Here is a 139856-nt window from a genome sequence, read left to right as displayed (position 1 = left end):
ACTCACAGTCGTGGAGTTGGCACACAATCCCTCCAGTTCCTGATCTAGTTCAGCAGGTCCTGGACAGGTTCAGAACAGGATGTGGGTCAGATCAGTATCAACGTTCATACTGGGTGAACAGCAGCTCACTAAAGGACAGCTGAGTTTAGTCCTGATGCCCCAGATGAGGGCTGAGCACCACAATTACTAGTCCTGTGTGGTGAGTGGTAGGATTTCAGTTTCTGTACCTATGAAGATGATCTGTGCAGTGTTCCCGTCAAAGAAGACAGAAGTGGTGGACTCGGGGTTCGACACGGTGACTGTGACTCCAGTTGGGTCCACAAAGACCTCCACACCGTTTCCCAGATCAGTCGAGCCGTTGATGGTCAGCACTGTGTTCCCCTCCTGCATCACAGCAGAGAGACAAAGTGGAGGAAACACAGCTTCAAACATCACAAACACACACAAACAGACTGTTTTCACTGCAACAACCACTGAGTTCACCAGAATTCAAACAACTGCTTCTAATGTCACTGAGAAGAAAGATGAGAGCTGACTCAGCAGAGGATGTGACGAGGATTTGGGATCACAGTCCACACTGACACCAGATTGTGGCTGTAGGTAGCTTACCTTAACTATCCCGCCTTGTTCCAGGTGAACATCATCCTGCCCCTGCAGCCGCAGTGTCACGCTGTCCAAAAAGCTCACATCTCTACGACGACGTTCCTGGAAGTTCGCCACCACGGTGAGGTTTTCGATTGGCGAACCTGTCAGCAGGGTGTACCCACACCGATCCTCCACAGTCTTCAGTTGGTCAATAAAGTCAATGACAGCGGGGCCGGTCACAGTGCAGATGGGGTCAAACATGCAGCTGATGGAGGCGGAGAGGGACAGAAACAACAAACACCATCAGCTGCTGCTGCTGAGGGCCGCGGCCACCAGGGGACCCTCAAACAAACAAACTACAGGAGTGAAGTCTTCTGTTCATGTTCATGTCATAATTGAGGCCTTTATCTGTGTAATATTTGATTGTCTCAGCTGGAGGTCAGGCAGTGTTTTGCCATGGGCTCGGTATAGTCTGTCTTTAGTGGCAAGTTGCCCTGATGACTGAGTTTCCACTGCAGCCTCACAGGGGAGGAAAACTGCGCTGACACACACTGTTGTCGTCCTGATTGGTAGCAGGACTGAATGGGGCCAACTTGTCATGTCTCCTCCATCGACTCAAAATCTTGTTTTGCAATATGTAAGGATTGGCCACCTGTTGAATTCATAATACAAACAAACAGCAGCTAATGACCGAAGTAACCGCTAACTGCTGCCAACTGGAAATGCTGTTCGCTCGTTAGCTCGGTTAGCTGTGCAACTAACGGTCTGGACTGGGAGCTTGGAGCACCTGGGGAGTGTTGGTGTTGTTCACACTGCTAGCAGAGCAGCTTTAGACCACCAGGAAGAGGAAGGTTTCAAGCCTGGAATATGGGGACCCAGTGGGGATTGCTGGCAGGGAGTGGTGCTGGAAAGGGCACCAGAACCGGAGCCAGGTGAGCAGGCAACGGAACCAGGCTCAGCAGCTTCTGAGTGAACACAGCCAGACCAGGGCCAAACAGCCTCTGATGGAGGCCAGTTTGATGATCATGAATACTGTACTGAGGTGATTTACAGTGGCTCCAGATGGGACTGTGAGACTTGAGGATGAAGACAAAGTGAGTTCAGAAAATGGAGGGGTGAAGTGGGAGAGGAGCGAGAGGGGGGTCAGGCATCAGTCAGAGCCCACCTCCAGAGGCCTGAGCTTTACTGTGGGACTAAGTCCTCCTGAGGTACACAGTGGTACTACGAGATGGGATGGACCCAGGCTAGATAGTTAGCATGCTAACTTCAGTAGATCTCTCTGAGACACAACACATAGATGTTTCTGCTCCTCTTTTATCTCACAGATATCAGCCTCACTGTTCTCTCATCTCTTTGCTCCTATCAGAGCTGCATTTGAGCTGCGTTGAGTTCCTGCTGATGCAAACCCAACATTTCCTGCTGCTGCTGCTTCACATTAAAAGCTTCCTGCAGTCAAATCTGTTGCTCTCAGTGACGCGTCCCTGAATAAAGATTCCTCATCAAGTTCCTGTATCATCACAGCTCCTTCTCGTCAACGTGAAGCACACATACTTACACGTTGTTGCCACGACAACGCTGCAGTGGGGGACATCCATCAGTCTGAATGGTTGCCACACTATCACAGTAAGCAGTGGAGCAGGTGTCTGGGTTAGAAATGATCTCATCATCATAGAAATACAAACCACCTGTGAAGTGAAGAATCAGGTTCAAATGTCAAAGTTCACTTTATAGTTTACAAACTGTCCAATAACAAGAGACAGCAACATATTAATACTACAGTTCAGTTTTGAAGGGAAGATTTATGGATCCAGTGGATTTCCCAACCTGACTGTCTGCATGCGCTGATGTCTCTGTAGATCGGGGTTGTGTTTGTCAAACTCACTGAATCTGCATCCACACCTGTGGCTAGTAAGTAAAACACCTAGACAGCAACAAACACAACCAATGTTAGGATCACAGAGCAGAGATCATGATTTCAGACATGATTAAAAGAAACTAAACTCAGTAGAAAAATGACTCTGTCTTGTCCGCTTGTTCAACTAAACATGACGTGTTGCCTTATTTTTGTTCAACTGATGGTAAAAAGTAACTGTGTCCAGATTTCTTCAAGTATTTGTAGTTTGATGTTTGTCTTTATTTAGATAGCCAACAGTAGAAAAGAGGGAGGGTCGCTACGCAACAAAGGTCCTGGACTGGACTCAAACTGGGGGTGTTGGGATCACATGGTTGCATGACGCTGTGTGGAGCTTTGATGTGATTCCAGCATCTTGAAATGATTCTGGTATCATACATTTTGGTGGAGAAATGAAACAATCCTGCTGAACTCTGGTGCAGTCTATGTGCTGCCTTCAATCCTTTGGTGTCAGTATCACTGGGTCACTTTGGGAGGGTGAGGGGTGATGGGGGAGCAGTGTGCATCGGTTTCTCCAAGTGTCATGTGCCGTGGCCTTCACAGTCAACGATCAAAACACCAAATGAGGGAATATCTTTTGGAAGAATGGTGTTCATCCCTCCTGTAGAGTTCCAGAGACTTGTAAAATCAATGGCAACAGCTCACAAAGACACTTTATGTTGGTTTTTCCTTTCATTTGACACTTCATACTCACATGTGGACCCGCGTCTTCTGCTTCAAATTTCACAGCTGCTTGTGAGCCAAAGCTGCTTATTGTCAGAGAAAACTGTAAAGAGCCAACAGAGGAGCTACTGTCAGTATTAGGAAATTTACTCCAAGAGATTTCAGAAAAGTTCTTGATCATTTGTTCTTTTGAGTGTTTAAACAGTTAAATTTCTATTTATTGAGTCATGACAGTGAACAACACTCACAGGAAGTGAACTGATATTCCCACTCAACTCCACTGAGCATAGCAGTGGGCTGGAAATATTCAAATTCTGATGGTAATGTGTTTCATTGTCAACCACTACATTGTAGGAAAATGTCTCATTATCGAGTGCAGGCCCAATAATACAGTCCATTCTCATGTTGAAACAGGCTGAGAATCCATCATCCGTGGCGTTCACCTGTTAAAGAGACACAACGAGTGAATTCACAAAAGAACTTTTCTACAAAGAGCTCTGGCCAACTTCACTTCACTCAGTGAGTTGTGGAGGTTTCAGTCAGAGCTCTCACTCTTTTTCACTTGTGTCGTGGTTTGGAAAAGAAAGGAACTCACTGAACCAGATCATTAAATGGTCTGGTCGGCTCATTGGGGAGTCACAGCTGTGCCTACAGTCGCTGTACACTAGGCAGGTACAGCGACTGGCCAGCTCCATCTCCACTGATGACTCCCATCCCCTGGCAAGTGAGTTCCAGCTGCTACCGTCAAAAAGGAGATTCATAGTCCCGAGAGTTAGGACCACTCGCTACAGGAACAGCTTTGTTCCTGCTGCGGTTTCTCTTTTAAATAGGAGGTCTGTCCTATTTTAATGTGGTCTTAACTTGCTTATTTATTTATTTACTTGTTTATTTATTATTGTTTTACTGTCCCTTGGATCATGCTCTTATGTTTTCTTAGCATGCTCTTAACAGGTCTTATATTGGCATTTTTAGTGATATTCAATGATTTTATTTATTTTATGTATTTATTTTAGTCTTTTAACCATGATCAGTGAGCTGCTGGGAGTACCTGTCAATGTCTGCTGCTACTCTGTCTTCTGTATGTGTCCTGTGTTTCTGAATGTTGTGTACAATGTTTGAGATGCCCTCTCCAGACTGCAAAACAAATCTACCTACGGGTATCAATAAAGTTACCTTGACTTTGACCTTGACCTTCTGGATGTTACATCAGTTGATGTTCAGACATTCAGTGTCACTGCACTGGACATTAATGAGACACTAGATGGACAAAGACAGATATTCTCAAGCATCAGGCTCCTTCCTACTTACATTCAGCATTGTGTACTGCTCTCCATAATATGAGATGGGACAAGAGGAGATGTTAAATGTTTCAAAACCAACATACTGCTGCTCAGCACCTGAAGACGATGGAGACACATGAGACGTCAGAACTAGAGTCTGTGAGCTGGTTGGACAACAGGGAAGGATTCAAATGTTGACTTCATGAAGGAATAAAACAGAGTTTGTTTATCAGTCAATCAAAACTTTTCATATCACATCATGAGGTCCCACTTCTTCTTAGAAACAAAGAGGTGTCAGGAACATCTCTCCATATTTGGCAGATTATCAGCACTTAAAGTTTCTGACTGACTTCAAGTCTTTCTGCTCTTTGTCCTCAGACTGTTTGCTAATTTATTATGTTGCTTCTACTGAAGTCCCTCAACTCGTCTTGTGGGTGGAGTTTCAACATGGCTGCCTCGGGCGTGTGTGCTTACCAGGCAGCAGCCCAATGAGAGCAGACAGGAGGAGCAGGGGGCGGAGCATGTTGGAGGAGGCCAATCAGCTGGCAGAGAGCTGGAAGACACACAGTTGGACAGAAAGTCACAGCCACATTCAAACTTCAAGTCTTTTCCTGACAAACAGGAAATAAAGTCCATGAGCAGGATTCATACTGTACAAATGTGGATTTCCATGACACTTCCATGACTTCTCCAGGTTTTTCCATGACCGCACAAACCCTGCATGTCTGTGATTGGTCTAAATGTTGCAGTATTCAGTCGCTGTGAAAGACATTTTTTCACAGCAGAACACTGACGTCACATCTGAGCTCATTCTCCAGGCTGAAAATTACTATTTTTTCATCATCCATTAATCTGCAACTTTATTTCTCAATTCATTGTTTGGTTTATAAAATGTGAGAAAACTGTGAAAAGATTTTAGCTCAGTTTCCCAAAGTCCAACAATAAAGCTCATTGAAGTCTTCAAATCACCTTTAAAAACCCTTTTATCCAAATATTTCTCCAGTTTAGCAGCAACAAATAATTCATATCAATGATGAGAATAAGCTCTTACTCAGACTTGTTGAATGGAGAAGCACAAAAAATGACCTCTTATGATCTAAATGTATCTGAGATCAAGTTGTGACCGTAATACTGACGTTCTCCTCGGTTGTCTGCGCCGCGCTCACCTGCACGACTTCCTAGATCTTCTGTAATAACGCTGTAATAACTGCCGACACAGTGACTGACTATCAGTCTGGCACAAAACACACTTTGTTTTACTCCAGAAGCCGTTTTTAACTCACACTGTCAACAGTGATGTGTTGATGTGAACTAAGATGTGTTCAGATGTGAATATCAGTGGAGAGAAGAAGAGACAGACGAGGAGGGGGCAGGTTGTCTTACCCTCTGGAGGTCTGATGGAGGATGAGGAAGATGAAGGCTGCTGTTCAGGAGACTCTGATGGTTCTGTTGCTCTCTCGCTCTCTCTCTCTCTCTTTATGTGCGTCCTCGCTGCTGTTCACACCCAGGGAGGTAGAAGGGGCGGGGCTACAGGTGGAGCCAACCAGTGGTGTTTGATGCCTTGTTAATGCACTCTGGCACCTTGTTTACATTCAAAGCACACGTCTTAATCAGTGAAAATGAATAACCTTTATACAATCATGTGTCCACAAAGACAACAAATATTCTCCATCATGGCAGAAAACATTTTGTCAAAGATGGAACACAATGACCGTTTATGAGCAGAACCACGGACACGAGCCCTTCCTGTCGTCTGTTAATTATGTCAAAGATCAAATCTGACGAACAATTTGCATCACATTTGTGCAGTTTACGGGGTTTTCTCAACCAGACTGGGAACATTAGAAGATGTTTCTGTCAGATTGAGCCTTTCTGTTGAGACCCAACACAGTCACACATGATGAGCTACCTGTCATGTAAATATGTCCCAACCCACCTGTAGGTGCTTTATTATACTGTCAATGCTCTTAATTAAAGGATTCCACACTCTGTGCTCCACATACCAACAGAGTCACGACTGTCGAGCAGAAGAATGTAACTGAGCAAGAAATCCTTTGTAAAGGTAGTTCATGAAGAACATGGGTTTGGGTTCGGAACATCCTGAACATGTGACACCTGTGTCACACCTACAGGTACGGTTTGTGACACATAGCTCATCACCTGCTGACAGAGTGTTCCTGGCTGAGCGTGTGAACCTATAGACAGGCATGAACGGTACGAGGTCGTTAACTCAGGAACTCATCAACAGACTCATTATCCTGTCTCCTGGGAAATGTGACCGAACAATAGTTTGACGTTTGCTGCAGAGATGAACTCTCTGCACTGAAACTCATCCAGTCATCACTGTCAGTACACTGGGACACACACACACACACACACACACACACACCCCACTGCACCACCATCTTTGTGTGTGTGGGCCAGAATTTTTTGACCTAACATTATTATTGGATGTTTATTGTTTATATATATTTTTTATATAGCGACTGTCAGAGCAGTCTGACAGCTGCCAGCCTGCCAGGATTTGCTGGTCGGTCCCTCTGCAAGGCATTACATCTCCAGGACATAACAGGTGTCAACAAGAGATAGATAGATAGACATACTTTATTTATCCCAAGCTGGGAAATTGCAGCGCAGCAGCAGCATTACACACAGTGAAATAAGTGAAACATTGTGAAATAAGAGTATAAAGAACAAACTATACATAATAAAATAGCAAAATAGCGAGCAGTAAAAAGATTATGTACATAATAATAATAATAAAAAATCAAAATAGCAATTATCTACAGCAAATGGCAGTGTGTAGAAAATAAAGTGTGCCGTGACTGTAAGCATAACACAGTGAAAAAAGTAAAAAATTGTGAAATAGGACTATAAGGAACAAACTACACAGAATAAAGTGTCAAAATAGCAAGTAGTAAAAAATTATATACATAATAATAAAATATCAAAAGTAGCAAACAGTAGTGATAAGAAGTATTGTATGTGGCAGCAAAGATTTCCTGTATCTGTCCCTTCGACAGCGGAGCTGTAGCAGCCTGTGGGAGAAGCTGCTCCGCTGTCTGTCCACTGTGTGATGGAGAGGGTGCTGATCATTGTCCATGATGGATAGCAGTTTATTCAGCGTCCTCCTCTCCACCACAGTCTCAAAAGACTCAAGTCTGAGTCCGAGTACAGAGCCGGCCTTCTTGATGATCTTATCAAGTCTGTTGGTGTCACTGGCTCTGATGCTGCTGCCCCAACATACGACAGCAAAGAAGATGGCGCTGGAGACCACAGACTGGTAGAAGCTCTCCAACATTTTGCTGCACACGTTGAAGGATCTCAGTTTCCTCAGGAAGTAGAGTCTACTCATCCCCTTCTTGTACACAGTCTCTGTGTTGGATTTCCAGTCCAGTCTGTTGTCGATCACCACTCCGAGGTATTTGTAGTCCTCCACCTCCTCCACCACCTCCCCTCTGATCCGTAGTGGCTGTGAAGGCGTCTTCTTCCTCCTGAAGTCTTTCACCATCTCTCTGGTCTTGCTGATGTTCAGCCTCAGGTGGTTTTGTTCGGACCACTCGACAAAGTTGTCTATCAGTGTCCTGTACTCCCCCTCCTCTCCCTCTCTTATACACCCGACAACAGCTGAGTCATCAGAGAACTTCTGCAGGTGACATGACTCAGAGTTGTACTTAAAGTCAGTGGTGTATAAGGTGAAGAGGAAGGGAGAAAGCACAGTCCCCTGTGGAGCTCATCACATGGGATGTGAGGGCGACTGGTCTGTAGTCGGCTGGGTCAGATGGCCTTCTTGGGGACTGGAACCAGGCAGGACGTCTTCCACAGCTTCGGGACTTTCTCCTGGCTCAGGCTCAGGTTGAACAGATGTTCCAGTACAGGAGACAGCTGGCGAGCACAGGTCTTCAGGATCCTAGGCGTGATGCCATCAGGGCCTGCTGCCTTTCGCTGATTGGGTGGTTAATGCTGGTGTCCTCAGTGGGGGAAGGGGAGGAGGAGGAGAAGGGGGGCAGATGGAGAGGTGATGTGCGGGAGAATGCTGGGGGGCAGTGGCATCATATGTGGCATAGAGAAAATCCAGGGTTTTATTGTCTCTGGTGGGGCAGTCGATGTACTGATGAAAGTTATTTAAGGTGTTGTTCAGTGAGGCATGATTAAAATCACCTGTAATAACCATGAATGAGTCCGGGGGTGTTCAGTCAGTAGTTTAGCAGCGGTGGAGCTGATGACGTCAGAGGCAACCACTGCATCAGCTGACGGGGGGATGTAAACAGCGATAGCAATGGTGGACGTGAACTCCCTCGGTAAATAATACGGGCGCATTCCCACAGCCAGCAGTTCAATGTCGGGGGTGCAGAGACGTTCCTTCACGCTAACATGTCTGGTGTTGCACCACCTCTCACAGACATAAAGTGCAAGTCCGCCACCTTTTTTCTTCAGACTTTCAATTTGGAATTTCATTGCATGTATTTATTCAATTATTGGGGAAATCCCAACAGCTTTTGTTGTAAGATGTATCAAATTAAGTTTTTTTTTTTTAATTAATGAAACCAACATTTTCATTTTATTTATACATTGCTTATGAAATCCTCACAACCCTTTACTTTTACCTAGTTTGATTTGATTTTACTTTTATTTTTTATTCCTAATATATTAATGTATCACAAGCGGTACTTCTAAAGAAACGCTTGAAGTGGTCAAACTTCAAACTTTCTACCTCGAAAATGTCGACAGACAACGTGATATATCCAAGATGGCGGCGCGTGCACACGCAGCGGCTTCTCTCTTTCTCATTGTGACAGAGTTTTTGTGTTTTTCGTCGTGCGAGTCACAGTGTCTTTGTTCGTCTTCGTCGCGTCTACCTGTCTACAAGCACAAGTACAGTCGGGAGTTTTTGCTAAATATCGACAGGACCAGTTTTCACAAGCTAAACCCCGTGCAAGAGGAAGAGCTACGAGACTGCGGTCTGCTCCGGAGGCCTACTACAACACCGTCCCCCAGTCCTGCACCTCGCCCACAGTGGAGGCGACACAAGCGGCGTCAGAGGAAGCAGAAGGAGGTATCCGAGCCAGGCTAGCAGCTAGCCCACACAAGCCGGCTATCCCCACCATCATGCTGGCCAACGTACGCTCTTTGGACAATAAACTGGACTACCTACGCCTCCTACGGACAACCCAGAAGTCTGCGGGAGAGTGCTGTGTGTATGTTTTCACGGAAACTTGGCTCAACAACAGCGTTACAGACCACGCCATTCAGCTCGAGTGGCTAACCTGCTATTGAGCAGACAGAGCTCTCGCTGAGGGAGGTAAGACACGCGGCGGGGGACTCTGTGTTTACATCAACAATGACTGGTGTCGTGACGCTTTGTGATCTGCAAACACTGCTCACTACTGGTGGAGTTTATGGTCATAAAATGCCGACCCTTTTTCCTCCCGAGGGAGTTTACAGCCATACTGCTTGTGGCTGTTTACACCCCTCCGAGCTCCAATGAAAACAACAGGAGCGAGGCATTGAATGAACTGCACCAACACGTCAGTGAGCAGCAGACTGCCCACCCAGATGCCTTCCTCATCCTGGCTGGGGATTTCAACCATGCAGACCCAAAGAGGATGTTTCTGAAGCTATACAAACACATAGATTTTCCAACACGTGGACACAACACACTGGACCAGGTTTACACCACCCAGAGAGGAGCTTACAAGGCCCTTTCCCTCCCACACCTCGGCGCCTTTGACCACATCACTGTTATGCTAATGTCGGCATACAGACCACGGGTTGAAGTCACCAAACCAGTTCTGAAAGTGGTGCGAGTGTGGCCTGAAGGGTCCTTGGAGGAACTTCAGGACTGTTTTAACACCACAAACTGGGACGTGTTTAAACAGGGTGCCACCTACAACAACATCACCGACCTCCAGGAGTACACAGACGTCGTCACTGCTTACATCACCAAATGTATCGATGATGTAACAGTAACAAAGACCATCACTGTCCGGGCCAATCAAAAGCCATGGCTGACAGGAGAGGTCCACAGGCTGCTGAAGGCCCGTAACACGGCCTTTAGAGAAGGAGACGAGGAGGGCCTGAGGACAGCCAGAGACAACCTGTCACGCGGCATCAGAGAGGCCAAGAAGGTGTACTCCAGGAGGATAGCTCATCGCTTCAGCGAGAGCAGGGATACGCAGAGCCTGTGGCGAGGGATACAGACCATCACGGACTACAAACCCCCACCGCAGACCTGTGACAGCTCCACCCCCCTGCTAAATGAGCTAAATGACTTCTTTGCTCGCTTCGAAGCACACAACAGCACACCTGCACAAAAATCCACATCCCCCGGCGAACAGGTGCTGTCGCTGTCCCCTGACAGTGTGAGGAGGACACTCAGCAGGATCAACGCTCGCAAAGCTTCTGGTCCTGACAACATTCCTGGTCGCGTGCTGAGGGACTGTGAGAGCTCACGGATGTCTTCACAGACATCTTCAACATCTCGCTGAGCCAAGCTGTTGTCCCCACATGCTTCAAAACCACCATGTGAGGGAGCTGGGAAGCATCCCCCTCACTAAGAGTGAAACATGCACATTGACAAATACAGACTGACACAGCAAGTTTATTTGTTTTTGTTGTGGTAAAAGACACTAGTTAACTGCTCTCTCTCTCTCTCTCTCTCTGAGATCCACTTTAGGGGCGTGCTTCATGGAGTGCACACATGAAGATGCGGCCGCAGCATACCAGCAGTTGCCATTTACCCAATTAGGTTAAGCAGGGGGATCAGAGAGGAGAGAGGGGAGGGGTTGTAGGGGGATTTTTTGTTGAGTTTAGTCGTTGTTTAGTGGTTCTTTAGAGTATTAGGTGGTTTTGTTAACTTTGTCAGGCTGTAGTTATTTGTATTATGTAGAATAAGTGTCAGTGTGTTAAATTATACATCTATATATGCATGTGTTTTGGGTTAAGTGTGGGCAGGTCACAGTGTCACTGGGGTGGGAGGAGATTGGCTATAAAAGCCAGGTGAGCAATGGTGCAGTGTGTGAGAAAGGGGGGGGATAGGTTGAAGCTCTTGCTCTGCTCTGCTGCTGCAATCTGCTGCGATTACCTGCACCTTGGTGACTCTTTTGCCCTGCTGTTTTTTGTGAGCTGTGTGTTTTATGTGTGTGAAAATAAGTGAAAATCTAGAGCTCTGGAAAAAACTTACTGCTGGTCGGCTGCTCTCATTATTCCATCCTGCTGTGCCCTTTGATTCTGCCTGGTTCATCCAGTTTGTAGAGGTTGAGCACATCCAAACCTTACATTTGGTGTCAGAAGTGGGATGAGACGTGGCCAGATTGAAGGAGCAAAGCATTGAGAGCCAACAGTATGGGGCCTAAAGCTCAAACCAAAGTTTCACGGACAGAAGTGGTTGAAGACAGCCCGGAAGAGGGTGCTGCAGGGGGGGTGCCCTTTGGGCCCTGCTGACATGGATTCAGTTACTGGCATGTTGCAGCAATGTCTTCACTTCCAGCGTGATCTAAGTGAAAGGTGGGAAAGAGACGTGGTCAAACAAGAAAAAAGGTGGCGCCAAATTCAAATTCAAGTGAATAACCTAAGAGATGATCTGGAGCAGCAGCAGGGTGCAGAGAGCCAACCCCAGCAGAGCACACCACAGCCACCGCCGCAGCAGGAGGAGGAGCAGGGGTCCCAGTCCAGTGCACGCAGTGAGTTAATGGGTAGGGGCTGGGGGCAAGCAACAGTTCCCCGACTGGAGGAGGGGGATGATATTGAGCAGTACCTGACCACCTTCGAGCGCTTGGCAGCGGCGTATCAGTGGCCGGAGGTCGTCTGGGCAGTAAGGCTGATTCCATACCTAACGGGGAAAGCACGTGCAGCATATGTGGCCATGGCAGCAGAGGACACAGCAGATTACATCAAGGTACAAGAAGCCATTCTTGTAAAATATGAAATCAATGAAGAAGTTTATCGGCAGAGGTTCAGAGAGCCTGATATCCGTCCTCATGAGAACCCAAGAGAGTTTTACAATCGACTGAAAGACTTATACAGCAAGTGGATCATGCCGGAGGAGAGGACCAAAGACCAGATTGGAGAGATCCTCATTCTAGAGCAATTCTATCGCTCCCTCTCTCCAGAACTGAGAGTGTGGGTGAAGGAAAGGGAGCCAAAGTCAGCACGAGATGCAGCTTTACTGGTGGAGACATTCCTAGCAGCCCGAAGAGGGTCCAAGAGCTATCGGTTGGAGATTCCACAGAAGTCCAGCGCAGCTCGGGGTAAGCCATCTGGGTCTGGGGAAGGAGGTGGTCCTAAAGAGCCAGAGTCAGATAGGTCACTTGGAAAGTCTGTAGTTCCTGTTAAGTCAAAGTCATCAGCTAGGCCTGTTTGCTTCTACTGTGGTCAGGAGGGTCATGTTAAGCCAGAATGTCCAGCCAGGAAAGCTAAAGTTGCTTATTTCTGCACTGTTCCACGCCCCAAGCAGAGTGAGAGTTGCTGGGTAGGAAAGCAGCAGGTTACTAGTTAAAATTAATGGTAAATCAGCTCAAGCTCTACTTGATACCGGTAGTACACAGACATTAATCCATCCATCACTGGTCTCAAAGGAGGGTTCCCTAGGGAAGCCAGTCCTTGATATTTCTTGTGTACATGGTCACCATAGAGCTTATCCTATGACGGTGGTGTATCTGGAGGTAGCAGGACAAACTTACCTTGTGTCAGTGGGGGTGATAGACAGCTTGGCTCATCAGGTTATTTTGGGGCAGGATATTCCCATCCTTCAGGAGTTGGTCCAGTCATGTAGGCCAGTTAACATTGTCACTAGGTCACAGACACATGCCCAGGAATGGGAGGAAGGGGGAGTAAGTGGGAACCAAGCAGGGCCAGATAAAAATGGTCAGGGGCCAGAGGAGCTAGTTGCCCAGCCTACAGCCCAGGTGGAGCCAGAGGTGCAGGGTTTAGCTGACAAGGATTTGAATGTTTTCCTGGAGCTACCTTTCTTTGGCGAGGAGCTCACAGATAGGACTGTAAGAGTAAAGAAAAGTAGGAGGCAGAAAAGGCAAGAGAAGATGGCAGGGACAGCTAGAACTGGCTCAGGGCTAGCAGAGCCAGAGAGTGGTGAAGCCGATAAAGTTTGTGATTTTTTACAGCTACAAAGACAGGATGAGTCACTGCAGGGCTTCTTCCAACAAGCAAATTGTGTGCAGCAGGGTCAGGTGGCAGGAGAGGGTTTTTTTCTTAGAGACCAGGTGTTGTACTACAAAGCAGATTCAGGTGATAGTGAAAGGCTGGTGGTTCCAGAAGAGCTTCGGGAAGAGGTGCTAAAGCTAGGCCATAGTATTCCTTGGGCAGGTCATTTGGGAGCTAAGAAGACCTTGGATAGGATAGCAAGCAGATTTTACTGGCCAGGGTTGAGTACACAGGTACAGGAGTATTGTCAGTCCTGCTCAGTTTGTCAGTTAACTGGGGATAAGAGGGTTCCCAAATTTCCATTGCAACCACTTCCAGTCATTGAGGTTCCATTTAGTCGGATAGCTATGGACATTGTGGGCCCATTAGAGCGAACACAGTCAGGACATCGTTATATACTTGTAATTTGTGATTACAGTACTAGATATCCTGAGGCATTTCCTCTTAGAGACATCACTGCTAAGCAAATTGCATATGCCTTACTGCAGCTTTTCTCCAGAGTTGGTATTCCATCTGAAATTTTGACAGATCAGGGCACTAATTTTCTCTCAGATACACTTAGGCAGGTGTACAGGCTGTTAGGCATTAGGGGTATTCGGACCACTCCTTACCACCCCCAGACAGATGGTTTAGTGGAGAGGTACAACAGAACTCTAAAAAGTATGTTGAAGAAGTTCATCTCAGCTAATGCCAAAGACTGGGACAAGTGGCTCCCTTATCTCCTGTTTGCCTACAGGGAGGTGCCTCAAGCGTCAACTGGTTTCTCACCTTTTGAGCTCCTTTATGGCAGGCAGGTGAGAGGTCCCCTCGACGTGCTACAGGAGTCCTGGGTGGGGTCCCAGGGGAAGAGAACCAGCATTCTGGCATTTGTTCTACAGATGAGAGAGAGGATGGAGCAGGCTACAAAGCTGGTGAGGAAGAATATGGAGAAGGCTCAGAGGGGACAGCAAACCTGGTATGACAAGACAGCCAGGGAAAGGTCCTTCAGCCCAGGTCAGCAGGTGCTTCTCCTTCTTCCTACAGTTGAGAATAAATTACTGGCAAAATGGCAGGATCCATATACTGTGCTGAAGAAGCTGAGTTCAACAGCTTATGAGATTGAGATGCCAGAGAGGAGAAATCCAAAGCAGACATTCCACATCAATCTGTTGAAAGAGTGGAAAACCCGGGAAATTCCACTACAGCAACAGATGTTTGTTCGGACAGTGGAGGAGGAGGATGACGTTGTGGGTGAGTTCATTCCTGCTAGTTGCAACTCTGAATCCCTTGACCTCTCACATCTTTCTCTAACCCAGCAGAAAGACTTGCAAGCTATAGTCCCACCAGATTTGTTCCAGGAGAGGCCCGGGGCAACAAACTTGGTGGAACATGACATTCAGCTAAAGGACAGCACCCCCATCAGGCAGCGGATGTATCGCATCCCACAGAAGTTGATGCCAGTGTTGGAAGAGGAGGTGGCTCTCATGTTACAGCTGGGTGTCATTGAGCCATCCACCAGTGAATGGAGTAATCCTATTGTCTTGGTAATTAAGAAGGATGGGAGCATCAGGTTTTGCATCGACTTCAGAAAGGTAAATGCACAATCTCAGTTTGATGCTTATCCTCTGCCAAGACTGGATGATCTCATTGAACGGGTGGGCCAAGCAAGGTTTATTACCACTCTTGACCTTTGCAAAGGTTACTGGCAGGTGCCACTATCTGATGCTTCTAAGCCTTTAACTGCTTTTAGAACACCTCAAGGACTCTGGCAGTTTACCAAGATGCCGTTTGGTCTCCACGGGGCTCCTGCGACCTTCCAGAGGTTGATGAATCAAGTGTTGTCAGGTATGGACACCTTTGCAGCAGCTTACCTGGATGATATTGTGATATACAGTACCTCTTGGCAGGAACATCTAAGACATCTGTCAAAGGTTCTGAGGAAGATTAAGGAAGCAGGCCTGACCATCAACCCGAGGAAGTGTGTGGTGGCTAAGCAGGAGACACAGTATCTCGGCTACGTCCTCGGATGTGGTGTTATCAAGCCAGTGCAGGACAAGGTGGAGGCAATCCGAGCGAGGGAGAGGCCAACGACCCGGAAACAGGTCAAGTCATTTCTGGGCCTGGTAGGCTGGTACCGGCGTTTCATTCCAGGCTTCTCTGCGCGAGCAGCAGCCTTAACTGACCTCACCAGCACAGCGAAAACCAAGGTGGTATGGGGTGAGGAGCAGGAAAAGGCCTTCCAGGACCTCAAAGAGGCCCTATGTCAGGAGCCTGTGCTGCAGAGCCCAAACTTTGATTTGGAATTTACAGTACAGACAGATGCGTCCCACCGAGGGATAGGCGGAGTCCTACTACAAGGAGAGGGAGAAGAGAGGAAACCAGTGGCGTACATCAGCAGGAAGTTGTTTCCCAGAGAGACCAGGTACTCTGCAGTGGAGTTGGAGCGTTTGGCCATCAAGTGGGCGATCGACACCTTCAAGTACTACTTGCTTGGGAGAGAGTTCAAGCTGGAGACGGACCATAAGGCGTTGCAGTGGTTGGAGCAGATGAAGGATACCAATAGCCGGGTCACTCGCTGGTTCCTGTCCCTTCAACCGTACCGGTTTTCCATCCACTACCGGCCAGGGAAGCAGAACACGGTGGCTGACTTTCTGTCTCGCAACGTGGTTGGCGAGCCTGCCGGAGGGGAGGAGAAGTGTGAGGGAGCTGGGAAGCATCCCCCTCACTAAGAGTGAAACATGCACATTGACAAATACAGACTGACACAGCAAGTTTATTTGTTTTTGTTGTGGTAAAAGACACTAGTTAACTGCTCTCTCTCTCTCTCTCTCTCTGAGATCCACTTTAGGGGCGTGCTTCATGGAGTGCACACATGAAGATGCGGCCGCAGCATACCAGCAGTTGCCATTTACCCAATTAGGTTAAGCAGGGGGATCAGAGAGGAGAGAGGGGAGGGGTTGTAGGGGGATTTTTTGTTGAGTTTAGTCGTTGTTTAGTGGTTCTTTAGAGTATTAGGTGGTTTTGTTAACTTTGTCAGGCTGTAGTTATTTGTATTATGTAGAATAAGTGTCAGTGTGTTAAATTATACATCTATATATGCATGTGTTTTGGGTTAAGTGTGGGCAGGTCACAGTGTCACTGGGGTGGGAGGAGATTGGCTATAAAAGCCAGGTGAGCAATGGTGCAGTGTGTGAGAAAGGGGGGGGATAGGTTGAAGCTCTTGCTCTGCTCTGCTGCTGCAATCTGCTGCGATTACCTGCACCTTGGTGACTCTTTTGCCCTGCTGTTTTTTGTGAGCTGTGTGTTTTATGTGTGTGAAAATAAGTAAAAATCTAGAGCTCTGGAAAAAACTTACTGCTGGTCGGCCGCTCTCATTATTCCATCCTGCTGTGCCCTTTGATTCTGCCTGGTTCATCCAGTTTGTAGAGGTTGAGCACATCCAAACCTTACACACCACCATCATCCCTATCCCGAAGAAGTCGTCGCCCTCCTGTTTCAACGACTACCGTCCGGTAGCACTCACCCCCATCCTCATGAAGTGCTTGGAACGGCTAGTGTTGAAACACATGAAGACTGTCCTCCCACCCTCCCTGGACCCCTTCCAGTTTGCATATCGGCCCAACAGCTCGACCGATGACGCCATCTCCACTGCCCTCCACTCAGCCCTCACACATCTGGACAAAAAAGACTCTTACGTCAGAATGCTGTTCATAGACTTCAGCTCAGCATTCAACACAATCATCCCACAACAGCTCATCGCAAAACTGGACCAGCTGGGATTAAACACCTCTCTGTGCAACTGGCTGCTGGACTTCCTGACTGGGAGACCTCAGGCAGTTCGGGTCGGCAGAAACACATCCAGCACCACCACACTGAACACGGGGGCCCCCCGAGGATGTGTGCTGAGCCCCCTCCTCTTCACTCTGCTGACCCACGACTGCACACCGTCCCACAGCTACAACCTCCTCGTCAAGTTCGCCGATGACACAACTGTGGTGGGTCTCATCAGCAACGACGACGAGGCGGACTACAGGAGCGAGGTGAGCCGCCTGGCCTCGTGGTGTGAACACAACAATCTCTCTCTGAATGTGGAGAAGACGAAGGAGATCGTTGCGGACTTCAGGAGAAGACGCCCCCAGTATGCCCCCCTTACCATCAATGGTCCTACGGTGGAGAGGGTAAGCAGCACCAAATTCCTGGGTGTGCACGTCACTGAGGACTTCTCCTGGACCACCAACACCACATCGCTGGCCAAGAAAGCAGACCAGCGCCTCTACTTCCTCCGCAAACTGAGGAAAGCTAGAGCCCCGCCCCCCATCATGCACACCTTCTACAGAGGCACCATCGAGAGCGTCCTGACCAGCAGCATCACCGTGTGGTATGGCGCCTGCTCCACGTCCTGCAGCCGAGAAGATCGTCGGTGCTTCCCCCCCCCCCCAACACACACACACACACACACACACACATATACACCCTGGACTCTACAAACTCTCACTGATGTGAACCCCTCCCCTCAGGAAAACAACACACAGTCACTTTATTCACCACCAGTTGTTAAGCTAATTCTTTTTGCACTACCGTTTACATTTGCACTATCACACTCTCAATGTTTCATTGTTTAGTTTGTACAGTTTTTATTTATCTCTTTTTTAATATATGTCCTGTCACAAAAGGTTGAAGAGTAACGCAATTTCGATTCTCTGTTTGTCCTGTACATACTGCAGAATTGACATTAAAGCTGACGCTGACTTTGACTTTGACGTTTGTTTCCCCGGTGGACTCTGTGGACTAATATATGTATAATTATTGTCAGCTGACTCTGTTCAAAACAGCAGAAAAAGGGGTTAAGGTGTGCAACAAGATCAAATTTCTGAAAAGCCAAGCACTTGATTAAAACACAACTTAAAAAAGGGCCCCAGCTAAAAGTCTTCTTAAGGAGACTCCCTCGCGGGTGCGCCTCCTGATTCGGCGGTGCCCCGCCGTTGCTACTGATGCCGCCGCCGCTGATGCTGCCGCTGATGCTGCCGCCGCTGATGCCGCCGCCGCTGACGCTTCACCCTCTCGTCCTCTCGAATGGTACCCTTCGTCTGTCTCTCTGGCTCACTCCTCGTGCTTCTCCTCTAGCGTCCTCTCACGCTGCTCCTCTCGCACACCTGTGTTCAATTGCCCTCATTCCCAGAGGGAAAACCCACAACGCTTTCGTGCGCACAGCAGGCGCGCACCCAGTGCCGACAGGTGTTCCAAATCAGGAGTTGAGCTCGTGCACCCAGGGGAAGGGGGAAGAGGATCGACTTGTGCAGAAAAAAAATAAAGTCACACACCCTGTGACAATTATGGTATGTATAATATTAAGAACTGAGTCACTTTTGTGTGTGTAAATCTTATTTTGATGTAGAATTGACTTTTTAAATGGATCAATGTTGGATCATGTCCAGGCCAGTAGGGGGCGATAGTGGAGCCTGTGTAACTCGGGGACTGCCTCGATCGACGCACCGCTGGCTGCTCGTCCATCTGCCGATAGCGACCTGTGGAGCAGCAACAGACGCTTCGGTACATCGACTCTCCTGTTATCAGGTTAGTTTGGTCCGGCAGCCCACTGATCGTTATCCATAGAGTTAATGTCTTTCAAGTAGAGCCTTGCTTTTACTTTTAAAAGCCTGTCCATGTGAGTAAAGTCAGTGATGTAAAGTTAGCCCGCGGTAGCATTGGCCGGGGCTAGCATGTTAAAAAAAAAAAAGCTGAAATAACAGATACTGAGGAAAAAGTGAATTTATGATGCCGATAAATTCTGCCGAGAGAGACCTGTCTGGCTGCTTGTCCGACCAAATGAAAGCTGCAACAGAGGCAGGATGAACTTGCAGGATGTCAAAGTGAATTTAGGAAAGGAAGTGGTAGCTCCATCCAGCGTCGTGTCTCTAGGCTGAAGTAAGGAACGTGTGCGTTACCCAAGAAACATGGCTGCGATGTTCCTTGATGTACTGAGGTGATGTCCTATTGAAGCAGGGGAGTCTGAAGCTACTTGCAGTGTGAAGTGTTTAGCTGGAAAACAGACTTTTGGAATAGGAGAACCATTCAGGTAAATATTCAGGTAGGATGTGAAATTTTCAACAGGCACAAAGTCGAAAATGGGTCACAGCAAAGGAAGGTTATAACTCCTCCTATACTATTCTATATTCTGAGAAATGACTGATAAATGACAATCATTACTTATGGTGAGACCTTTATTTGTAGGTGATCGGGGAGAAGTCATGGGAGTCATATAGGTACAAGACTGCAAGAAGTTTTCAATTAAACAAAAAAAAAAACACAAGACAAAGTGGAAACCCAGCATATAGTTTTATTGGTTTGGGCAGGTAATTGATTTCTTGTGAAGTGGACATGTTTGGACCCCTGAGACCACTTTGGAGAATTTTTAAGCGGAGATACTTTGGTGTGATATGATTTTGTATATCTGCAGACGTAGCTGACTGCTGCTTACCTGGTACACCCATGACAACAAAATGTTCCAAACATTATTTTACATATTGACATGGTGGTAGTCTGAGGATGTCTTCTCCTCTGTTGTTACCTTCCACACAGAAATGCCCAAAACTGCAGTTCCTCAAATGGCCACTTGAGGCTGGCTCCAACGGCCAGTCAATCCTCATAGACCCCCCTATTAAAACGCCCAACCTAACAGCAGGAATACACATGTTTACAGCCTGGTAGAAAAAAGGTTTTGGGTTCTCTAGCTAATTTCCCCGTTCATGACAGCTGAACAGGCAGTGGATTTTATATGACTCACTTGTGAAAGTTATATTAAGACTTGTAGTTATGCATAACTATGGACATGGCCCCTTTGAGTGACAGCTAGTTGCTATGTTTCAGCAACCAGGCTTCATTCGGTCTGTCTCAGCTCCACCCACGCTCCGCCTCTTTGCCCATGTTTGGATCAGCCAGGAGTTTGGTGGAGTCACTTCAGAAATGGTGACTGCTGGAGCCACTGTCACTGAGCTTCAATCCGATACCTGAGGGTGACGTCACAGAGACTACACCCATGTTTGATGCCGTCTGCGTTCAGCCACAATGTTAAAGTTTGGGCACCCCATGACATTTGAACTCTCAGATAACTTTTGCCAAAGTCTCTGACCTACGTCAGCTTGTTAGGTCTATGGCTTGTTCACAGTCAGCGTTAGGAAAGAACAGGTGATGTGAATTTCAAAACTTTAGAAATACTGAAGATTCAACAGACTCTGGAGTGACGGTTCTACTGAGCAGCAACACCTGTGCAGATATGAGCTTCATGGAAGAGTCATGAGAAGAAGACTTTCCTGCATCCTCACCACAAAAGTCAAAGTCGTTTGCAGAGGAACATCTGAACAAGCCTGATGCATTCTGGGAAAAGGTCCTGTGGAATGATGAAGTTAAAACAGAGCTTTTTGATCGCAGTGAGCAAAGTTATGTTTGGAGGAAACAGGCAGCAGAATTTCATGAAAAGAACACCTGTGCAACTGTCCAGCATGGCGGTGGATCGATCAGGCTTTGGGCTTGTGTTGTAGCCAGTGGATGGGGAGCATTTCACTGGTAGAGGGAAGTAAATACCAACAAATTCTGCAATCAAGCATCAAAACATCTGTAGAAAAGGTGCAGATGAAAAGAGGATGGGGTCTACAACAGGAAAACAATCCTGAGCACACCTCAAAATCCACAAGGGACCACCTTAAGAGGGACCAAGCTGAAGGTTTTGCAGTGGCCCTCACAGTCCCCCGACCTAAACATCATCAACAGACTGTGGATAGACCTTAAAAGAGCAGAACATGTGAGACGACCCGAGCATCTCCCAGAACTAGAAGGACAAAAGGGCGAAAATCCCCCAAACAAGACCCGAAAGACTTTTACCTGGATACAGGAAGTCTTTACAAGCTGTGACAGTTGCCAAAGGGGGTGTTGCTAAGGACCGACCATGCAGGAGGCCCAAACTTTTTCTTCAGGCCCTTTTCCTTTTTTCTCACTTTGAAACTGTAAAAGGTGGAAATAAAAAAAGGATCTTGCTTAAAATATGAAAGAAAGGTCTTTAAATTTATAATGTTTGGAAATCAATCATCTTTTACTCACTTAGCTTTTCACAAGAAGAGACACTTTGATCAGGGGTACCCAAACTTTTCATGCCACTGTACATCTTAATATGAGTATGGTTAGAGGGATCAAAAAGCACAAACTGAATATTCAGTTTAATTGTTTTTTTATTACGGATTTGAATGTTTCTTTCAAAGTGGTAGTTGTATTGATTAATTTCACATTTTATGACTAAAATCTAATTGAAGTTTCATTTCACCCTGTTCACCTGTAGTGTCTTGCTTGATGATGTCATCGAGAAGGAGCTTAAACTTTCAGATAAAATGAAGAAATGAAACGAATCAAAGTCATAGTTTTGATTTTCCCACAAACCTTTTTATTTATTTTCTTGGTTGGAACAACAGTAACATAATAAAGATCAACAGCACAAGTCATATCTCAGCGTCATGGAAGCAGCAGTTTTGGACTCAGTTGATATTTATTTCAAAGAGTCCGTCTGTCAGAGTTTTATTTAGTCGATGTGTTTTTGTGTTTGAGCCTGACAGCAGGATCCGGTCTTGTCTTTAGATTATCGGTACAGTGAGGCTACACAGATCAGCTCCGACTGACCTGGAATCTGTAAATCAACGTGTTGATGCTGCGTTTGCACTGAATTCACTGTTTTCCTCACAGTGGACTTCTAGACCTTATTGTGGCAAAACTGAAGTCATGTTACAGGCACAAGCTGACAGAAACGGCTGTCTCCAAAAAAGAACAAACAAGTCAATATGAAGGATTTTAAAGTTCTGCTATGGCGTCCTCGTGGCTGCCTCTTTTCTAACAAGTGTCTCCAAGATGGAACCTGTTCTCCACAGCTCAGTGAACTGCTTCAAAACCCTCATTTTATTCCTCTCACCCACTGCGCTATGCAGACAGCAATCATTAATCATCATTAGTAATCCTTAATAACATGTGATTATTGTTATTAGTGGGAGAGTAGATATACCATAGAACGAATAACATGATTAGAATTAAAGCCAAGCTTCTTCACACACGTCCCTTCACCATATAGTTTTTATACTGTTTCATATTTCAGTGGAAAAAGGTGAAATCAAAAGAATGTGTTCCAGTTGCAGAAAATCTGCTGTGAGGACTGAGCTAGTCCTTTCAGGAGATGTTGTTCCAAAGGCCAAGGACTGACACACTCGGGATCTGGATCAGGACCAAGCAACAGTCAGGAATCATTGTGAAGGTGGACAGCCTGACGGTCAGTCCGAGTCACCGTGGAAACCACCTGAGAAGACAAGCAGACCAAACTGTGACTGATGTCTTTTCTCCAAACCTGCATCATGACTGAAGTCTCCATGTTTGACCCCCCCCCCGGTCCTCCCTGTCAGACTCACATCTTACTCCAACACCAGATCTTTAAATACCGCTCTTGTCATGGTTCGTCCGTCTTACTGTGTCTGTAATACTTCTCCAACTGATCTGAGAGCATGAGCATCACTGAATAACAGATGTACATGTTCACAACGTTGTCCACCACTAGAGAGCGCCACCTGCCCACTGCTGACCTGCCACAGACTCTTGGTAAAGAGGAAACAGTTGAACTCTGTTTGCTCGTCTGATTGTTGGTTTAGTAGATAGAGATGCAGCATCTAGTTCTGTCTCTGACTGAAGCCACAATGAGGCTCTTCTTGCTTATTACTGTACTCTCAAACCGCAGCGGTAGCCACTGATGATGATGATGATGATGGTGGTCCTGTCTGACTTAATTTCAGAGGTCAACACGACTAAAGCAGCTTTTATCCTGCTTGTTCAAACACATTCAAACGTGAGAGTTCACCTCACATCACCTCTGCATCAACACAAAGAGGAGATCTTGTAGCTGGACTTGATGTGTTTTGGTCCACCACACCTTCACTGGTCAGCAGGACTCTGCTCTCACCTCACTGGTCAGCTGCTCTGATGTCACCAGTCAGCAGCAGAGTTGTGTCTTACCTAATGAGTCCAGGTCATGGAGATGAAGGCCGGGGCCTCGTCTTCATACTTCAGCTTGGCAGATCTGCGTCTCCGAGAAGCTCCGTTACAGTTCTGGAAGTTAAAGACAGAGAGAGATGAAGTCCAGACTGAACAAGACCCACACTGATCCATTCATTGTGGACTGATGCTGCTGAGAGCAAACATCTCACCTTTCGTGTCCTTCAGTGTGAACATCTACATGTTTGACACTGGGACAATGAGCAGAAAGTACTCCTTCACCATTAATGCAAATCTGAATACACACGGTGACCAACAGACATTCTGATTGGCTGATGGCAGCTGTGATTTCTGGAGAAAACCTCAATCTTGTTTGGACTAAATTCATCATGTTGCTGCAGCGTCACCTGGAGGTGAAACGCCATCAGCTGTTTCTGGATGATCTAAATTTGGTTACAGCTGCACAGAGTGTTCCAGAGTGACGCAGGTCATGTGAAGCGGGTCAGGACTAGAAGAGTGAACAAACCAACAGGAGACAGACGGTCTTTGGTGGAGGTGATGGATGCTCAGCAGCAGTCTGACACATCTGCAAACTGCTGTTTTTACGGCTTTTAATCAAGATTGTTTGGGGCATTTTATGCATTTCTTCTAAAGAGGATGATCTAGAGGTGACAGGAAATGTGGAAAGAGAGAAGGGGAACGACGCGGAACCAAAGTCCTGAGCTGGAATCGACCCGGGAACACTGTGATCACGGATTACAGTACGTGTGTTAACCACGAGGCCGGCAGACGCCCTGTTCTAACTGTTTTCAGTGACTTGCTGCTGGTTTCATGAGTGTGTGTGTGGTGTGTTTGGGAGGCGTACCGGGGTGCAGGTCTGGTTCAGGTTGCCACACAGGTTCAGTTTGCAGTGCAGGTGGATATCGCCAGAGCTTCTAAAGAACTGGAACATGTTGAAGGAGAAGTAGCTGGACGTTCCCGCTCCGTTTCCCACCACATTCACCGTCTGATCATCGGGGTTCGCACAGCTGTTGACAAACAGGAAAACACACATCACATCAGAGCACATTTATGAACGAGTCCCTGCTTCTGATTCATTTGGAACAGCAGCGAGCAGCGACCGCCTCTGTGAGTCTCACCCGTCTACAATCAGGTTGTATCTCAGACTCTCAGCCTGGTCGGCTGCCCAGCAGGAGTCGGTCACCAGGGCGACCAAACCGTCATCCAGCCCGTCAGTCTCCAGCTGCACCCAGATCTGCTGGTTCAGCTGGACTTCAGTGTTGGAGTCCACAGCTTGTGTGCGTCCGGCGTCGGTGTAGGCCTTCATGGTCAGAGTGTAATTCCAAGTTCCAGATGTGATCTTCTCAATCACAGAGCTGCAGAGAACACACACACACACACACACACACACAGCTCAGCTGTCTTATACTCACAAACCTCTTCACAACAAGCTTCACAACACAAAGTTAACAGCCTCCACTCACCTGTCTTTGATTCTGAAGGTCACAGTGTTGACATCTGGCTGAGTGAAGACGCAGGAGAAGTCGATGTAGACTTGGTCCTGGCGAGTGATGTTGTCAGAGACGCTGTTGTTGCCTACGATGCTGTTCATGTAGATCAGTTGGCTGTTGTTGGCCTGCAGGGTCACAGAGATTCAAATTCATCACAACTCTTTACATTCAGCTGTGCAGTGTGACATTTGTTAGGTGTTGACTGGAGAGAATCAGCTTCATAGATGACCAACATCTCTAGAAACCAAGGAGGTCACAGCTGAAACCAAACCACAGAAAGATCCCAAACCAGAGGAGAGCAGGAGAAGCTCAGCAGAGTGCTGGAAGAGATTTGGCTGCTTGTTGAGAGTAAAGACGTGGTGGAGAACCCACCATGACCTCCGTCCCACAGGTGTTGCTGCTGTTGAAGCTGAAGGTCACCATGTGGTCCAGCTCATCTCTCTGACCCGTGCAGGTGGGGTCATTGAGGTGTAACATCGTATAGTCGATGCCTTTCTCCTCCAGGAGACACCCGACCACAGTAACTGAGGCTGAGTTCTCCTCGCAGACCGTCGGGTGACCTGAACGTCCAGCAGGACGGACGAGGGAAACAGGAACATGACCATGAGAGAGAGGACAGACTGAACAGACATTTACACCATGTGGGACACAACAAGTCAAACCATTCAGTCCTGCTTTGCTGACATTTGTCTTTTCTTTCATTCAGAGCTGCTCTACAGGCAGAAATAAAGGAGGGAACCAAACGACCAGTTTTTATGGTCGTTTGGTTCGTCTGTGCTCCTGATGACAAACATTCAGTCAAACTGAGTGCTGAAGGTCAGTTATCAGCAGCTCCACAATCTGTGTGAAACAACTCTCCCTGTGAGAAAACCCTGCAGCCTCTGAGGATCAGGACTCTGCACAAGTCAGTCGTGTTGTTGTGTCACAGCTGACGTACCCACGGTGTCATTCGATCTGTACGGGAAGGCAAAAATGGCCCGACAGAAGCAGCCGATTCCACCACTGATGGTCTCAGCACAGAACTCATGATCGCTGCAGATCCTTCCCTGACAGAAGGGCTGAGGGGGGGCTGAGAGAGACACAGAGAGACACACATGTAAACAAAAACACTGAAAAACTGTGTGCTTGAATAAAACAAGACTGAATCCTATCAAGAAAACTGTGGCGTTCACCAGAGTGACCGTCGATCTCCAGCACTGTGCCACGTACACACTGACCATTTTTAATATGAATTCTGTCACAAACACACAAGGACTGCAAGAACCTTGAAATCAACTTAATAAGGTGAGACAAAACAGTTTTTCTTCTGTCTAAATATAAAACAGATGAACATCACATTTAACTGTTCATGTGTCTGTTTTGGCTGTGTTGTTGAATTGAACTGAAGTGAGAGAAGTCTTACAGCAGCCGGCCGTTGACCTCCAGCTGTCCAGTGTGTCGTTGCTCCGCACGCTGCAGTCTCTGGCGTAGGCCTCCAGGAACTGACAGTTCAGACCGTCCACCGCAGGGTATTTGCACAAAGTGTCGATGCAGGCGTCTATGTAGGACTCTGGGTCGGTGTGGTTGTGACAGGCGGTGAAGGGCTCCTCCAACAGGAGGTTACAGCTGTTCCACAGATGTGAAGAGACAGAAAGGGAGACAGAAGGATGAAGTCCAGTCAGCGCTGTGTTACGTTCTATAACTGGGAATAAACCTAAACACGGGACAGCTGTTGAAGCTTCATGTCACACAGATTTCTGTTCACACAAAATGTGATTAACTCTGTTCCCCAAATGAGTTCAGGTGTGTTTATCTCCCATCCCTCCTCACATCACATGTCATTCAACATGTGATGGAACATGTCATTCAGCACACAGATGGAAGTAGAATACAGAGAGATGTTTCTTCTGCTCACCGTTCAGTCATCATGGTGCAGTTGATGGAACTGTCAGCAGTGTCATTGTACTGCACCTCACAGCTAGAGGGCGACACACAACACAAGGTGAGGACTGTTCCCCTGCTCTGACTTATTCAGATAAACACAAACACACTTTCTGAGTGTTATAGATACACATTAGCTTTGTGTCTTTGTTTCAGTCCACAAGTCAAAAGGCAGAAGAACCTTTCTTCTTTTTCAAGAGGCGTCCAGATCATTTCAAAGTCAAGTCCTGGAAATGCTCATTGTTGTGAGACAACCAAGAAATCACAACATACAGAGTCAACCAAAATATTAAGAGTCCAGACAAGTTAAGATGTGTTCAGGAACTGAATTTCAATATGAGACTACAAAGTACATTGAACCCTGTGATCAACAGCATTCAGTGGGTTGTGATTGAGGTCTCACCTGCTGCCATTGTTCTCAGGAAGTCTCTCATCACTCACAGTCGTGGAGTTGGCACACAATCCCTCCAGTTCCTGATCTAGTTCAGCAGGTCCTGGACAGGTTCAGAACAGGATGTGGGTCAGATCAGTATCAACGTTCATACTGGGTGAACAGCAGCTCACTAAAGGACAGCTGAGTTTAGTCCTGATGCCCCAGATGAGGGCTGAGCACCACAATTACTAGTCCTGTGTGGTGAGTGGCAGGATTTCAGTTTCTGTACCTATGAAGATGATCTGTGCAGTGTTCCCGTCAAAGAAGACAGAAGTGGTGGACTCGGGGTTCGACACGGTGACTGTGACTCCAGTTGGGTCCACAAAGACCTCCACACCGTTTCCCAGATCAGTCGAGCCGTTGATGGTCAGCACTGTGTTCCCCTCCTGCATCACAGCAGAGAGACAAAGTGGAGGAAACACAGCTTCAAACATCACAAACACACACAAACAGACTGTTTTCACTGCAACAACCACTGAGTTCACCAGAATTCAAACAACTGCTTCTAATGTCACTGAGAAGAAAGATGAGAGCTGACTCAGCAGAGGATGTGACGAGGATTTGGGATCACAGTCCACACTGACACCAGACTGTGGCTGTAGGTAGCTTACCTTAACTATCCCGCCTTGTTCCAGGTGAACATCATCCTGCCCCTGCAGCCGCAGTGTCACGCTGTCCAAAAAGCTCACATCTCTACGACGACGTTCCTGGAAGTTCGCCACCACGGTGAGGTTTTCGATTGGCGAACCTGTCAGCAGGGTGTACCCACACCGATCCTCCACAGTCTTCAGTTGGTCAATAAAGTCAATGACAGCGGGGCCGGTCACAGTGCAGATGGGGTCAAACATGCAGCTGATGGAGGCGGAGAGGGACAGAAACAACAAACACCATCAGCTGCTGCTGCTGAGGGCCGCGGCCACCAGGGGACCCTCAAACAAACAAACTACAGGAGTGAAGTCTTCTGTTCATGTTCATGTCATAATTGAGGCCTTTATCTGTGTAATATTTGATTGTCTCAGCTGGAGGTCAGGCAGTGTTTTGCCATGGGCTCGGTATAGTCTGTCTTTAGTGGCAAGTTGCCCTGATGACTGAGTTTCCACTGCAGCCTCACAGGGGAGGAAAACTGCGCTGACACACACTGTTGTCGTCCTGATTGGTAGCAGGACTGAATGGGGCCAACTTGTCATGTCTCCTCCATCGACTCAAAATCTTGTTTTGCAATATGTAAGGATTGGCCACCTGTTGAATTCATAATACAAACAAACAGCAGCTAATGACCGAAGTAACCGCTAACTGCTGCCAACTGGAAATGCTGTTCGCTCGTTAGCTCGGTTAGCTGTGCAACTAACGGTCTGGACTGGGAGCTTGGAGCACCTGGGGAGTGTTGGTGTTGTTCACACTGCTAGCAGAGCAGCTTTAGACCACCAGGAAGAGGAAGGTTTCAAGCCTGGAATATGGGGACCCAGTGGGGATTGCTGGCAGGGAGTGGTGCTGGAAAGGGCACCAGAACCGGAGCCAGGTGAGCAGGCAACGGAACCAGGCTCAGCAGCTTCTGAGTGAACACAGCCAGACCAGGGCCAAACAGCCTCTGATGGAGGCCAGTTTGATGATCATGAATACTGTACTGAGGTGATTTACAGTGGCTCCAGATGGGACTGTGAGACTTGAGGATGAAGACAAAGTGAGTTCAGAAAATGGAGGGGGGGGGGGGCAGGTGAAGTGGGAGAGGAGCGAGTGGGGGGTCAGGCATCAGTCAGAGCCCACCTCCAGAGGCCTGAGCTTTACTAAGTCCTCCTGAGGTACACAGTGGTACTACGAGATGGGATGGACCCAGGCTAGATAGTTAGCATGCTAACTTCAGTAGATCTCTCTGAGACACAACACATAGATGTTTCTGCTCCTCTTTTATCTCACAGATATCAGCCTCACTGTTCTCTCATCTCTTTGCTCCTATCAGAGCTGCATTTGAGCTGCGTTGAGTTCCTGCTGATGCAAACCCAACATTTCCTGCTGCTGCTGCTTCACATTAAAAGCTTCCTGCAGTCAAATCTGTTGCTCTCAGTGACGCGTCCCTGAATAAAGATTCCTCATCAAGTTCCTGTATCATCACAGCTCCTTCTCGTCAACGTGAAGCACACATACTTACACGTTGTTGCCACGACAACGCTGCAGTGGGGGACATCCATCAGTCTGAATGGTTGCCACACTATCACAGTAAGCAGTGGAGCAGGTGTCTGGGTTAGAAATGATCTCATCATCATAGACATACAAACCACCTGTGAAGTGAAGAATCAGGTTCAAATGTCAAAGTTCACTTTATAGTTTACAAACTGTCCAATAACAAGAGACAGCAACATATTAATACTACAGTTCAGTTTTGAAGGGAAGATTTATGGATCCAGTGGATTTCCCAACCTGACTGTCTGCATGCGCTGATGTCTTTGTAGATCGGGGTTGTGTTTGTCAAACTCACTGCATCTACACCCAGACCTGTGGCTAGTAAGTAAAACACCTAGACAGCAACAAACACAACCAATGTTAGGATCACAGAGCAGAGATCATGATTTCAGACATGATTAAAAGAAACTAAACTCAGTAGAAAAATGACTCTGTCTTGTCCGCTTGTTCAACTAAACATGACGTGTTGCCTTATTTTTGTTCAACTGATGGTAAAAAGTAACTGTGTCCAGATTTCTTCAAGTATTTGTAGTTTGATGTTTGTCTTTATTTAGATAGCCAACAGTAGAAAAGAGGGAGGGTCGCTATGCAACAAAGGTCCTGGACTGGACTCAAACTGGGGGTGTTGGGATCACATGGTTGCATGACGCTGTGTGGAGCTTTGATGTGATTCCAGCATCTTGAAATGATTCTGGTATCATACATTTTGGTGGAGAAATGAAACAATCCTGCTGAACTCTGGTGCAGTCTATGTGCTGCCTTCAATCCTTTGGTGTCAGTATCACTGGGTCACTTTGGGAGGGTGAGGGGTGATGGGGGAGCAGTGTGCATCGGTTTCTCCAAGTGTCATGTGCCGTGGCCTTCACAGTCAACGATCAAAACACCAAATGAGGGAATATCTTTTGGAAGAATGGTGTTCATCCCTCCTGTAGAGTTCCAGAGACTTGTAAAATCAATGGCAACAGCTCACAAAGACACTTTATGTTGGTTTTTCCTTTCATTTGACACTTCATACTCACATATGGACCCGCGTCTTCTGCTTCAAATTTCACAGCTGCTTGTGAGCCAAAGCTGCTTATTGTCAGAGAAAACTGTAAAGAGCCAACAGAGGAGTTACTGTCAGTATTAGGAAATTTACTCCAAGAGATTTCAGAAAAGTTCTTGATCATTTGTTCTTTTGAGTGTTTAAACAGTTAAATTTCTATTTATTGAGTCATGACAGTGAACAACACTCACAGGAAGTGAATTGATATTCCCACTCAACTCCACTGAGCATATCAGTGGGCTGGAAATATTCAAATTCTGATGGTAATGTGTTTCATTGTCAACCACTGCATTGTAGGAAAATGTCTCATTATCGAGTGCAGGCCCAATAATACAGTCCATACTCATGTTGAAACAGGCTTTGAATCCATCATCCGAGGCGTTCACCTGTTAAAGAGACACAACGAGTGAATTCACAAAAGAACTTTTCTACAAAGAGCTCTGGCCAACTTCACTTCACTCAGTGAGTTGTGGAGGTTTCAGTCAGAGCTCTCACTCTTCTGGATGTTACATCAGTTGATGTTCAGACATTCAGTGTCACTGCACTGGACATTAATGAGACACTAGATGGACAAAGACAGATATTCTCAAGCATCAGGCTCCTTCCTACTTACATACAGCGTTGTGAACTGCTCTCCATAATATGTGATGGGACAAGAGGAGATGTCTAATGTTGCAGAACCAACAAACTGCTGCTCAGCACCTGAAGACGATGGAGACACATGAGACGTCAGAACTAGAGTCTGTGAGCTGGTTGGACAACAGGGAAGGATTCAGATGTTGACTTCATGAAGGAATAAAACAGAGTTTGTTTATCAGTCAATCAAAACTTTTCATATCACATCATGAGGTCCCACTTCTTCTTAGAAACAAAGAGGTGTCAGGAACATCTCTCCATATTTGGCAGATTATCAGCACTTAAAGTTTCTGACTGACTTCAAGTCTTTCTGCTCTTTGTCCTCAGACTGTTTGCTAATTTATTATGTTGCTTCTACTGAAGTCCCTCAACTCGTCTTGTGGGTGGAGTTTCAACATGGCTGCCTCGGGCGTGTGTGCTTACCAGGCAGCAGCCCAATGAGAGCAGACAGGAGGAGCAGGGGGCGGAGCATGTTGGAGGAGGCCAATCAGCTGGCAGAGAGCTGGAAGACACACAGTTGGACAGAAAGTCACAGCCACATTCAAAGTTCAAGTCTTTTCCTGACAAACAGGAAATAAAGTCCATGAGCAGGATTCATACTGTACAAATGTGGATTTCCATGACACTTCCATGACTTCTCCAGGTTTTTCCATGACCGCACAAACCCTGCATGTCTGTGATTGGTCTAAATGTTGCAGTATTCAGTCGCTGTGAAAGACATTTTTTCACAGCAGAACACTGACGTCACATCTGAGCTCATTCTCCAGGCTGAAAATTACTATTTTTTCATCATCCATTAATCTGCAACTTTATTTCTCAATTCATTGTTTGGTTTATAAAATGTGAGAAAACTGTGAAAAGATTTTAGCTCAGTTTCCCAAAGTCCAACAATAAAGCTCATTGAAGTCTTCAAATTACCTTTAAAAACCCTTTTATCCAAATATTTCTCCAGTTTAGCAGCAACAAATAATTCATATCAATGATGAGAATAAGCTCTTACTCAGACTTGTTGAATGGAGAAGCACAAAAAATGACCTCTTATGATCTAAATGTATCTGAGATCCCTTTTTGTACCTTGAATTAAAAAGTGTTCATACCCAGCTGGCGTGTTTTTGCACACCTCCATTTAAATTTGTAACTCTGATGGAGGCTCAGAATCCTGAAACAATGACTGAATATTGAAATAACACAGTTTGAAGTCAGCCAGCACGTTTTGAACACTCGTGCTAAACAGAGCTGAAACAATTCGACAGTTAATCCATTAATCTGATGGACAAAAAATGAATCTGCAACCGTTCTGATCATCAGTGAATTGTTTCTCGTCCGCCTTGAAAATGTGAGCGTGCAGCTTTTCTTTCACGTCATGTCAATTGAACATCTTTGGGTTTTGAACAGTCGTCAAACTGTTTGACTAAACGAGTTGTTTCAGGACAGCACCTCAGGCTTTAGGACATTTTGTTGGACGATTGTTTTTGTATTTTCTCAGATTTTTCTTTTTCAAATGATCAGCTGTCGATTTGGAAATGAATGGATCGTGAAGATAATCGATGATCTACATCAAGTTGTGACCGTAATACTGACGTTCTCCTCGGTTGTCTGCGCCGCGCTCACCTGCACGACTTCCTAGATCTTCTGTAATAACGCTGTAATAACTGCCGACACAGTGACTGACTATCAGTCTGGCACAAAACACACTTTGTTTTACTCCAGAAGCCGTTTTTAACTCACACTGTCAACAGTGACGTGTTGATGTGAACTAAGATGTGTTCAGATGTGAATATCAGTGGAGAGAAGAAGAGACAGACGAGGAGGGGGCAGGTTGTCTTACCCTCTGGAGGTCTGATGGAGGATGAGGAAGATGAAGGCTGCTGTTCAGGAGACTCTGATGGTTCTGTTGCTCTCTCGCTCTCTCTCTCTCTTTTTATGTGCGTCCTCGCTGCTGTTCACACCCAGGGAGGTAGAAGGGGCGGGGCTACAGGTGGAGCCAACCAGTGGTGTTTGATGCCTTGTTAATGCACTCTGGCACCTTTTTTACATTCAAAGCACACGTCTTAATCAGTGAAAATGAATAACCTTTATACAATCATGTGTCCACAAAGACAACAAATATTTTTCCATCATGGCAGAAAACATTTTGTCAAAGATGGAACACAATGACCGTTTATGAGCAGAACCACGGACACGAGCCCTTCCTGTCGTCTGTTAATTATGTCAAAGATCAAATCTGACGAACAATTTGCATCACATTTGTGCAGTTTACGGGGTTTTCTCAACCAAACTGGGAACATTAGAAGATGTTTCTGTCAGATTGAGCCTTTCTGTTGAGACCCAACACAGTCACACGTGATGAGCTACCTGTCATGTAAATATGTCCCAACCCACCTGTAGGTGCTTTACTGTACTGTCTATGCTCTTAATTAAAGGATTCCACACTCTGTGCTCCACATACCAACAGAGTCACGACTGTCGAGCAGAAGAATGTAACTGAGCAAGAAATCCTTTGACATGTTCATGAAGAAGGTTTCCTGAACGAAGACTGGAGCTGAGCAGCGCCTGCCATCCTCACAGATCTCGTGGGTTAAAGTTGGAGAAGAACATCAGAGACGTATTTAGGTTTTAAACCATGTGGTGATGAATATAGAAGCAGCAGTTTTATCAATCCTCAGTCGGTTCTCTAACTGACAGGAAGTCAGTGCAGAGAGTTGAGAACTCAGTGCTGCTCCTTTATCAATCAGTGGTGAAGGACCAAAGTCAATATCTGATCATTTGTCAGAGTGTGTTTCAGCCCATTAGACTTGTGGGCTCAGTCAGCGTTGCTCTGCTGATTGGAGCCAGATTTAAAACCAAACATGGTGAAGCTGCTTGTAGCTGCTCAGGTGCACTGACAAACTGGAACAAATGTCCTGAACATGCGACACCTGTGTCACACCTACAGGTACGGTATGTGACACATGGCTCATCACCTGCTGACAGAGTGTTCCTGGCTGAGCGTGTGAACCCATAGACAGGCATGAAAGGTACGAGGTCGTTAACTCAGGAACTCATCAACAGACTCATTATCCTGTCTCCTGTGAAATGAGACCGAACAATAGTTTGACGTTTGCTGCAGAGATGAACTCTCTGCACTGAAACTCATCCAGTCATCACTGTCAGTACACTGGGACACACACACACACACACACACACACAGGCAGAAGACACACCTCCACTCCATGACTGGAGTGACGAGAAAGGATAGAGGAGGTCTGAACCCAAATGTGACCATTTAAAGTGTACTTTAAAACTCTTTCCAAAGATATGTATATATATATGTACACACATATGCATCCTTTGACCCTTACTGGTGTACAACATAGGACGGAAGATCAGCCATTACCTCTGCAGGGGGCTGGGGCTTCCCAGGTAGCAGTGGAGCAGGTAGATTCCCGCCTTCGACACAGGATGCTTGTGGGCCAGGTGTCATCTGAATGGGCCAGGTTGGCAGCAACCCAACAACTAGCTGCAACCAAGCCAGCAACAGGGGTAGAGCTACATGCCACTTGGTCCAATAGGAAGTGAGAACAAGTGGGGCCACTGGAGCTGTGGGGATGCATCGACTAGGAGATTCGATGTGATAGAACCGGACACTGGATCGCAGGATATCTTGGTCCAAGCTATGGTAAGCCAAACCCCTGCATATCAGGTTCCTTGTCCAGTCAGTCCACAACATGCTTTCAACTCCATCAAACTCTTGTACTGGGGCAATACTGAGACTTCTGCTTGCGCCCTGTGTTCTCGGGTTTGGACACTGGAGCACATTCTCAGTGGCTGCCTGAAAGCCGTGGGAGACGGCCACCATCGTCGGCAGCATCACCAGGTACTGCAGGCCATAAGACTGGATTGAGCCTATAGAAGTTCACTGCAGAAGATTTGTTGGTCGGCCCCTCTGCAAGGCATTACATCTCCTGGACATAGCAGGTGTCAACAAGAGGCAGACCTTCATACACAACACTAAGGCAGCAGAAGGAGCCTCAAAATGGCTGTGTTTGAGGAGGACCGAGCGGTGGAAGCTTACTCAGACACAAGCCAGGGTCTGATCAGCCCCAGCTGGGTTACCCAGGTGAGGGTGTCTGATCTTATCGGCACTGATGGATCTCACTACACTTTTCTCAACCAGACTGGGAACATTAGAAAATGTTTCTGTCAGATTGAGCCTTTCTGTTGAGACCCAACACAGTCACACATGATGAGCTACCTGTCATGTAAATATGTCACAACTCACCTGTAGGTGCTTTACTGTACTGTCTATGCTCTTAATTAAAGGATTCCACACTCTGTGCTCCACATACCAACAGAGTCACGACTGTCGAGCAGAGGAATGTAACTGAGCAAGAAATCCTTTGTAAAGGTAGTTCATGAAGAACATGGGTTAGGGTTCAGAACATCCTGAACATGCGACACCTGTGTCACACCTACAGGTACGGTATGTGACACATAGCTCATCACCTGCTGACAGAGTGTTCCTGGCTGAGCGTGTGAACCTATAGACAGGCATGAAAGGTACGAGGTCGTTAACTCAGGAACTCATCAACAGACTCATTATCCTGTCTCCTGGGAAATGTGACCGAACAATAGTTTGACGCAGGTGTCAACAAGAGGCAGACCTTCATACACAACACTAAGGCAGCAGAAGGAGCCTCAAAATGGCTGTGTTTGAGGAGGACCGAGCGGTGGAAGCTTACTCAGACACAAGCCAGGGTCTGATCAGCCCCAGCTGGGTCACCCAGGTGAGGGTGTCTGATCTTATCGGCACTGATGGATCTCATGTGTACACAGAACAACAGGGACCAAGGATGGAGCCGTGGGGAACACCACAGGTCAGAGGGGCCACAGAAGAGGAGGCATTACCGAGCGCTACTGAAAACTGACAACAAAGATTTTAACCAGTCTAAAGCAGTCGACGATCTTCTGTAAATCTTTTGATAAAAATGGTCATCTAGAAGTCTGGAGTCTGAAAGTTTTACAGTCCAGAGGGTCGAGGTTCAGTTTCTTGAGCGATGGGTGAACCAATGCATGCTTAACACAGGAGGGAACACAGGCAGTGGACGCAAAGCTATTTCTGACTCAGGAAGCAGGAGGTGGAAGGAGGGACTTAAAAATGACAGCTTTGTGGTGACAAACACATAAGTTAGCCTCACAGAGATCAACACACATTAAAACCACAGGAGAAAACTATGACCGGTGTATGTCCCTGTCTGTAAGTCGGGCTCTCAACTGGAAAGATTTCACAACTGTCTGTAAAGATCACAGTAAAAGAAGAACCAGAGGGGCCGCAAAGAGCAACATTAAAATCTCCTAAAGTCAAGACTCAAGAAAGTGAAGAGCAGTAAAAGCTAAAAGCTCAGAGTTCTCCTGAATCAGAACGTGTTTGTCATTCGTTTGGAAATCCTGGCAGCCCTTTAGTTTATTTTTCCTTGAATTTTGTTCATTTGAATTTTATTTTTTAATTTCATTGCATATATTTATTCTATTATTGGGGAAATCCCAACAGCTTTTTTGTCAGATTTTATCCAATTCAGTTTAAGTCTTTTTTAAAATTAATTAATTAACCCAACATTTTTATTTATGAATGTATCTATTTAAACACTGCTTATGAAAGCCTTCCAGCCCCCTTCTTTACTTTTACCTAATTGGATTTTATTTTACTGTATTTTTCTTTTTTGTTTGTTTATTTATTTTCTATTAGCTCTGACAGCCCTTTAGTCCAATGTGTTATTTACTGTAATTAATTCTGTTTATTATTAATTTATTATTATTGGGTTTTTTCATCATGTTTGAGGACAGCTAATCCACAAGACGGCAGTGATGCGAGATGGACACCAGCGGCAGTAAAACGTAGAAGAAGAGCGGAACCTTTGGTGTGAAGGATTTTCAGTCAAACAACATTAGAGTACGTGCACATTGCAAGCGGTCCTACTAAAGAAACGCTTGAAGTCTTGGTCAAACTTCAGACTTTCTACGTCGAAAATGTCGACAGTTGTCGACATGTCCTGCGAGAGCTCTATCACTCTGGGTCCAGCGCTGCCTTACTTTACCTGTGACCTAAATAAATTCTACATCTGTGAAATGAAGATGTCTTCGGCTTGTTCTTGGGCTTCCAACTAAAGAATCGGGCTAACAGTAGCCAGGTACGAGGAGGAGGCTTCAGGTTTGAGGCAGGAGATCGACCCGCAGAGGAGCCAGCTGGAGCTTCTGCTGCAGCCTGTAGTGAGCGTGAGCACCGGTTGTGAGCGATTGTTTCGCCCCATAGTCACCAAGTAAATGTTGGACCCATTTTCCACAAGCAACATATCTTTGATAGGGTTTTGGTTAGCTAATGTTGTGCTAACTGAATGCTAACAAAATGTCGGATAATCAAGGATAATTAATCTGCGGGTATTTAGCAAAATGAAACGTCAGCCTATCTTTGTGTCGGTGCATCTGTGAAGACTCGCATTCATCTAGGTTATGGTGAAACCAGGAAAAAACAGTCAGTGTTGTTGCCGCTGAGTTTGTAAAGTGTGGGGGCCTGCACCATACAACTTTTTGGTCTACAGTGAACCAACCAGCCTACAGATTTCTACCCACACATTTTCTTCTCTGAAGGAAGGTCTTCCACCACTGGAGGACCACCAGGGAGACAGCGAAAGACGAGTGGAGTGACAACCAGGATACTGCTGAAACTGCAGCAAGCACCGGCTTGTTTTTAGCAGGAAAGCTAGCGAGCTTCTGATCCACCTCCTCCAACATAAACTACAAAAGCTACAGCTAAAACTAGCTGCTACCTGCTGTTGAAGAGCCGTGAGCAATTTGCTCTCTTCAGCATGCCGCCCCTTACTTCTCCATCTGGGTGCCATCCTCAGATGGACCATCCTCGAACTCCATACCGGCTCAAAGAAGACAAGGTAGTCACTCTGGGAGCAACTCAGAGCGCCACTGGAGGGGAGCTCGACTCTACAGTCCCAGTCACCCAACATCCAGACCGGAACCCCTGGCTTCTCCAAGGAGTCAAGCCCAAGCGACTGATCAGTTCCACTCCGGCGGAGATGCCGTGGTCCAAAATCCAGAGGAATAAAAGGAGCAATACGTTGACCTCCCTCTGCACTCGAACTGAGCAACAGGTTTGATGCTCTGGACGAGCTGGAATTCCCACCGCTCCCAAAAGGCTCCAACCCGAACACCCTGCAGTCATCGCCCAGGTATGCACCTGAACCAGCCGACATCACGGTTCTCCGGGTCCGCTCTGCACAACCCCATAAGAGCTGGCAGAAAAGTCCGTCACGGTCCGTCACAAAACGGGACCCTGCCAGGAGATTCAAGATTCAAGAGTCTTTATTGTCATTGCACATGTCAATGAAATTTTCATTGCAACCCCCATGTTAGATGGTAAGAAAGATAAGACTAGAAAGAGTGAATAAAATTAAGATAACTACAATAAAATAAAATAAACCAACATGCAATAAAAAAAAATATTCGTGAAGCAATTAAAAATATAACAGAATGAAAATATACTGAGGCAATAAAATATACTAAACAATAAACAATAAAATATGGAAGTGAAATGTGCAAACAGAATAAAATATACAAGCAGCATAAAATATAAAATATACACAGTGAAATGTACCGACAGAATAAAATATGCCAATGAAACTGAAATGTGCTGATATACTAAAATGTATATAATTATAGTATATGTGTGTACATAAAAGTCAAGTACACAGAAGGTGCAGGTGGAGGTAGAGGTGTAGGTGTAAAGTACGACCACAGGCCCCCCTACTACCCAGCTGACGGACCCTCCAAACACCATCATCATTGAGGAGAAACGTGCGGATGAGGGGGGCACTCAGGCTGTCTTTCCCAGGTGCCACTGTTACAGACATAAGGAGGAAAATTCCAGACATCAGGAGATCTTATCCAGAGGCCGACAGATCATCCACGCAGGTACGAATGATATCTCCAAACAGCAGTCCGAACATCTAAAGCGGGATTTTATCGACCTTTTCAATACGGTCAAACAGCTTCAGTCAGGTGTTTTTATCTCTGGCCCCACCCCCACCTGTGTCCGAGGAATTGGCAGTTTCAGCAGGCTGCTCAGCCTGAACACCTGGCTTTGTATGTTTTTAATAGAAACGTGGCTTGGCAGTGACGGACCTGCAAACCTCATCGAAGCCTCACCCCCCAGTTATGACTTTTCATATTCTATTAGAAATGGTCAAAGAGGAGGGGGGACAGCCTCAATCCTTTTAGCAGCACATGGTTTTAAAAACATTTTGTTTGGTGAGTACATGTCTTTTGAATATCACTCTTTTCTTTTAGCAGTCCTCCCACACTATGTTTGACTACTACAGACCACCTGAACGATGCACCTTTTCTCAACCAGACTGGGAACATTAGAAGATGTTTCTGTCAGATTGAGCCTTTCTGTTGAGATGAGCTACCTGTCATGTAAATATGTCCCAACCCACCTGTAGGTGCTTTTCTATACTGTCTATGCTCTTAATTAAAGGATTCCACACTCTGTGCTTCACATACCAACAGAGTCACGACTGTCGAGCAGAGGAATGTAACTGAGCAAGAAATCCTTTGTAAAGGTAGTTCATGAAGAACATGGGTTAGGGTTCAGAACATCCTGAACATGCGACACCTGTGTCACACCTACAGGTACGGTATGTGACACATAGCTCATCACCTGCTGACAGAGTGTTCCTGGCTGAGCGTGTGAACCTATAGACAGGCATGAAAGGTACGAGGTCGTTAACTCAGGAACTCATCAACAGACTCATTATCCTGTCTCCTGTGAAATGTGACCGAACAATAGTTTGACGTTTGCTGCAGAGATGAACTCTCTTCACCTTCAATAAAGGAGGAAAAAATCTGCCCCCCCATCTTGAATGTGCATGAGTGGGTGTCACTCAAAGCCTCTTCTTGGAGAATGTGTCAGCAACATCGAACGTCTCAGTTTAACAAAGTCAGTATGAAAGTGAGGGTTGCAAAGTTAATGGAGCCTGTTCATTTAGTCAATCTATCAATAAAAACGTATCGATAGAAATACATAATTCTGCCTAAATAAGTCAGAAGTAAAGTCAACCGGTTATTTACATACACATGCATAACAGCCAATGATGGGCTGGGTATGTGGCCATGTGACTTCAGGCCAATCACATTCCACATTCCCAGACTGGCAGACAGGCAGAAGACACACCTCCCCTGTTAATGACTGGAGTGACGAGAAAGGAGTGAATTATATAGAGGAGGGGTTCTTAACCTTTTTGACCTTGAGGCCCAATTTTTATAGTACAAAGTGGCCCAGGGCCCATAAAATATTTACACTGTATAGGTTTAATTGACCTCACTCATGGTTGATTTGTATTCAATAGTAAACCAAATTCACTTACAGTTTAACAAGCAAAAACCTTGTCAAATAAAATGACATGATACAATGGGATCATCACAAAGACTTTTATTAGACATGTGTATGTAAACCTGCACACACATCAAGCCACTGAACAGGCTGATAATTCCTGGCACAAATCAAGCCAGGACAAGATTTTTTTTTAAAGGATCAAGTCAGGCTTTTTAATTAAAAATAGGACCAATATTTAGATTTTACTTATAATAAATAAAAAAATTAAATAAACATAATATAAATATAAAACAATAAATTAATAAAAAGGTGACAAAATAAATACATTCAAATAATGATTTTTTAAAATTAAATAAACTCTAAATAAATTTGTATTAAAGTGCAAATGAAACTATAGCCTTATAATCTGCAAAGTCATTTGACAATTGCTTCAGCAGGCATGCAGAACCAGAAGAATCTTTATATCTGACAAGTCAACAATAACAACAATAATAACAATAATGAACAACAGTAATACAACTCCCTTTTTTATCTTCACCTCTTAATGAGACACTTGGGCCTGCCTCTGAGACATAATCAGATCCAGTCTGGGTGGAATGGGGGAAAGGCTCACTCTCAGCGTAGCCTCCAGCGTTGCTCTGAGTCTGTTTCGGGCTTTGGTCTTGGTTGTGGCCACAATGGAGAATCCTGATTCACACAGGTATGTAGTCGTGAATGGGAGAAGGAGTTTCACAGCCCTCAGTGCAAGACATGGGTGCTCCTTTGAGACAGCAATCCAGAAGGAACCCAGGTCCAGTTTGCTCCACTGCAACTTTAAAGTGCTGTCAGTGGAAACTTCCAGAAGCTGGGATTCCAGATGTGAGGGCAGAGCAACATCATTTGCAGTGGGATCTACTGAAAATGGGTCCAAAACCCACATGTTTCCCTCTCTGGGATCCTCAGGAAAGTAGTTATCAAATTTCTCTGCCAGTTGTGAGAGGTGCTGAGAGACTGAGTCACTGATATTCACCTGTGGGGAGTTTTCCAAAATATCAGACAAAAGAGGGAACATGTCCATCCTCTTTTCCTGGGCCCTCTTGGTCCACAAAGCAAGTTTCCTCTTGAAAGCTTGAACTCTGTCTGCAACAAAAAATATGTTGCTGTTTCTTCCTTGAAGTGAGATGTTCAGTTGGTTCAGCAGTGAAAAAATGTCACAGAGGTAGGCAAGTTTTGCTGTGAACACTGTGTTGGCAAAGTACTGTGCAAGATGATTGTTTTTCTCAGTAAGAAAAGAGAAGACTTCATTCCTCATTTCAAACAAACGCTTGAGGACCAGTCCTCTTGAGAGCCATCTCACTTCACTGTGATATAGCAGCTGGACGTGATCTGCATCCATGTCCTCGCAAAGCTTAGCAAAACATCTGGAGTTGGCAGCATTGTTTTTAATAAAGTTTATGGTTTTCACACTTAGATCCATCACCTGGTGGAAATCTGGAGACATCTTTTTTGCTGCAAGGCTTTCACGGTGGAGAAAACAGTGTGTCCATTTAGCTTCTGGTGCACGATCGAGTATCTGTCTGATGACACCCTGATGCCTGCCAGTCATTGATGCTGCACCGTCACTGCACACCCCGACACAGTTCTGCCAGTCTAAGCCGTTCTCAATGAAGTAGTTATCCATGCAACGGAAACATTCCTGAGCCGTGGTACGTGTTGGTAGTTCTCCACAAAAAAGTATGTCTTCGTGCAAACTACTGTCCCAGCGATAGCGAACAAAAACCAGCAGCAGTGCAGCATTTGTGACATCCGTTGACTCGTCTAGTTGTAAAGAGAAAAACTGGCTACTTTTTATTCTTTCAAGTAGTTGATGCTGTATGTCTGAGGCCATGTCATCGATGCGGTGACTCACAGTGTCGTTTGACAGTGGGATGGTCCTCAGCTTCTTTGCAGCGGCCTCTCCGATCATCTCACGGCACATATCAACAGCGGCAGGCAAAATCAACTCCTCCGCTATGGTGAACGCCTTCTTGCTCTGTGCCACACGTCTGGCTACGAGGTAGCTGGCTTTCAGTGCACATTTGGAGCTGCCAGTCAGTGACACGACCGAACTTTTCTGCATCTGCAGCCCACTTTCTTTTCTTTTGAAAAATTCCACCGACTTTCCCACGAGCGTCGGGTGTTTGGTCTGCAGATGCCGCTGTAGTTTTGAGGGCTTTAGTGCCTCATTTGACAGCGTTAGCCCACAATCCACACACTGGGCTCTGGGCGCTGCCTCAGTACCTCCGTTTATGAAGCCGTATTTTATATAGTCAGGATTGTACCGACGCACACATTTACTCTTTTGTGGGGGGTCGGCACGATGTTCGTCATTTTTCCGTTTTAAAAACTTCTCCATACTTTTACGTCTCTGACAGCTAGCGTAGAAGAAGACAGTCTTCTTCTCTATCTAGCCTATCGCAGCATTACCGCCACCATGAGGTCCAAAGCTGCATTGTAACTGAGTTTAACACATCTCTGGTGTCTTCAGTTGATTGCCTATCCCGCGGCCTTTGCGGCCCACAGGTGCAAAATTCAACGTTTTTTGCGGCCCTCGAGGTGGTGCTGGCGGCCCAAGTTTGGGCCGCGGCCCTATGGTTAAGAATCACTGATATAGAGGAGGTCTGAACCCAAATGTGACCATTTAAAGTGTACTTTAAAAACTCTTTCCAAAGTAACACTTTGTGCTACATTTCATTTTGTCTCAAAAGTGCTATACAAATAAAGTTATTATTATTATTATCATCATTATTATTATTATTATTATTATTATTACTTCTAAGTGCTTTACAAAGGCAGCTGGACATGCTTGAGGTTCTGGATTCAGTTCGACTCTCATCCAGGAGGCTTCTTGAGTTCTCAGTGATCATCATCAGTGACGGAGAGTCCCAGGCATTTGTCCTCTTTCAGGATCGTTGATCAGGAGGATTATTTTCAGTGTGGAGTGAGTCTTGTGTTCGTTCAGTTCTTTTTGACACCTACAATAAACAGACGGCAGATGGCGCTCCTACGTTATGTGTTTTAGCCGTCTATGGTTTTAACTAGCCACATAACGTATTTCCCCATCGATCAAAACTGAGAAATTACGTAGTCATACATTTAGTCTGTGCTTTGGTCCCGCGCTGAGAGCAGCTGTAATACCTGTACCTTTCCCGCCGTCGTTAATCACCTGAACAGAACGGCTTTCGACCTCAGTGTATGTTTCTCGTCGGACAGCATCCGTGCTTGCACCAGCGCGGAAGGTAACATCCGCTCCAAGCATTCCCGCGTATTTCTGCCGGTAAATACACTTCCGTGTGGTAAAGACGATCTGCGGGAACAACATGGAAACTGTGGACGGCAACAGCAACATGTCCAAAGCGGACATACTGAGAGGAATCGTGGCCGAGAAACTGACAGCAGCCGCGCAGGAAGTCTTTGCGGTGTTAGAGAGAACAGTGGCCGGGTACGAGGAGGAGGCTTCGGCTTTGAGGCAGGAGATCGACCGGCAGAGGAGGCAGCTGGAGAGTCTGCTGCAGCCTGTGGTCAAACTGGAGACAATGGGTCGGTGTTAGACTGAATTTCAGTCAGTCGGTTAATTAGTAACAAGTTAGACCTGGCAGTGTGTTTTTCCCGTCGACGAAACTCACCTAATGACGAGCCCGGCTAACAAAACTGTTCGTTCATTGTTGTTTTGCTAACGGTCAAACATACCGACATCTAAAGACACAGCATAGCGACCGTTGTTCTCACTCACCGCTTCGGTTTACCTTCAAACCCGCATTTACTTATAAAACCTCAAAAGTGAAACAGTTGTTTTGTACAAAATCAGTGGAGGAAAAACAAAGCACAGTTTTGTGGTACTTCTGTGGTACTGTCCTTCTACTCCACCCCTTTCCAGGCGGAAATGTACTTTTTGCTCCACCACGTTTGATTACTTTGCACATTCAGATTAATAATAGTAGGAAATATAAATAAATGAATTAATAATCATATTTATTCATATTCAATTCTGATGTGATGCTCTATGTATCACTGATTTAAAAAGTAAACCAACTGTCTGTGATCCAGGTGAGCAGTTTCCTGTCTGTGAGCCGGCAGCTGGAGGAGGAGCTGAACTCCCCGATGAGGAAGAGCAGCACAAATATGAGCCAAGTATGTCCTCAAATAGTGAACAAATCCTAATCAAGGTGGCAGCCAGTTATAGCTTTGTGACACCCAGCACTTAGTTTGGACAAGCGGCTTAAAACATCTCCCGACCAACACCATCACACGTTTTATTTCAGTGGAACGGTTCAGCTGAACATTGGTGATTCATCACTTTACTTCTACATTTTCACATGTTTTGTGTCTGCGTAAAGTAGACGCTGACTAAAGTTGTCAAATTTGGGGGAGTAAAAAGTACAACATTTGCCTGTGAGATGTAGCGAAGTAGAAGTATAGAGTAGCTAGGTTAGAAAAATGTCGATTCAGTGTTGCTTTGCCAAAACCATCGTCAAACACGCTGACTTCTAAGGACACAGCATAGCGACTGTTGTTGTCACTCATCACTTTGGTTTACACCCAAACCCGCTGGCACTCAGGAAACATTAAAAGTGAAACAAAATCGTCCTGGCTGTATTTTGATTGGACAAATTCAGTAGTGGAAGCTAACAAAGCACACGCGCTCAAGTACAGTTTCGTGATACTTTTACTTGACTTGAGTATTTCCATTTTCTGCCACTTCATTCTTCCGCTCCACTCCTTTCCAGAGGAAAATGTGCTTTTTACTCCACCACATTTATTTGATAACCTCAGTTACTCTTTACAATCAGATTAATAATTTAAAATATCAAGAACATTCATTCAGAATCTTGATGTGATGCTCTGTGTGTCACTGATTTAAAAAGTAAACCTACTGACCGTCTGTGATCCAGGTGAGCAGTTTCCTGTCTGTGAGCCGGCAGCTGGAGGAGGAGCTGAACCTGATGAGGAAGAGCAGCACAAATATGAGCCAAGTATGTCCTCAAATTCACTTTAACTGTAGTGAACAAATCCTAATGAAGGTTGCAGCCAGTTGTAGCTTTGTGACACCCAGCTCTTAGTTTGGACAAGCGGCTTCATTTCAACCTTTTCATTCAAAAACTACACGAGTGCAGATTTGAGCTGTATATGTGAGTGTTGAATTAACATAACAGCAGTAAAAAGCTTTTAGTTATGTTGACGCAGCTCGACTAGCTAGATAACACTTTATTAATCCCTTTCCGGGGAAATTAAATAGTTAGAGACAGGACAGATTAAACGAGATACATAGACAGACCAAAAAGACGACAAAAAAGGACACAGAATAAAAAATAAACTATATATATGTACATTATATGCCATTGTTGTGGAAAAATTTCCCGGTCTGCCTATAGAGAGCCAAACAAAACACTCTGGAAAGCAAGTAGCATGCACAAGGTTTTTTTAATCTGTATAGAGAGGAGACACAGACACAGAACCACACGGCAGTCAGCAGTTCAGAGTTGTGCTCTCTGATCAGATATTTTCACCCCATTCTTATAGTCTGACATGCCTTTGGTCTTAGCAGAACTGGTTTAACAGATGGCAACAGGAGAACAGCTGTCTGCAATAAAACCTGATGATGTCCTGTTCTCAGGACTTTACAGTTAGGTGTGATAACATCAGGTCTTTTACTTCGGCACCCCTGGGGAGTTATTTGCAGTAGGTTACAACAGCTAATCCACCAGGACACCCTCTAGTCAATAAAACAGTAAAAACAGCTCAGACTACAGATCAACTATATAAACTAGGAAAACAAAATAGAAAAGTATAGAAACATGCAAAAATTCCATCACACCATGAAAAAGACTTTTAGCATATTGAACTGCAGATGAGTTAGATATAGATAATAAATACAGTGTTTGTACTATTGCACAGTAGAGAAATTATATAACAAAATATGTAATATTGCAGATGTATGGGATATGAGCGTATGCACAATCGTAGGTTGTGATGTGAAACAACATGAACGCAGCAACTCTGACAGCTGCTGGTTGCTGCAGTCACTTTATCCATCAGGTGCAATTTGTGTAAAGTCTGAAATTCTCTTTGGCGATATATTTTTATGGTAATTTTTCTTTTTGTTCTTTGTGGCAGTCTGTATTTTGTCATATTCAGTGGCTTGAAAAAGTAAGTAAGTAAAGAACTTTTCCACATTTTGTCACGTTCAGACCACAAACAAATATATTTTATTGGCATTTTATGTGAAAGACGAACACAAAGCAGCACACAATTGCGAAGCAGAAGGAAAATCATACATGATTTTCAAATTTTTTCACAAGTAAAAAACTGAAAAGTGTGAATACTATACTTTAGACAACTATACTATGATATATATGAATACTTTTTCAAGCCACTGTATATAATTTTTCTCTTACATAGTCCTTTGTATAAAATGTACATTTTATAGTCTGCTTTTATTTTGTGTTCTGTATTTTCTATTTCTCTATTTCTGTTGCTTTTACCTGCTGCATGTAATACCCAAATTTCCCTGTTTGGGCATTAGTAAAGTCTATCTTATCTTATCTTAAACCCAGACCTCTTGTAATCAATAAAAGGGGATTACACTGTGGATTTTGACAGGCCATTGCCCCGTGTGTCCAGGTGTGGATAACAGCGGGAGCCTGGGCCTCACCTGCTATGCTGAACTACAGATGGAGGAACATGAAGAGGAGGCGGACCGGGAACATCTCACAGAACCAGATTCTGAAATAGCATCAAGGTTAAAGTCACATTTATCTCACAGGTATCACCTAGACTACATGCTGTAACCTGGACGTGAATCCAAGCAGCAAACAGCATGACCTCAGAGATGAGCCTGATCCAAAACTTCACTGAAACCGAACCACTACAGATCATTCCAAACCAATGAAATGGTTTGCATGTCATGTATTTATTTCACTATGATTCAGATAAAATGTGCAGGGTCCTGGGCTGTGTTGGTATTCTTGGTTCATTCATGGACAGCCGCCGGGATGAGGAGAGAGTCCGGTTTGTGAACCTCTCTGCTCTCTGCAGATGATGCAGTTCTGTTAGCTTCAGATGAGAATAAACAGGATTATTTTAACATCTTGGATTAATTAACCTGCGTTTGAGGTACGAGACCCTGACCTCCAGTCAGACCTGTAGCTGTAGCTGCATTCAGATTCTCTGTGAAGTCTCACCACCATCGTGTCTTCACGTTGCAGGTCATTGACTCCATCAGTTCAGTTTGACCAGGGGAGTGCCGGTAGACCTCCCGTCATCGAGCCGCAGGACCACATAGACCTCAGGATCCGCGTCCTGGAGGACTCTCAGATCGAAGTGCTCTCGGTCTACAGTAAGTTTAAAGCACCTCAGTGATCCAGTGTGTTCACACGCGCTCCAGTAGCCACAGATTTAAGGAGCATCCTGGTTATGTGATTGCAGTCATCCGGAAGGTTTCAGGGCTGCCCTCCCTGTTAAAGGTGCCGCATACAGCCCCTGTGTCATGTTAACACAGAGTAACACAGTCCACACATGCTGTGTGCTGCCAGTTGCTTTGGTATTGGACCAAGTGTGTGGGAAGAATAGCTTTTCATGGAATTTTCAGTGGTGATCATCGTCGATCAGAGTCAAGAGTCTGATTATTTTTTTCCTGAGTTAGGCCTCCTAAATTTCAGGTTCTAACAGCTAACGGTTCTGTAGCAGCTTTTAATTCAGGTTATGATTAACATGTCGTGAAATTTGAAAAATGGAGTAGCACCGCAGCTCCTTCATGGTGGCCGACAGAAGGCAGCTCGTTTGAAATGCATCAAATTCAGAATAAGCAGAAATGGAGCTGATGGGGTTAGATATATTGCAGCGGCACAGCTTCTGTCTTCTGGTTTTACCTCACAGCGCTACTGAAGAGCGCTGCTGGCGTACCTGTTGCTGTCCACCACGCTGACAGGATGTCTTTAAACACATCTGTGAGCTGATCTGAACGAATGTGTTCGTCTCTATTTCAGTTTTTAAGAAATACCCGGTGCAAGAGGTGAGGTGTCCTCTTGACCTACAGGAAGAGGACTTCCTGGACCTGCTGAGGTCCACCTTCCCTCAGCTGGCTGCTCGGAAACTCTTTGACATCTTCATATCTGACCGATCGAGGAGACTGCAGCCTCTGAGAGTGAAGACGCTGACGCCAGAGGAGATCTACAGGAGCATCAGTTCCTCTGGCCATTCAGCCCTCTACATCCGCCTGAAGGTACTTTGTTTTGTTTTGTGCTGCTTGCAAGAGAGTTAATTTGGTACACTAGTTTGTCCTCCACACGTCTGAACTTTTGATTTATAAGACCAATATTTGGCATTTTTCTTGAGGTACCATTAAAACAATTAAGAGAATCGTAGCAGATAAATTTGAGGCCGAGCTTCAGTTCTGTCTCTGCAGCACTTTAGCAGAGGAGGATCTCGTCCTGGGTTTTATGTTTCCTCTTTGTTTTTTCACACTGATGTTTATATCCCTTAAGTTTGCGTTAAATAAAATACTGTGTGTGCTATTTGATTTGTGGGTGGGAACGAAATTCTTTTAGATCGGGGGTGTCCAAACTTTTTTCACTGAGGGCCACATTCAGAAAAATATAGGAGGGGCTGGGCCACTTTCTAGAGGTGAGATATACAGCCTCACCTTTACTGTATTAAAATCAATTCACAGTTGGTCAAATATGCTGTATGATAACAGAAAAACTGCCTTCATCACACAAAGGGTTGGCAGCTCATTCTCAGAACAGCAGCCTCAGATTTCTTCTAAATCAGGATGGTGACCCCCCCCCATTTGTTGCACGTGTACTGCACACTAGTTATGTGCACGCGTGCTTATTAACACACGGATACTGTGGAATATATTTTGAACTCAGCTGAAGTGGACTCAGTGGGAGCTGTGATGCTGCCTTCAGCCTTCTACTTCGCATTTCTTTGGTTCTGCCATGTCTGGTAACCTGGGGTAAACTTGTTCTGTGACTGTCCTTTTTTGGTGGTGCAGCTGCCTTGTTCAACAGTAGCTCCCCCTGGTGTTAAAACTAAGAAGTGCAATACACTCAGGCAAAGTTTCAAGAGCGGGCCATGTTCTGTTCTATTTATAAAATTTCTTGCGGGCCAATTAAAAATGGACTGTGGGCCGCAGTTGGCCCGCGAGCCGTAGTATGGACACCCCTGTTTTAGAAGGAGACAAATCAGGGAGCGAAGGGGAAAACATTATGCTTTTTGCAGCCACTTTTTATGTGTGTAACTCTGTCAGTCATTTTATGTATATTGCTGGAATTTGGTTTATTTTTGTGCCATTTTCCAAAAAAACATGTCGTCCGAGAACAAACCTGTTTTGTTTCAGACGCAAGAGGAACTTCAGTCCACTGATGAAGAGTTTCATCCATCAAAGAAAAAAGACGCTGCTGCTGAGTCTACATTCACTGCTGATCAGACCAGGTAATACACAAAGTACTTCAATTTCATCAACTGTTACTGTAAATGAGATACAAACTAAGAGTGGTGACAGCCTCAGTAGGAGCCAAAAGCACGGCAGTACACCAGTGGAAATACATGGATGTCCAAACTACAGCTGAAGTTGCTGCTTCATTAACCCGCTTCCAACCTTCCTTTCCGTTTATTGTTGCCCAGAGTTCAGTCTGTCAGGAGGAAGCCTGGTCGACCTCGGATCAGTGAAATAAGGAACTACATTGATCTCAGGATCTGCATCCTGGAGGACTCCCAGACTGATGTGCTCTCAGCTAATGGTAAATTTAATCAGTCCACTTTGTGTTGATGCATCCGATAAGAAAACTTCTCTGAATTTTAAATGTGATATACACTGCAGAGTTTCAGCCATTAAAGAAATTGCTACGTTGAAAACATCCAGTGTGTCATGCAAACAAAAGAAGTTGTCAAAGTTTAGTGCAGGTGTGAGCCAGGTACATGTGTTTTACAATTCATTGTTATGCATAATGTTTGTTTTTATGGGGATGATCACCCGCTGAGCATTGGTGACCGCTGTGAAGGGATGCACAAAATATAGGTGGATGATGCGTTGCTGGTTGATAAGTACGGAAGGCAAGTAATGGCATTTTTTTTTGCCTCTGCCTCTCCTCCTCTCCACATTAGTGCCTTGGATTAGGGGTGGGAACCGCAGAGTAGCTCATGAAACGATAGCGATGTGGTACGTTGCCAACGATAACGATGATATTACGATACGTTGTTGTTGCGCTAACATTTCCATGAAGTTAATCCATTGGGTCTTCAGTTCTTCAGATAGTGGGATTAGATAAAGACTAGGGTGTTGACAAAGAAATTGTTTGTGTTACTGGAGTCAGCCTTATATCGAGGAAAGTTGTGGATATAACTCCAGTTCTATGAGTACATGCGTAGCCCCTACCTGTGCATGTTATCACAGCCAAAAGGTATACCACCTATCATTTATTATTACTTTTGTCAGATTCAAATTATTTCTGTGACCATTGTGGGTTTTTCTTTCATTAACTGAGGGGTACCAACAGTTTTGTCCACGTGTGTATTTGCACAAATTAAAAATGGACTAACCAGCTTGCCAAGGTGTGACGGACGCTCTCCAAAACATCATAAGTGTTAAATCTTCAAAAGACTTGACAAAGCACTTGAAAGATCTCCAACTGTTCAGATGTCACCCTGAAGTATTTTACCATCCAGAACACAGCCGCCACCCATCTGCTAGGCTCAGATACAGAAATTAGGATGTGTTGGTCCTGGAGAGTTGATGTGCATCCATGCTGGTGTATTCTGGCTTTCTTATTAGCCAAAGATTTGCAACAGCAAGCAACATTAGAGTACCAAACAACTCTAAGGGGTGGACATACAACCGACTTTTGCAACCAACCGTTTTTCTGGCATCTGGTATTTAATCCCAAACTAAAGTTTCAGAAGTGGTTAGACTCAGAACCAGGTAGCCTCAGTGTATTGGGCAGTTTTGATCTGCATTAGAGGTTTTGAAGTGGATGAATCTGTAGTCATGTGCCTCTGTATAAACCTAAAAATGGTTGTTTTGGAATGGAGTTTTGTGCTGTCAGCTGGTGGCATTTGCCTTTAGCTAGCAACCTAGCTAACCTCCCACTGAATGCTATCTTTGTGTTTTAGTGTATAAGAAGTACCCGGTGCAGGAGATGAGGTCTCCTTGTGGGCTGCAGGAGGAGGACTTCCTGAACCTACTGAGGTCCACTTTCCCTCAGCTGGCTGCTCAGAAACCTTTTGACTTTTTCACAACTGACAGAAGTAAGAGACTCCAGCCTCTGAGAGTGAAGACGCTGACACCAGAGGAGATCAATAAAACAGCTGGGCATTCAGCCCTCTACATCCGACAGAAGGTATTTTACCTGATGCAACACTTCAGTCTCAGGAACAAGATCTGTTTTCTACAACAACCTGAACGTCTGTCTTATTCCACCAAAAATTAGAAGGTTTAGTGCAGAGAAGATTTGTATCGGTGGAAACATGACTTGACGACCAAACTCTTGTCTTAGCTGCCCGAGGAAGTCAAGGCCAGAGAGGAAGAGCCCCCCCAGAGAAAAGGTGGTGAGTCTCCATCCACTGATCGAACCAGGCGGAACTTGAGGTAAAGACACAAAGAGCTGCTTCTCAGTGTCAGTAGTTCAATGCCAACGAGAACAAGTGTATTTATTTCTGTTAACTGGCTCTTAATCTACCTGGTAATGTCATTGGCGCCCAGAGTTCTGCCTGACAGGAGGAAGGCTTGCATACGTCGGATCACTGAACCACAGAACCACGTCAATCTCCGGATCTGCATCCTGGAGGACTCTCAGATTAATGTGCTCTCAAAAAATGGTAAATTTAAATTCTGTATTCAGATGCCCCTGGGGTATGTATGGCATTTTACTTTTATTAAAACAACACATTTCAAAATGAAAGCCCAGTTAATTCACTCACATGTCAGGAACATGCTATCTCTAGTCACTGCGTCCCCCTTCCCTCACATTTTGAGACAATAAGTTTTCGTTTCCTAATGTGTGAAGCACGTCTCAGTTTGTACTCTGACAGAGGAGCTTCAGTCAAACTGGTTGTAGACAACATGAGTGAACTCCCTCTGCTTCCGTCCGTCCGTTCAAAGGTCGGCTCAGGTCGACTTGTTATTGGTCAGCAGCACGACTTCGCAGGTCAAAGTTCATGACCGCTTTCCTCGCTTGTACTGAACAATTTACGTTTTTTTATACAGAAAATATATGAAGAGTTTATTCACTGTGATGTTTCATTATGAATTAAACTACCCAACAATTTCTATAAGAACAACTGGAACTGTCGATGAATCAGTTCACAATATTAAATTTTATTTGTGCAGCACCTTTATTCAGGAAATCAAAGTGCTTCGCAGCAAAGGAAGGACTTGCAGAGAGTCTGGTGAGGCTTGCTGCCTGCTGTCCTCGTCTCTGCAGTCCTGTTTTGGTGCAGCATGACGCGGTCAGTGGTGTTCGGATGTGTCCCGTCAGGCTTTACGGGTTTTTTACAGCTCCAAAAAATATACAACTTTACCCCGTGGGTGAGGCATGCCGCCGTCAGCCATGTGTTGTCAAACTGTAAATGTTGTATTTGACCTGTGAGACAAAACAGCAACTACTCATTTCAGTAATAAAGAAAATAACATGAAATAGTGAAGTGGTCCCTGAATGCAACACACGCCGAGCGTCAAACAGTGTCGCTCTTTCAAAGAGAATCAGACAAATGATTATTTTTCTGTGGGGACGAGCTCTCAGTGATGAAAAAGCTCAAACATGCTAACCTGGACGAGCTGCAGGACAAACGCTGTCCCTCTTCAGCCTGTCTCAGTTTTGGACTTTTGACAGTTCGACGTTAACTGAGTGGGAAATGTTCCCTGTTGTGTTTTAGTGTATAAGAAGTATGCAGTGCAGGAACTGCAGTATCCTTGTGGGCTGCAGGAGGAGGACTTCCTGGACCTGCTGACGTCCACATTCCCTCAGCTGGCTGCTCGGAAACCGTTTGATGTCTTCACATCCGACAAAAGGAAGAGACTCCAGCCTCTGAGAGTGAAGACGCTGACACCAGAGGAGATCCACAGGAGCATCAGGCAGACCGGAGCCGGGACCTCGGCCCTCTACATCCGCCTGAAGGTACTTTGTCTGATTTTGGTGCTTTCCTACCAAATGTCATTATCCACTACACCAACATCCACAGCAAATCCTTTGATGTTCCTCTGTGCTTTTCTTCTGGAACAAAACTTTTGCAGGCACAAGAGGAGGAGGAGGAGCTTCATCAAGGTTCTTCATCCACTTCTGATCAAACAAGGTAAGTGAAGAGCGTCGGCTGTTTAATGGCATCAAGCTTTCACTGTTTTACTATATCAAAAAATATTATGCCCCCCCCCGGCCTAGCTAGAGTCAGTGTAATTAAAAAGGAACCAGCTGAATCAATTCAGGATGGGAAAAAAAACTACTGAAAAGTAGTAATTAGTTACAGTTACTAGTAACCCCATTAAAAAGTAGCTAGATTACTGGTTAATCCTGTTGAAAAGCCACGTGTGGCCAGGGGTGCACATCACGGTTTTAGTCATGTACCCAGACGTGATGTGGTCTTCCTCGCTGTACTTCTCTTCAGCTCCCAGGATGGTACATGATGAAGATGCTCCTCTCAGTCCCTGGTTGAGTCTCAGATCAGCTTTTTACTGAGACTCAACCAGGGGCTGAGAGGAGCATCTTCATCATCTCTGCATGCTGATGTCATTGTAATGTCTGATTTCCACCGCAGCCCCGTTCTGGCCAGTAGCTCAAGATCCCAGCACGAAGATGTGGAAACCGAGCAAGCTGATGGCGGAGCTGGATCAGAGTCGGCCGTCGGCCGTCTCTGGTCTCTGCTGGTTCTCTCCGAGAGCGAAGGGGACAGAGGTGAAGTGAGCGACGACGACTGGAAACCAGACAGACGTGAAAAACACCTGAGGGACAGCGAACCCGATAAGAAGAGGAGGAAGCGGCGAGTCAAAAGCTCCGGTATCCGAACGAAGTCTCCGAAGGCTTCGGCCGACGCCCGCGACGCTCCTCTGTCCTGTAAAGTCTGCGGAGCTGCGCGCTGGTCAGCAAGCATGTTGATCAAACACGCCTGGAGTCACGTGGACGATCCAGGAAGGCTTTGTGGAGTGTGTGGAGGACATTCAGAGTCTGCAGAGGAGCTGAGGAATCACCTCCAAAGTCACCTGAAAACACACAGCTGCAACATCTGCGCAAAGTCTTTCCTTTCTGTCAACGGGCTCAACGGACACGTCGCCCGACACGCAGGGAAGAAACCGTACAAGTGTAAGATTTGCCACAAAGCGTTTGCTCAGAAGTGGGTGCTAAACAACCACGAGCGGGGTCACGCAGCAAATAAGCCGTACAAATGTGACTTCTGCCCAAAATCATGTGCTTCTAAGGTCGAGCTCACACGTCACAGGTTGACCCACACAGGTAGGAGGCTGCACCCCTGCAACACGTGTGGGAAATCCCTCGACAGCAGTGAGACTTTATCCAAACATATGTTGAGGCACCGGGAGCCCGCAGCCGCCCGAACAACGTTCGCCTGTGAAATCTGCAGAAAAACTTTCAGTACTTACCAGACGTTACAGGTCCACATGAGGGTCCACACTGGAGAGAAACCTTACAAATGCTCTGAGTGCAACACGGCCTTCAGGTACAGACACTGTGTGAAAAGACACATGAAGACCCAGCACAGCGGGTCAGGTTACTGCAGGACTGAAGCTTCTGTCTAACAGAATGAACGGCACGGTCCAGAGATTTCATTTTCTCATTCTCTGTTTGCACAAGTTGTTTTAGTGTTAGATCAGGGGTGTCCAAACTACGGCTCACGGGCCGACTGCAGCCCACAGTCCATTTTTAATTGGCCCGCAAGACATTGTATAAACAGAATAGAACATGGCCCGCTCTTGAAACTTTGCCTGAGTGTGTTGTATTTCTTAGTTTTAACACCAGGGGGAGCTACTGTTGAACAAGGCAGCTGCACCACCAAAAAAGGAAAATCACAGAACAAGTTTACCCCAGGTTACCAGACATGGCAGAACCAAAGAAATGCAAAGTAGAAGGCTGAAGGCAGCATCACAGCTCCCACTGAGTCCACTTCAGCTGAGTTAACAATATATTCCACAGTATCCGTGTGTTAATAAGCACGCGTGCACATAACTAGTGTGCAGTCCAGCCCACCATCCTGACTAAGAAGAAATCTGAGGCTGCCAACCCTTTTTCTGAATAATTCATTAAGCATCCATTTATGAAAGCTGTGATGAAGGCAGTTTTTCTGTTATCATGTACTGAGGCTGTATATCTCACCTCTAGAAAGTGGCCCAGCCCCTCCTATATTTTTCTGAATGTGACCCTCAGTGAAAAAGGTTTGGACACCCCCGTGTTAGATGCTGTGAAATTGTATCACAGAGCTCGAGTCAAGATGAGGCCGGCAAGAAATGTGAAGAAATCCCCTGATACTGATACTCTCACCTGTTACCACTCAGCCTGTCTACCTGTGGAATGATCCAAACAGGTGTTTTTGGAGCATTCCACATCTTTCCCAGTCTTTAGCTGCTCCTGTCAGTCAAAGGCCAAACAATATATTGACTTTGTGCTGTTTTCAGGTGAGTCTCTGTCAGAGGGGGTCAGCAGGGTCGTGGTTGTGGGATTTGTTGTCAGTGTTTTGGAACATCTCCAGACTTCCCTTTTGTCGGTTAGTGTTTGTGTAGTAAGTTTTACGTTGTGATTGTTTATCTACAGAAATTGAAGTTAACACGTCAGACCCATGAAAACTGCTGAATAATTTTGACGGTGGGAAAAATGTGCAACATCAAACCTTTTGGAAACAGAGTTAATGTAGAATTTTACATTACGTTCAATTTTAAGGTTAATTTGTCACATTTTTTAGATTTAATTGTTGGGTATGTTTTTTTTTTTTGTTAGTTCTGAATGTTGCTTTGAACACGCCATTGTTTCGGGTGTCACCAACCTCTTGTTCCAGTTTCTGCTGCTGCTGAATAACTACTAATGTCCCTCCAGCGCCCCCCCTCAGCTCTGTCCCTGCTCTGCACGGTCCACCCACACATGGTCACCTTCAAGAGAAAGCTGTTGCCCTCAGTGGATCATTAAATCTGCTCGTGCCCCCCTGCACACTGTTTGCAGAACTGTATATGCATGAGCTCAAATGTTTAAGTTGGAAAAATAAAAACAGCCGATACTTTAACTAAATCTAAAAGTTGCTTTAAAGGAAGAAATGAAAAGGAAAAAGTGACTCATGTTGGACTGTCTGGGCCTTTAGTGATGTTCTCGTGCTCTCACTGACGGCGCTCTGCTGTCGGCAGGTTGTTGGGTTTTTTGTGGGGTGAGGACTTGATGTCCGCTGGTCAGCAGCACGAGCAGGATTTTCATCGTGGGTCGAGTTGGTCTTTAATTACTCCTCAAAGACAAATAGTTTGTTACAGCTCGGGCTGAGAACGGAGCAGCATAATAAAGAGCAGCTTAACACAAAGACAATTTTTTTTTTAAATTCCTCAATGTGGGAACATTTTTTGTTTAAAAAAAACTTGCAGTTTTGTTTGTGTTGATTTAAAGGTTTGTACATTTGAATCCACCTGTATTTACTCGCAGCATCTACAATAAACCAGTTTCAGAGAACTGAAACAGTCCCTGTGAAATTACGATCACGCTTTGAATTGTTGTTGACTGCAGTCTCATTCTTAATCCTGCAACCAGGAGACACCATTTAACCACATTGTGGAGCGACGGCTCGGCTCTGGATCAGGAGGGTGAAAAGAGCTGCTTCATGGTGGTGTGGCATACTGTATTTCTGGACGATGTAGAGTTGTAAAACCTTTGGGATCATTTCTTGTAGTCTCGGTGAGGTAATGATTACTCCCGTGTTTGCCGGTGAATTACTGGATCTGACGAGTTTAACGAGTCACCAAGTCTCATAAGATGTAACTTCATTGATCCCACGCCGGGGAAATTAGGAAATACTCACCTTCCAGCAAGACCTACTTTTTAAATAGGACAAAAAAAAATGTCTTCATATTAGTTTTGTATTTCTACATAAATAAGCATGGAAGAAAACACAGGAGAACACAATTATACTGAATATACAATTAAATATTTAATCATTGGTGATGGTGAGGCTGTAGACATTTAGTTGACAGGGCTGTTTTTTTTCCAGCATTTGCAATTTGGGCAACTGTAGCTCAGAAAAATGTGGACTCTCCATGTTAGAAGTATGTTAATACATGGCACCAAAATTGAAAAAAATAAGTTTATTTTGTAGAGTTATTAATGTGACATACTGTAAGGGATTTTTGGGGTACATGATTTTTTGCTTAGACTGCTGCCCCCGCGACCCGGCCCCGGATAAGCGGAAGAGAATGGATGGATGGATGGATGATTTTTTAGAAAGGCAACAATAAGTCTCAGTGTGATGCATCAATCGTCTGAGGCTGCTCCTCTTTCAGAGCTTGTGATGTGTAAATCTGGGTTACAGCGTATTTTTGAAAGCTTTTCGTGTAAATTATATTTTATAACTATGAGGAAATTAGAAAAGTTAAGGAACGTCGTCATCTGCCGACACCCACTTTGTTTTTGTTTCTCGCCGGACGTTATTAGAAGCTGCACCAAAACCCGGAACGACACTGTCCGGACAAATGTGCAAAAATAACCGTGCATGAAATCAGTACTGTGGGAAGAAAAAAGATGTTTTACTGGATGGAGAGGAGCAGCGGCGGCTCGGAGATGCTCGACGGTCTTAATAACATGTCCAAAGCGGAGATACTGAGAGGAATCGTCACCGAGAAACTGACGACAGCCGCGCAGGAAATCTTAGCGGTGGTAGAGAGAACCGTAGCCGGGTACGAGGAGGAGGCTTCGGGCTTCCGACGGGAGATCGACCGGCAGAGGAGGCAGCTGGAGCTTCTCCTGCAGCCTCGGGTCAAACTGGAGAGAAGAGGTCAGTGGCTGAAAACTCAGACTGATCAACAATAGCGTTTCCTTTATTTGTGGATCGTGGAACTTAATTTGAAAACCGGCTAATTTTACGTCGCTTTGCTGGCTGACAAACATGCACGCTTCATAGGGCGTCAGGTGAACGCTGGCGCACATTTTCACGATGTGACTTACAAATCGGCATGCGAAAAGTGACACCAGCTTCTGTTCGTGAAGCCGGTTTTCACATTTGGTTCACGTCCATCCACAGCGCACGATCACCGCTTCATTAGCTGCCGCATTCAACCTCGCGTGTGGCTTTCGGCTGTTCATAGCAACTTTAAAAATATATATATTTATCTGGTTTTGTTTTACTTGTGACTTGAAACACGAAGCCCTGGATCCAGATCTGGAAGGCCATGAGCTGGTTGTTGTGAGTGAGGAAGAAGACGAAGAAGAGCAGCAGCACACACAGCAGTCAGGTAGGCCAAAGTCTGCACGCTTTTCTCTTCAAACGTGTTATAAAAAGAGGAAAAACAAACCCGTCGCCGTTTAGAACGAGTCATTTCTGAGGATGGATGAAGTGTTGTGGTGGTGGTGGGGGGTCTCTTAATTCTGCCGTGTTCCTGGGGCAGTGGCTGTGTCGCCCCCAGCCAATGACAGCGCGCATAATCACATCGTCACCACGCAGACAAGCGCGGCGTGCGCTTTGCCATATTTATTTTTCCGGGGAAGGTGAAGGCACGACCCTGATAGTCTTACCCGAACCAGTCCCATTTGTCATGCCTCAACCGAACCAGCGAAGGAACGACTTCCATCCAATCAGAGTGAGAGGAGTTGCCTAGCAGTGCATGTTGCTAGGATACACTGTTAAAGGGCCAGCGCGAAGGTTTTACAGGGATGCATTGGCAGAAGTGGAACATAATATTCATTGATTTGTTCCCATTACTGTGGAATCACCTCAACATAAGAACTGTTGTGTTTTCGTTACCTCGGCATGAGCTCTTCATGTTGACAGGGAGCGGGTCCGCCACGTTTCACCGCCATGTTTCTACAGTAGCCCAGAACAGACAAACCACACACTGACTCCAGAGAGGGACTTGGCATATTTTTCTGGCCTCTGTAGGTTCTCCTACAGGCTTGGAAAAGGATGAGCCAAGGCGTGCTCAGTTGGTTGCAATCTGCAATCTCACCACCAGATGCCACTAAATTAACGGGATATGGGCCCCCCTGGACATGTGATATATGTCGTTACCGTGTTGATCAGTTTTACAAGCTGTATTGTTTAAAGTCGGAAGATTTACATTCCAAAAATACAGCTTAAGCCTAGATGATGCAACTGGGGGAAGTATTAGGTCGGACTTAGAACGCCAAGATAGGACAGACTCGAGACCAGGTGTAGGCCCTGTTGGTACAACCAGCCCCTGGTGTCCCCTTGAGCCTTGAGTTTCATTTAAAACTAAAAATGGCAAAATCCTCTTACACAAGTGTGACCGCTGAGCGAAGTCCAGGTGAACGTGCTGAAAGGTGCTGAAGTGCAGGTGATCGACTGAGCCGGGGGTGTCAGTCCTGACAAGATGTCAGCTGAAGTGAGGGTGCTGAAAGCATTTAGAACAAACTGTGTGTGAACAGCAGCAGTTTTTACACAGATAATATTTGTTCTATATTTTATGCTCAGTGTTTTTCTGACATTTTCGATTGTGGGGTTTGTGAAGTTGAAATCTGTGTGTTTATCATTTTCTGCTATTTTTGAAGACCAATTAACCAAAATCATTTACTTGCAATCTTCTACTAAAGAAGTTTCACATTAGAATAAAATAAAATAGTACAGAAGTCACAACAGAAGTTGGTTTTCCTCTTGATTTGTTTTCAGAGTGCAGATAAGCATGCGAGCCCATGTATGTATGTCACCTTATGCAGATGATGTGTTTCTGTAACTCGTGGACATGACGAGCTTCAGCCACCATGCAGCTTAAAATGAATCCAAAAGTGGGACCTTTGACTCCATCTGTGTCCAGGTGTGGACGACACTGGAAGTCTGGGCCTCCTGTGGTACGATGATGAAGAGGGTGATGGTGGGGACGAAGAGCAGCAGCTGTCGGTGCAAACGGCAACAAGCTCCAGACAGAGACGAGAAGATCTGAAGGACCCAGATTATCAAATAAAATCAAGGTCACAAATCGCAGTAGTTCACTGAAAATGTTAACTGTATTGCCAAAAGTATGTGGACACCCCTGTAGTCATCCTCTTGTGTGCTCTTAGTCCGTTCTTCCCGGTTTGGTTCTTTGAGTACAAATGAAGCATGTTGGCATGGTAACGTGGTGTTCAGTGTTTGGTTTATTTGGTGGCCAAGGCAGCTTATTAGCTTAGCATGGTGACTGAGGATAATTGTTTGGTCGTTGCTGGCAGTGATAGCAACATGTTGTTAGCTGGTTGTTATTAACTAGCATGCTGTTGTACTTCCAATGAAGGGGAAGTTTAATGCTAAACCATGCAGGTGTCCTTTAGACAACATGTTTTTCCATCAGTTTTTGTTCAACATGACATAAAGCAGCTCCATAAAGAAATGGCTTTCCCAGTGTGGTGAAGGAGTGGACTGGTCTGCATAGAGCTCTGACCTCAACCCCATCCAACACCTCTGGGATCAGCTGGAACATGGACTGTGAGCCAGACCTGATCCACAGCATCAGCCTCACTGATGCTGTTGTGTCTGCATGGGACTGAATCCCTGCAGCAGGTTCAACATGTGGACAAAGCCTGAAACCAGAGGAGTGGAGGCTGCAGAGCACGTTGTTCCAGTGTCCACATACTTTTGGCCATGAACACGTAGGAAGTGTCCAGTGTCATACCATCATGTCAGAAGTAACTGTAGTAAACACTATGCTGTTTTGTTATTAACGTGCTAACGATTTTTATCCTATGGGTTAACTTCCCCCAGAGGTCAGTCTGACAGAAGGAGGACCAGCAGACCTCAGATCAGTGACCTGCAGAGCCATCTAGATCTCAGGATCTGCATCCTGGAGGACTCTCAGACCGATGTGCTCTCAAAAAGGGGTGCGTTTGAAAGACTGAATTCATGAAGTGTCTTTACAGAAGCCTCTGTTGCAACAACTGGATGGAAATAAAAATCAGAACAAGAAGGATGAAGTCATGATAAAGTTTTGTCTGTTTCAGTGTTTCAGAAATGTCCGGTGCAGGAGGTGAGGTGTCCTCGTGGGCTGCAGGAGGAGGACTTCCTGGACCTGCTGAGGTCCACTTTCCCTCAGCTGGCTGCTCAGAAACCTTTTGACGTCTTCACATCCGACAGAAGGAAGAGACTCCAGCCTCTGAGAGTGAAGACGCTGACACCAGAGGAGATCCACAGGAGCATCAGGCAGACCGGAGCAGGAACCTCAGCCCTCTACATCCGCCTGAAGGTACTTTGAACTCAAAATAGTTTCAAATAACATCACTTGTCTTTATCAACTAAACCACCTTGAACCAGGAACAGTATCCTCTCTTCATCGGTGTAGCTACAATTTAGGAGAGTCCCCAAACTTGTCATATGGGAAGATTAGTTAGTTACAGGCAGGAGACAATAGTAGTGGGAATAACAACAGAATAGAAAAATACAAAATAACAGTAATACTTCCTGCAGAAACACATGCTCTGAACCTGTTTGGTTAGTCCCTTTGATTTGTGCCAGGTGAAGCACCCGGGGCAGGTTGATCCAGGTAGTTTCCATAAAACAAGGCCTGTATGTTTTTTGGGCAAACCTGTTCCAGACCGGAGAGGATCCTCAGAGCAGCAGCGAAGACCTCCATCCTCCACAGACACGAGCTGGTTCTCCGTCCAGCTTTGCCGCGACGTCAGCTGATAGAACCCAAATGTACACCAGGTAACTACAAGTGAAAGACGTCGACATATCTGCTCACAGGTATTCCTGTGAGGTATTCTCAGGTTTCTTTCACAAATAAATGTTACTCTCCACAAATCTTTACGTCTTTATTACAAAGTCCCCACTTCATGAATCACTGCGCCCTTCATGTGTACTCTCAGGTTATCGTCTCCCAGAGATTCGTCTGGCAGGAGGAGGCGCGGCAGACCTCGCCTCGGTGAGGAACCGACGCACCGCTTCCTCAAAGTCTGCATGCTGGAAGATTCCCAGTCAGACGTCCTGTCTAAGAATGGTGAAAAGAAAAGATGCAGTTCTGAAGATCTCAGTAAATGAGCTAGAGGCTGTTCAGGGAAAATCGAGAATTCCTGGTTTTGTTTTTCTCTTTCAGTGTTACTGAAATCCTCAATACAGGATCTGAGGTGTCCTCGTGGCCTACAGGAGGCAGACTTCCTGGGTCTGCTGAGGTCCACCTTCCCTCAGCTGGCAGAAGACAACAAACCTTTCGACATCTTCAGGTCCGACAGGAGCAGGCGGCTGCAGAGGCTCAAACTGAAGACACTGACACCGGAGGAGATCTACAGGACCATGAAGTCCACCGGGCTCAGAGGGACGTGCCTCTACATCCGACTCAAAGTAGATACTGCAGTATTATCCATTCCTTATTTCACATACATGTAATACTGTCTGGATGTTGTCTGAGGATTCATCTGCGATAGTAAAAACACACATCATTAAATTAGACCAGCATCAGTTTTATGTTTTTCATGTAAGAACTTTAAAAACATAACATAAACTCTCGTAGACAGGAGAGAAGGAGGAAGAGGAGGAGCAGCTTCACCTTTTACCGAGGAACGACGAGGCAGCCACCGATTCTCCGTCTGCCGCCGCCGTGACGACAAGAGACGACGGAGCCGGACTCGGTTCAAGGTAACAACAATCGACCGACGTGACGTCCGGTCGGTTCAAAGGTCACATTTCCATTACGCAGCCTGGAACACTATAAACAGACTGAAGGGAAACTTGTCAAAGATTTTTATTCTTTTTACTCAAGTAATTCAAGTAAGAAGGTTTTAAAGTACCTGTACTTTAGTTGAGTACTTACACATTTATCTGACAGCTGTAGTTCCTTTGCAGATTCAGAGTAGCCATTGAAATGATCAACTAATATATAAAATTAAAGATTAATCTACACACCTTCATCAGCTGCAACATTAAAATGATGAACATATTCACATTCTGATCAAAGAATATAATATACGTTATTCTGCATAAAGAGACCAAATCCTTTAGGTCTGATGAACACGTTAAAGATGTCTGGAAGACATTTTTTTTTAGCGATTTTAAATAAAGCATTGTTTCCACGTGCGCTCGCTGGTGGTCTTCTTCGTCTGCAACACGAGGTCAGAAGCTCCACGGCGCAGGTCGTCTTAATTCCTAATGCTGGACCTCATGTTGAGATGTGGAACCGATGAACCGACTCCTACACACTGCAAATATCTGCGTCATACAAGCAGTAATAATAATAAGTCATTTTCCATTCTCGCCCCACAGCAGCCCTGTTCAACACGTCCTGTCCAGAAGCTCAACATCACATCAACAGGACATGGAAACGGAGGAAGCTGCTGAGACCCAAGCGGACTCCAGCGACGACAAAGACGGAGACGACGACTGGAAACCGGATCCTGAGCTCCAGTCATCAAAGCCGAGGAGGAGTCGAGGAGCCAACGCACCTGGTGTGGAGGGGAAGTTGCCCGAGAGCAGCAAAACGCCGTGCAAAGTTTGTGGAGTTTGGTACAAGATGCTGGGCAGTTTGATCAAACATGCCTGGAGTCACGTGGAGGAACCGCAGAGTGTGTGTGGAGTGTGCGGAGAGCATTTTGAATCTGTGGAAGAGTTAAAGGAACATCTTAGAAATCATCAAAAAACTCACGACTGTTCATACTGCGAGAAGTCTTTCCTCACCATCGCTGGCCTCAACTACCACACCACTCTACACACAGGAAACAGGCCGTTCACATGTGACGTCTGCAACAAAACCTTTGCTCACACCTCCAGCTTGAGCGTCCACCGCTGGGTCCACGTGGCGGATAAACCACACAAGTGCGACACGTGCCCGAAGGCGTTTGGTCTGAAGGCGCAGCTCAGAGCTCACAGGAAGGTGCACACAGGTAGAGACAAGTACCACTGCAACGTTTGTGGAAAATCTCTGTACGACATGCGATCTTTAACCCGCCACAAGGCCACGCACTCAGGCGAGAGGCGTTACGGCTGTGAGGTCTGCGGGAAGCGTTTCAAACTTTCCAGCACGCTGAAGGCGCATGAGAAGACCCACACAGCCAGAGACCGGCCGTACCTCTGCCACATCTGCTGCAAGACGTTCCTCTCCAACTGCGGCTTGACCACTCACATGAGAACGCACAGCAACGAGAGGCCGTTCATCTGCATCACGTGTGGCAAAGGCTTCATATCCAACGGCGAGCTGAAGAATCACATGCGCGTGCACACCGGCGAGGCGCCGTACGGCTGCTCCGAGTGCGGCCGCTTTTTCAAACGCAAGACTCACCTGAACAACCACGTGAGGAGCCACCTGGGCATCAAACGGTTCGTCTGTGGGGTTTGCGGGAAAGCGTGCTCTCGCCAAGAACACCTGACGGTCCACATGAGGACCCACAACGGAGAGCGGCCGTACCAGTGCAGCGTCTGCGACAAAGCCTTCACTCAGAGCCACTGTCTAAAGACACACATGAAGAGCCACCAGGGGGCAGAAGACCCGTTCCTGAATGCATCCTCGTCCTGAAAGAGGCCTCATCAGCCCGTTTGGTCGCAGTGACGCCATGAACCAAAGTCAGAAAACAATATTCAACCGTACTTTTTGAAAGAAAACAAAACGAAGTGCTTAAACAATGAACTGATTAGACAGAAAATGAATCATTTAAAAAAACGTTTACTTTGGCGTCAGTATTGAAAGTTAAGAATCGGATCGGGACGAGAACTGACACACGCCAGATAAACGACTGCGGCTGCACCGAGTAGTTCGAAGCTTCGTTCAGAACTCTAAATGAACATTTGTGTGTATTTATCCCGTTCAAACCGCCTGGTCATATTCCCAGATCACCAGAGAGCAACATTTTGTCTCAACATGAACCACCCCACCACCAATTAAAACAGCCAGAAAAAAAAACAGTTACTTACGAAGGCCAGTCGCCCGCTGGAGAAGCACAACTATCGAGGAAAAGTGACCAAAGCAGCTAAATCTGAGCACGTCACCAACATCAGGCAGGCAATGGCTAACGAGGGGCTAGAAGCTGCATGGAGGGCGGAGCCGTGGCTGGGGAACCTGCGTTGCAGAGAGGTTTTCTGGCAGGAAGGTTTTGCACGTGTGGAGGAGTGTGAGGAAGCAGCATCAGTGTTTCATAACCTGGGAAGACGGCGCGTTTGTTTAAACCCCGTATTTAAAGAATAAGAGACACTAATATTATTTGGATTATATTATTTCCAGTTGTGGCTGCGCAGGATTGTTTCCAACTCACACAAGTCCAGAGCCTCCAAAACCAAAACCATCCAGACCCCCAGAGCAGTACTAACAGTCCTGAACTGTGTTCCTGTTAGGAGACAAACATTGTCCAACAGCTTTTACTCTTTGCATTACAGCTGTAAATGACTGGGTTTATTTACTTTATTGATCCCAAGACTGGGACATTATTCTCTGCTTTCCCCATCACTGGGGAAACACACACAGGATCTGGACTCAACTGCAATCAAGCGCCCAGGGAGCATATTGGGGGGGGTTAAGTGCCTTGCTCAAGGGCACTTTGGGGGGGAATAATCCACCACACACATTTTTCTGCCGACCGCAAGCCGCTTCTCCAACCCTCTTCAACCTCTAGGCCATTACACACTTCGTAAGCAGTAGCGTTGTGGTAGAGCTGTGTCGTTTTCTGCTTACAGCTCATGTAAAATTCACTAAACTTGTTAAACTCTGTTGTGTAGAAGGTGAAGATTCAGTCGGAAACTGCACAGCCATATATTTCCCACATGTTTACTTGATTCCTTGTGGTGTTAATTCAAGTAGTTTTGAATATTTTCTCATTCCACTGTGTCTATAGTCAAACTGTTTTTAATGTTGTGTTCAGGGCCAGAGGGAAACAGAAGTTTTCTTCAAATGGGGTACTTAAAATTGACTTAATCAGCCCTTGAATTTGCAGTAAAATTATTTATTTAATTTTAATTAATTTAATTTTTTTTTAATGTTTTGAGACCTTGATGAATATGATATCAGAACGCTTCCAAATCCCATGTGGTCCTGAATGCAGCATATGGTGCCTTAAAGCGCATGTTTTCCTCAACAGGTATTATTCAAACATTAACAACAAATATTCTGGTTTACATTTTTATGCACGCTGCTTACATTTTGTCTTCACTGTAAGAACCGTGAGCCTGCTTGTTTGCTATGTTACACATACGTGACCAAAATAAACTACATTCTACTGACAGCCAGCGTTTCTACCGGTTGTGTGTTGGTGGTTTCTGGTCTGTTCCTGAAGGTCTCTATAGAACAACAGGAAGTCTTTTATACGTACAGTCAGCGTGTTGAGGTGCAGCGGTCACGGCAGCTCCAGCATGCCGTGTTCAGCCAGGATTCGCTGAGTTTGTGTGTGCGCGAGCGTCAATGCGTGGATGATGACGTGCAGGACGGGCACGGCCTCCTGCTGGCTCCGCACGCACACCAGCTGCAGGAAGTACTGCCGGTCTGGGAGGGCCAGGAAGACAAACTCCGCAGCCTGGCGAAGCATCCAGGGGTGGTGGGGGGCCAACGCCACCTTGTAGGCATCCCTGAGTGAAGAGGATGAAAAACAGACTGAGGGTTTCTTTTACAGCAGGGTGAAACAATCTGGTGTGTGCAGTCCAGTGCAGTGAGGGATGCACAGGATGGACACTAACGAGGCAGACGACTGTCGTTGGCACCAAAGGGTTGCACCCTACCCCACCTTAATGGGGGATCGTTTGCCTCACAATAGAGTGATACCATCCTTGGTTTTGGGGGTTGGCCTCACTCAGAGGGTAAATACTTGAACCTAACACCATTTCATTGGACTAGAGCTGTCCTATCTAGTTTGGTGCGCATGAACTGATGAAGCCTGCTCGGATGAGAGTTGAGAACGACTGAATGCCCTGAAGCTTACAATGACCTGGATGAATGAGAATATTCACAGGCTTGCTACTATAACGTTAGTTTGTGGGGTCACAAAAAAAGCCTTGTTAGCTATAGCCTTAGTGTGCTAGCACAACACCAGCTCCTGGAACTTGTTAGCACTAGCTTAAGTCTGCTCAACTGGAAACATTTAAAGGTTAGCTGGAGGCTGTTTTTAACCACCTCATGGTGCTAATGTTAGTTTATGTAGCTAACTAGCCACAACGGATAAACTACAAACAGCAGCTGTCATTCCAACAGACTCAATGGTCATCAGTGAGAAATGAGAAACTGTTCATTCTACTTTTGTTTGAAAACAAGGACTTATTGTTTTAAAAATGCCAAAGAATTTCGCTGGTGAAACCGGCGCTCGTCGCAGGTGAGCAGCAGAAATTAAGGGGGCGGGGCTTAACAAAGGATCCTGCTAATTGGTGTCCAACACAGCAGACAATGGACATCAGTTGAAATGTTCTTTAAGTGCTCAGAAAAAAGGAGATATGAACCTACACATTTTCATGACTCCTCTACTGAGGAAGATCATGAGATACAATCAAAAGCTCAGTTATTAAAGGACCCTGAGGTGAAACTACTGCTTCCAAGGTCAAGAATGAACTGAACTTGACCGGGATCAGTGCATTTCTCTGTTGTGCAACAATGTGACTGGTCCTTGAACACACCGCAGTCTGTCAGTGATGAAGCTGTTACCTGCTCAGCTCCCCAGGTGTTTTGTATCGTCCCTCCACGTCCGGTCCTTCAGCCAAACCCTCCAACATCAGCTTCAACCACAGCAGAGACCGATGAAGCCGCAGCAGCGTCCTGCAGCCCGAATCTGTGCGGCGAGAGAAGTCGACCACACCCGCTTTGAGCTCCGCCTCCACCATGGATCGAACTGAGCGATACGCCTCAAGAGGAAAATTAACAACTCCATCAGCAAATGACATCATTTCATATCATCCAGCCATGTTTTTGCGACAGTCTTTTCAGCCTCACCCCATATTTTAGTCCAAATGATGCTGGAGTTTGTTGTCCAGAGTGGTCAGGTGGACTGCGTTTCCCATGAGCCTCTGTACTGTGTTTGAGTGACAGCTCTCGTATCAGTACAACCTTTTCCTTCACCTTCTGAGAAAAGAAACTGACCACCTTCCCAAGAGACTCCATGAAACTGCGAGACAGAAAGAATGAGTTTTTATCTCCTCAGAAACCGAGATCAACGTGTTCCTGTACTTCTACACATCATCATTTTTACACCGTTAAAGTTAGAATGTCAGGCTAAATAACTTACTGCCCACTAGTAATCAAGTGTCACTTGCAAGGCCAAGGAGCATATCCAAAATGTGACATTCAGCAAACACATCATTTAGTCCTCATCAACCGTCTTTTTGATTAAAGTTCCCATTTAAAACTACAAACAAGCACCGAAGCTGAGCAGCTAAACACAGTCATGCTAGAAAGAAACAACAGTCTGATCTTATTGTCTCTTTCACAACAGTTGAGACCATCAGAAATAAAGCTAATACAGGCTCCTCACTTGTTTTATGACTTGGTGTTGTTCTAGTGCAGGGGTCGGCAACTCGCGGCTCCGGAGCCGCATGTGGCTCTTTCATCCCTCTGATGCGGCTCCCGAAAATAATTAATGAGCATTTAACTAAAAAGTATTTTATTTTAGTTCGTTCGTTTTGAAACAAATCGCTCACAGATGACAGTTTACGATCCTGCGTATACGACGCAGGTGATGGCGCACAGCGCTGATGTGCAGACGCTCTGCGCTGAGGTTCAGGAGCAGAAATCACATTAACCTCGTTTGATTAATATTTTAATTGTCTATTATTGAGCATATATTCATATTTTTTCATTGTTCAGTGAAATAGTCTTTTTATTATTCAGGTTGACAGCTGACTGCACGCGTCAGTAAAAGACTGACGGCACGCAGAGAGTGGACGGTATTTTTACCTTGCTGCCGGTGGAGAATTTAAGTTTGGTGTTTTTTTCATAAATGCAAGAAGGACTCCAATAGACATTGAGAATTTTACTTGAAAGTACCTTCAACCCAACGTCTTTTTGTCTGACTTCAAAATGTTATTGTTGCACGCAGAAATGTCGTTTTGTTTTCTCTGCAGTCGTTCAGTTATTTCATAAATGCAGCACATTATCGTTTGTTTGTACAAAGTATAAAGGCAAAAAAAACATTATATGCAGCGTTATTTTATTTGACACGTCAAAGGGGTTTTGTGGCTCCCAGTGTTTTCTGTACTGTGGGAAACGGGTCCAAATGGCTCTTTGAGTGGTAAAGGTTGCCGACCCCTGTTCTAGTGAAGTAGATGCATGGAGTGTATATACGGTATATGGAGGCTCAGTATGAAGTAGATCCCAGATGCACACAATAAAAGAGCTTCTTCTACCCCGTCGGACTAAAGTTCCCTGGTGTTCCTGATAGCTGTGTTAAATGCATGGAGGCAACATTTCTGTGTTGTTTGTGTTCAAATGTAAATGTTGTTAAATGTATAAGTCATGGAACATAACAACGTTTTCAAGACAAACCGTGGCCTGAAATGCACCCACAGTGCAGCCGTGTTGATGACGGTTTGTGAACTTGCAGCTTGCTTGCTTGCAGAGACTGACTGATGTCGTGAAAGAGAAAGACCTTTTGGAGAGTCTGCGTTTGAATCACATGGAAATCCTGAACGGCGGTTTTTCTTTGTTTAGGTCGAGAGTGAGAAAGTGTTTGTGTGTCGGTTCGACGTCTTAAAAATAACTCTCAAAAGTGTTCAGAGAAACAGTTTGCATTTTGAAAAGCTTCTCTGTCTTGCGAGGAGTTGCTGAGATTGAAACCACTCGTATGCGTGTCTGTACGATAAATACGAAGTTACAGCTGCGTAAATTAGCTTAGCAACAGCTAGCCTGGCTCTGTGTGGATGTGACACAGTTCACCTAGCAGCAACGTACGAGAACTCAAGTCTGACAATGATACATCACACTTTTATGGTAGGTTATGCAGCAGACTATTTTTCGGCTCTTAGCAGTTGCTAGGCAACCAGCAAAGACTCCAAGAAGTTACTGGTGGAATGGCGAGTTCTAGTTTTAACACTCTGGTTTTTGTAGAGATTAGACAAATGAGATAGAAAGTGTTAATCCGTGACCTTGCTGGTCCATTTTCTGACAGTTGGACAAAGCCTGGCTAGCTGTTTCCCACTCCTTCCAGTCTTTATGCTAAGCTAAGTTAACAAGCTGCTGAAATGTGTGTGTGTGTGTGTGTGTGTGTGTACTTCAGGAGCTGGTCCCAGCTCTGTAGATACGGCTCCAGCAGGACGTCATCAGCATCTGCCAGGCTGGACTTTAAATACTGCAGCAGACGCCAGGCCTGAAACGATTGGCCAGGACACTCCTGGAGGAGGGGAGGGGCTCCGTCAGGCTCCACCCAGTCCCCAGGAGCCAATGGAGGCTCAGGCTGAAAGAAAAAATAAAAAGGTTTGATACAGAATTTCATATAGTAGTATTGCGTCAGTGAGCGTCCTCACAAGGACAGGTGTACAGATGTGTGCGTGTTCGTCCTACCGTCTGGTGATAAAAACTTAAACATGGCTGCAAGGCGCTGCCACAGTCTCTGACTCCACCCTGAGCTGGACAGACAGGAACAAAACGTCACTATGTTACCGCTTTATTGCTGAGGACTAAACTATGTGTTGGATCTGACGGAGAAGCGCCGTGGCGATGACTTGGTACACCTTAAAGCACACTCTGCTTATCACCTATTTTACTCTGAATGGGACCATGATTTACAAAATGAGCATCATGCCGCGTTGAAGACTTGCAACTAGTGACTGAGACCATGAATTCATTAGAAAACCATTTACTGAGATAATTTCTCATAAGCTTGCATACAACCAGGCTTCTTTTTGTAACCAGTGGCACTGCCCCCTGCTGGCCATTAGAAAACATGTATGTTGACACACACAGTGCGCATGTTCCGGCCCAGTAGTATGAATCAAAGACTGGCTACGACAAAGTCAGAATAAGTTCTTATACTGTAACTGGCTGAGACGACGAGCCTGAGAGAGGAAGAGACGTGGAGCCAACGTGGCCGACATTCAGTCACTCGACAGTGAGGAAACTCACGTAGCCAGAAGGAGCTGACGAAGAGGAGCAGAGCCAACGTGGCCAACAGCAGCAGGCAGCGACGCATGACTGTCCGTCTGAGGAAAACCATGGCGACCACAATACACACACTTTCCCTTTAACTCCTCCAGTTAAAACACACACACACACACACAGTTTACAAGCTGCCTCTCATCATCACATTCTGAGGTTTGTTCACTCAGTCCCACACACACACATCTCAGGACGACCTTTGCACTTGACCTTCGTCCTGCAGGAGTTATCACATCCTGTTTTATCACTCACTCACACACACACACACACACACACACACACACAGAACGACATGCTAGCTGTCCGGCTTCCTTACCCCAACCCAAGGCATGAGGAACATTACCATATATTATATAACACTTGGGTCTGGATTTAACCTGAGTACAGGGGTAACAGGCTTTTACTTGAAGGCATTTATATACGAGACAGGCCTGTATTTCTAAATGTTCTCATTCAGTAAGGGTATTGGTTCATATCTTGCATGAACCCTATTTTCATTTGGCTTGAGAAGTTCTCACACCACACCAACTAGCTGCAGGATTTTTAGGTTTAGATGACTGATACAGTCCCATGAAGTGTTAGCATAGAAGAAATAGCATTAATTATATCGCTGAATTCATTGTTCAATCACAGACACAGTTCATACTGATTCATTTACTTTTTTGAGTGACTCGGCCTATTTTTCAGAGTAACAGGTAGACGATCAGGCCTCCTTCTGCTCACTGGGATCTCGTGTAAAAAGACTGTCTTCAGACGAACTCTCCGCTTTTCGAAGCATCGGCCCTTCGTTGGTGTCCAGGAGAGGTCCTCGGTGATGTGCACGCCGAGGACCCTTTGGATGGGGAGGGACCCGCCTCCCTGCTGCCTCCTGTAGTCCACGATCATGACTACATGAGGATGCATCTGAAGGCCAGGACCCGAGACCGACTCCAAAAAGACAGAAAACGTGTTGAAGAGGTCCAACAAAGCTCAGATCTGTTATTTAAAGGGATAGTTCGGCATTTTACACATTAATCTGTATGGCATCAACATCTACAGTCTCGTGCTCTCACACTGACTTCGCCCCCAAAGTGTCCTCTGAGCCGAGATCTGGCCAGTTGTGGTCAGTGCGAAAGTAGTTCCGGTAGGTTTCCTGGGGCCAGAGAAGGCACACGTTTTTCCTCTCAAAACAGCACTCATTCGAATCAGTGATTTATTTGCATAACAAAAGACGTCAACCACAAAACGTCACACCTCGTAATCGTTTGGGTCTAACTTTATCCCAATTGCGATCAATGCGCGCTGTCAGTGCTAACCGTTGTGTGTGAGCCAACTGATCTCTCGTCAGTGTACGATGGTGTTTACAGAGTGCAGACGACGCAACGCAAACGAGCTAGTTTTAGAGCTAGGAGAAGGAGAGAGAGAAGAAGTCCACCGGCTATTCTTTATTTGGAAAAACGAGATAGAGACATGGTGCGCACTTGTGCCTATCCAGGCTGTACCAACAAAGATGAGAGTGGGTCTCCTCAAACATTCCACCGATTCCCTTTGACGAATGTAGCTTTGAGGAGACTTTGGCTACTTTTCTCTGGGCTTGAACGTGGAGCTCACCCAACTACCGAAGATGAGAAAGCTTCGCGTGTGCAGTGACCACTTCAGCGAGGACGACTTCCAGAAGGACAGACAAAGAGACGTATTTTGAAGAGCACTGCTGTACCTGCACCCCAGGTAAACAAAATTGTACCACATATTTTCTATAGCATCCGTGTATAGTCTTCTGGTGATGCACCGCGGGCTATGCGAGTGCAAGCACTGAGATATATTCTATCTCAGTGAGTGAAACATATTCATCTATCGGTGTCATGTCACCAATGATGTTTCACATACATAATATGTTGGCTACACTGTTATTACAATGGTCAGAAACTAATTACTACGTGGAATGTGCATGGTTTCTATGCGTGTACGAGAAGTCCATGACGGCGTTGGCTAGCATAATGAAGATAAAGCTACCCTTGTCAGATTCTAGACTGGAGAAATAACGGCAGCACCCAGCATATGTTTGAGCTAAAAATTCCACAGATTTTATTTTCAGATTGTCACATTTTAAAATTTGGTAGGCTACTAGAAGAATTTCTGACATTGGGACAAATGATGCACCCTGCCCGTGTAATTTGGAAATCCGTCCAAAAAAATGACATGAGAACTCGAAGCAGGCACTTTCTGAAATCAGACTGTAGTCTAGCTGCTAGACATTGCCTGCTAACAGATAATGTTTCTTGATTACTTATCTGAGTAAAAAGTAGACCAAGACCATTTTGAAAACTCTATATAACTGTTTTTTTTTCCCCAGGAAATGTAAAAAATGTTATACAAATGAATTACATCTTAGTTTGCCTTTCTATTTTAGAGATACCTATTTGTAAGCTCATAAATGAGAATTCGCACAGCATCACAGGACACACATTACCATATTGAGTTTCATATATAATGATCATACACCATCCTATCTTGTGTGTCCCCCCCCCCCCCCCCCCCCCATTTCCTTTTTCCTAGGACAAGAGAGATATAATGTCTTCCATTCACGGCAGTCAAATCAGTGGGTTGCAAGAAGACTGTATGAGCCAACAACACAGGAGTTCCCGAAAGATTTGGTGGAGAAGGTCATCCAACGACGGCTTGACACCAATGTGAAGCTCGGAGACCCAGCTTTCCACATACATCCTCCAGTCATCATACCAGCCAACATTGCCCCAACACCAAAGCCAAACAAGGCTGAATTGGTTTCAGCACACAAATCACGCTTTCATGAGACACCTGCCACTGAGAAAGATGACTGAGACTGTATATACATATATTGTCATAGAAGTGTGTTTATTTACATTGTTTATTTACATTTGTGTCTTTACATTTGTTTTGTATTTTTAGGAAATTGCACGTCAAAAAGAAATTCACAGTAAAGCTTTTGATTTTTAAAATTCTAAAACAATTGCAGTGCATCATTTGACTCTTTGAAACCAGCATATTGTCCACTTGGTGATGGATATGTTCTTCTTATTAGCGCCACCACGCAGGAGGGAAGAACTCTTCTGTTGCCAGGACCAAGCGTCTGTCCTTTCAGAGCCCATTCCATTATGATGCGATAGGCGACCAGCCTGTACTGTCTGAAATGCAAACAGAAAATAAGTTTATGCACATTAGATATATGAAGTGTGTCAACATTGAGTAAACTGCATAGTTATTATGGTTGTATATAAACACATTTTGTTTAATTGACAACACAGCAGTTTGTCAGGAAGGTATCTTTATTTATGCACCAGCATTTCAGGCTACTGTGAAATAGGTATCCTTATGTGTTTTTATACAGAGAGAAAATGTCCTTTATGAGTACACTTTGGGCCACGGCGACATAACCCTTAGAGCTCTCTTGACATAATATGCATAAGGTAGGCCTTGCTTTATGATTGAAGGGCATTCATGAGTAGGCTGATATTGAGACACAGTGATGCTCAGAAGTAAATTTTGCTTCAAGTATGATGATGAAATGAACATAAATTACTTTAGGGATGCACTACATTATGTATTTATATTCATAAGTGCCACCCATGACATGGTATGTATAAAACTATAATTAGATTCATTCAATGTTGGATGTGATGACTGTAGGTCGCACTAGCCTACTGCATGGCTCAGAATAATACAATATAACGCCATAGAAGCAAGCAGCTTTGTAAAAAGTAGAAGTTATCTTACTATTTTATTGACAACACCCATACTATCACGTTGTTACAACTACAATACCAAGCTGCTGGTGTTGTAATAACATTTGTAAGAGTACTTCTACTTACATACATACAACTCGGTGTAGGCTACAATTGAGCACTTGTAGGCCTACTGTAGGGTATAAGGCAATAGCATCAAAATAACAGCATGTAGACAAAAACTCACTCTGCAGACAACTGGCCATCGGGTCCAGCAGGTTTGGGGCGCTTTTTCCAGTTTATTTTCGGGATGTGGAAAAAAGTCTCGAGGACACCAGCATTCAGGATTGCAGGCAAGTCGTTGTTATTGGCGATGCAGACAGCTGCTGATGCGCCAGCCTCCTCGTCAATGGAAAGGTCCTGCATGCGAGGCATTACGAGGTCCCATTCATGGCAACAGTAGCACTCAACCTCGGTCTGCATAACTTCGCACTTGTTGCACGTACACCACCTTGTATCAGTCACTCGAGGTCTCGCAGCTGCGGCCCCGATTTCACGTTCCACATCTCTGCTCGCCATCTCTCTCTCTCTCTCTGCCCGTTCTACCTCCATCTGATAGAGTTCTGCATCCGTATATTCAGGTTCATACAGATATCCTTCTGGTTGTGTGCTGAAATCATATTCTTCGTCGCTGCTGTAGTCAGACATGGTGTAACTAGCTTTCCAAACGCTAAACTGTGAATGAAACACCTGGCTTAGCTACCTGTCACGTATAGTGGCGCCTGCGCGCATTGATCGCAATTGGGATAAAGTTAGACCCAAACGATTACGAGGTGTGACGTTTTGTGGTTGACGTCTTTTGTTATGCAAATAAATCACTGATTCGAATGAGTGCTGTTTTGAGAGGAAAAACGTGTGCCTTCTCTGGCCCCAGGAAACCTACCGGAACTACTTTCGCACTGACCACAACTGGCCAGATCTCGGCTCAGAGGACACTTTGGGGGCGAAGTCAGTGTGAGAGCACGAGACTGTAGATGTTGATGCCATACAGATTAATGTGTAAAATGCCGAACTATCCCTTTAAACTCAGAAAAGCTGAAGACAAATCACTTCAATAAGGGACGAAAAACCAGATTCACATGTCAGAAACTCTGAACTTCATCTTCATCAGTGACAGAAGTAATAAACCAGGACACACCTGATCAGCGCACCCAGCTCCTGCTGTGCCCACCTGTGCCAGTCCCACCACTATGGACGTCCCCGGGGTCCTAGCGCCATCCCTTTGGTTCCTCGTGTTTCTCCATTGCTCGTGCAGAACCAGGACCCTCTAACAGCTAGAAAATGTTATCTTGCATATAAATAACAGACCTGAGTCTTTGCCAGCTCTCCCATCATCTGTCGACGATCTGGTGGATAATTTAAATACAAAAAGGTGAAAATGTGGGAAAAAAAACTGCCGTAAGGAGCAAATGAATTCAAATTCACAAAACTTTATTTGAGGAGGAGGCACATGACTGCTAAAATCAACACCAGCAAAAACAAATAAAGGAAATACAGCAACTGAAGAATATTAGAGCTGGAGAAACGAACACAACGCCACAAACACAACAACTAAAAACAGACGACGACAACGAGCTTTTAACCTGACGGATTCTGAACAGTCTGTCCGCGTCATCCCGCCGAGCCAGCTTTGACGGCTTCAGATGCTGAAGCTGATCTGAAGCCTCAGAGGACTGAAGCTTCAGCAGCTGGAAACAACGAGGAGTCTTTAGAACAGCTGTGGGAACAGGGGTGCAGGCAGGCAGGGGGGGTCAGGGGATGTGGATCTGATCCAGGTGGCTGGATCTGAAATGACAGCAGGGTCAGTGTGGTACAGAGAGAAAGCAGTTGAGGAACAATGTCATGTGACAAAAAACTGAAATGTAGTTGTCACACTGACATTACCATAGTGACGCCTTTTATTCACATATAGCATCAGCAACAAGGTTAGCGTGCTAACATCAGCATGCTAACATGTTCATAATGAAAATGCTAACGTGCTGATGTTTAGCAAGTATAACCATATTCACCAACTTAGTTTTGAAGTTTTTTTTATATATATTGTCATTTCCAGTTTTGTAACAACTGGTAAGTTATTTGAGCTATTTTTAGAACAGGCAGGGGGCCACTCATGTGGTCCTCAGGGGCGACCTGGCGCCCGCGGGCACCGTGTTGGTGAATCCTGACTTAGCTTAACTTGGCTACCTTAGCTTCCTCTGTAACCTCCAGACCACCCCCATGTTAGCCGTGTCCTGAATCCTGTAATAAATACCATAATTCTCATTTAGTCAAAGACGCCTTCGCTTTCATTATTCCTGCTTTCCAAACATTCGTGTACAGTCCACCCAGAAGTAGGTACGTTGGAATGGAAAGCTCTAGTTATCTTTAGCTTAGTCCACAAGAGACTCTGCACGTGTGAAATTCACTAAAAGTCCGACATACTGACGCCCAGTTTCATCTGACAAAAGCAAAAGTTAAAGAACGTCTGTGGACATGTTTGAATGACTGGACCGATGTTTTGGATGCTGAAGTCGCCCCCCCTCCTGACTCGTTGTTGAGTCCTCCTCTCGTCGGTAACTTCATCAATATTTCCTCGTTTATCATCGATCACAGAACGAGTTTCCTCACAGGAGACTGAACAAACACACACACATCAGACTCTTGTATACTGACGTGAAGGACTCTGAACCGCCGCGTCGCCTCCTCGTCCGTGTCTGTCCGGCTTGGCCCAGTTCACCTGGATGTGTTGACCCCACAGCTGGAAGTTTCCTGTTGAACACATCGGGACCACGACTCGTCAGATTCAACATCTGGACTCGCTGAACGCGTCCAGACATCACCTGCGTACGGTTTCACGCTGACGACACGCCGGAAACCACAGACAACCATCGTTTCCTCCACAGCCGGGTCGCCGTGGTCCTGCAGGTGGAGACTACGGCGAGCGAGGAGAAACATTCAAACGTTTCAGACGTGTGACATCTGACACGCGTGACGTTTGTCCAGAGAAGAGTCACCATTAAAACACACAGTCACAGAGGGAAGGGTGTTTTCACTCAACAACTACAGTCTAAAGTTCTGTTTGTGTATGACAGATACCCCCCAGCTTCGTCCTACCACAGGCTCCACGTGGCTGAGTGCTCATCCTGTCCAATCAGGTTCATTCAGTGGACTGAAGTCAGTTTCCTGCTGACACGAGTGTGAGCCCCAAGTCCATTTCTATACACTCAGCTAGGTACAGCTAGCTAAAGCTAAAGCTAAAGCAGCCCTGAAATGAATCCTCCTTCATCGAGGTTATAATGTTCTGATTCAGAGAGGTGTTCATCGGCTCTTTCTTTATTTTCATGATCAGTTCATCTGCCTGTTTATGTTCCTGATTGAATGATCATTCGGCTCATGAAGCATTAATTATTGATTCGCTATCAGATCAATCAGAAGAAAAACAGCAAATCCTCAAAATTAAGAAGTTAAAAGGAGCAACTGTTGCAGTAATTTCTCCAGCAAATACACCAGCCGATCAAAATATGAGCTCGATCCACTGATCGTTTCAGCGTTCATTTTGTCCGTTTATTTGGCTGAGGGGAGGCGAAACAAGAGAAACACCTGATAAAATAACAGCAGCACAAACAACATCCTCCAGAATGTTCAAACAGTTAAATCAACACGTCTTTAGAGGAGCTGAAACCTAATAAACTGGACACTTAGTGTGTATCTGATGTCACAGTCCACCTCCCCTTCAGACAGTTTGCTGCAGTGTTCTACCGCCCTCTGCTGGACAGACGCAGGAACTGACCCAGAGTCAGTTCAGAGGACACGTAGAAGCAGAGCAGCGGTGACTCTCGGGTGGACAGACGTGCGGCAGAGAAGACGGATGTCCTCAAAAAGCCGACGGAGATGTTGGACGGGTGCGGAGAGTCGGAGCGCGTACCTGATCTGAGATTCCTCCTGGCCAACGCCGCCGCTTTGTGGGATTCATACTCGACAAAGGCGAAACCTCGGTTTCTGCTCCTGTCGGCGTAGCTGGAAAACACGATCACGTCCACCACCCCGTTTGTCACCTGGGAGACAGATGTGCCAACATGAGATGAGCCGGGAGAACAGCGGGGAGTTAAAGTGAAACATGGAGAAAGTGTGGAGGCGCATGAGCTCCATCAGTCAGCAGCAACATCTGCTGCCATGGAAACCATTACCGTGGTCTCACACACCTCAAGTTGTTAATGATGAAAGGAGTCTGATTTCTGCACTTCAACCATACGGCCAAAAGTATTTGGACAGTAGCTTCGGTGTATTTTTGCTCTGGGGTCTGCTCTCTTGGCAGCAGTTGTTACTCAGCTGCTGAGCTGCAGATAAAAATCTTCATTTTATGATCACAGCTTCGTAACAAATGTAGACAAAACAACGGTTATTAGAAACGTGGCCGCAGTGTGAATCTGGTGTGTCGCTCTGCAAATCCCTGCAGCCGGGTTCCAACGTGTCCACACACTTTTGGCCATGTGCCTTAACTTTGCCTTGTTAAATGCTGAGCCAATCAGAGCGGTTTGTTCAGCTGCGTAGTTTTGCTCAACTTTTGTACGTTTAATTTCCAAGTTTAAAAAGATCATTTAAAGAACTGAAGGCGACGGAGTCCCGAAAATCATTCACAAAGTGCCTGTAGGAGCTCTTCATTGGGTGTTTTGGGGATTTCTAAAGGCAGAACCGCCTCAGAAAGCACTTCGCTCCACATTTCAATCACTTTCCGCTCTTCCTGCTGTTGTTCCAGAGTTTGAATCAGAGTTTTCAGATACGACTGATCTGGAACCTGTTTGTCTCCACTCTTCAGTCACATGTATGAGACACCCCCTCCTCGCTCAGAGTTTCTGTTCTGATACGACCGTGAGGGGGGGGCGGCCGAGTGAAGCTGCTGCTGTTCCTACCTGCGTCATCACCTTCATGATGTCGTGCTTGCTCATGACTTCGGGGATGGAGCCGATGAAGAGGCGGCAGTTGTTCAGACTCAGACAGACTCCGATGAACCTCCCTGGACGGATCTCGTAGTTGTCCAGCATCCGGATGGCTCTCTGAGCCGCTTCTCTGGACCACGATCAATAACCACCAATACTTCATTAATCACAACGTACTGTAATAATGAAAGTCGCTGCAATCCAACTTCTGACTCTGCTTTCAAACAGAAAACACCAAATAATGACAGAAAGGACCCCCCCCACTTCAGATTCCACTTCAGAGATTCAGCATCATTCATCGTGTGAAACTGTACTGTGGTCATTGGAAAATGCTGATGCAGCTCTGCACTTGAATTAAAGTGTCAAACCTTTGGTGTGGCGGAGCAGAGAGGGACGCACTCGGCTACCTGTTGCTGTACTTGATGAAGGCGTAGCCGCGGTTCTCGCCGCTGAACTCCAGCATCAGTCTGAACTCGTATATCCTGCCGGCTGTCTCGAACAGAGGGACCAGCTCGTCCTCATGCATGTCTCTGGGGATCTTCCCCACAAACAGCTCGCAGCCCCGCGGCGGGCGTGGCCCCTCCCAGCCTGCGGCACCAGAACACAGCGTCATTCACACCTGCTGCAGTTCAGCGGGAAGGAAAAAGCAGCAAAAGAGTCGATGAATCGCAGGAGATTTCTCAGATCTTTGTCACCCAGCGACCATCAATTAAGGCCTCAGATAGAACCAGGACAGAGAGAGCTGATCCCGGGGCCCGGCCGACCTGGTCTGGGCTCTGAGAGGCTGTTTAGTGGATCAGCTGATCTCATAGTTCAGTACAAGCTGCATGTTTCTACACACATTCAGCTCGAATCAGTTCATAAAAAGATTGATGATGATGATAAATATCACTGTCAGCTCATATTTAACTTTAATAAAGATCTGTTTTCTTTCTCTGACAGACATTATCTGAACTCAACTTCATGTCTGCTCACAGAGCAGAGCTGCGCTCAGTCACCTGATTCTTTGATTCCAGGTTTTATGTTTGTGAAAATCACTAATCAGCGAACTGAAGCCTTTCACACACAGACTGATGATATGAAGGAAGAGAGATCTGTGCTGCTCATCTGAACAGTAATGTCTGGATGTTTTGGACGGTGGGAGGTGTTCTGTCCCTGCAGTTTGTCTGGATGAAGGTTGGTTGGCGGCCTGTCGGCTACAGAGATGAACTGAACTACCTGTGGCTGTCGAGAGATGCTAACAGATGATAGATCGCGCTTCCTGTTTTCTTGTTGCTTCTGCTTCATCCTGAGTGAACAGTTTTTACTGAGGATGTTTTATACTTTCACTCTCGTCTCACATGAACTGGAGATCAGATTTCATGTTATTTTACTCTACTACAACAGATTTCAGCTTCTGTACAACAGATTCAAAGAACCGCTAATCTGTGTGCGTGTTGTATTTAATGAGCCCCCCCACTAACACTGGAGCTTCATGTGAACAGGAGGTTTGTTTCTGGGTCGGTTCCCATCGGCCGGTCCGGCTTCCAGCAGCTGGCTGGGTGTTCTTCCAGCCCTCATATTAATGTGAAGCTTTTTACGAGTAAAATTCTTCCTTCATACCAACAACAACCTCACTTTATTTTACTCGCTGTTCATATTAACTTTGTACGTTTTCAACACCGAGAGCCGACAAACAAAGCGGACGAGAGCGTTCATTTCAAATATTAAAACACTGCACGAGTTAATGAGCGGATCAAACACCGTGTTGAACAATCAAGCTTATTTTATCATATTCAACAAAGAGCATTTTCAAATGCCTAACCTTTAAAATACAACTGTTAAAATTAACAAAAAGACTTTGTATGAACCCAGAAACACTGATCAGCTACTTTAATTTAAAGCCATTTAGAATTACTTACAATCATTAAAAACTTCACAACTAATAAATAAAACTGAATCGTATGTTTTGAAGAATAAAGACCTGCATAAAATCTGAAAATATGATCAGTTTACACTTCAATCAGTGTCAGCTGATCATTAATAAGAAACTATTTAAACAGAAACTGGTTTAAAAAGACTAAAATCAGTGTCCCGTTAATAAAAACTGGACTGAACTTTGTTCCAGCTGGTCAGACGTCAGGATTTCTTTGTTTTACAGAGGAGAAAACTGAAGTTCTGATGATTGATTGGCCGATCGAGCACAAACACAGATTCATTGATAATGTAAGTAATCATGAGGAGCAGCCAGAGTGTCATTAATAAATTTAATGCAGGACTGAATATTAAGCGGCAGGATCTGGTGATCTGGTGTTTTATTTCCATCTGTTCTGACTGCTGATGTTTAGATTCCACAGCTGCGTTTAGTTTTTGTAACTTTGACGTGACTGAAACTATAAAGTCATGTCCGTTTAGACGATGCTACATTAATGCTTTATCGGTTAAGCTGGATCGGTAAAGCCAGAGTTAACAGAGCCTGTCGGTCACTGAGGATCGCCCAGGTTAGGTTTAGTAAAGCCAGAGTTAACAGAGCCTGTCGGTCAGTGAGGATCGCCCAGGTTAGGTTTAGTAAAGCCAGAGTTAACAGAGCCTGTCGGTCACTGAGGATCGCCCAGGTTAGGTTGAGTAAAGCCAGAGTTAACAGAGCCTGTCGGTCACTGAGGATCGCCCAGGTTAGGTTTAGTAAAGCCAGAGTTAACAGAGCCTGTCGCTCACTGAGGATCGCCCAGGTTAGGTTTAGTAAAGCCAGAGTTAACAGAGCCTGTCGGTCAGTGAGGATCGCCCAGGTTAGGTTTAGTAAAGCCAGAGTTAACAGACCCTGTCAGTCACTGAGGATCACACAGGTTAGGTTTAGTAAAGCCAGATCACTCAAAGAGAGCCGGGCTGAGTTAAACCTTCTTTGTGGGTTGAGCCCCTGGCCAATCACATCACAACACTGATCCTGGCTTTCTTTTCACACACACCTGGCGGGGGTCCACCGTACTTCCTCTGTCCGTTCTCCTGCACCAAGCTGTATCCAGTCTTCTTCAACAGATTGACCAGAGCCAAGTTTTTGAGGGGGGACGCATCGAACTCGTCCTCGCCCACCAGCAGGCTGACTTGACCAGAGTCTGTGTCCATGTCTCCGTCTGTCCAGCAAACATGACAGTTAACTACGAGCTGTAACATTCAGGTCATGTGACGGGAGACGCCAGCATCCTGCACCACCAGCAGGCAGAGCCACTCAGCTGGTACACGATGGAAGATTTCTACAAATTATAGATTTCGTAATTTAATGACAAAAATAATCTGCCTTAAGTGTTAGAAATGAAAAATACTCCAGTAATTGAGCTAACTCAAAAAATTACCTTTTTAACATTACTCATCTGGTGACCATGACGACCAAAATGTAAACTGACTTTCTGACATGTGATCAAGTGTAAAACAACAAATGAAGACTGCAGACACTCTGCATGTCACAAGTATGATCAGTGCAGGAAACAGCCAACCTGCCATAATTAATCTCAGTCAAACCTGAAAATGTGTTTAACTTTTAATAAACATATTTTAGATTTCAGGCATTTAAGGAGGAGTGCAGCCTAATTTACCTGGCACACAGGTAAACAGATGAATTACTATCATATGATCTCAATTCACGGGCAGTGTGAAAATCATGCATTCACAGGAAACAACTTTAGCTGAAACTGTGATTATGTCAACTGGTTGTGTTTGAAGTTGCTAAAACACTTCCAAAAATCCCAATCTGACATGCATTGTGCTAGCTAGATGACTAACTGCTACTCATTTACCTTCATTGGATTTTGGTCAATGCTAACAGTACACAGGAAGAGATCCATTATCATAGCATTCATGCTAATTTCTGCTCTATCAAAACAAGATTTCAGAAAGTGAAAATGAAGTTAATTAAACTAACTATGCTGCTCTTCCATGTTTAGCTAACTTCATTAGCTATTTTCTGTGGACCACCTGGAACCGGTTCAAGGAGCACTGCACGCCCGCCCCCCAGTCCCAACCAGAGAGCCTCAGTAAACAGTGATGTGGAGAAGTTAGCTTGTCGTATGTGTAAACTAGACGGATTCATTAAAGCAGTAAAACATCCACAAACATCACAACTTAAGCTAACTTAGCGCAGCAGCTGCGGTTAACTTAACTAGCCAGCATGTAAGCTAGCGGCTCTGTAACGGTCACGTAACGGTAACTTTAGCTTCGTCCCGTCTAGCTAGCTGTTGTTTAGCTCGTTCGCTAACGAATCCCCAGTTTACTCTTTCAGCTCTGTCTGTCGTCATTTCCTCTCACGGTCTTCTCACGTTTCCCTCTCATCTGAATTAAAACCTCAACCCGCGACAGTTTATCATCATTTAAACTGAATAAGAAACTTACCAAATCGATCAATAAGCTCAAACAGACCGAAATTATGATTGACATGAAGGCCAGTGGCTCTGAGCCAATCAGCACGTTTATCCAGGGGGCGGAAGGCGGGACAACAGGATTTAGTAGAAACTTTTCCTCTTGTAAAATAAAATGAAATAAAAATATAAATATAAATGCAAATGGAATATATGTCAAATGTGTATAATTTAAAATCATTATAAGTCTGACAAATAAACAGTTTTAAATATCAATTAGTTGATGAAATTCTCTCTCCCTGTAAATAAATACAACAAACCCAAAAATATCAGAAAAAAAACATTTATTTGATTCATGTCATCATTTTACATTTTTACACACTATTCTCATTATGATGATTGATTGATTAGACTGCAGACTGTGTGTGTGTGTGTTTATGAGGCCATCCAGATGAGGAAGGGCAGCAGGATGGCCAGCAGGGCTGAGCAGGTGGTCGCAGCTCCGAGGTAGAGGAGCAGACATGGCCCCATCACCGCCGTCGCCTTGGCAACATGCCGACTCAGCAACAGCTTCCTCACTGTCTTACAGAACTGATGAAGAGGGAATGTGAAAGAAGATAAAAACATGTTAAAATGTGATAAACACCCAAACACTGAAGAAGGTTTTTTTTATCTATTCACACCAAAAACAACATGTGTGGAGAGTTTGAGTTTTAGACAGAAGCAAAAACTCCTTCAAAACGATCCGCTTCAACACGATCTGAACACTCTGACCTGAACCAGTTTCATCCAGGTGGATCATAAACACCTGAGTGTCTGCTCACTGCTGCAGAGTTTAAAGTCAGAGCCATAATCAGCCACTAGATGGCGCAGTTACACTGTCTAACTGTCACTGATGCTCACTGTGATGCTGCAGGTGCAGAGTGAGCCTCAGCTGCTGTGTGATGCAGGAAGTAATCAAACTGAGTGTGTGGTGCTCTTCATCATCATCTGTCCACAAACCCAGAGCTGTCAGCTTCCTCTTCTTCCTCTGCTGCAGCTGTTGCTCTGAACTTTACCAGTTCTTCATACATAAGATGAGACGTCTCAGCAAAAAGCCAAACCAGTGAATCTTCTCGCTGATGCCGACACTTTCTCACACTCAGAAAACAAAAGCATGAAGTTCTCATCTGAATATGATATTTGAGCTTTGTGATAATCCTGGATTGTATCTTCTAAACTGTATCGGAAGCCCAAACCTCTGCCGATTTATTTATTTATGACTTCTGTATTTGCTCTTTTTGTCTTATTTCCCTCATTGTCCTTTTAATCATCAGTGGATTAGTTCTGACTCTTGTGATTTTAGCAGCTACTTTGGCGTCAAAGAGACGTCAAACTGAATCAGAGCAGAAGAAAAGACTTTTCTCTGGAGGGCAGCTCCGACACGTGTCGTAGCTCGAAGCTAACGATGAGATGCTGAAATGTGGTGCGGGGTGTGTTGATCACATCCACATCCAGCAGACGAAACAGCTGCGTTACATACAGGCTCCGAGAGTAAGGAGCACACGAACGTGACACAAGCTAATGCTAACAAACGAGCTAATCAAGTTGAACGAAGAACAACAACGAGCGTCTGAGGCCGAGAACAAAACTGCAGAAACAACGGAGCTTTCATGGACTCCACCGTTGCTGCAACAGCAAGGCTTAACCCAATTAATGAGGGAGGCTGGTCTGATCTGTGATCAGCATTAATCTGCAGCTAAAGGTCTGGAGGCCTGGAGCGGCTCTGTGGAAACCAGAAAATGTGCAACAGAAGTGAGGAAAGAGTGGAGATCTGCTCTGCGTTCAGTCTGTTCCAGTGTTGGAAATACGACTGTCACCGGCTTTACTGGATCAGCTGTGATTCAGATTCTTCCTGTGGAGGTTTTAGCCTGCTGGTCATGTGATTTACTGATTAAAAGACGTCCAGCTAACTGGGCTGAATCTGACTGAAACGTTTTTTATACGTGTTTATAAGTTACACATTGAGGCCACCTGAACGTCCACACATCAGCCCACATGCAGATCTCTAAACCAGAGTTTAAAGTTCACGGTGAAACTCGTGAGCAGAGAGAAAACGAGCTGCTGGACGTCGAATCTGGTCGAACACAAGTGAATGCAGGAACCTGCACCTTGTCAAATATCATGTGAAAGAATTTCTGCCTTCGAGCACTTCAGCTCCCGCAGTTTCTTCACTTCATGCATGACTGCTGCTTCCAGTGCACACACCTGAGCTGATGCTTCCACTTCAACTGCTTTCACTGCTCTTCAAATGACTCGTGTCAGGGGTTTCACCTCGACTCACGATGTTAATCAACTCGGCCTGGACGCTTCCACTCCTTTCAGCACTTTCCCCTGAACGATGCTCTAAAGCGATAATCTCAAAGAGTTCAGCGGCTGAGTGAGGACACACGCCGCTCATCAAAGTATTGCAGTGTTTGTATATTTTCAGTTTCCTCCTTCATCCTACATTTCAGATGTTCAAACACTAAAGCTGCTCTGGTCGTGGTCGTGGAGTCTGGTGAACTGTTTGTCGTCACCTGAAACGTCTGGAAGCTCGTGACGGTGCCGTAGCGACAGTACATGACGAAGTGTTCGCAGTTATACCACAGCAGGCTGTAGGACACGTGACCCTGCAGCTTCTCCGCCCTCCTGGCCACCTCCTCCGCCTGCAGGGCCGGGCGGCTGCACACCTGGACGCACGAGAGAACAGGAAGGTAGCTGCTGTTACACCTTTAGCATGTTGCTAATCCTGCTACCATTGTGCCAAACGCTGTCAGCTGAACCTGCAGATGAACTTTTAAGGATTGATATTTACTTCGAAAAAAGAGAAATATCTGCGTTTAGTTTTGACAGCAGCCTGTTCACGGTCTCAGTTCATCTGACCAATGAGACGAAGCGCTGGTCAGAGGGCGTGGCTCTGTGTGGGGAACCAGGACTGCTGAATGCGTTCATGTGACCTGGACCGAAATACAGCCGCGACACACGTCTGTTCTCCAACAGCACCACTACAGTTCTGCAACGAAGTTCATTAAACTTAAAGTCCTGCTCTTCAGAGTAATCTCAGGTATTCTGCTTCACTTCTGTTGGAGTATTACAGCGCAGTTCTCTCCATTTCAGAGGGAAATATTGTAGTTTTCACTGAACTCCATTTATCTGACAGCTGGATTTAGTTAGCAGAGGCACATCTGATCAGCGTCTATAATCCAACTACAGATCAAACAGGTTGAAATGACCTCAAACCTGACCAGCTGGAACCAGTAATCATGAAACCAGTACCACAACATACATACAAATGTACAAATACTGTGAGAAGGCTCAGTCTGCATCATGATGACGTGTTCAGATCAATAACGTGCAGCAGCGGCTTCTTTCAGGTCCTGCAGTATCTTTACTTGGTTGTTTTGGAGTAAAATGCCAAAGCTTGCGCCGGTTCAGCTCCTGCTCTGATTGGATCTCACACACTCGAACCGAGCGCCGGCGTCGTGCGGATCGGTCACCTGGTCGACGGCGTTGATGAGTATTTCTGATCCGTAGGCGAAGTCCTCCACCGAGTCCACCCTCACGCTGCCACACTGAGGAGAAGCAGTTCATCACATTATTCTTTTCTTTTTTCCATCCTTCTGTCTTCATGTGTTTTTACTCATTTCCTTTGTTTCCTGCTAAAGTCGATCAGAAACTGAAAATCATGAAACGTTCTTCCTCCAAAGAAACCTGCGTTCATTCTTCTTCTTCCTCACTTTGTTTCTCTAATGTGACTTCTCTAAATGATTGTGCTTCCTCCTCCTTCACCGTTAACATGTTTGTCTTTTAAAGACAGACGAGGGAAGATTATTAGTTATTAATTTAAGTTTAAAAGAGTTTTTCTGACTGTTTCTTTACTCTCATGACGCCTCAGAGACGAGGCTCACTGGGAGCTGTGGTACCTTGGCCAGTACTCCCAGTAGGAGCCTGCTGTTGGTGACCATCTGTCTGATTCGACGCTGATCGCTGGAGACGACGGGCATGATGTCTGGGATGAAGTGAGCAACTCTGCAGAGAAGGAAAGGAAAGGAAAGGAAAGGAAAGGAAAGAGGTCACAAGAGGGAAGGAAAGGAAAGGAAAGAGGTCGCAAGAGGAAAGGAAAGGAAAGGAAGTGAGAAGAAAGGAAAGGAGAGAGATGGCAGTAGGAGAGAGTGAAGGAAAGGAAAGGAAAGGAAAGGAAAGAGGTCACAAGAGGAAAGGAAAGGAAAGGAAAGGAAAGGAAAGGAAAGGAAAGGGGTCACAAGAGGAAAGGAAAGGAAAGGAAAGGAAAGGAAAGGAAAGGAAAGGGAAGGAAAGGAAAGAGGTCACAAGAGGGAAGGAAAGGAAAGGAAGTGAAAGGAAAGGAAAGGAAAGGAAAGGAAAGGAAAGGAAAGGAAAGGAAAGGAAAGGAGGGGAAGTGAGAAGAAAGGAAACGAAAGGAAAGGAAAGGAAGTGAGAAGAAAGGAAAGGAAAGGAAAGAGGTCACAAGAGGAAAGGAAAGGAAAGGAAAGGAAAGGAAAGAGGTCACAAGAGGAAAGGAAAGGAAAGGAAAGAGGTCACAAGAGGAAAGGAAAGGAAAGAAAAGAGGTCACAAGAGGAAAGGAAAGGAAAGAGGTCGCGAAAGGAAAGGAAACAAAATGAAAGAAAAGAGGTCACAAGAGGAAAGGAAAGGAAAGGAAAGGAAAGGAAAGGAAAGGAAAGGAAAGGAAAGGAAAGAAAGGAAAGAGGTCACAAGAGGAAAGGAAAGGAAGTGAGAAGAAAGGAAAGGAGACAGATGGCAGTTGGAGAGAGTGAAGGAAAGGAAAAGAAAGGAAAGGAAAGGAAAGGAAAGAGGTCAGAAGAGGAAAGGAAGGGAAAAAGGTGACATAGGAGAGAGGGAAGGAAAGGTTAGATAAGGTGAGAAGGGACAAGAAATGAAAAAGAGGAACAGAAAAGGAAAAAGGTGACGACAGGAGAGAGGAAAGGAAAGGAGAAGTCGATGGAGGGAAGAAGGAAAAAGGAGTGGAGTGGAAGACAACAAAGAGAAGGAGGAGGAGAAAAAAGAAAGGAGTTAGCATCAGCTTCACTTTTACGTCCTCAAATCGAAGCAGAAAATCAACCAGAATGAACTTTTCTTTTCTCGACACGTGACGACGGAGACTCACCTGCCTCCCCCCAGGTAAATCCCAAAGTGTGTGAACAGAGTCCTGGGAACCTCCAGCAGGTCTCCCCTCCTGAGAACCAGCTCACGCTTCCCGTCTGTCCTGCCCGTCCGTCCGTCCGCCCGCCTCCTCCTCCTCCTCTCCTTCACGTCGTGTCTCGGCGTGATGAAGATGAGAGCGAGCAGCTGCAGGGGAAACATGCTGCGAGGAGACGGGAGCGCCGCCGTCCCCTCACACGCGGTTTTATGGTCTGAGGGGGATTAGTGACTGTTACTGAGGCGGGTCCAGGATCAGACCTGTGTACTGTGGACCTCAGCAGCTGAAGGACAAAAAGGTTTCACATTCATGACGGTGAACGTGGTCTGATGCTCACCTGTGGACAGGTGCGCAGGTGATGGTGGTGAGTTCGGTTTCAGGTGTCAGACGGCAGTTTGGTTTCTCCTGCTTGAACTTGGAGAAATTCAGCTTTGGTTTTCTTCACCAAAAAAAACACCCAGAAACTGCCTGAGGTTCAGAGGTTTTAATACAGAGCGTCTACTCTTGTGTCACATACCTGAAAAACATTTCTGTGATCTTCACTCACACATCGCTTGCCTAAAATTTGCAATAAGACAGAAAAAACCTTCAGAATAACGTTCTGAGCGAAGAGAATGGACCAGCACGCTTCTGGATAACCTGATTGAACTGCTTCATCAATTTGCTACAGCTGAATATGCAGAAATTCAATGAAAACCAACAGAGCTCCTGAGCTCAGCTGAGCCACGAGAGGAACTCATTAATCAAGCATGTCCTAACGAGCCTCCACACGGTCGAGCTCTTCCTGACTACGAGTTGCAGGGATGGAGCCTGGGCTTTGGAATCAGGATTAGGGTGAGGTTTGGGTTGTGAGCCATGAAGTGCATCATGTTGATGAAGGTCCTCACATATATGAAGTACAAACAAATATTTTATGTGCAACTAAACCATGAACCTCCTTGAGGGCTCACTGTGAAATAGTGAAAAAAAAACAAATATGAAGCCTAAAGTGTGTGTGTGTGTAAAAGAGTGTAAGTGTGTGTGTGTGTGTGTTTGTGAGTGTGTGGTTAGCAAAATCCTTCGGCTTTAACATGCAAGATGTCACACAGTCCAGGATGCTTCTGAAGAACCTGAGAACACACACACACACACACACACACACACACACACACACACACACACACACACACTTAGTAACTGCGTTAATAATAACAGACATAATGTGATATGGGCTCTGTAGCACCTTTTCCTGTCTGTGTTTGATTGACAGCAGTGTTACACCAATGAGAGGCCGTCGTCAAGCTTGTGCAGCAGCTACGTGTGTGCAATCTGCTGCAGCTGCTAACGAGCTAGTTGCACGTGGACGTCAAGGGTGCACTTTTCCACGGTGAATGTTTGTTTGGTGGCTCATTCCACCATTTAAGGTGTTAGCATGAGGCTAATGTGGGTGTGTAGCCGCTGCTGAATGACTGTCTGTTTGCAGGGGTCGGGTTAGTTTCACCAGTCAGTTAACTGCAAACTGGGTGTTAAGCATCAGCACTGTTGCTATGGTTACCTGCAGTTTAATTTACCTTGATTTAGTAGTGAAACTGTTTACCTGAACTATGATTAAAGTGTCCTCTTATCTGGTTTATGAGACACCTGCCAGCCAATGAGAGACCAGGATTGAACTCACACACTCACCTTTAGTGTGGTGAGGATTTCTCCAAACAGATGTTGAGCTTCCTGAGAGTCCGGTTCCTCGAAGTAATCTGACACAGAGACCTGGACCTCTATAGATCTGATGTTATCACACATACCTGCAGCGACACACAGGACGCTTTATGAATCACTTCCATCATGTGATAATAATAATTTTGGTATGTGTGTGTTCAGGACAGTTAGTGTGTCTCACTGTGGAAGTGCAGGATGGCCTGGCCGCTGACAGGTGTGTGTGTCAGGATCAGTGTTTCCAGACTCTTCAGTCCCGCTTCGCACAGCTCTGTCACCACCTGCAGGCCGAGGTCGGTAATACGCTCTAACTCCAGCACCTGCAGGTCAGCACAGCTACGCACTGCACGCACGCACGCACACACACACACACACACACACACACAGACACAAAAACACACACAGACACACAATATTCAGCTAATTTCACATTGTGTTATTAGCAGATTAAAGATATTTTGAATATGTGCACAAAGAGAAAGTCTCTCATGGAACTTTTCCTTATGATGAACTTTTTTTTATCCTTTTAAAAATACTACATATCATATTTAGAACAAAGTCGCTGTCACTCAACAGAATGAAATCTGAAATCATCAGATCTCACTCGCTCGACACTTCCAGTCATGACGTAGTTAATAATTGCACCAAAATGTCCAAAACACTGGATAAAAACAATAAAGAACCTGTTTTTTAGCTGTGACTCACCCAAAGCAACCAATCCCAGGGTCCCACAGCCGGCCCCACCCACACTGAGCGAGCAGAGGTGTGGCCAGCATCGACCAATCGTCTGCAGGCAACGGTTTCCAAAACGAGCGGGTTGTTGGCTGTGGGTTGTTGAGATGAGAAAGCAGAAATGGAGGAACAGTCATTAATTCATGTGTTAAACTGAAGGAGTGGTGGAGGAGGGGTGTTTCTAGTATTTTGTCTATCTTCATGTACACTCAGTTGCCAGTTTATTAGGTACAGCTAGCCTGGAGGTAAGATTAATTACCAGACCTAATAAAGTGGCAACTGGCTGTGTATTCTGTACATGAAGGAATAAAGTTTTAGTCTTTGTTTTTAATTCTTTCATCTTTGAAAGTGTCAACAAAAGGCAGCATTTCTAACATTCGAGCACAGCTTGTATTTTTCCTGGTCACCGAGACGACGTCTAAATTCCGACACGTGACTTTAAAAACGCTGTTTTCACGTGAAGACGCACTTTGTAGTAAACGCTACCGGAGTGGTGATTCCAGGGATCAGAAAAAAGACAAACATCATCACAGATCAGTGATCACAGAGGTGGTGAGGAGGCGTGTGTTTGTGTGTACTGACCAGGGGTGAGTTGGCGCCACCTGAAGGCTGCTGATGTTCCTACAGCCTGCACCCAGGGCCCACAGAACCTCCTGACCAGGAGGGTCTGATGAACTCCTGCAGACACAGACAGGTAAACGGTCAAGTGACCAGTCAGACAGATCAACAGGTACGCAGACAGCCAGGTGAACAGGCAGGTAAACAGAGTCACCTGTATGTGAGCGTCTGCAGGTTCCTGCAGTAGCAGCTGGCCAGCCACAGCGTCCTGTCTGTGAGGATGTGAGGACACTGAGAGACAGACAGGTGGAGCAGACTGCCCCCTGCTGAACGCAGCAGGGCCTCCACCCCTGGCTCCACGCTGCCCCTGAGACCAAAAACACACACACAGGTCAACCACAGTACCCACAATGCACTTCTATTCTGTCATCACACCTCCCCGTTCTGTTGCTTGTGCTTTCAGTTTCATTCATGTTCTTCACTCGTCCTGTTGTCTGTTCTCTTCTGACCAATCAGACGACAGCTGGACTGAAATTAGATGCTGTTACCATGGCAATGTGCCCTTTTTCCAGTTAAAAAAAGATAAGAAAAGATTTAAAATTCTTCCCAGTGTGCCACGCTGCTGCACATTAATCCCTCACAGCTGTGTGTGTGTGTGTGTGTGTGTGTGTGTGTGTGTGTGAGAGCTGTGTGTGTGTGTTTGTGTGTGTGTGTGTGTGTGTGTGTTGGCAGGTCTCTACTTCACAGGGCTGTGTGAAGGTTCAGACTTGGTTTTAGGGTTCAGGTTAGGACCAGGTTTTGGACAGGGGGGCTAGGGAGAGCTTTAGGTCCTCACGAGTGTTACCGAGTGCTCTTGTGGTAATCCTCTCGCGTCTCGTCAGCTCGTCGGCTTCGAGGCTTCAGGTTGTCCAGAACCACAGACTGAGTCTGAGTACACCACTGAGACAGAGTGGTCAGGAACTATACACACACACACACACACACACACACACACACACACACGCACACACACGCACACACACGCACACACACGCACACACACGCACACACACGCACACACACACACACACACACACACACACACACACCAAACATTGTACATTAATCCGCCACTGAAAATAGTCCCCACAAATGCACATTTTCCTCCTGTTTGTTTTAGGAAATTCAGAGTCCTGTGGAGAACCCCTGGCAGGTGTGTGCTGCAGGTGCTTGGTGCAGGTGCTTGGTGCAGGTGCGTGATGCAGGTGCGTGATGCAGGTGCGTGCTGCAGGTGCGTGCTGCAGGTGCGTGGTGCAGGTGCGTGGTGCAGGTGCATGGTGCAGGTGCTTGATGCAGGTGCGTGATGCAGGTGCATGGTGCAGGTGCAAGTCTGTTTTATACGGAGCCCCGGAGATGACATGGTAAAAAAAAAAATCAGACTGTCCCTGTCCGTCGGGTCGCTTTAGCCCCTCTAATTCCTCTTCCTTAGACCCCACAGAAGGTGCGCTGGAGCTGTCTGTGTGCACATTATACCTGTTTCATGGCTACAAATTATTATTTTGTGGGAACGAGTTACTATCTTGAGGGAACGGATTAGTATCTCGTGCGCACGTTTTAATTATTTTTTTACCATGTCATCTCCGGGGCTCCGTAGGTTTAGGTGTGACGATGGTGAGAAACATCAGAGCTGGAGATTATTTCTTCTTTGTAAGAAGAGCAAAGAACGCACTGAAGGCTTTTTCACTCTCAGCTGGCCACGCCCTCCTGCTACAGCAGGTGTTTTGTTGATCTGATTGGTTGAAGGTAGCCCATGACGGACGGTAATGGACAGATGGTTTATCCAATCACCTGCAAGTATTTTTTAAGAGTTTCCATGGAAACACAGAACAGATGATTACAAACCGTCTGGCAGGTTCATGTTTCGGGGGATTTAAGAGAATTTGTTCATTCACCAGTTTTCTCCTCATACGTTAAATTTCTCTGAGGTTCAAACAAAAGTTCACAAGTGGTCCAGACTGTCAGACTTTCCCCACAGAGGAACAAACACTCAATCGACCGATGATGATGGCGAAGATCTATCCTAACGCCAACCTCATCTTTCAATAAAGACGATATACTGAAGATACTGAAGATGAACATTTTGCTGATGATTTGAACAGTGGAAACAGACAACGATGATGAAATCAGGAACAGTTTAATGATGATGATGACGACATTCGTGACGAAGATGACGAAGGGTCCACTACCTCGGCCGATACCCGGGCGTTCTCCAGCCGGAGGCGGGTCCAAACCGCCGGGTGCCTGGCAACAAACCGCCAGTCAGAGCAAACCTCGGCCGCACGCAGCAAGGAGTGCACATCCAAATATGGAAACACGCAGAAAAGCCCCGCCCTCAACCTCAAGGTGTCCGCCCCCAGTCGCCTGTTGCCATGGCGACGGCACGGGGTGGACTGTAGGGAGGAGGGGGCTGCTGCAGGGAGGAAAAGGAAAAGAGGAAAGAAGAAAAAAAGGAAACAGACTACAGCTCACTCGAAACCCTGCAGCTCGACCATGAACCAGAACCAGGAGCAGAGACCACATTAGTCCAGTTTCAGCTGCCCTGCACTGGCCTCCTGTATCATTCAGGACTGTACAAAACCTCCACTGCTGCTGGTTTATTAGGTTTCCAGAAAGCTGTGGAACAAACGACCTGCAGGTTACAGGAAGCAGAAAGTTTTCAAAAGGAAACCGATCCCTTCGCTTCCGCCTGTAACGAACTCTGACTCTGACGATACAGGCCTGAAAGCTTTCAGCTCACCTTTATTCACTGCTGCACTTCCATGTTTGCTCTATTTCAACTTTATTTCCCATCCTATGCATTCTCTTTATTCTATTTTCATCTTCACCTTGTGTTACCATGTGAGTCTTCTTCTCTTCGTGGGTGTTTTATGTGAAGCTGCGTGTTAAAGCACTCTGAGCTGCATTTCTTGTATGAAGGTGCGATAAAAAAAAAGTGATTAGAATTCTCAAGAAGAGAATCCTGGCTTTTACTGTGAAGCAGCCATGGCAGTACTTCCTGTGTTCACAAGCCAACCAGCGAGAAAAGGAAAAAAAGGCATGAAAGAGATTCGGTTTACCTGAAACAAATGTGTGTGACCTGGCGAAGACGAGTCTCCTCATCTCTGCGCTGCTCCAGAATCCCTCCTCCTCTTCTTCATCCTCCTCCTCCTCCTCCTCAGTGCTATGGTGACGACGGTTTCTTTGGCTCCATGTTCTCCTACATCCTCCCTCGCCAACCCTGGAAGCCCAGGAGGAGAAGAGGAAGAGGAGAAGACCAGACAAGACAATGACGTAAAACTGGAGAAACAAAAAGATGCTAAAACATTTTATAGCATTCCATTACATTTTCTACCTGCCACAATCTCCAACAGTGCATTGTGGGTAATGTAGGCAGCAGGGTTTGACTGATAAATCTGAGCTGAAGCCCTTTTATACAGTGATTCTGAAACCCAGGATAAATGCAAGGAAACACAAAAAAAGAAAAAACAGACATTTCTGCTTCATTTCTAAATTTGGCTTCTTTTTCTTGCAACATATCGAACTCTCTGAAAATCCTTGAAGCCATCTGAGGAGGTACAAGACGAAGCGTCTCCAGCAAGCTAGCATGCTAACAATGACAATGCTACGATGCTCATCATTTTTAGTTTAGCATGTTAGCTTGCTAACAGGAGCCAATCAGCAGTGAACAGCTGAGGCTGGTGGGAATGTGATCACTGTTGCAGGTATCAAGCCATAAACCAAAGTAATCTATGCAATAAAATGTCGGCCTGATGGTGGCGCTAGAGGATCACTGCAGATATGAAAGCATTCCTTACGTACCACAGTCTCTCTCTCCTCCCGCCTCCTCCTCCTCTCCCTCGTCCAGTCCACGATGGAGCGTAGTGATGAGGGTGGAGATGGACCATCGCCCCCTCGCCGTCCCACCCCCCTGAACCCAGAGACAAGGTCCGCATATGACCGCTCAGACCGCTGGGAGAGGACAGGGCAGAAAGACATTCAGGATTCTGTTTGAACTCTAAAACCTGTGACCCTGAATTCATCTCCCTCATGAAATAGTGTAAAATTATGGGAAAAACTACTTTAATGATGCAAAATGTGCAATAAAATCATCATTTTGAGCTCTGGGGGGTAGTGGGACTCTATCAAGGCCCCCATCTGTCTGCACAGGAGAGCTGAGGTGTATTTCATGAGGCGTTCAGGTACCTGCAGTGATGGTGGCTGTACAGCTGCTCGCCCAGTCTGTAGGAGCCTGAAACACTGTAACTCCTCTGGAGGAGGGAGAGGAGGATGAAGAAGAACAGAGGAGGAAAAGGAGGTTTTAGAGCAGCCGGAAGAACTGACACAAGAGCATGAAAATGGAAAGAAGGGGGGGGGGCAGAGTTAATGCTGCTCAGACACCAGCCACCACCAGTGGCTTCGCATGTGTTGAAATAATTGTGTGAATTTCAAAAGAAACTGGAAATCTACGCGACATTACTGATTCACGTTTCCACCGTGAATCAGCCTACGGCTGTGCAAACAGGTGTAACAGCAGGCGTGAACCGACGCCTGCGTGTGACTGAGCGGCCTGGTTTGGGCAGAGGTGGTGCATCCATTCCCCAGGCTGGCGAGGAGGACTCGAGCCGCGGCGAGGACAGCGCAGCGCAGCAGGGGTAGTCTCAAACGCAGAACACCTGCGCTACGTCACCTGAGTGGAGCCGAGTGCTAAAGGAGGGCTGCCGTAGCCGTGGACACTGAGAAGGACCAGGCTGACGGCTTACAGGGGACGACCTCGAAGTGACCTTTCTAAATAACCTCTCAGGTTTTCTCACCCGGTTGCCGATGGTTCCCAGCGCTTTGTCTGCGACGATGTCATCAGCGCTGCCATCCAGACTGCGTCCTCCTCGGCCAGGTACGGGTGCGTATTCCCCCGTGAGCGCGTACGGGTCGGCGTACGCGTCGGCATGGTTACGGTGTGCGCGTGAGTTGAGCAGCAGCAGCTGTCGTTCTGCGCGATCGGCTCGTTCCAACAACGTCTCGATGAACACCTGAAATCAAACACGTGAGCTACGTGATTATTCCACGAAGACGTCTTCATCGACTGAAGCACAGCCCAGACCTGCAGCTAACGTGAACCAACACGTTTTGGTCACTAAACAGCTTCCTGAAAAAAGAAAATCATAAACATAAACTCAACAATTACTTAAGCTAAGTCGTGTTATCGTTAAGAAAGGCATTTTGGTTTGATACGTAACTAAACTGTATGATAAAAATAAAAAGAACAAGAGCAGTGATAGAGAAAACTGAACAGTTAGCTACGGATATAAAAGTCATAAAATAAGCTAAGTTAGGCTAATCTCATCATTGACGGACTCGTTCACACAACACGTTACAAAAACATCCTGTTTGAGTTTCAGAAATGAGAAAAGTCAGTAAGGTTCCCCAGAAATCACCTGCAGTCTGGATTTGGCCTCTGCCTCCTTCTCTGCTGTGTCCCTCAGAAAACACTCAATGTCCACCATCTGCCTGAAAAACACACGACAGCACCGTGAGGACAGACAGAGAGACAGACAAACAGAGAGACAGAGAGAGACACAGAGAGACAGACAGAGAGAGAGAGACAGAGAGACAGACAGACAGTCAGAGAGACAGAGAGAAAGACAGAGAGAGACAAACAGAGAGACAGACAGACAGACAGTCAGAGAGGCAGAGAGACAGACAGACAGACAGAGAGACAGACAGAGAGACAGAGAGACAGACAGAGAGACAGTCAGAGAGACAGACAGAGAGAGAGACAAACAGAGAGACACAGAGAGACAGACAGAGAGAGAGAGACAGACAGACAGTCAGAGAGACAGAGAGACAGTCAGAGAGGCAGTCAGAGAGACAGAGAGAAAGACAGAGAGAGACAAACAGAGAGACAGTCAGAGAGACAGTCAGAGAGACAAACAGAGAGACAGACAGACAGACAGACAGACAGAGAGACAGTCAGAGAGACAGACAGACAGAGAGACAGTCAGAGAGACAGTCAGAGAGACAGACAGACAGACGGACAAACAGACAGACAGACAGAGAGACAGTCAGAGAGACAGAGAGAAAGACAGAGAGAGACAAACAGAGAGACAGACAGACAGACAGACAGAGAGGCAGAGAGACAGACAGACAGACAGACAGAGAGACAGACAGAGAGACAGACAGACAGACAGACAGTCAGAGAGACAGACAGACAGACAGACGGACAGTCAGAGAGACAGACAGACAGACAGACAGAGAGACAGTCAGAGAGACAGACAGACAGAGAGACAGTCAGAGAGACAGACAGACAGACAGACAGACAGAGAGGCAGAGAGACAGACAGAGAGACAGACAGAGAGACAGACAGACAGACGGACAAACAGACAGACAGACAGAGAGACAGACAGACGGAGAGACAGAGAGACAGAGAGACAGTCAGAGAGACAGACAGACAGACGGACAAACAGACAGACAGACAGACGGAGAGACAGAGAGACAGTCAGACGGACAGACAGACAGACAGACGGAGAGACAGTCAGACAGACAGACAGAGAGACAGAGAGACACACCCTGAGGGCTGCTGTGGCTCACTGTCATCTTGTGTTTATCACCACAGCAAACCTCAACCGAGTCTGTCTGTCTGTCTCTCTGTCTGGGGGGGGGTGGGTAATCTAGCTTGATATTTTAGAACTACGGTTCCTATAACGCTTTGAGGAATAAAAACAGGAAGTAGACTGTTGCCATGGATTCGGTGGGTTCAGCTGTGGGCTACAACCTCAGCCCGGTTTTTTCTTTTTTCTCCTTTTTGCCTTCATTTGTTTACGTTTCGTCGCCATTAAAAGCGACAGCGAGCCAATCGCTGCCAAGGTTGAAGATGACTGACGCTTTGAATAGCTAATGAAGTTCTGAACAGCTTAGTGAGTGATTTACAGCTATTTACTCAAATCTAGGATTTCAGCAATAATTGGGATATTAGGCAAATGACCTCGATATAAAGAAACATTGTTAAAATATAGGTATAAACATGCGTATAGATGGAGAAACTTAATTATGAATATATAAATATTGATGCAGATAAATATATAGTAAATGCCTGAATAGACCATAAGAGAAAACATGAAAATATTCAATGTCTGTGGTAATGTTAGCAGCTTTTATTGAACTGGGACCAGTGTAAGGCCTCATGCTGTGGTCCCACTGTGTCTTCCACGCCAGCAGCACTTACAGTGAGTCTGACTGCTGGAGATCAACATTCGGCCTGACGCCTTTCAGACGAGACCAGAACCTGCAGGTAGTCCAGACGGTTCCAGAACAGCTCTCAGTTTACTTCGGGTCTGTCTGTGACAGGCTCACCTCTACTGGAGCAGTGTGGGGTTTTCATGGAGTCCTCAGGAGGCTACACTGAGTCTTAACATCTGTGCATCATGCTTGTGTCTCTACAAGTGAAACAGTGCAGATTCAGAGGGACACAGAGACAAACGGAGAGAAACCTCGGGGATACTGACTGTTGTCGTTCACTCAGCTCTTTCTCTTTTCCTTCCAGATCTTTCTTTAATCGCTCCGTCATCTCCATGGCGACAGAGACCTGACAGATAGAAAACATCCACGAGCGAATCATTCAGTGTTTAAATCTGTCGTCTCTTCAGAAACGTCAGTCATGTTTACACACAGGTGAAACTAATGTTTTCCTTAAAGTATCCATTTCTTTATCAATCAATGTTACTCCAGCTCCAGCACTCCACCCACCTGTCTGGACAGGTACGCCGCCCTCTCCTCCACTTCCTGTTTCTCGCTCTTCAGTCGCTCCCCGTCCTGCCTCTCCAGCTCCAGCTCCGCCTCCCTCCTCTGTAGCTCCACCTTCAGTCGGCCCATGCGGCGGTTCACCCTCTCCTCCACCTCTGCAAACGTCCGGGCGATTTTACGATCCAGGCCCAGCCCGAGTCTCTCCTCCAGACCGATCCCCACTGACAGCCCCAAATCCAGCCCCAGCTGGACCCCTACCTCACCAAGTTTCCCACCTGGAAAAGGCTCCAGACAGCTGGGGAAGGCCAGAGCAGTGAAGGGGTCCTCTGGAGGTCCTGCGGAAGAGGGGAGAGCGCGATCTGAAGGGCCGAACATTTCCCTGAGCAGCTGGACGGAGGAAGACGAGGAGGCCAGGTCCAGGCAGGCCAGTGGCAGGGGGAGGCTGTGGGCATCCTTGTCCAGAGGAGAGCTCTGTCTTTGGGACACAGCTTGGCTGGGCAGTGGGAGGAGAGCACCAGGCCTGGAGCTTCTAACCCGAGCCTGAAATGTAAGATTACGTTACTCCGGGCCTTTTAAAATGGCAAAATTCTGCAGCAGCGTCAACCGAACAACGAATCGATTGATCGAGAAAATAATTCGGTAATGAATTAGCGTCGTATGAATTACCTGCGACAGGACCAGCAGGGTCTCGTAGGTGTGCCGGCTGACCAGGTGAGACCGGAGCTCAGGTACAGACGAGAAACGGAACTCGTCGCCACAGCGAGGACAAAAGTAGGGCAGCTCCGAGGAAGACGAAGACATGCTTCACTAGGCAGCTGCAGACCTGGAAGATGGAAGAGGAGCAGCTCAGAGAACAACAACACTGAAAGACGAAGAGGAGAGAGCGACTGGAGCAGCGCTACTGCTGTGTACACACACACGCACACACACACGCACGCACGCACACACACACACATGCACACACTCCTCAAGAATCAGTAAACCTGAGAACTGGGTCAGTGTGTGTGTGTGTGTGTGTGTGTGTGTGTGTGTGTGTGTGTGTGTGTGTGCTACATAATTGATTTTGTGGAGATATAGATTTAAAGAGAAAATTTGCAGATTAAACCAGCAGCTTCAGCTAAGTGTGTGTGTGTGTGTGTGTGTGTGTGTGTGTGTGTGTGTCACACTTCATAAGCCTGTCCTCCTGTTTGAATTAACACACAAGCCTGCAGGATTTCACATAAAGTGTGTGTGTGTGTTTCTGTGGGGCTAATCGCTAAGTGAAGCATGCATCTTCCACCCCACTGACTCTGTGTGTGTGTGTGTGTGTGTGTGTGTGTCCTCTGGTCAACCCCATGTAGAGGAATTTTAAGCACGGATGGATGAGCAGGAAGAAAGAAATGTCTGGGGCGTGTTTTCCTTCATTCGTCTGTTTCTGCAAATAAACTCTTCAAATAAACATTTTTGGACAATTAGAGAAATATTTGGTGCCTCCTGTCCACGTGCCGTGATTTCAAACAAATACATAAACATAATTATCCAAGTCAGTGAAAAACGTGAACCCAACAGAGGTGAACCGGCGGAAACTACCTGAGCGTCGGGCTGCAGGTGACCGAGCTCAGCTGGACGACTCGACCGGTCTGTGGGAGCAAAATCAGAACTGATGAAACGCGTGTTAGTTGTAGCTCAGAGGAATGAAACAGACCATAATAACCAGAGAACACCGTCAGTGTGTCGCTGCCGGTTACCTGCACAGCGCGCGGATCTGTCGGTGCGTCGGTCGGTTAGCTCATCCTAAAACCTGCTCGGGTCGCTCGGTCCCGTCGATCCAGTACGGTGACGGCCTCGTGCAGAAGCAGCGGCTCTGTGTGTGCGTGTGTGTGCTCCAACCGCCGCCCCGCGCGCCCCCTCCCCTTGGCGTGCAGCCGCCGCGTGCTGCTGCTGTTGCTGACGTATAAGCCGCGTGACGTGTCAGTCCTGATGTGGAGGTGATGGAGGAGCAGAGGGGGGAGGGGCAGGTGGGTTAAGTCCCACTTTAATTAATTTACTTGTTAAGAGTAGTGGAAGTATTTATTTACTCACCTACTTCAGTAAAAGTACCACTAACACAAAATACTCCAAGTAAAAGTATGCGACAAAATACTGCATCGTACATCACCTGCAGCAGGTAAAGGGTTGGGGAGGTCATGAACTTTGACCCCGAGATGTAGTTAAGGTACATAGTGGAGTAAAAAGTACAATGTTTACCTCTAAGGCATGATGAAGTAGAAGTAATTTTTTTTAGTTGCATACAATAAAAATACTCAGATGAAGTACAACAACCTCAAATGTGTACAGCACTTGAGTAAATGTACCTGTAGAAGACTTGTAGTTCTGAATCATGACCACTGGAGGGCACCAAGAGCCTGTAGAGAATAGGAATAACTGTGCGTGTGTGTGCGTGTGTGTGTGTGTGTGCGTGTGTGCGTGGCCATGTATTACATAAAACATAAATCTGTTTACTCAGACACATTGTGGGGGACTCACCTTCAAAATGCAGGTCCCCATAATGTAAATCCTTAAATTTCAGGGTGAGGACTTCGGTTGAGTTTGGGGTCAGGGTTTGGCATGTAGTGGCTATCCACACACCTACACACACACACACACACACACACACACACACACACACACACACACACACACACACACACACACACACACACACACACACACACACACACACACACACCGCCCTGCTGCCACAAACACTCCCCACAGCACCATGTGGATTCATCCGCCGCTGAAAGTAGTCCCACCGGATGCTGTATCTCCTCCTGTTTGTCTGATGGAAACTACGGTGAGCAGCTGTTTGAGGAAACTGCTGAAGCTTTTCAACATGAAACTAAATATTTGTGAGGAGTTTTTAAATATTCACATCGTCAGCGGGAACCAATGGGCTCGGAGCTGGGAGCCACAGACAGGAAGTGAGACGGTGCTGAAGAACGGAGCGACATGTTGTTGGTCTGTGGATTTGGAGGAAAACCACAGTGATGTATCTGCCTGTTGAAATGACTCAGAGCAGCTTGTTCATCGCCACGGTGAAAACAAATGAAACTTGAGTCTCTGGGCTGCTGTTACCATAGCAACACGACCTTGACCGCAACAAAACTGAACACGCTGTTAAACTGACAGAACAGCAGCCTCCTGATGAATGAACAGAGCGGCTACAGGAACCGTGACGACGACCACAGTGACTGCGAAGATGATGTTTGTGGTGACGATGAAGGTGATGAAAATGTTAGTGCTGATTATGATGATGCTGCTGTTCTCAGTGAGGATGATGATGATCATCATGACAATGTCCTCGCCATGAGAATGAAAATGAAGATGATGCTCTTCACAAAGGGGAAGATGTCAGTGACAGTGATGATGATGATGGTGACAATGCTCACGATGATGAAGACCATTATAAGATGAGAATCCATGTAACGCTATTAGTGAAGATGAAGATGTTTGTCCTGATGATGATGATGAAGATAGAAAATGCTTGTCCTGATGATGATGAAGATGAGGATAGAAGATGCTTGTCCTGATGATGATGATGAAGATAGATAATGTTTATCCTGACAATGATGATGAATATCTTTGTCCTGATGATGAAGATAGCAAATATTTGTCCTCACGATGAAGATGCTGATGATGAAGATAGAAAATGTTTTTCCTCATGATGAAGATGCTGATGATGAAGATAGAAAATCTTTGTCCTGATGATGATGATGAGGAGGAGGTAGATGAGGATGATGATGATGATAATAAAGATGAAGATAGAAAATGTTTGTCCTGATGATGATGATGATGAGGAGGAGGATGATAAGGATGATGATGAGGATGATAATGATGAGGGGGAGGACGATGAGGATGATGAGAATGATGATGAGGATGATGAAGATAGAAAATGTTTGTCCTGATGATGATGATGATGTGAAGGAGGAGGAAGATGATGATTATGATGATGATGAGGAGGAAGATGATGATGATGATGATGATAAAGATGAAGATAGAAAATGTTTGTCCTGATGATGATGATGATGATGATGATGATGATGATAAGGATGATGATAAGGATGATAATGATGAGGGGAAGGACAATGAGAATGATGATGAGGATGATGAAGATAGAAAATGTTTGTCCTGATGATGATGAGGATGATGATGATGAGGAGGAGGAGGAAGATGAGGATGATGATGATGGTGAGGATGAGGATGATGAAGATGAAGATAGAAAATGTTTGTCCTGATGATGATGATGATGATGATGAGGAGGATGATAAGGATGATGATGAGGATGATAATGATGAGGGGAAGGACGATGAGAATGATGATGAGGATGATGAAGATAGAAAATGTTTGTCCTGATGATAATGATAATGATGATGATGATGATGAGGATGATGAGGAGGAGGAGGAGGAAGATGAGGATGATGATGGTGAGGCTGAGGAAGCACACTGGACTCCTGCTGGTGTTTGTTAGTTTATTGACAGCTGCAGCAGTCTCCATGCAGAACGAGGGAACATTAACCTGCACAGCCATGTGTGCTACTCTAGTTCAGATGGGACATGTATCCCACAATGCACCAGTGCATGTCTACCTGTGCTCAAACCTGCACTGAAGTACCAGAATGAAAGTTAGATAATAAAGTTCATTCAGTGTCTGAAGAGGATTTACAATCATTTCATAGAAAAGTGACATCATTGCACACATATCCACCATAGAAATCTTCCCTAGAAATATATACAGTCTCCTAAAGTGCGACATGAAGAGGTAGACAAACACTCTAGAAAAATATAGAGATATATTACAAACATATAACTCCTCAGTGATGTCAAATATAAAGCAGTCTGACATAAAAATATCTGAGTCAAATCAGGAACAGAGTCACGACATTCTGACGTCAACATTCACAGTTTCTTCACTGTTCACGTCCTCATGCAGAAAGAATCGATATTTTACAGCAAAGCTTTGCCTCAGTGAGACAGACCGCTCCTTCAGAGCGCCGCCGCACCGCGGCCGCGTCGGCCGCCGCGTCAGATCCGCGTCGGCCTGCAAACACGCTCACACTGTCCTTTCACAGTTCAGAGCACCGTGGTGATCAGGAGGAAACCTGCTGCTCCAGGATCAGAACTCAACACCTGCAGGAAGCCAGTCTTTAAATCCACCTTCCTCTCTGAATCCTCTTCATCAGTTCAGTTTTCTCCCACAATCCTCCTGCAGTGGACTGTAGCAGTGCACATGCGCCATGAGAGGAGCCAGAATCTGGACTTAAAGTCCTCTGAACACCTTTAAACACCTTTTCCTCTTCCTGGACCTCAGCTAAAATCGCCTTCAGTGTGACGTCACATGGAAACGTCTCTCTGACGCTTTCCGGTTGGCGGTTCAAATCCTGAAGCTTTAACTCAACGAGATGACGCGCCGCTGCCGCTCAGACGCCAGGCGCGTTCAGGGCCAGGGAGTAGGCGGCCATCATCTGTGCGCGCAGCTGCTGCTTGACGTGCACGCGCCCGTGCCTCTTCCTCTCGTCGCTGCGCGCGAAGCGCTTCCCGCACACATCGCACGAGAAGGGCTTTTCCCCCGTGTGCGTGCGCGTGTGCGTGGTCAGGTGGTCGCTGCGGCTGAAGCTGCGCGCGCAGATGGTGCACTGAAAGGGCTTCTGTCCCGTGTGAATGCGCACGTGTCTGTTCAGCTCGTCCGAGCGCGAGAAGCGGCGCTCGCACCCCTGCACGGAGCAGGGGAACGGTTTCACTTTAAGGCCGTTCTTGGCGGGAGCTCTCCTGCCCCCGCGTGACAGTTTGGGGGCTCCTGTCGCGTGCACACCGCTGATATTGACTATCGGGAACGCGCCCTGCAGGAGCGAGGAGAGGAGATGGGCGTCCAGGGTGGAGGGGAGGGCGGGGGTGGAGGTGGAGAAATGCGGGCTGCTTTGCACGAGCTCCGTCTTGACTACCGGTCTGCTGGTGACGTAGCTGCTGGAATCTCCCCCGGTAACCGGTGCAGCCGCTAAGCTTTTCAGCCAGTCCTCCAGACCCAGCGGCTCCTGCTTCACCTCACAGACGGGCTTCAGCTCGCCCTGACCGGCCTCGGAACTCAGCAGAGAGTCGATGAAATCAGCCACATCCACCTGTTGCTCCAGAGCCGACAGCGGGAGGAGAGAGTCGGCGCTGGCCGGGTATAAAGCATCGTTCCCGCTCATTGAAGCTTGTCCACACCCGCTGCTGCAGCTGGACGTCCCGAACTCGTCCTTGACCACCACCGGGTGTGAAACCGAGGCGGGAGGCAGCTGCTGGGCCGCGGCCAGAGGAGGGATGCTCGGGTCAGAGCTCGGAGCTACGCATTGAGATGCAACGAAGAGCGGGGGCGAGGTGGAGGCTACAGCTGGGGAGGGCGCTGCAGAGGGTTGGCTGGATTCGCGGAGAGAGCCAGTGTCGCCCTGCTGCTCCATCTCGGTGCAGATCCCGACGATCTCTGTAATCATGTTGAGGATCGCGTCCGCGGTGCTGCTCAGGCCCGCAACTGCCGGCGCCGGCTCCTGCTCGCCGAAGAAGCTGCCGGTGTAGCCGAGTGAGGGCGAGAGCGTGTCCGAGGAGCAGTCGCTGAAGTCAGAGAAGAAGTCTGAGTCAGAGGCGTCAGTTCCCGGAGAGAAAACTGAGGAGAGAGAAGGGAGGGAGGGGGCGTTATTGTCATTGCATAATAAGCTGAGTGGGCCGCTGAGCTGCCTACACAGTAAAATATCAATGTGATGCCTGCACACAGCTGCACTCTGTATCCTCAGTACTGGTCGGCCGCAGAGCACCAGTCACACCTGCTCTGCAGGTCATTAGCAGTTACGCAACATTTTCACACTCTGAACAATTCACACAGTAAATATTGAAGGAATTGGGCCCATTGTTATTGATTTGTTATCGATTAACACACACACACCTTGGCAGAAAGGTGATCCCACGTCAGAGTCAGCTGCGTCGCTGGCGCTCGAGCCCACACTGTCCACCCAGGCACTGCACGCGTCCTCGAACTCCGACATGAAGCTGTCCTCGCGCTCCAGAAGCATTGCGGGTGGCAGGTAAAGTGTGCAAAAGCCGCGGTTGCGCTTTACCAGACGGTATCAGCTGGTCGAACTGGTTTCGGTGTCGGGGATTCCCTCGCGGCGTTAAAAAAATCCTGATATTAATCCGTGACCGGAGCTCTCCGTGCGTTCCGTTAGTCCGCTCGGTGATGCTGAAGATGCTGGGCTCCCTTTGCTCGCTGCCCGTTTTATACTCTCCGTCTCCTAGGTAACTCCCGTCCCGGCCTTATTGGTCGGCACCGGCGCGAGGGATTCCCCCCGCCGTGAGCTTCGTAGCTGCCCAAGTATGGGCTGCATCCGGTTGTGACGGCGGGTATCCCCATACCATAAAAGGACAGGCGGGAGAGCGACGTCGACAGGAGAGGAGAGAGGGGTTTCCTTCACTGCGGCAACAGAGCGCCAGAGATTATACAACCAGCAGGGTTCATGCGGGGAGGGACGGAGGGAGACACAGGGGTGGAGGAGAGGATGGATGGATGCATGGATGAGTGCAGGGATAAATCAGAAATATCTGTTGCTGCAGGGGGACAATTTTGCCCTGAGTTAGCAACACAGGAAGACCATTTATAGGCCACCCCAGAGCGTTTGATTGGTGGTGCAAGAGAAGAAGAAGATGTTTTATAGATTCTACAAGAAGACATTTCCATGTCCTTCACTTGCTAACACGATGCAGCGGTTTATGTTGACATGTGTGGGTTTTGGTTCATCTTCTGTTTATATGAAATGGCACAATATGTCATTTGCACAGTGAAGGAGGAAGAACAGTAGCTGCCTGTCGTGAAGAAATAAGATGACTGAACTGAAGACAGTGGATCACATTTCGGCTGTGTTTTGGCAGCCACGTGTTTCAGACATCATCTCGTGCTCATGCAGATGGGGACATGCTGGACGGATCCTGTGTGCTTCCTGTCTCCCGTTCCTCTTGTTGTCTGGCTGCGTCGCAGGCCGGCTGCAGTGCTGCAGAGAGGCTGAGAGAAGAGAGGAAATCACACATTACCGCCCCACATGTGACATTCCTGCACATCGGCCGCTGTGATGCTGTCGCCATGGAAACGGGAGGAGATTCAGGACAGGGTTATATAAAAGGAAGGCATAAATAGAAGCTGTGGGTTTGCATCCTTTTCATTTTCTTATTGTTGCTTTTTTTCACACAAAGCTCACATCAATAATCAGCGACTCCACAGAGGAATGAACCTCACTGTGACATCCAGGTCTATGCAGCCACAGTGGTGGAGTGTAACTAAGTACAATTACTCAAACTGGCTGCATTGCCTGTGTTTTTCCAGTGGTGGAACGAGTATTCAGAATACTTCTAGTGCTTTAAGTATTGATTCTACTTCCATACTATTACTTCCTGCTCCACCACTGTTTAATCATAATACATTTTTTAATTTTATGTTTTCATCCTTTGAACCGAGGACAATCAAAAGACAATAAAATGTATTTGTTTAATTGAAAACGCTCTTAAAAACACATTCTGATTGAGTGAGTGTGATTGCACATATAATTACTTGAGCTTGATTCAATTTTTTAAACATTTAATTTTTGTTGTAATTTAACCAATGAGAACAAATAATAATAAGAAGAAGAATCAAATACATTTGCAAAGTGCTTCTTCCAGACCCAAATCCTTAAAAACAGAATTGTAATTGATTTTTCAATTATGTTATCTGCATATGCATGCATGCATATGCATAGTATATTCTGTATAGCAGCAGCTAACGTGGCTAATTACATCCTCTCAGTAATATGCAGCTGAGGATAAATTGTACTGTATTGTATTGTTCTGATCTAAATATTAACGTTTATTTTTGGTGCTATTACTGCAGTTGAAGATTAACAAGTCTAAGAGTCTACCGCCATTCTAGCAGCTCTGTGAGGCTGTACTTGATCAACAAATTATACCAGCATGCTAACGTACTCAGAATGACAATGCTAGCATGCTGATATTTACTGCAGGTATGTTTAACAATTTCACCATTTTAGCATAGTAACGTTTGCTAATGCACACTATCCCCTTTGCTGTTTTGACACTGCAAATTTCCCCACTGTGGGATTAACAAATGATTTATCTCATCTCATGTTCACAGGCGCTTCTTGGGTCATGGTTTTGACCCATGTGTTGCCCACATATCTCAATCAGTGGCTCAGCGCTGGAGGAGTTCCTGGTCCCTCCTGCTCCTTCTTCCATGTAGAGGTTGGCCACAATGTGAGATGCCGATGAGCCCGCAGCACAGCACTGGAAATAGGTGGTGTTCAGAAAGACATGACACGTAGACCGCCGAGGCCAGGGATCGAACCACTTACCATCTGTTAAGTGAACGAACGCTCTACTTTCATCTAATCCAGCCAGGGGGCGCTAGTAGCGACAAAGAGGATATTTAGATAGAAGAACTGCAAGAGTACTGTAGCGTAGCGCCCCTGCATGGCTTTGTAGGCAGTTTTTTGAAATTTGGATGGAATCTATTCCAAAGACACTATCTTTGCATGTGGCTCACCTGTGCAGGTGTTGTTCAGTATGGTGTGCATGCTCCATTTCCTTGCTGTGAAATGACTTCTACCTGTGTAGTGTTAAAGGGGTTCCAATTGCATGATTAATGGTCTACTTTTTCTACAGTATTAACTTGTTGCTTACCTTTGTGTTTGTACCAAGATTGACAAAAATAACAATGTGACCAATCAGGTGCCCAGGCTGTTGACAAGTTGTCATGTATGATGACGCAGGAGACAGAAACCCCTTTCACATGAGCGAGTGAAAGGACTATATCCAGAAGAAGGATGATGGAAGTATGTGTGTGGGGGCGAGGTAAGAGAGACTGTTGCCATGGCGCTGTGCCACCTTCTGTTCCCTCCACCTGTTACAAATAACACACACACAGCTACAGTCACGAGCACACACACATAATAAAAACTACATTAATGTTTGGAGAGCGCCGTGCCCTCAGAAACTCTCCAGCCTTCAGTTTCTGTCATCTTTAGCCACTGAGTCACACTTTATATATCTCTTCGATAAACCAGTCAGACAAACCAGTCAGTCAGTTCTTCAGCTGGTTAGTCAGTCGATCCTTTAGTCATTCAGCCAGCCGGGCAGTTGTCAAGAGAGTACTGCACCTATTTATCATGTAACTATTATATTATTTCACACATTTTTCTTCTGTCAAAACCTGGTGCCTACAGTACCCACAATGCAATGCGACCACAGACAGTTACGTGGGAGCCTGCAGCAGTAGCTACAGAGGTCTTGTTTCAGTTTGTTTCAGTTTCAAACTCGAAGTCTTCAGCCGACGCTGACTCGAGTGACACCACCTGAGGACATTTATCACAGCTCCCACTGAGACACTAAAGCTTTTAGACTACTTTTAAAACATAATCAGGAGAGTCACTCAGTCAGTCAGCTGTTCAATCGCTTGATAAGTCAAACAGAAGGTCACATGGTCAATCAGTCAGTCAGGGAGTTGTTCAGGAAGTTGGTCATAAATAATGGAGTAAATATGGAAGTGTTCCTTTAATGTCCACTAGAGGTTGCTCAAGAACACAGACTGTGTTGAACTGATGGGTAAACCTCATCTTCTCAGAAAAATAAAATCAATATATTTATGGCTGCACCGCAAAAGTGCTGACACCAGTCGGCCAAGAGTTGGAGTTTCCCCATTGGCCATCGCTCTTTTCAATGAGCAGTTGCAAATAGTGGGAGCGTCGTGTGTTTACACTATGCTATCGACAGCAGCAGCTGACATCCCTGGACAACAGCAACGTCAATATGAAAAATAATGCTTGGAGGAACATTTCATTTGTTATTAGTCCATCGGGTAAGCAGCTGTCAGCTACTTTAGGGGATATTCCATATCATAGCAACCAACCATAACCATAGCAACCTCACCTGAAACAATGCGCCAAAGTTTCAGAAGAAGTAAATCTAACTATTGGGTTTCAGTTCACTTATTATCTAACAAAGCATTGTTAAAAAAGGGGCTTTAAAACCTCAAAACTTCATTAAAAATACTAGGCTCAGTTACCTTGTGTTAGCGATGCTAACTGACACTGCAGCTCGGCTGCCCGTCTCCAACTAAGTTACAGCCTTTGAAAGTAAAAGCATAGCTTGGAGGAAAGGTAACAATAGCCCATTTCTAAAATCTCTTTCTAATATCTAGTACTTTCAGGTTAAATTAGCTCTCTTCCTAAACATATCCCATAATAAGAAGACAATCAGTAGATGGGGCAATCTCCGCCGACTGTTACCTCTTTTATTTGACTTTTTTTTTAAACTAATCCTTGTGTTAACATGATTATTAAGTGTTTCCCTTCTGTCCTGTCCTCGATCCCTGAGGACACACCAGGGCCAAACTTTGTCAGTTTTATAAATTCCATAAATATTAGGCCTTAGAAAACATGCTTTTATGTGTGTGTGTGTGTGTGTGTGTGTGTGTTGTTTTGCATTGCTTTTATAGAGAGAGGTGCAATGGGGGGGTTGTGGGTTATTGGCTGAGAAAGGGGGTTGTGTGTGTTTACCAGAACGACTGAGACTAGAGAGAGCAGATGCAGAACATGGTAACAGAGAATTAGCTCACAGAGAAACAGCCTAGAGTTCAGATAACCAGGGCAGGGCAGATAACCACCTGCCCTGTGTTCGTCATTTCACCAAGGACACCTCAACCTCGGGTTAGCGCTTGTTGGAGCAACGGAACGACCTTGGAACATGGCCCGACATCTCTCCAGATTTTCACTGTCGTCGTCTCTTCAGTGGCCGATCAAACAATTGGTCAGATTCAACTTGCAACCTGGAACCCGTGACATTGTCCTCGTTTGTGCTTCCCACACTGAGCGTGAGGTCAGAGGAAAACGGTGTGAACACACAGCACTGAGGACTGGAGGTCTATGCCCACGTACTACGTGGCCCCACCTCGGTCTCACCTTGAAGACCGGACAATCTGCTCCAATAAACAGCCTTCTTATTCAGCTGGTTAAATGAACCCGTGGGTGCCTTTACTCATATAATCTGGAGTTATGGTGCGTAACCAACACTATGCTTCGCATAGATGTCTCTGTCTGAGGCTCTCAAGACCCACCAAAACCAACCTCACAAGAAACCAGTTACCCGCCCAAATCTTGCCAGCGTGTCACAGTGCAGGAGTCTACATCATCTGTACCCAGGCAGCACAGAGACAGTCCAGTACCTGATGATGACCACCATGAGGGAATGAAACTGGAAAACAAGATAAAAACCTACTGCTGAATCATCTGACAGGGATTAATGGAAGAAGATTAATTGTGCATTTGTTAGAGAGGTGGAGGCTGCTGTACAATCAGATGATAAATGATAATATCTAAAATATGTACTCATAGCAGAAGGCTAGCGTGTCCTTGTATCTGCCAGTCAACATCGGGAGACTGGAAGTTTACCATTGAGTTGATGATGATGTAGTGAAGGAAACCGACTTGGTCTCTCGCTCCTTTAAGGTCGTCACGGCAACCAATGACATGCAGCCTGATAACATCAAGGTTGGTCAACCAAGATAAACACACAGAAACACACACCACCAAGCACACACACACACACACACACACACACACACACACACACCAGTATTAACAACACACACACACACGACCTCTGACCTCTCCAAGGTCTGTGTGTGTGTGAGACAGATTAAAACCAGGACTGCCATACAGCGCCGGACTACCACAGCCATGCTCACCCACCTCCTCTCCTCTATAACTGCCGGGATCTTTCCACTCGCCCTCCCCGCCACCTTATCCCCATCCTTCCTCCTCGTCTTCTTCATTGTTACGGCAGTCGTGTTCTTCCTGATCACCCACCGGTCCAATCCTGAAACCAAGCCTCGGTCCTGTCCTCCTCCAGCCCGGCCCCCCATCCCCTGCCTGCCCCGGCTCCCCGTCCTGGGCAGCCTCCCGTGGCTGGGAGGAGGCCTCCCTGCACACCTCCTCTTCACCCAGCTGGCCCACAGGTGAGAACACTAAGCCTGCTAAAAATGTAAAAGGTTTCTGGTTCTGGAGGGGGCGGGGGGCAGACTGAATGAATATCCAAACAGGTAAATTCTGTTTTCTGTGTAAGTCAACAGAATATTAATTTAATTTATTTTTTTGTGTTAATGTCTGATTATATCTGATAATGTCTTTTATCTGCTTGCTGTAAGTGGAACATAAACATCCCCAAAGGGACGAGAAACATCTGAAGTAAAAGCTTCTTATTGAAATGAACGAAAAGTCTGTAGTTTAACAATTTTCCTCCTCGATCCTGAGACACAAGCGAGCCTGAAGTTTGCTGAAATTAACGAGTGCATTTGGTTACACGCTGTATGTGTTCCAGGTACGGGTCTCTGTTTGCTCTCTATCTGGGTCCTCATTACACTGTGGTGGTAAACGACCATCAACACGCCAAAGAAGTGCTGCTGCAGAGAGGCAGAGACTTCGCTGGACGACCGAGCATGGTGAGGCATGCACAGAGAGATGATGATAATGAACTGAACATCGTTGGTTTTTAGGCACCTGAAGTCGTCACTCTGAGGACTTCTGATGGACAGTTTTTGCTGTTTGTTTAGAATCTGTAGATGAATCTATGATGAAAACAAGGGTTAGTTGGAGCCCTGCTTCATGTAACGCTTCATCTAGCCAAGAAACTTGCATTGTTTTCAAATGTGCGTTAAATTTACTGGAGGTTGAACCGTACTGATCATTACGACCTCCTGACATTCCTGCAGCACCGTCCTTCAGTCTGGATGTAACTGATCACACAGTACGTTTCTATAAACCGTATTTCACAGACCTCAGTACAACCAAAATGTGTCCAAGACAAGTACTGAAAAGTATCACCAGTCATCGAGTGCTTCTAATTATTAGGCTTGTGCTGCGTCTTTCATCACATGTTGTGATTTTACATCAGGAAGGAAGGATCTCCTTTTACTTAAAACGTCCATTTAATGCAACAAACATCCAGGACTACTACTCTTATCTTTATCCTCTTTCATGTTGCGTCTGCAGGTGACCACCAACCTGTTGACCAGGGGAGGCAAAGACATCGCATTTTCAGACTACTCTCCTCTCTGGAAGTCACATCGTCGCCTTGTCCACAACTCGTTCACTCTGTTTGGAGAAGGAACCCGCCGACTGCAGGACATCGGTAATCTACTCCATCCATTACTACAACTCTTGTAGACTTAATTGTCTCAAAATGACCTTTTGATTGATGCCCCACCTGACCAGTTATAACCTTCCACGTCGTGTCTCACAGCCTCCAGTAGCCAATGAGTGTTGAAAGGAAGTGCTTTGTTCTCTTTTGTGAGTTTGAAATGGTAAATATAGTAAATGGCCCCAGAATAAGGATATATAGTCTACATGTGAGTATATGTAGCCAAAATTTGAATATAGATGGCCTAGGTAGAGATTGCATAAATATAAATATTGATATTTATCTTGATAAATATAGTAAACGTCCTGTTTGTGCGGAGGATGACCACACATACGTGACAAAAACAAAAAGAAGATAATTTTCTGTGGTATTGTCATGAATGGTTGTGTTTTCCAGCTAATAAGGCGCAGATACAGTCAAAGCCCGAATAGTGGAAAACATGATGGAAACCAGACATATCTGTTCATTTCATGTATCAATGTGAGGAAGGTTACAGCCTCCTCATCGCTCCACACAGAGCTGATGTTTCCAGCTCTTCACTGGAAGCGACGAGCGACATTTTAACATGTTAAACCAGTGCAAACCTCTCGACAGACAAGAGGCAGAGCACATTAAAACAAGCGAACCAATCAAAAACAACGCTCAGGATATGAGCGCGTACCGTCCGATGACTGAAGGTAAGTGATGAGCGAGAAACAGTTCAATACTCCACAGAACTTCAGTAAATACACTAAGAAACTAACTTAGCCATTAATAATGATGAATTAAGGTTTTTCAAGACACACGAAAAGGTTTAATGTATAGTTCTGAGTGTTACTGTGTTTTAGTCTACTTTCTATTGACTTCAGAGTATCTCTTACCGTACAAGTTGCAAGTGCAGACCTTTAAAATAAATGAACTATGTTTGCTGAAGTTAAAATGAACAGACTATATTACATTTGTTGAGAAGAAGCAGTTAAAAGAAAATCTTACCAAGTAGCAAGTGTTCTGCTGCCGACCGGCATTTCCACGTACACCATGTCCCTGCTGCGGCTTCGCTGTAAATGCTTCTCCTATTTAGATTTCATTTTCTTCCCCAGTTCTGTCCTCTGTGGACAGTCTGTGTGCCGAGCTGTTGTCCAGTGGACGGCGTGGTTTTGACCCATCTCCCGCGGTGACCAGGGCCGTCACCAACGTCGTGTGCACACTGGTGTTCGGTGCCACCTATCGCCATGGCGACACTGAGCTGCAGGAAGTGATCCAATACAATGACGGCATTGTGCAGACGATTGCCAGAGGAGCGCTGGTGGACATTTACCCCTGGATGAAGGTACATCCAGCATACTTCACTGCTAAAGATGTCCTCACTTTCCAAAAATGTCTTTTATTTCAGAAAATGTCCTTAATTTCCAAAGATGTCCTGACCTCAAAGCCTGTAACTCCCATTGGTCCTTATAAAGCTAGAAGTAGAGTTAACACACGCTAACAGTCTGTCTCCGTCCCTCAGGTCTTTCCTAACAAGTGTCTCAGTAAACTAAAGGAGTGTATCGCCATCAGAGACCGACTGCTGTCACACAAACTGGAGGAGCACAAGGTAATGTACTCGCAGACAGAAGGCCATACTCTCACATAGAGCTAAAAATAATGTTAGTCCTGAGGGTGGAAGGCCATTGGGTCTTTAAAATCTAGAGGGCTCATTCTCTGGGGGGCAGGAACAGAATGAGGGAATTTCGTGTCATTCTAAACATTCCAGTTTTAAGTTGAAATATTGCCCTGGAAAGTTACATAGTCATAATAAAGAGTCTCTGAGAAAAGCATACATGTAAACATACACCTCAAATAGTGGTTGGGGCTGCATTTACCTCAACTGCAGAGGTTACAAGGCCTTTTATTTGAAGCAGGCTTACATTAGAGACAGGCCCTTATTTCTAAGTCCCTCTGTTTTCTAAGAATATGTCATCATATCTTAGCATTTAGCCTCCTGGTTTTCTGATCTGGGCACATTTGACCTGCTAAAGTTTTGTCACTGCATTATGCTGTTAATATAGCATACACTCAACAGCTCCTGTATGTGTTTCAAATTAAAGGCCCTATAGCTTTTCAGTGGACTGAATCCCTGTATTTCTTAACAAGGCTTTTCTTGTGAAGAAATAACAGGAACATGTGGAAGATTTGGTGACTTGCAGAGCTCCCACACATCTTGTGCCATCTTGTGGCACTTGTATGTTACTACAAAATAAGGTTTGGCTGAGACATTAACATGTACACATGCACGTACACCCACAGTGAATGAAGGAGCATTAACTTTTTCGATGAGAACAATGAAGTGTTGATCATGTTATGAATATGTTTGTATTCATTAAATGAAAGTGATGGAAATGTACGTTATGCTTCGCTGCCAGGCAAACTAACAGGCACCAGGAGTGTATTCGGGACTGGGCTTTATTCATGTTGACCATGCCGCCAGCCATTATTTGAGACGCTGCTTTTATTGGAGGAAAAAGGGCAGTCAGAGCACATATTAAGCCAGTCTGTTGAGGAGCTGTGGAGATATCTCACTCTGGACGAAACAGGTGGACTGACAGACCATGTACAGCTTTTGTAGTTTGAAAAGGTCTAATTTATAATTAAAATATACACTGAAACCCCACATTTAACTGAAAATAATACAGAGACAACAAATCAAATGTTGAAACTGAGAAATTTTATTGATTTTGAAAATGATTTGATGCAGCGACACGTTTGAATAAAGTTGCGTCAGGCTCATGTTTCATCACCTCAACACTCCGCAGGTGTTTTGGGAACGGAGGAGACCGACTGCTGTCATTGTGAAAGTGGAAGGTTTTGTCGTTCTTGCTTGATGTACGATTTCAGCTGCTCGACCATTCGGCGTCTCCTTTGTCATATTTCATGTTTCACAATGCTCCAAACATTTTCAATGACTGACAAGTCGGACTGCAGGTAGGTCAGTTCAGAGCAGGATGTGAGGAACTGCACCTGGCCCTATACCTCAGAGAAATCTGCTCTGACCCACATCCAGGCATCACTCACTGACGGTGACCCCCGTGACCTTCTGGATGCCTTGCTAAAGGGCCAGATGGACAGCAGGCGAGGTAAAGAGTCACCTGGGCAGGAGGATGAGACGATAACTGACGACCATGTCCTGATGACAGCAGCTGAGGCTTTTGGAGCTGGAGTGGAGACGACATCCACCACACTGCTGTGGATCCTGGCTTATCTGCTGCACCACCCGGAGGTGAAATTATGATACTACTACTGGTTAAACTTCCACTACGATTGATACAAGTACTAACGGTGAGGTGTCAAAGTAATGTTTTTGGTCACCAGTTTTAAATTTAACAGCCACAAAGAATTTCTATCAGCTAAAACTGTTTTCTTTACGTTCAACCCCACGCCAAAAAGGTCTGGATTCTCTGTAAAACTGAAACCAATCCAGAATCAGTCATTTCCAGTCAAATTGTGTTAATCTCCTTCATGCAATCATGTGTTCAAAGTGGTGAACCTCGCTCCATCCTCCAATGTATGTACAGTACAAACGTGAGTCAGAACAACAAAACAACTGTGCCCCGCCCCCTCCAGGTCCAGGTGCGCGTGCAGAAGGAGCTGGACGAGCATGTGGGCAGCGACCGGCAGGTCTGCGTGTCAGACCGCGGCCGGCTGCCCTACCTGGACTGTGTCATCAACGAGGGCATGAGGATCCGACCGGTCAGCCCCGTGCTGATCCCACACACCGCCATGACTGACAGCAGGTGGGCCTTCTTTTGTTTGGTCGGATAAAACACACAGTGGCATTTTGTAGAGAAAACAGCAGTTGAGGAAATAACAGATTAAGAACGAATGAAAGTTACAGCCCACTCTCTCCTGCAGTATCGGAGTTCACTCTGTCAGTCGTGGGACCCGTGTTTTGGTAAACATGTGGTCGATTCACCACGACCCCCAACACTGGGACAAACCCGACCTGTTCAACCCAGGTAAAAGACACACACACGCAAAACAAACACGACCGTATCAGACATGTTCAAAAGAGTACCCGAACGCACAACCGCCGTTTTCACGCCTTCCCAGATCGCTTCCTCGACGACCAGGGCCAGAGGGTCACACCCTCCTGCTTCCTGCCGTTTGGGGCGGGACCTCGCGTCTGTGTCGGTGAATCCTTGGCCAGGCTGGAGCTCTTTCTCTTCTTGTCCTCTCTGCTCCAGCGAATGAGTTTCAGGCTGCCAGACGGGGCTTCCCCACCAAACCTGCAGGGGCGGCTAGGTGTGGTCTTGCAGCCATTACCTTATCAGGTTGTTGTCACTCCGAGGGCAGGGTGGGCAAAATGAAGGCGTGAGGGGTTGATAGTCAAACTGAATGGCAGGACTAAGAAACGTAAAACTATATATATACTATATATATAACTATAACCGTATATATATGTGTGTGTGTGTGTGTGTATTTCTTGAATTTCCTTTCTCTCCTATCTAGTTTTCCAGATTGTAACCCAGGTGGAATGCAACTTGATATTATTACTGCTTTCAAGTCAATACAGATCAATAAGTGAAGGTTCGTCTCCAGTCGGGTGATGCTGCTTTGTTTTGACTAACAGTACCAGTTAGATGAATGTGGTTCTGCTTTATGAATGAGATAAACAGGTGGTAGATTTTACAGTTTTATTCAATATATCTTCACACACTTTTAGAACAGGCTGGCTTAGTTATGTCACACACATACATTCACGCACACACACTCACCATTAATTTAGTAATACTAGTAAATAGCATCGTTATCGTCATAATATGAAGGGACTTTAAAGACGAATCTCCTCTGCTTCCCTCGACTTCTCCGACAGAAACCTCATGCAAACGGGAAGGACAGAACAGAAGAGATAACAAGATAAAAGTGTTCTTTAGACAGAGGGGAGGAGCTCCTGCAATAGAAGGAACATACGACGTTTTAGTCAATTAAGTTACTTTGTCAAACACAACAGTTGGAGCTGCTCCTGGAACACGTGAAAGCTGAGCAAAGAGCCAAGATTCTAAAAACTGAATGAGGCCAAAACTTTGACTGGGGTCACATTTCTCTCAGGGTTGGTTTCCCACAGTAGACTAATGTGCCAGTATCTCGGGCAGCCGGGGGTTATCTCTCATTCTAGGGGATCTCTAAAGATGTTCGTCCTTTACGCTTCAAAGCCCAAAAGCTGTTTTCAAACCACTGAGGAAAAATGTTTTTTGCAATGAGTCTTTCATTTACCCAGCTCACTTCGTATATATCCATTTTGCTTCCACCTGTTCCCAGTAATCTATAAAACCGACTAATTAAAAAAAATAAAGAATTCATAGTCACTGATCTTGGTGACTGAATCAGCGTTTCCTGCAGCTGCGCCAGAATGAAATGGTCTCTAAAGAATAAAACAAAAGAATCCAGTCGCCGTCAAAGATTTTTTAAAACACGTTGGACATTTGTGACTGACGACGACGACCAATGAGGTCGCCCGAAGGAGACACACTGGTAAATCAACAAAAGAAGAAGAAAGGTTTGGGGTGTGACAGAAACGGACGAAAAACGCCTCTGCGACAATAAATTTAACACGTACAATTTTGGCCTTTTCAGGACAAATGTCGCTGCATATAAACAGTGCAAGCCGCTGGCTGGTGTCCATGTTGGTTTTGGTACAAGAACATGCGACAGTTGGCGTTCTTATGGGATCTGTGGGGTCGTCTACTTCCAGAACTCCGTTAGTTACTGACCAGTGCTTCAGAGTGTATTTATGTCCAGTGTTGTTACTCAGTCTAAGGTTTAAGCTCCTTCCTGACTGTCAAAGTCAGAGAAACACCTTTGCATGTTGGTGGAAACAATCTTTGTGTGTGTGGTTTTCCAGTCTTTTTTAGGTGTCAGCTTTGTCCCAAGCTTTATGTAAGAACCAATCATCAGAAGAGGTCGATAAACACTTTTTTTGGTAGCAAGTTCCCAATGAGCTCCTTAACCTTTACCTTTAAAGGTCATTTAAGGACTTTAAATTAGTTTAAAGATTAAAAGTAGTCATTTATGGCTTCACTTCAGCCTTTTTTTTTTTTTTTGGTGAACCCAAACCTGAGCTGCCAATGTGAATCCAGTCAGTTTGAAACTCATCAGGGAGGACTGTTTTTGATTTTTTTTCACCAAATGAAATTTGATGAAAAAAAAAAAAAATTCAACAAAAAGATATAAAGGCAGGGTTTCCAAACATTACACCAGGCCTAACATCAACCTCGTGTTTATCCTGCAAGCTTTCGTTCGTCATTTCACTTAAGATTTTACCCCTAAATGCCTCACAGCACGGGGAGTACTGACATCTTGAGTTTCAGGAATTGAACTCCCAACCCTGGCAGTACTGGTGCCTTCCTCGGCTACATGGATATGTATTTGTAAAAGAAGGTCCCGTCATCCTACCTGCCCCATCTACATCTACATCACTGAGTGACGGACTCCATCTAGCTGTGAGTGAGCTCAATATTAGTGCTGGTAAATCTGAGGAAATTCCACTACATCTTCCAATGTCTTCATCAATCTGGTTTTACTTCAGAAGTTATTGAGGGCAAACTCCAAAATGCTCACCATGCGGTGCTGACCCTTCGAGACAGCGTCAACGCTCTCCTGGTACTGTGAGGAAATTTGGATAAAATCCCCAAGGAAATGTCAGCTGTCTCATCAAAGCCAGCTGTGTTTGCTGTCACGAGGCTGATCTTAGAGCTGCTGAGACATTTCAGACGACATTTCTCCGGTCATTCTGGACCACACCCACACAGAGCGTGAACAGCTCAATCTTTAATGCTAAGTAGTGACAGCTGTCAAGCAGAAATGGCACTCTGTATCCATGGAGATATATAACCTTATTAGTTCAGGCAAACAAAAAACACCATCAACCACAACATCAATGGCTCGGTATCACCCTTGAGCTTTCTCGAGGAGGTCCTTCAGCCTCTACAAACTCTCCCGCCTCAATCCACAGGCGCAGGTCTGGCCTGGAATCAATCGAACAAGGTGCCGTTTTAGAGCTCAAAATCAAAGAATCAAGGACACCATCAGAGAATCTGCTTGAGCGCTGGTCAAACCAGGTTACTATATCTGTGAAGTCAGTCTCAAAGGTTTAAAAAACGTTTGACTCTTTCTAACACAGCTTACAGTAACAGCAAAAAACCAAACAGAACAAGTGCACTCTGAGGGAGCAGGTTTAAGAAAAAGGTGTTGTCTAACATCTCACTTTTACACTTCAACCAACATTTATGTTCACATTTAATCCCAATTATAGAGCATCCTGCCACAACAATGTGGTGTATTTCTGTTTGAAACAGGATTTTAGAGGAGCGGTTGATGGAATTAATAAAACTGTTCATATGAACAACAAAACGCCTGTGACCGTATTGTTTAACAGGTGATTATCAAGACGTGGACAAAGATAACAAGGATATAAAGGTAGCATTCTTGTTTTCATTTCAATCTTTTTGACATTATGTTTTTACACCGATACATTTAAGAAGTGTTGATGTGTGATGGTGTACCTCCGTAAAGTGTTGAAAACCGCTTGTCTGTTAAACGCTGCAACAGCCCTTACAATCAGCGTCACACATGTTTTTTGGTGAAAATCTTAAATCACCATGATGTTGACCAAAAAAACTAAAACACTTCGCTTTCCTCCTGACCCTGATGCATTTTTAGTTTGTCCATAGGGTTTTACAAAGACTTTCACTGGTCAAAAATTGCCCAGACTAGCATGGAGTGAGGTTAAAGGATAACTTTTGTTTCTTACAACCTGGACCTTATTTGTAGCATTAAATACGACCATTTACTCAGCCAGACAACTTTGGTGGCATTTGGAGTCGTTTTGAAGAAATTAGCCCCAGAGGAGCGGCGCGTATATCCGTATAATGCGAGTAATTAGGGCATCCATGCGCAGCCTCTATAAACGCATAATCTGCGGCGAAACTCGTTCATATTCCAATATTTAGTTATGATATGCTGGTGCTATTCCCCTCTGAGCCCGTGGTGGCATGTTATCAACATCCGGCGTCTCTAGACAACTACCTCTGACGCCAGCCACAACACGGCTAACTCTGCGGCGGTCGGCTAGTTTAGCTGTAGTTTGCGACTGTTATTTTTCACAAAATGGATGAATATTTTTCCGACTCTGAGGTGGTGGACGATGACTTTGTTTACGATGGACGTCCTCACCGTTTTGAGCCAGAGTACACGGACGAGGAGCTCGTTGAAAGGAGGACGCGGAGGCAGAGAGAGGAACAGCTGGCCAAACAACAACAAACGGCTGCGCATCCACCAGTAGACGGTAACTGGTGGTGTTCTTGTGGACAATATTCATCGATGACAACAGAGGAGGAATGCCTCTGTTGCTCAGAGTGGGACTTGCGGCCAGGAGATACGCGTTTGTTGTTGTTTGGCCAGCTGTTCCTCTCTCTGCCTCCGCATCCTCCTTTCAACGAGCTCCTCGTCCGTGGTTTGGTCTTCTGATTCAAATGACGGGCTCAGAGGGGAATAGCACCAGCATATCAGAACAAAATATTGGAATATGAACGAGTTTCGCCACAGATTATGTGTTATATAGAGGCTGCGCATGGATGCCCCGAGTACTCGCATTATACGGATATACGCGCCGCTCCTCTGGGGCTAATTTCTTCAAAACGACTCCAAATGCCACCAAAGTTGTCTGGGTGAGTAAATGGTCGTATTTAATGCTACAAATAAGGTCCAGGTTGTAAAAAACCAAAGTTATCCTTTAATGTCATTTTAAGAGCTCGAAATGGCTTAACCTGTGTGGTGAATTTTATCGGACAAAGTAAATTTAGTCCATCAGTTTATCAGTGAGTAGAACTAAGCATCTGAATGATAGAATGGATGAGGTGTCTATAAAGGGAGAAATGTCGTGTGTGAAAGGGAATATCTCAGAGTTTAGACTGGGACCGAACATAGGCTGTTGTGTTGTCTAAACGTATTGTTGTATCTGACCTCAAATTCAGAGACGGAGACAAAGAAAGGAATGACGTACTCTTATGTCTGTTCTGTTTGGTGCTTTGTTTCTGTCTAAAAGTGCCCATTGTTTATTCCTGTTTATGCAAAAGCTTTTCTCTGACGTGCAGAAAACCAGCTGATCCATTAATGCTGAAACTTTCCATACATGGTTGCCATGAACACATCAAGTCTGAAAAAGTGTCTCCCCCATTTTATAAACTACCCACCTAATTCCGCTCTCCTGACAGACTTCTTCATCAAAACCTCCCCGCTAATTAATGAATCAGTCTTCCCCCTGTCAGTCAGAGTGAATCATCCTCCCACATTAGTCTGTCTTCGTTTCAGAAACAGCTAATTTGTCATCCCCCAGGACAGGCGAGATCTCCTCCGCTACACGGTCAACTATTTCAGGTTGTTCCTTTCTTGTTGGTGACAGACGTAAGAAAGAAAATGTCAGGGGCATAATGGTGACTGAAGATATCAAAGGGAGAGATTCCTGCAAGTGTTAATGTCATTGCATCACTCACTACTGTTGCATGATTGCAGCATTATGTCCGTTAAATTTGTGTTTAATTACCTCAAACAATGCTTTTGTTGATACGAGGCATGCATGTTCGCTTTTTCTGGCATTTCTGCATTATTAAATGCAAAATTGGATACTCCAGAGTTCAGAAAAGTCTGAGTCTTCCAGTTGTAATTACGACATAGACGATGATGTGAATGCTATTTACATTAATTACTGTAACTTCAAAATGATGAACACCACATTAGCTTTGTGGATGTCTAACTGCATTTGTACCTGTCAACAGAACTGCGTCCTGTTCTAATAGGGAGCTAATCATGTCCTCATTCACACTGTGTTCTGAAATGCAGCTTGTTAGCTAACTATAGCATCTAGCTGCACAGCACCAGATAATCACCACTGTACAATCTGACTGGAATATTAGCCAACATACAGTAGCCAATGGAAGCTAGCATTTGCATGTAAACATTAACATCTATTCCATGGCTAAATAAGCCTGCCATCTTATGCTTAGAATTGCAATTAATCCAGGTTTAAAGTATCCTTTTCGACCACTAGTAACACCCTGGAACAATGTTTTGATGCTCAGGAGGAAAGAACTAATTCAACACTTCTGCCAGACCTCAACGATACACATAATGTGTTTTCTGTGGAGACTTTAATCACCATTGAACAGTATTTTGGAGACTCGAGATAAAGCTAAGACAGTTCAATCTGCCACCTTAACCTCCGCCAACATATTTACCTTATTAGACTGTTCACTCCGACTGACAAAATTTCTGAATGGCTCTTCAGACACCTAACAACAAGCTGCTTCAGCTAGCTCCCCATTCAGAGCCACTGGCAGAGCTTCAATGCTACGTAATGGTTGACTGCTAAATACTTTTGTGTTAGCTGTAAACCTTATACTGGGATCAAAATGGGTTTCAGATGTACTAATTTTTCTTGACGTTTTACAAATTGCTGACAACCGTTCTGTACTGCAGTAGTAGTTCTGTTTTATCGACCCTTGCCATAATGTGAGTTAATGGCTCTCCTTAACAAAACACTAGCACTCATCAAGCAGAAACCTCTGCACCAGGCTAACTAAAATTCCAACTCACAGTTGAAGAAATCATGTTGTAATAAGTTAATGGTTCCCGTTGAATCTCCTATTAAACTTCCGACATCTATGCTGGTCTGCCAAAATGATACGGAACACAATATTTTTTTATAAAGACAGTTTTAAGGGTAGGCGTCATCATTAACTTCCTGTTCATCTCTTGTCCGGGTGATGAATGGTTTGATCTGCCCATTTTTATCAATCACACTGTCTCCATGACAATGACAACTTTGCTGCTACCCTCACACACTGGCGTAGTGGTGGAGGTGGAGTTACAAAATACAAGTCCTTCCCCTGTGGTTATCTGACCTCTGGCAGGACAGTCCACACTGTCATGAAGATCAGTGTTTCCACCTCCCTTTTCATTCCTCTCCTCTCCTCCTCCCCCTCTCCTGCCAGCCTCTGTCTTTTCCCCCTCCTCTTCCTCCTCTTCCTCCTCTTCCTCCTTCACCCGACACCTGCACACCTCGATCCCAGAGTCACCGGTAAGTCGCCGATGTCTGTACTGGCTCTCATCGGCACCCATGTCCTCATCTTCATCATCATCATTGTCCTCTTCCTGCTCCTCCTCTCCATCCTCCCAGTTGGGAGGTCCTGGTTCAAACACATCCACGCAGGGGGAGAAGAGAGTCTGTTTAGGGGGGGACTGAGTAGCACGAGGTGAGGGAGAGAGGGAGGAAGCATGGCCAGAGGAAGATCCACCTTTGTTGGACTGATGCAGAGCAGTGAGGGGGTCCAGCAGTAAGGCTGGGGCTGGGAGGGAGACAGAACACAGGGCTGGGGGGGAGGGTGGGGAAGGAGGAGAAGGAAGGGATGGGGGTAAGGATGGGGAGAGGACTGCAGGGGTAGACTGAGAGAGAGCAAAAGAAGATTCAGACTCTATGGTTATGGCTGGGCAGGAGGAAGAGGAGGCTGCAGGTGTTAAGAAGGTGAGCACTGGGGAGGGAGCAGACAGTGGACCTGATGTAGAACCAACACCAGAACATGATCCAGATCCAAAGCCGGGACTAAAACCAGCCTGGACATTTGATGGCAAGGGACTGATAAGATCTGACTCTGACGATTGAGGCAGGACCAGAGAAGGATCTGATTTGGCTTGTACTGCAGCTGGATCTAGGCGAGATAAAATAACGGCAACAGCTCCTGGGTGCAGGGGCAAGAATGACCTTGGACTGGTAGGACCCAGAGCTGGACCTGACCCAGGTGACAGTTCTGAAACGTGGCAATTGGCTACGGTAGGTGAAACGGGTGCTGCATCTGTGGCTAGGGTTAGGTTTGAATGTGCAGGTTTAGGAGTTAGAATATGATTAGGCGCACAGTCTTGGACTGAGGTTGTTTTAGATTGTAGATTTGGCACTAGTGTAAGATTTGAAGGTGCTGGGTCTGGACCTTCAGTAATGTTCATGCGTACTGGGTCTGTTAAACATGTAAGAGTTGTGGGTACTAGCTCTGGATCTTGGGGAAAGTTTATAGATATTGCATCTGTAGCCTGGGTAAGGTTTGAAGTTACTGGGACTGAATTTTGGGTAAGGTTTGAAGTTACTAACTCTGGATCTTGGGTAAAGTTAGTAAGTATTACATCTGGGGCTTGGGTAAGATTTGTAGGTACCGGTATTGAAGGTTGGGTATGGTCTGAGGGGACTGGGATTGGCACAAGGCTGGGATTTGGGTCCGGGGTCGGGAGACCAGCAGAGCCTGTTAACAGGCCCAAAGTTCTTCCAACATCTGGGGATGGTAGTGAGGTTGGGCTGCTAGGAACATTGGCTGTATCAAAAGTTCTTGTTAGATCAAGGGTTTGGGTGACTGTAGGACTGTCAGAATTGCTAGCTGTTGGGGTAGAGGGGCCTGACATTGAGGTGATTTTTGGGGCTGGGATAGTTTTGGGGCCGTCAGCTAGGCCCTCAATGGTTATTATTTGGACTGAGGGGAACGTTGTGTCAACAACACTTGGACTAGGGACTGTAGTTGGGCTACAGGTGCTGACTTTTAGAGTACAGGGTGCTAGGTCAAGCTGTTGTTTTATGGGAGATGTAGTTACAAGAGGAAGAGCCACCTCAGAAGCAGGAGAGGGCAGAGGGTGAGGGGAGAGTGCCCTTGTGACAAATGTGACAGAAACAATCTGATTTGGAACTGATGAGTCCGTGGCAACTGGTTCCTGTGCCCCGGCAGCATTTTCATCGCTGGTGTCAGTGGCCACCGTGGCAACCATCCTCTCAGAAACAAATCGTGTCTCATTTACCTCCAAACACGTTGCCACGGCAGCAATGGTTTCCATTGTGACATCAAGAGCGAGGGGTGCAGCCTCGCTGGGCGTGGTAGCATGGCTTGTGTCAGTCTCGTACGTGACGGGTGCCGAAAGGGAGGAGCTACATGGAGAGGAGGGGCAGCAGGAGTCACAGGAACAACTGGAGCTACAGGAAAGATATACGTTAATTATTCATCTAAATTTGAAAACATGAAATAGCATTTTTTTTTTATTGGTGAAAGAGCATGACAAAAACAGAGTTCAAAAGATGTGCCGGCATAGAGAGTACATTCCACTCAGTAGGGTGTGTGTGTTAGGGGGGATGGGACTGTGTTCTAGTTCAATACATATATATATATATATATATATATATATATATATATATATTTCCAGTTAAAGAGAAGTGTTAGAGAAATGAGCAAGCTGTTTCTGTATTTATTTGATATGTTGATTTCTGAAGTGTCTCCTAACAGACAAAGCTGAAGGGACTCTGCAGTTCAAGATGGTGGTGAGCTTGTGTGTTACGGAGTTCCAAAAAGAGAGAACCGGTTGGCCGGCCTAGAGTGCGTGAAAACAATCATCTGTTGTGCCCATTGTGCATTGTGTGCAAGTGTCTGTGCTTGCTAGTCGGATTAGCTGTAGGTTTGTATTGGGTGTCATGACGAAAATATTTGTATTTATTTCTATCCAGAAATCGGCTTAAGGATAAAGTGTTCCAGCTAGCTGCTGGGGCAGTTAAAGATTTATCTGAGGTTAATAAAAGTTTGTAGATTTTGGAGGTTTATTTAAATTTCTAAATTGCAGTATATCATGAAATTATTTTTTCGAAGGTTCAAATGGGTTATAACCTTTGCTAATTATTTTTTTATTATGGTTTTGTTGTAAGTTGTAGGCATCTAGAAACTCTAGAATATGTAGAAACTGATGTCTTCTAATTTCCTTGTATGAAAGGTCTTCAAGATGGTGAAGTTGTGTGATACCGTTTTACGCCCATGCATGATAGTGACGAGGGGTGCTGTGGAATTGGAAAGTGGGGCTGTGCCAAATGTGTGTTGTGGTGTTGGAGTAGAATTAAAAATCTTAATGATTTTACAGGCTATTTTGTTTGTAGTGCATCTCATCCTACAAACAAAACAATATACATCAAGACATTCAGCTCATTTCAAAGAAGCTTGCTGACATCGATTTGAGGGATTACTGTGTTTTTTCAACACACGTATTAGTTGTATAAAAACGGTAGCAGCAGTAGTTGTGGCAATAGTAGTAGTCTCAGTGGTATCACCAGTGGTAGTAGCAGAAGTACTAATAGTAGATATTTCCCAGTCTTTTGTTGCTCCTGTCCCAAATTATTTAAAACATGTTGCTGCATCAGATTCAGAATCAGCAGATATTTATAAAAATCAATGAAGCTGATGAGGTCAAACATAAAATATACTGTCTTTGTACTGTGTTCAGTTCGGTATATGTCAAAAGGGATTTGCAAATGATAACATTCTGCTTTCTTTATGTTTTACTGAGCATCATTACTTTTTAGGAATCAGAGTTGTATATCGACAGAATGAGCAGGAGAAGCAGGATACTGGTAGTTGCAATCATAAAAATGCAGTAATGTAGTAGCCTCAGAAGTTTCCGTACCTCTTTTCTGACTTACCGATGCAGTTAAGAATACTGCAGCGCCAGTGTTACTAGTAGTACTATCAAAAGTGTGACCTGATAGCAGAAGAAGGTCATCACTGTTGCCAGTGCTTGCCAATCGTAGCCTTATCAGCGCTCACAGCAGTGTTACCACCATTCCCAGTAGTGTCATCAGTATTTCCTGAACTAACATGATTTCCAGAATTTTCTGGAACATGGTACATGGTGCTTATTTCCCTGTGGTGCTACTAGCAGTCGCAGGAACAGTACTCCCAGTAGCATTAGCAGCATTGCTACCTGTTGTCGGAGCTGAGGGAGGACGGACCATCACTGAGCGGTCGGTGCAGCAGTGGGCCGTGCTGTGTTAGCAGGTGGGGGTCGGTGGCGCGGGGGGGCTGCGGGTAGCGTGGAGTGGTGAACACTGAGCTGTAGGGCGGAGGAGGGGTGGAGGGTTGAGCCGCCACCTCGTCATAGGATGGCAGCTTCAGAGACGCCAGGAAACCTAAAACCAGAAGAGGGAGTAAGGGTAGAACCACGTCGCTGAAACTCTGAAATAACACATTTCTTTGGCCACTTTGGGTAGAAAAACAAGTTGTGAGCACAACAGTGGCGGATCGTTACCTTTTAAGTTGACATGGCAAACAAATGCTGATTTGAATATGGTGCAATTATGGAGCAGCATTATCATTCGATCATTTATTTCGATATTTTATTATTATATATAGTTTGTTCTTACAGTCACGGTACACTTTATTTTCACTGCCATTTGCTTTTGATATTCTTATTTTGATATTCATTTGCATTTGATATTCTTTTTTGTGCAATACTTTTACTACTGTTTACTATTTGGCTATTTTATTATTATTGTTATGTATATAATCTTTTTACTGCTCGCTATTTTTATATTTTTGTTATGTATAGTTTGTTCTTTATAGTCTTATTTTCACTTATTTCACTGTGTGTGATGCTGCTGCTGCACTGCAATTTCCCAGCTTGGGATAAATAAAGTATATCTATCTATATCTATCATTCATTTGAAGGGGTGTTTGTGTCAATCTAATGAACGTCAGTCCAGTCTTCTCCCTCTTTTAGCTCTGTTTTGTTCTCCGCCAGCTCCCGAGGGAAATATTTGGCTCTTTAGCTGCTAAATGCTGCACTATGTTCACCAGTTTGTCTCTAAAGGGGCCAGTTAATTCCATCAGAAGTCTTTGTTGGGTCATTTTGTAGAAACTAGTTTTTATCAAATATACCTCAGTGCTAACTGTGCCTGTTGGCTGTTTGCTGCTACAGCTTCACAGCTTTTTGCTAAAAAATACTATGAGAGTGGTGAGAGTGAACGAAAAACAAGTAAAACAATGAGCTGAAACTCACTACAATGCTCTGTGAAGCCGATACAGATGATCATTCAGTGAGGTTCATCACTACCAGAGACTCCCAATACACTGTTCACGTCGCCATTTGATCCAATAGTACTATAAAAATACCCATTCTTGCTGCTTTAAATGATCATTTGGGTATTTTTGCCTTTCTTGTTTGAGATGTATATAACTTGATTAACTTTATTTGTTCATTTGTGTTAATGTTAATTTCCTTGAACATTTTCCCAGATGACGAGGGGGGGATTTGGGGGGGTTTTAAGACTGAAGCTGAGCTCTATTTTTCCACTCGCTGACCGAACAACTGGCTGTATTATGTAGACAATGTTTTAATCCTATTTCAAGAAGGCTAAATATGATTTTTTTTTCAAACCAGTAAACAATGAGTTGAGAAAAACTAAAATACAAACGGTCATTTTAGGTCATCTTCAGCAAAATTCCTCCCAAGTAAAAAAAAAAAATCTAAGAGGAACTGCAGGACACGGAGCGAATAATCAAGCTCTATCTGTGAAGTGATGTGAATACCCCTTTAAGGCAAACTCCACTGGCCTCCGAGCTGTAAATTTCCACTGAGTCGTCATGGCGACAGACTCAAAAAGCGGCACGTCACCTGACAGCCGAGCGTCACTTACACAGAAAACAACAACAGCAAAAAGCAAAACAAAACAAGTAGCTTCACTGTCTTGATGGTGAGAGTTGAATTTAGAAGCAACTGTCAGACAGACAGGCAGACAGGTGTCTTACTCAGGTCCAGCATGGAGGAGGGGTAGGAGCTGGCTCCATGGTAGGCCAGCAGGCTGATTTCTCGCTGTCTCTGCTGCTGCTGAACTCTCAGTTTGGCTCGGCGGTGTCGGTACGCACAGCAGCAGCTGAACAGGATGAGGACGGTCCACAGCAACCAGAACCCTGAACACAACGTCAGAGCGCGATTAAGACAGAACCACTGCTCCAACTGAACCCTCTACAGCCCCATACCTGTGGGTCCAGGGCAGTTTAGTCTTTTATCCAAATTAAACTGCATCTTTCTAGAGCAAGCGGGTCCTAATACCTCTTGTTTGTTTGATAAAAACTACAGTGATTACAGTGAAATTAACGAGCCTTTTTAAGCATGAAGCTAAATATCTGTAAGGTGTTTTTAAAGATCCACATCTTCAGTAGGAACCAATGGGCTTGGAGCTGAGAGCCACAGACAGGTAGTCAGTGCTGAGAGACGGACAAACATATTGTTAGGCTAAAAAAAAGATGTTAATGAATGTCTGAACTAGTGGACTTCAATAATGTGCAAACTGGTTGCTAGGAAACATCTGCAGCACCATCCTATCAGAAGCAATCAACTATATAAACAGGAAGTCACCGTTGAATAACTTGCAAAAATCTGTTTTGGGGGGCCAAAAGATATACCAAATCTAAATTTAAGTATTACTTTGTTTCGTTAACATATGTACATGTGGAAAAATATGTTTTTCAGAGTTTGCAGTATTCATGTAGTTTTGAATGAGTAATATCAGATTAACTGACAATATTCAGTCCACCATAACAACATTTTTGAATTTGAGCTACAGTATGTTGTGTTATTTTGTGAAATTACATTCTAAAATGTGCCCGAGTTTACTTTGTTTTATAACAGCATTTCCGGTCTGATGTGTCAGCTAGATTTCCGGTTCGAAGCTAAGCTAAGTTTTGTCAGTTAGTTGAGTTCGCGATGCAACAGTCTCCTGTGGCAGTTACTGGGTGTACATGTTGAGAGGCATCTTAGCTCTGCATATGAAGTAGTTTGTGTGGTGTAACCCAGTTGAAAAGCACTTTAGTATCATTTTTTTAGGACAGTGCACATTAATGAACATTGCTGTAAATGTGCCAGTTTATACTGTAGTCCTCGGGCAGAATGATTGCCTAATGTAAAAACATGGGAGTACACATTACATAAAAATACAATTACAAAATACACATTTCAAAATTACATTCACAAGCACACACTTGAGTACAGTCCAACTTAACGAGATCCAGTGGTCCGGTCTACTTAAAGCCGGCGGTCGGCTAGTTTAGCTGTAGTTTGGCACAGCTGTGGTTCGTTATTGCGTATTCGTAGCCGACCGCCGCAGAGTCAGCCGTGTTGTGGCCGGCTGCTCGCAGCGCACGGCGTTCGGTAATGACATCATCCACGTCAGAGGTAGTTGTCTAGAGACGCCGGATGTTGATAACATGCCACCACGGGCTCAGAGGGGAATAGCACCAGCATATCATAACTAAATATTGGAATATGAACGAGTTTCTGCAGATTATGCGTTATATAGAGGCTGCGCATGGATGCCCCGAGTACTCGCATTATACGGATATACGCGCCGCTCCTCTGGGGCTAATTTCTTCAAAACGACTCCAAATGCCACCAAAGTTGTCTGGGTGAGTAAATGGTCGTATTTAATGCTACAAATAAGGTCCAGGTTGTAAAAAACCAAAGTTATCCTTTAATGGACCAGTTCTGGTCATCCTTTAACCAGTCGTTAGCTTAATCCACTGCTAAAGCTACACCTACCTCACACTGCTATTACTTCTACTGGTGCTAATAACTGCTAATGAAGGATGTCATAACAATGAAAATGACAAGATGAAGCACCAGCACAAAAGAAATGTGGAATCATGCTGCATATTGTTGCACTATAGTATCACATAGACAGAAGAGCACAGCCAACTTACACCAGAGTTCATAATAGTAGGTGCAGCAGCCGGTCTCTCCGCAGCAGTGACCCGTCTCACACAGATATCCTCCGTTCGTGTTGGCCCCAGGGCAGTACCGCGGTCTCCCCAGCAGGGGCAGGCTACCACCGGAGTGGTACTCCATCACACCCCTGCTCTGCTTGGACCTAGCCCCAAGCCACCGCTACCTGCTCACAGGTAGTCACCAGGAGCTTACAAGTTATCAGCGGCCAAACACGTAACCTGGCCAGAGCCCAGCTACATTTTTAGCCGATTTCCTGTGTAGCTGAATTTTATGTCTGACGTGGGAAGGCGTTTGGCTCGGATTCAACTGTTGCGCTAGTTATTAGCTGCTAACTGCAAGTCGCTTCAAACTCGTCTACATTTTCAGAGCAGGTGAAAAGCGTGTTTTGTTTGTGCCGCAGCTGAGAGGATTTCACAGCGAGGCAGCTGCTAGCCTCGCAGTCTCAATGACATTTTCCTGACAACGAACCACTGAGCTCGCCACCGAGCGAGTTCACCTGGAGGGGTGTGCAAGTCAGGGCCCCTGAATTTGAAGCATTGTGCAACACTCAAGCAGACTTGGTCCAGGTACGTTAGCACCAAAACTTCACTGATGCACAATACAAAGTGTCTTAAAAGCTGCTGTGCCAATGCGGACAGAGCTGTTGTCCCCCCCCTGCTTCAGAGGTCACCTCTGATTAAAACCACTCTGAGACTTCAGGGCTCCTCTGTGAGCAAACACAGACAGAACACTGACTACTGCGACTTAATACTAAGAGTACTGTAGCTGTAGTAGTGTACTGGCTGGTGGAGTGAGACAGGATCAGGATGATGGCCAACAGGAGGTCCTGGGGAGGGAGGGAGGGAGGGAGGGAGGAACAGAAAGAGAGAGAGAGACAATAGTTTATTGATAACAGCACAACAGTAAGCTACAACTCAGCCACACAGCTGAAACGTCCACGACTACAGGCCTGTTTGAAATTCATCACTTCACCGGCTCAAACCACAAGCAGACACAAAGCTCCCCCTCTGTTCTGCCCATGACACACACACACACACACACACACACACACACACACACACACACAGTACTACATACTGCATTTTCAAGTCATAAAACCACACTCACACGTACACTGAAAACACCGCATGCTGCTCCAGTCCTTCACTCTCCACACTGACAGCAAACCAGTTTAACTGTCTGGAAACACAAACCGTCATTTCACCAGTAGTACTTTCATTTTCATATGATGCACAGTTGTTTTTATTCTGCATCCTTTTATATTGTCTTCTCTGTTCTTTTTTTTCTGTGTCTCTCTTTTATTCTTGCCGTCTGGCTGTTGAGGCTCATATTGGCTTCAGCTGAACTTCAGCAGTGACTGTTAGATAGAAACACAATTGTGGATTTTGTCACTTACATTGAACTTCACTGACCCTGAAGCTGCAATAGAGATAAGACATGTTCTTTAACCATCCTGATGAATAAGTGAGGACGCTGCTGGATGTCATGTCCCTCTCTCTGTTCTTGTTTACCGTCTTTCTCAACTTGTAGCTGTCCAATGAAGGCGAAGATGCCAAAAGTAATGACGGTACATCATTAATTAATTTTAGATCATGGTGGCAGAATATAGACCACAGTATGGTAACTGTTACGTAAATTCAATTAAGAAATGGTTTAAAACAACCATATCGGACCAGACTTCATCACATTTCATTATTTTCTTCTTTTATTTGAACTTTGACACGAACAAAAACAACTGCCTGACACGAGTACTTTGACAGCTCCCTCAAAGTCCTCCAGCGTGATGTGCAACCAGCTGATAGCACCAAATACCTGCGGGGAAAACTTTTACGATAGCAAAAATGGGATACCCACAAAGCCTAGCGCAAAGCAGTAAAGCTAACTTTCTTTCAAGAGGGAAGCTTTTCGGTTCCAAATCAAAATGACAGAGATGCAGCAGGTTCATTATCGAAACCAACTGTGGCTCTCAGGTCACGTGACAACATGGCGAACAGTCCTGCCCAACGGATCACGTGACCAACCACGTCACGTGACGGATCACGTCACCAAAATCATAGATTAATCAATTATAAAAATAATCTCCTGGTTGAAACCATGAGAATCACTCTACAAGCAAGTATTCCCCCTCAAACATCCCTGTGAATGTCCAGGCCAAGGGGGGGGATTGTCCTCATTCACACACACACACACACACACACACACACACACACACACACACACACGCATGGTGTATATATACGTCTGTACATATGTGGCACAGTTTAGCAGCTTACAACAGGCTGAAAATACTGCAGTTTTTAGAGTACCACATTCTAGTACAATATTTCTAATATTACTTTATAGTATTCATAATGTAATGTAGTAATTGCTTCTGTATTACAACTCATGGCACACTGACATTTTTTTATTACATATCATAACATGCACTCCTCATGGCTACACAACTGTAAGTTCATGGTATCTTTTCTTATACAATATATACATATATACACACATATATGTATGTCTGTATGTATATGTATATATACACACACACACACACATATATACATACATACATACATACATATATACACATATATATACATACATACACATATATATACACACACACACACACACACACATATATATATATATATATATATATATATATATATATATATATATGCCAAACGTCACTTCAGCGCCACTTCAGTGATTTAACTAAACCACGGGATTAGCAGAAATACACCACACTAAAGTATCACTCCATCTTTCAGAGTCCATCCTTCACTCTGACAGCGACCTGCCACCTGTAACACAGGGGAACCATCATCATCATCATCATCAACAACAACCATCCACAAGTGAAGACAATACATGGTGCAACACTGACGCTGGCTCAAAGAGGGGACAAGTCCACATCACACATGTTCTGCAACTCATAACCGACTCACATCAAAACCACTTCATCCTGAAATCAAGTGCTGCGCAGAAACCTTTTCACACAGTGATCCACCAATGAACCGAGGAGAATAAAAGATCCGAATCCAACAACATGAAGGTGAGGGGGTCCCTGCCCACACAGCACAGAGACACTGGGGTCCAGGAAAATGGCAGCTGCACCAGTCAGTCCACCGTCCGGCCTCAACTCACAGATAAGAGCGGAGGGTGCGCTCTGCTGGGGCCCCCTGATGAGCACGGACCCCCGCCAAACACGCTATTGATAGCGATAAAATATAGTCACGTGCGCACACACACACATACACACATATATTATGGTATAATTTCAGACTACAGCAGCCACGCGAGCTGAATGCAATTTTCTGTGTATAACATTGTATATTTGGAGCGTGGATAATCCGGGCTAACCAGCCAGACGGACCCTCCAGCTGCCGTCGACGACACCCCCGCTAACGTTAGCCGACAAAGGGGAACTGCCCTACCGCTCCATCGCTCCATCCCTCCCCGCCTCGTCCTCCGTGTCCGGTTACGGGCCTCGCTGCTGTTGTTGTCGGTGTGATTTTTTTTTTTTTTTGTCCGTCGGTGCTCGGGCCGGGTCGGGGCCTCCTCTCTCCGTTTCTCCGGTTCCCCGCCTCCTCGCTCTCCCTCCTCGGTGCGACCCTCCGCCAGCCCCGCCGCCATCAGCGCGAGCGAAACGTCAAGCCCGCGTGGCACGAGACGACACACTTCCGCCTTGTCGCGTGTGTTTCTTTCAAAATTGAAGTCGTTTCGACCAGAACAGCGCGACTCACCAAAGATATTCTAATCCAGGCATGTCCAAACTATTCCATAAAGGGCCGTGTGGCTGCAGGTTTTCGTTCCAACCAAGGAGGAGCACACCAGGCCAACCAATCAACATCAAGGGATCTCTTAGTTATCAGCTGAAAAGTGAGATCAGCTGATTAAATGAGTCCAGTCTGGTGTGCTCCTCCTTGGTTGGAACGAAAACCTGCAGCCACACGGCCCTTTATGGAATAGTTTGGACATGGCTGTTCTAATCTGTTAAATGACGGAGTATTAATGTCTACTTACATGACAAATGTTTTGACCCAATATCTCTTTTTCATATCAAGTATTTGATGTATGTGATTTTAATATGTTCATGTCTCAAAAATGGATTTCCACAAAGTTTTGTCAAAACATGAAATACTGACATGGCATTTGTATTTATTTGCATTTAAATGAAGCTATTATCTTTATTGCGTTTTATCCTTGATAATTCCACTGAATGTTAGCAGTCTAGTACTGGATTTACCAATATTACTATCAAACAAATCATTCATTATATGCATAAGTACATATACAGTATACTGTACATACATGTATGTAGAGTGTAGTATGTATGCAAAAGTGCATAAAACTCCGCTTGCATTTATTTTGTAAAGAAAAAAAAATCGACCTTACTAAAACCGGAAGCTCTGTTTTTCAAACTCGACGGCCACCAGCGAGTAACGACACCGAGTTCCTGCAGCAATGGATCCTCAGTCTGTCGGTGAAATCAGTGCAGAAAATAACAGAAATTACACTCCCCACCAACATTTTGACTCTTTATTCTAACGCTGCCCTGTTTATGTTCCAGTCTGTCACAAGTACACACATTACAAATGCATGCATGGCGGTGGATGAAAACATGAATCAAAGAAGAATCAAAGGAAGGAAACAATGTGCACCACCCGCACACACGTTGGTTTTAACGTAGTGTTGATAATAAATCGTAGTAGTGATCATGGAAAAAAAGAGAGATTATGAATTCTCATGGTGGACGCACGAGCATCTGATTGGCCCGAGGGGAAGGCCTGCTGGCCAATCACGGTGCACCATGCGGGAGGTCGCGGCTCTTAGCAACAAGGTAGGGACACACACAGAGATGTCTACCCATCTATCTCTATACACACAGCTCTGTACTGTGTTTTTAAAGTGCTCCACATATATAGATAGATAGATAGATAGATAGATAGATATACTTTATTCATCCCAAGCTGGGAAATTGCAGTGCAGCAGCAGCATTACACACAGTGAAATAAGTGAAAATAAGTGGAATAGGACTATAAAGAACAAACTATACATAATAAAATATCAAAATAGTGAGCAGTAAAAATTATATACATAATAATAAAATAGCAAAAATAGCAAACAGTAGTAATAAAAAGTATTGTACAAAAAAGAGCATATACAGCAAATGGCAGTGTGTAGAAAATAAAGTGTACCCTGACTGTAAGTTACGACCTGAGATTTTTTTTTTTTTTTTTTAGCTGTTATTGTACAGTGTAATGGCATGTGGCAGGAAAGATTTCCTGTATCTGTCCCTTCGACAGCGGAGCTGTAGCAGCCTGTGGGAGAAGGTGCTCCGCTGTCTGTCCACTGTGTGATGGAGAGGGTGCTGATCATTGTCCACGATGGATAGCAGTTTATTCAGCGTCCTCCTCTCCACCACAGTCTCAAAAGACTCAAGTCTGAGTCCGAGTACAGAGCCGGCCTTCTTGATGATCTTATCAAGTCTGTTGGTGTCGCTGGCTCTGATGCTGCTGCCCCAACATACAACTGCAGAGAAGATGGCGCTGGAGACCACAGACTGGTAGAAGATCTCCAACTTACTTCCAATGCCAGTGAAAGTAGTAAGAAGATGCTGCTGGATCCTGAATGTGTGTCTCCAACTTAAAACTAACTTCACCAGAGTAGATTTCTACTTCTTAAAATGACCTTTCTATTAAAATATTCATCTGTTTTTGATATCCAGTCCTCTTTACTTCAGTAACTTCAGCTGAGCTAGCTTTCATCATTCATTACAAACACGCATTCGGTTGCCTCAAAAATACCAGAAATGCATGGATTTCCTTTGGCTTGAGGTTGTGAATGTGTCGTTCTGCCTTGCACTTGTGACCCACATGGAATGTGTTCACATTGGTTTAAAAATGTGATGTTGTTTTTTTTTGTAATATAATGCTGCTTGAAGAGAGTATCAAAAGTAGTTAATGTCATGTTATGACACAAAGGGGCCACAAGGTGGCGGTAGTAGAATGTTGAGTGGCCGGGAGCGTCTCTTTCTCGGTGGAGCGGAAGCTCCTCATTCATACGAGAGCTGCCATGGTGACAACAACAACCTCTGCTCCTCGTTTCTTCTGTTATATACAGATACAGTAATCTGCCTGCTGGCCCCATCACCTGGGACCTGCAACACACTCAAACATTTTTTTCTCAATTTTGAAAAAAAAAGGCAGGTGCCAATTGTACAAAGGCAGTGCACCTTTGAGTTTGATAGGCAGGGACTGATTGATGCATTAATGTGTCCAT

At 45.5% G+C, this 139856-nt stretch overlaps 12 protein-coding genes across 17 annotated transcripts in view; 3 read left to right on the top strand and 9 right to left on the bottom strand.

Moving 5' to 3' along the window:
• Positions 1–4963, bottom strand: part of LOC121627010 (alpha-tectorin-like) — an 8826-nt gene extending 3863 nt beyond the window's left edge. The window contains exons 1-8 of the mRNA XM_041965769.1: positions 4915–4963; positions 4469–4557; positions 3824–3898; positions 2410–2506; positions 2141–2270; positions 610–850; positions 228–384; positions 1–59 (exon numbers count right to left, since the gene is read on the bottom strand). The exon at positions 1–59 is cut by the window's left edge and continues 32 nt beyond it. Coding sequence (XP_041821703.1) covers positions 1–59; positions 228–384; positions 610–850; positions 2141–2270; positions 2410–2506; positions 3824–3898; positions 4469–4557; positions 4915–4963 — 897 coding nt within the window. The remainder of the gene's footprint in view (positions 60–227; positions 385–609; positions 851–2140; positions 2271–2409; positions 2507–3823; positions 3899–4468; positions 4558–4914) is intronic.
• Positions 4964–23613: 18650 nt separating this feature from the next.
• On the bottom strand, positions 23614–31787 carry LOC121627009 (alpha-tectorin-like). Its single transcript, XM_041965768.1, has 15 exons — positions 31739–31787; positions 31293–31381; positions 31014–31065; positions 29603–29732; positions 28068–28308; positions 27686–27842; positions 27427–27517; positions 26998–27060; positions 26506–26708; positions 26041–26172; positions 25476–25663; positions 25077–25228; positions 24732–24968; positions 24458–24620; positions 23614–23706 (listed from the first exon to the last, which is right to left on the bottom strand). Exons 1-15 carry the CDS (start codon positions 31785–31787, stop codon positions 23614–23616), a joined length of 2040 nt encoding a protein of 679 aa, XP_041821702.1.
• Positions 31788–44001: 12214 nt separating this feature from the next.
• LOC121626322 lies at positions 44002–56623 on the top strand. Of its 5 annotated transcripts, none has more exons than XM_041964768.1 (14): positions 44002–44255; positions 44763–44846; positions 45608–45688; positions 47337–47454; positions 47921–48051; positions 48701–48936; positions 50056–50150; positions 50343–50458; positions 51828–52054; positions 52211–52302; positions 52417–52532; positions 53589–53830; positions 53947–54005; positions 54465–56623. In XM_041964768.1, exons 1-14 carry the CDS (start codon positions 44036–44038, stop codon positions 55456–55458), a joined length of 2811 nt encoding a protein of 936 aa, XP_041820702.1. In that variant the 5' UTR covers positions 44002–44035; the 3' UTR covers positions 55459–56623. The 5 variants fall into 5 exon arrangements, with proteins under 5 accessions (XP_041820702.1, XP_041820701.1, XP_041820706.1 ...); XM_041964767.1 differs by having other exon boundaries at positions 47316–47454; XM_041964772.1 differs by lacking the exon at positions 44763–44846.
• A 1740-nt stretch (positions 56624–58363) lies between these two features.
• Positions 58364–66306, top strand: LOC121626325 (zinc finger protein 568-like). The gene is made up of 10 exons (XM_041964775.1): positions 58364–58676; positions 59047–59133; positions 60670–60823; positions 61590–61705; positions 61826–62067; positions 62416–62528; positions 62690–62820; positions 62917–63161; positions 63331–63455; positions 64080–66306. Exons 1-10 carry the CDS (start codon positions 58424–58426, stop codon positions 65323–65325), a joined length of 2712 nt encoding a protein of 903 aa, XP_041820709.1. The 5' UTR covers positions 58364–58423; the 3' UTR covers positions 65326–66306.
• Positions 66307–67132: 826 nt separating this feature from the next.
• On the bottom strand, positions 67133–71923 carry LOC121627007 (ceramide-1-phosphate transfer protein-like). Its single transcript, XM_041965766.1, has 6 exons — positions 71833–71923; positions 71272–71336; positions 70983–71164; positions 68710–68881; positions 68425–68621; positions 67133–67361 (listed from the first exon to the last, which is right to left on the bottom strand). Exons 1-6 carry the CDS (start codon positions 71921–71923, stop codon positions 67133–67135), a joined length of 936 nt encoding a protein of 311 aa, XP_041821700.1.
• A 2824-nt stretch (positions 71924–74747) lies between these two features.
• On the bottom strand, positions 74748–76452 carry LOC121626354. The gene is made up of 2 exons (XM_041964822.1): positions 75793–76452; positions 74748–75008 (listed from the first exon to the last, which is right to left on the bottom strand). Exons 1-2 carry the CDS (start codon positions 76251–76253, stop codon positions 74825–74827), a joined length of 645 nt encoding a protein of 214 aa, XP_041820756.1. The 5' UTR covers positions 76254–76452; the 3' UTR covers positions 74748–74824.
• Positions 76453–78009: 1557 nt separating this feature from the next.
• On the bottom strand, positions 78010–83620 carry LOC121627006 (probable RNA-binding protein 46). The gene is given in 7 exon segments (XM_041965765.1): positions 78010–78042; positions 78258–78300; positions 78302–78353; positions 79510–79639; positions 80495–80651; positions 80929–81109; positions 83464–83620. Coding segments are annotated over 7 exon segments (753 nt in total).
• A 1661-nt stretch (positions 83621–85281) lies between these two features.
• On the bottom strand, positions 85282–90208 carry LOC121626353 (lecithin retinol acyltransferase-like). Its single transcript, XM_041964820.1, has 5 exons — positions 90012–90208; positions 88791–88896; positions 88365–88439; positions 87405–87557; positions 85282–85437 (listed from the first exon to the last, which is right to left on the bottom strand). The coding sequence occupies exons 1-5, from the start codon at positions 90206–90208 to the stop codon at positions 85282–85284; spliced, it is 687 nt and encodes a 228-aa protein (XP_041820754.1).
• Positions 90209–91078: 870 nt separating this feature from the next.
• LOC121627005 (F-box only protein 41-like) lies at positions 91079–101579 on the bottom strand. Its single transcript, XM_041965764.1, has 16 exons — positions 101445–101579; positions 100782–101318; positions 100541–100620; positions 98474–98546; positions 97853–98068; positions 97245–97309; positions 96861–97010; positions 96119–96279; positions 95249–95472; positions 93868–93983; positions 93238–93390; positions 93048–93143; positions 92439–92557; positions 91918–92076; positions 91707–91822; positions 91079–91153 (listed from the first exon to the last, which is right to left on the bottom strand). The coding sequence occupies exons 1-16, from the start codon at positions 101577–101579 to the stop codon at positions 91091–91093; spliced, it is 2463 nt and encodes an 820-aa protein (XP_041821698.1). The 3' UTR covers positions 91079–91090.
• Positions 101580–106216: 4637 nt separating this feature from the next.
• Positions 106217–107839, bottom strand: LOC121626337 (early growth response protein 1-like). Its single transcript, XM_041964794.1, has 2 exons — positions 107713–107839; positions 106217–107436 (listed from the first exon to the last, which is right to left on the bottom strand). The coding sequence occupies exons 1-2, from the start codon at positions 107837–107839 to the stop codon at positions 106217–106219; spliced, it is 1347 nt and encodes a 448-aa protein (XP_041820728.1).
• A 5703-nt stretch (positions 107840–113542) lies between these two features.
• LOC121627004 (steroid 17-alpha-hydroxylase/17,20 lyase) lies at positions 113543–124807 on the top strand. Its single transcript, XM_041965762.1, has 11 exons — positions 113543–113820; positions 114183–114303; positions 114854–114992; positions 116081–116310; positions 116488–116574; positions 118021–118236; positions 118581–118750; positions 118869–118972; positions 119067–119310; positions 124648–124696; positions 124790–124807. Exons 1-11 carry the CDS (start codon positions 113543–113545, stop codon positions 124805–124807), a joined length of 1656 nt encoding a protein of 551 aa, XP_041821696.1.
• LOC121626324 (WW domain-binding protein 1-like) lies at positions 123709–137187 on the bottom strand. 2 transcript variants are annotated; one of them, XM_041964774.1, is made up of 6 exons: positions 137009–137187; positions 133556–134406; positions 131606–131767; positions 129783–129987; positions 127845–128016; positions 125941–126199 (listed from the first exon to the last, which is right to left on the bottom strand). In XM_041964774.1, the coding sequence occupies exons 2-6, from the start codon at positions 133698–133700 to the stop codon at positions 126053–126055; spliced, it is 831 nt and encodes a 276-aa protein (XP_041820708.1). In that variant the 5' UTR covers positions 133701–134406; positions 137009–137187; the 3' UTR covers positions 125941–126052. The 2 variants fall into 2 exon arrangements, with proteins under 2 accessions (XP_041820707.1, XP_041820708.1); XM_041964773.1 differs by having other exon boundaries at positions 123709–128016.
• Positions 137188–139856: the final 2669 nt, after the last annotated feature.

The sequence above is a fragment of the Chelmon rostratus genome, chromosome 23 (genome assembly GCF_017976325.1).
Source record: "Chelmon rostratus isolate fCheRos1 chromosome 23, fCheRos1.pri, whole genome shotgun sequence".
NCBI classification, from domain to species: Eukaryota; Metazoa; Chordata; class Actinopteri; order Chaetodontiformes; family Chaetodontidae; genus Chelmon; species Chelmon rostratus.
The sequence above is the reverse complement of the archived record's forward strand: the minus strand, read 5'-3'. Positions and strand labels throughout refer to the sequence as shown.

Coding starts and splice junctions, on each gene's coding strand:
- LOC121627009 (XM_041965768.1), bottom strand. CDS start 31,787: ATGCTCCGCCCCCTGCTCCTCCTGTCTGCTCTCATTGGGCTGCTGCCT. Junction 31,382..31,738: donor TCTCATTGGGCTGCTGCCTG/GTAAGCACACAC, acceptor CATCGTCTTCAG/GTGCTGAGCAGCAGTTTGTT. Junction 31,066..31,292: donor AGCAGTTCACAACGCTGTAT/GTAAGTAGGAAG, acceptor TCTCTTTAACAG/GTGAACGCCTCGGATGATGG.
- LOC121626322 (XM_041964767.1), top strand. CDS start 44,036: ATGGAAACTGTGGACGGCAACAGCAACATGTCCAAAGCGGACATACTG. Junction 48,937..50,055: donor CCCTCTACATCCGCCTGAAG/GTACTTTGTTTT, acceptor GTTTTGTTTCAG/ACGCAAGAGGAACTTCAGTC. Junction 50,459..51,827: donor TGATGTGCTCTCAGCTAATG/GTAAATTTAATC, acceptor TTTGTGTTTTAG/TGTATAAGAAGTACCCGGTG.
- LOC121626325 (XM_041964775.1), top strand. CDS start 58,424: ATGTTTTACTGGATGGAGAGGAGCAGCGGCGGCTCGGAGATGCTCGAC. Junction 58,677..59,046: donor GGTCAAACTGGAGAGAAGAG/GTCAGTGGCTGA, acceptor TGAAACACGAAG/CCCTGGATCCAGATCTGGAA. Junction 63,456..64,079: donor GGAGCCGGACTCGGTTCAAG/GTAACAACAATC, acceptor CTCGCCCCACAG/CAGCCCTGTTCAACACGTCC.
- LOC121627007 (XM_041965766.1), bottom strand. CDS start 71,923: ATGGTTTTCCTCAGACGGACAGTCATGCGTCGCTGCCTGCTGCTGTTG. Junction 71,337..71,832: donor CGTCAGCTCCTTCTGGCTAC/GTGAGTTTCCTC, acceptor CTGTCTGTCCAG/CTCAGGGTGGAGTCAGAGAC. Junction 71,165..71,271: donor TAAGTTTTTATCACCAGACG/GTAGGACGAACA, acceptor TTTTTCTTTCAG/CCTGAGCCTCCATTGGCTCC.
- LOC121626354 (XM_041964822.1), bottom strand. CDS start 76,253: ATGTCTGACTACAGCAGCGACGAAGAATATGATTTCAGCACACAACCA. Junction 75,009..75,792: donor GATGGCCAGTTGTCTGCAGA/GTGAGTTTTTGT, acceptor TTTGCATTTCAG/ACAGTACAGGCTGGTCGCCT.
- LOC121626353 (XM_041964820.1), bottom strand. CDS start 90,208: ATGTTTCCCCTGCAGCTGCTCGCTCTCATCTTCATCACGCCGAGACAC. Junction 88,897..90,011: donor ATTTACCTGGGGGGAGGCAG/GTGAGTCTCCGT, acceptor CCTTCTCTGCAG/AGTTGCTCACTTCATCCCAG. Junction 85,438..87,404: donor CGAGCTTCCAGACGTTTCAG/GTGACGACAAAC, acceptor CCTCTTCATCAG/TTCTGTAAGACAGTGAGGAA.
- LOC121627005 (XM_041965764.1), bottom strand. CDS start 101,579: ATGTCTTCGTCTTCCTCGGAGCTGCCCTACTTTTGTCCTCGCTGTGGC. Junction 98,547..100,540: donor GAGCTGAGTGAACGACAACA/GTCAGTATCCCC, acceptor TGTGTTTTTCAG/GCAGATGGTGGACATTGAGT. Junction 92,558..93,047: donor GTGGCGCCAACTCACCCCTG/GTCAGTACACAC, acceptor AACAACCCACAG/CCAACAACCCGCTCGTTTTG.
- LOC121626337 (XM_041964794.1), bottom strand. CDS start 107,839: ATGCTTCTGGAGCGCGAGGACAGCTTCATGTCGGAGTTCGAGGACGCG. Junction 107,437..107,712: donor GGGATCACCTTTCTGCCAAG/GTGTGTGTGTGT, acceptor CTCTCTCCTCAG/TTTTCTCTCCGGGAACTGAC.
- LOC121627004 (XM_041965762.1), top strand. CDS start 113,543: ATGCTCACCCACCTCCTCTCCTCTATAACTGCCGGGATCTTTCCACTC. Junction 116,311..116,487: donor ACATTTACCCCTGGATGAAG/GTACATCCAGCA, acceptor TCCGTCCCTCAG/GTCTTTCCTAACAAGTGTCT. Junction 118,237..118,580: donor ATCTGCTGCACCACCCGGAG/GTGAAATTATGA, acceptor CGCCCCCTCCAG/GTCCAGGTGCGCGTGCAGAA.
- LOC121626324 (XM_041964773.1), bottom strand. CDS start 133,700: ATGGAGTACCACTCCGGTGGTAGCCTGCCCCTGCTGGGGAGACCGCGG. Junction 129,988..131,605: donor CTCCTCCATGCTGGACCTGA/GTAAGACACCTG, acceptor TTCTGGTTTTAG/GTTTCCTGGCGTCTCTGAAG. Junction 128,017..129,782: donor TCCCTCAGCTCCGACAACAG/GTAGCAATGCTG, acceptor TCTTTCCTGTAG/CTCCAGTTGTTCCTGTGACT.